The 144,179-nt window shown below is 37.2% G+C and overlaps 7 protein-coding genes and 1 long non-coding RNA gene across 9 annotated transcripts; 3 read left to right on the top strand and 5 right to left on the bottom strand.

The window, feature by feature from the left end:
• Positions 1-44,927: 44,927 nt before the first annotated feature.
• On the bottom strand, positions 44,928-66,881 carry LOC139695265 (GILT-like protein 1). The gene is made up of 5 exons (XM_071593960.1): positions 66,717-66,881; positions 63,603-63,740; positions 51,134-51,304; positions 48,913-49,059; positions 44,928-46,182 (listed from the first exon to the last, which is right to left on the bottom strand). Exons 1-5 carry the CDS (start codon positions 66,777-66,779, stop codon positions 46,000-46,002), a joined length of 702 nt encoding a protein of 233 aa, XP_071450061.1. The 5' UTR covers positions 66,780-66,881; the 3' UTR covers positions 44,928-45,999.
• A 4,460-nt stretch (positions 66,882-71,341) lies between these two features.
• LOC139694919 (eukaryotic translation initiation factor 4E type 3-like) lies at positions 71,342-85,548 on the bottom strand. The gene is made up of 5 exons (XM_071593424.1): positions 85,375-85,548; positions 84,419-84,647; positions 82,926-83,052; positions 81,677-81,799; positions 71,342-78,654 (listed from the first exon to the last, which is right to left on the bottom strand). The coding sequence occupies exons 1-5, from the start codon at positions 85,509-85,511 to the stop codon at positions 78,581-78,583; spliced, it is 690 nt and encodes a 229-aa protein (XP_071449525.1). The 5' UTR covers positions 85,512-85,548; the 3' UTR covers positions 71,342-78,580.
• A 31-nt stretch (positions 85,549-85,579) lies between these two features.
• LOC139694921 (uncharacterized) lies at positions 85,580-86,773 on the top strand. Its single transcript, XR_011702248.1, has 2 exons — positions 85,580-86,060; positions 86,129-86,773. It is a non-coding gene; the product is annotated as an uncharacterized lncRNA (long non-coding RNA).
• snf (U1 small nuclear ribonucleoprotein A snf) lies at positions 86,434-92,632 on the bottom strand. The gene is made up of 6 exons (XM_071593423.1): positions 92,573-92,632; positions 92,271-92,369; positions 91,875-92,047; positions 90,966-91,266; positions 86,998-87,106; positions 86,434-86,593 (listed from the first exon to the last, which is right to left on the bottom strand). Exons 2-6 carry the CDS (start codon positions 92,335-92,337, stop codon positions 86,434-86,436), a joined length of 810 nt encoding a protein of 269 aa, XP_071449524.1. The 5' UTR covers positions 92,338-92,369; positions 92,573-92,632.
• A 173-nt stretch (positions 92,633-92,805) lies between these two features.
• Positions 92,806-101,287, top strand: Vps26 (vacuolar protein sorting 26). Its single transcript, XM_071593422.1, has 7 exons — positions 92,806-92,960; positions 93,203-93,346; positions 93,925-94,157; positions 96,025-96,189; positions 97,892-97,998; positions 99,012-99,223; positions 100,311-101,287. The coding sequence occupies exons 1-7, from the start codon at positions 92,958-92,960 to the stop codon at positions 100,614-100,616; spliced, it is 1,170 nt and encodes a 389-aa protein (XP_071449523.1). The 5' UTR covers positions 92,806-92,957; the 3' UTR covers positions 100,617-101,287.
• Positions 101,288-102,701: 1,414 nt separating this feature from the next.
• Positions 102,702-114,604, bottom strand: LOC139694920 (uncharacterized). 2 transcript variants are annotated; one of them, XR_011702247.1, is made up of 4 exons: positions 114,407-114,604; positions 114,201-114,304; positions 112,878-113,055; positions 102,702-103,186 (listed from the first exon to the last, which is right to left on the bottom strand). XR_011702247.1 is itself a non-coding variant. In XM_071593425.1 (4 exons), exons 1-4 carry the CDS (start codon positions 114,468-114,470, stop codon positions 105,045-105,047), a joined length of 567 nt encoding a protein of 188 aa, XP_071449526.1. In that variant the 5' UTR covers positions 114,471-114,604; the 3' UTR covers positions 103,948-105,044. The 2 variants fall into 2 exon arrangements, 1 of the variants encoding a protein (XP_071449526.1); XM_071593425.1 differs by lacking the exon at positions 102,702-103,186 and adding an exon at positions 103,948-105,265.
• Positions 114,605-117,792: 3,188 nt separating this feature from the next.
• Positions 117,793-128,045, bottom strand: LOC139695134 (uncharacterized). Its single transcript, XM_071593781.1, has 5 exons — positions 127,786-128,045; positions 126,000-126,152; positions 125,556-125,897; positions 121,041-121,193; positions 117,793-118,666 (listed from the first exon to the last, which is right to left on the bottom strand). The coding sequence occupies exons 1-5, from the start codon at positions 127,906-127,908 to the stop codon at positions 118,565-118,567; spliced, it is 873 nt and encodes a 290-aa protein (XP_071449882.1). The 5' UTR covers positions 127,909-128,045; the 3' UTR covers positions 117,793-118,564.
• Positions 128,046-129,594: 1,549 nt separating this feature from the next.
• Positions 129,595-143,121, top strand: LOC139695314 (snRNA-activating protein complex subunit 3-like). Its single transcript, XM_071594020.1, has 9 exons — positions 129,595-130,173; positions 130,947-131,166; positions 131,238-131,305; positions 131,387-131,514; positions 137,068-137,165; positions 137,858-138,008; positions 138,472-138,719; positions 141,322-141,429; positions 142,977-143,121. Exons 2-9 carry the CDS (start codon positions 130,973-130,975, stop codon positions 143,119-143,121), a joined length of 1,140 nt encoding a protein of 379 aa, XP_071450121.1. The 5' UTR covers positions 129,595-130,173; positions 130,947-130,972.
• Positions 143,122-144,179: the final 1,058 nt, after the last annotated feature.

The following is a 144,179-nucleotide window of genomic DNA, read 5'->3' as shown; positions in this document are numbered from 1 at the left end:
TGTAATATATATATATTGAATTATTATCACTAATTCGTAGTCTGCTACTTGAAGTACGTTTTCGATGGACCCAGACTGTACACCTATACATTTTTTGGCCTCGGCTAGCAACGCAAAACCCAAAATGCTATTCTACAATAAACAGATCTTCAAATCCTCATACTTCCTTCCTCCCTTCATTTCGTCCAACATTCCTATTCTTTTCATCTTTCTAACCTGCTTGCCTAACATCATTCCCGCAGTCACAATTTTCAACATACCATCGCCACTCAAAATCCTCTGCATCCACCTTTCCAGCCTCCTTTGATATTTCGCCCTACAATCCTCTCTCCTCTCACAGCCTAGTACTTCTTCGTTTCTATTTGTCCCTTATTCATGAAATGAAAGGTAATTTCAGTATCTTAAATTCATGCTAGGAAAATATTCTCATTAAGTTCATAATTTTTATCGCGCTATGGTACTACATTTCGCCGTAATTATTAATGAATATTATGATAAACAAATTTGCACTTTTCCACAGATTTATTGTAAAGTACAACGCGTTTCAGTTCATCGAACAATCTTCAGGTACAAGATCTTGCATGATAGATACAGGCCTTGTACCTGAAGATGGTAGGACGGAAGAACTGAAACGCGTTCTACGTTACAATACATCTGTGGAAAAGTGCAAATTTGTTTCTCATATTGAAGAACTTCCACTACATCTCGCCTGAATCTGTTGAGTGTATTATTAATGAATAATTTTAGTCTCCTGCAGGCATTAGCTTAGGCTCGATGAAAGCGTTAAATCTTTAGAGTAAAAAAATATTTGACAATTTTTCTCAATTTTGTATCTGCTTTATCTCATGTATCAATTCAAATAGTGATAACGAAAATAATTTTATTTTGTAAGCTAAAATTATCTCCCAAGGAATGTGAGAAGTTTTTGTTACACCTTATCCTACGAGCCTCACGAGGATTCCTACTGTATTTATTTACCTGATCCTTGTATTTCCGGACCGACGTGAAGGCAAATGGGCCGAGATCAATGGCCAAAGACCTCACGAATCGATTGAACGGGGGTGTGAGAAAAACCTTTCCCTCGGATCAGGAGGCACTGGACACGTTCGACCGAGTTAAACCTTAGTTGGAATTGGAAGTGAAATCGTTACACTTCTCCCACACTTAAGAGTTGTTTTCATGGTTTGACTCATGCGCTAATTCCCTCCTCATCTATTCATTTGATGCTTGGGAAAATGAATCCTAGAGATCCTGAAATTTCTTTTTATACTCGTATACAACGTCGTTTGAAAAACACGTCCAATGTGAACGTTTTCCGCTTCCAAAATATGTCACGAATTCCCTTTGATTCTGACATGTTCTATGAAGTTTAGGTCAGTACATCAATATCGTAAAGTATCATGTAATTGAATTTCGATGCACAACGCCATCCTTAAACATAACAGTGGAACATTGCAAATAGATGTCATTCATATGACTACTTGTTCTTCCATCAGTGTATAGATTTTGTCGACGATCTTCTTGAAATACAACCGATATGAAGCCCGGACTAAAACAGTCAAGTTTTTTTAAAAAAGATAGCGAAAAAACACGGAATTTTAATTTTCACAAATTTTTTAGCCACAAAAATGTTTTTCGGGGGCACTGTGGCAGACGTTTAATTGTGGAAAGGGAACTCTTTAAAAGATAATTTCCAGATTAAATGTAGGTTTTAGACGATCCCTAAATAGCTGATACATACTAGGCTTTGCTTAATATGCATATATGTATGAACGCGTGGGTGTATGTATATATATATATATATATATATATATATATATATATATATATATATATATATATATATATATAAAACACGTATGACCTCATTCAATTAGTCAACTTAAAACCAATTTCATCCATGAGGGCTTAATCAAATCCATGCATCGAAATAAGGTATTCTATCTCTTTAAAGGTAGGTTTTTCGACAATTCCTGACAGCTATTATCTTCTTTGTATGCCGAGACCTTCCTCCTGTTTGCCAATCATAATTTTCTTCTTAATTTCTTATGAACTTCTACTCGTCTTCATGCTTTCAATCTTCCTTTCTCCACCCCACTAATTCAAAGCTCTCTCTTAGTATTGGCATTTTAGTATTTTTTAGTACCCTGCTAGTAAGTACTTCGATCTATCATCGTCTTTTATATTCCACAAACTTTCATGGTTTCCTCCATTAATTTCCCTCACTTTTTCTGATTCTTCTCCATATTCATATCTCAAAATATTCTCAACGCTCACTCATTCTCTCTTCTCAAATACCAGGTCACACATCAATTCTGTACTACACTGTGTCATCAGAAAAATAGAGACAATTTTTTAAAGTCATTCATGCACATATAAGACAACTATAACAGCTTGCCGTTTTCAATTGTAGTGGAAGGAAATGATTAGAGCTCTCAAGAGCAGATACGGATCTGGGTTTGAAAAGGACAGAATGTATTGCATGGGATATGGGTAGGGATTTACTGCGGCAGAGAATGAGATTGAGGTAGAGGTCGTAGCCAATCCATTTAGTCTTCGATATTATTTTACGTCAATACTGAAGTATGGTGGGATGTTCAAAATGGAAAGGGAGGGAAAGGTTGGTCGAAAGGATGTTTTTGTTATGCAACACGATTCCATATTATTTCGAAAGCCTCAAATCCGTCACATTCCGTCTTCACGTGTACGGGTATGAGAAAGACGTCCTTCCCGTGACCACCGTCAACAACTGTTTACATTGTCGCTATATCCTCCCAAAGGTTTTTCGAACCGCTGAAATTATCGATTTGAGTCCAAAAGCAAATGGCTCGGCAAAATATTTTTTTTTAATTAGCTCTTCCGGAGGAATTCTTATTAATGACCATAACTGATTAATTGCTTTTCCGAAGAAATAACCGAATTTTTATAATGTAGACGAGACAATGAAATTATGGATCCATCGAATTCCGAATTATATCGGAAAAAAGTTATATTTCGAATATTAGATTGAGTCGGGCATCATTTTGTGAATATATTGTGTTGCTATTATGATTATACATTTATGCAAATACCCCGCGATCCTTCAAAAATGTGTGTGGCAGGGGGTGTAATCACCAGGTGAGAAGGGTAGTGATAAGGGAGGACATGGGAGAGGAATGGAAAATGGAAAAAATATTCACTAAAAACCATCAAATAACGTGCAAATTTGTAGGCATGCTTGAGGAAGACTTGATTCAAAACAAGTGCCAATTCACCCAATAAATTAGTTATTTGCTATACGAAAGAAGGATACAAATGGACCAAAATCATTTACACGACAGACCTCCACCATAACAAGACAGATCATTTTAATGCAACAATTTCAGAGCGTAAAAATCATTCGCCTTGACTGGGACTCGAACCCAGATCCCTCAATATCCGGTCGAGTGCTTTAGCCACTTAAGCTACCGAGGCGTCCTCGAAAAATGCACATTAGCGGATGACTCCGTTAAAAGTTACTGTTGCGGCATCTCCCGCAGTTTCTTTGGAAGACAGATCATGCAGAACTGAAAAGTAAGACGGAAATTCTACTACTTGCGTGTAGATGCAGTTCATGGTCTCCACCTCTAAAGTCACAGCTAGAGAATGTGAAACACTGCTGTTGACAGCGGATGGCGTGAGGAATCCCCTCACAGAGAAGGAGAACACAAGTCAATTTTCATATTCGGTTCAGTGATTTGAGAAAAATAATACTTGACAATTGTGACTTTTACTATAGTGGAAATCACAATTGTGTTTCATCATTTCTCTCAAATATGGACAGTTTCCACAAATTTAAGCCTGAAACTGTACGGTTCAATTGTTGGTCAATAGTGGGATAAGATTGATGAAGGCTTTCATCCGCAGCGTAGTTCTTTCTGAATGTGAGACCTGGTCTTGAAGAAAAGAGGATGAGCGTAGTTTGGAGGTTTTGGGTGTGAAGTGGAGAAAGGAGAAAATAAGTAGGGTTAGGAGGAAGAGATTTATTGAAATATTAAGTAGAATGTGCGCAGAGAGGAAGGTTCTGGTGGGCATCCGAAAAATGCAGAACAATTACAGACGGAATATTTAGAGGGAGACTAGTGGAAAGTTGAAGGCCGTGATAGAAGAGAGAACGTGTGGTGAGCTAGGTAGAGGAAGGAAAAGAATAGGTTTTCTATAGCAGGAAGGCAGGAGAAAATTAGAAAAGAAAAAATGTAAGGTAAAAAAGAGGAAGTCCTCACAGTACTAAAATTAGTCGCTCAGGACTGTCCAAGCCCTACCTTTAAATAGGTTGAATAACTGGAAGGATTAATGCATACTGTATTGAAACCATGATCTGTCTGCTAAAGAAAGTGTGAGCATTGACTTTTCTTATACTTTCATCATTACAGAAAATGTTTTCCTGCATGAATATGATCAAGTATATTAACTAACGCGTATGTCAGAGATTACCTACCCAGAGTCAACTACGAGGGTCATCCGGAAAGTAGTACCCGTTCGTGAAATAAAGACACAAAAGTAAATATTAACAAACATAAAAAAATTTATTTGAAAGAGGATACTTTAAACTACTTCTCAACATAATCTCCAAGCAAATTAAGGCATTTGTCATAACGTGTGACAAGTTTCTGTATTCCTGCTGCATAGTCCTTCGCCGCCAGCTCATTGAGATACAGGGTCACTCCTTCTTTAAGTTCTTCATCGCTGTCAAATCTTTTTCCTGCCAAAAAGTCTTTAAGCTTTGTAAAGAGATGAAAATCTGAAGGGGCCAAGTCCGGGCTATACGGTGGATGGTCGAAAGTTTCCCATTTGAATTGCTGCAAAAGTTTTTGTGTTATCCCAGCTGCATGAGGCCTGGCATTGTCATGAACGAGAATGACACCAGTAGACAATAGACCTCGCCGCCGATTTTGTATTGCCCGCCGTAATTTCTTTAATGTTTCACAATACGCATTGGCATTAATAGTGTCTCCACGGGCCATAAAATCAATAAGCAATACACCTCGTCGATCCCAGAAAATGGTTGCCATGAGTTTCCTGGTGGACAGAACTGTCTTGAATTTTTTTGGTTTGTTTGGTGAATGAGCATGATGCCACTCCATTGACTGTCGTTTACTCTCAGGTGATGCATAACAAACCCATGTTTCGTCACCAGTAATTATGCGAGTCAAGAAAGAGTCTCCTTCATCAGAATAACGTCCCAAAAACGTCAGTGCTGCAGCCATACGCTTGGTTTTGTGCTCATCTGTAAGCTTGCGAGGGACCCATCTTGCACAAATTTTTGCATAATGCAGATGGTGTTTAACAATTTCATGAACAATTGTTCGAGAAACATTGGGAAAATGCTCACAGATGTCATCAATTGTGACGCGCCGATCGTTCCTCACGAATTCGTCAACTGAGCTCACCAGTTGGTCTGTAATGACAGACGGTCTCCCCGAACGCTCATCGTCGTGTGTGTTCCCCCTCCCCATGTTGAAGTTGCGACACCACCGCCGAACAGACGACTCGTCCATTACATTGTCTCCATACACCTCCTTTAATTGGCGATGAATATCACATGGGCGAACGTTTCTTGCATTGAGGAATTTAATCACTGCCCTCACTTCACAACTGGCGGCGTTCTCAATTTTTTTAAACATTGTAAACAATCACAGAAACAACACAGGCAATGCTAGCGTCACGCAACTTGGCTCAGAGAAGGCAGACAAGCCACTGAAGCTATCTGACCTCGTCCAGCGGCTACTCGCGTCGTCAGCACTTCATGCGGCACGAACGGGTACTACTTTCCGGATGACCCTCGTACTAAATATAGCAAATTAGAAAAAGGTATAGGGGGAAAATATTAACTTCCTACAAAAATCGAATAGAATTCAATCCTAGGAATGGATTCTGAGGAAGACACTCGTAAAGAGAAGAAAGCGTATGTTTTCATGTGAGTAGAGAAATTTCGATGTAACCTCCGGTCACGAAAGGTGTTACCCAGACGAAGACCTTGGGAAAAGCAAGGCACAGGACAGTCGATTTTTCCTTCGAATCTAGAGTTTTATTAAGAAGTCGCTGTAGCATCAACTTCAGGAAATACGAAGACGTCAAGGAGGTTTAGGAGATATATGCTACAAACAGTTTTCAGGAACAATGATATTCCTAGATGATACTATCGGCAGGATAGACCACTCGAATAAAGAGAGAGGAATAGCCTTCATCACAGACTAGTTAATTGATACTAGTCCACCGGTCAATGTAGGTTTTCGATGGGCCCATGGACTAAACGCTGTTACACTTCTTTCACTATTAGGTCAGCTTTCTATTTTGGCCCAAGCCAAATATTAGCCTTTGCTCTGACCAAACATTAAAATACATCAATGTTTACCTCAACGTACTTTGTCAGATTCCCTCCCTCAAGATCGCTAACCCAAAACATTGCCATCACTGTCATGTTCTTCAACAATTACTTACCTCTCAATACCTCCTACATCCACCTTTTCTGCCTTATTCGGATTTATCGCGGGGGATCGAGATGGTGCGGTGGCTACCGTACTGGCTTCCCACCCAGAGGGCCCGGGTTCAAATCCCAGCGGTGTTGAATATTTTTCAGAGGTATCTCGATCCCTACTTGAGGTGCTTTGTGAAGAGCACCTCACGTGAGTACGCCGTCCGTCGGATGGGACGTTAAGCCGCGGACCCGTTGGCGCCTTTTGTTAAGAGTAGGTTAATACCGACGCCGGGTTTCTCTCCACTCTTCATCCTGTCCTGTCCATCCCCTAAGGTGCAAATGACCTCAGTTGTCGGTCGCCTCCCCTAAATACTACTACTACTACTCGAATTTATCGCAACCGCGTCTCTTCCATTATCATGCTTTCCTCACTCTTCTCCTCTCTGTCCGCTTCATTTTTTTCCATTCAACGCCAAGCTTACAACTCGAAGCATGTTCAGTTAGAAAATCAAATGCGTTACGATATTTCGTGTTAGTGAGGGAAATGCAGCAGTGTCCGATCCCCATGGACCATTAAAAACTCCCTTGAGACAGCTCCGTTGGTAAAATATCAGCTATTTCATAAGTTTAATCGAGACAATTCCATATAACCGCCCGCAATGACCTCTTATCTTGCATAAGTCTTCTTACTACCTTTTGTTGTTTTGGGAATGGTTAAACATATGTCCCTTAAACAATATAATTTTGTGATTCTATCTTATGAATCATTGTCGTTACCGCGATAATTCTTCGACTGCGGTCAGACCGCCTATCATTCTACAAAATAACTTATGAACGTATCAAAATCACCAAAATATTTGGCAGATATAATATTAACTGAATTTTCTCACGAGTCTTCTCTTATTCCTAAAATTATAAAGCAAAGTTTTACAAGTGCATCAGTGGCGGAGGCAAAGAAAGGAAGCAAGGGGACCATGTCACGAGACGTCTTCCTTGACATCGGATTCAGAAAATTGTCACCAAGCATCTAAAAACAGAAAAAAATTGATTTCAGTAATACTGTTACAATTCATTCCTGAACGTAATGTCTCTCACGCCCTCTACGAAAGGCGACCCTGGATCCACCCCTGACAGCTAAATACGTATTCACCACCTGCCACACATCCTAGCGGTGGTTTGCAGGGTACATAAATAATTTTTTTACATAAATTAAAAAAGTTTGCGCATCGTTAAGATATAAGCCTCAATTTGAATGAAGACTATGTAGACAAATTGTTAAGGAATATGCCTTTCAAACGTAGACGATACACACCGTACTAATTTTGACCCGAATATGGCTCTACCAAGGTCGGGCAATGTTCTTCTGATCACGTATCGATAAAGCAGCTTGGACTAAGTAGGACTTGGACTTAGAAAAAGTATATGGACTGGACGACCTATGCAGTTCGGCGTTCTTTCGATAACCTGAATGCGGAGGTGTAGCGGGTCGGGGCGCAGGCACATCTCCCAGTAAAATTAAGCACTTGTTGTATCGTCCTGCATGTTGATAAGTGTACATGTAGGCAGGCAGGTATAGAAGGATTAAGAAATAAATTGAGAAATTTCTGTCGGAATATTGGGGTAGATTTTATTGATCCGTGGCACATTTTCCCACCGTATCGGGAGCCTCTCAGTCGCTCGTGAGCTTGTTAAACGAACGAGTCATTGTAGAAGTTAACGTATAGTATATCATATACGGACGTACGACGATAGTTAAGAATTATTGGCAAAATTTAAAAAAAAATGATGCGCAAAGTCTTTTATACCATTGCATGAAAAATGGTATGCGATTATTTAGAGAGTTATCCAAAATCATCTTGGTCTTACGTCTGGAAAATTCAAGGGAGGCGATAAACTAGTAAGTATATTCCTTCAAGCAGAAAATGGTAATATTGACACAGATAGCGTAAAAAATGTTTATAATCCAAAATAAAGTCTTTCAAAACGTCTATACTAAAACTATTCGTGCATGAAACGTAGTCCCCCAAGTGAAAAGCTTATGAACTTGAACCTTATGAACCTTGAAAACCTTGAAAACCCTTGAAAACCTTATGAACCTTATAACCTTTGGGTTAAATGGAAGAAGGGACCATTTGGTCTCAATTTCGCCCAAATAAAGACCACTATCTATCTATCTATCTATGAACGACATATTTTTGTCCCGGTAAGGAAGAGAAAAACCGATCCGAAATCTAATAGCAAAGAAAGCCCCAGTTCCGAAATAAAATCCCCATAAAATACTGCAAGAAATTTTGGATGCACCTTAATTAAAAACCATTTTATACAAGCCTTTAGAAGAAGGTTCAATACCTTATGGCTGTAAGCTAGCCCGCATAACTCCTTCCTACAAAGGTGGCGATAGAGAGGCCCCCAGTCATTACAGACAGATTTCTTAAATATTCATATCCTGCAAAATCTTATAAAGTATCATTTAACAATAAATTAGCAATACAATTTCACAAGCAAAACTTTCTCGACAGTTGGAACATTCCCTTCCGTAACCAGAACAGGTTTAGGTAAGGCCGTTCATTCGAAACACAACTGGGTCTTTTTATTTATGATATCCTGAAATCGGAAGAAGGGAATTCCCAAGTGGTTACTATAATTTACGCACTTTAAGAAAGCCTTCAACAAGGCATCTCAGGAGAGAAATTGATACACAAAATAAGATAGTATAATATTAATGAGAAAGTGACACACAGGAATAGGGACTCCTGATTTAATCGTAAACAAATATTAGTCGTCGAGTCGAGTTCAGTAAAGGCATACCGGTAGAATAACAAATGGTAATAATAACAGAGAATGAAAAAATGCACGATAATTTGTAATAAATATGAACACTCTATACTAATCTGCCCTCGTAAGACTTAAATTTTCCATCGTGCGGTTGACCAGAATGGCGTTTCCTTTGGTAAGTTATTCTTTCTTTTTCCTTGTTTGGCAAACATTTTATGGGTCCAGGCGTTAGATTGACTGCAAAAACTATTAACGGCAGGGTTGCTAGGTAGATATCGGTGCTTCTACGTTTGTTATATTGCAATATTGTATTAGTATGTATTACTATTCGGTATATACGTATAGTAAAACTTTGTCTTGTCTTGTATTTTATTTTAAAACGTAAGTTACCCTCTGGACAGTCCTCGTAAATATTATTACCGTTACCCTTATTACCCTTACGACCTTTCTAAAGTAAAATGCACAGGGAATATGGACAAGCTAACAAAAAATTAGGATTTAATGAAAAAGAAACGGAGATGTGACGAGAAGGTCAAAGTGCAATGTTGTATTTCGCTCATTTAGAATATCCTGCTAATATATGGGATCCTCATGCAGTTGGATTGCGGTCCGAATTAGATCGCGTGGATTAGGTTCAACCCTTTAATCGAATGATATCATCATCAGATAAACATAAATTCTATGTTTGTGGATGGGTGCGAAATTGCGCGTCTTCAGACGTCAGGCCCATGCGTCACCGACCTGACTGCCGATGCCGGCAGGAGTCAAGCCGCCTCAACGAATTCATTGTTTGTCTCGGGGATCAAGGAATGTGACTAAGCGGAAGTTTAGGATCACTGAGGAACTTTTTGCGAGTGCCCACCCAAGTGACGTGGCGACGGTGTGTGTCACTGGTTTATTAGCGGTATTCAACAACACCCATGGATAATTTACGATGAAGATTGACTTATTATACAGAGATCATAAAGGGATGTTCAGCGGCGTGCAGAAAAAATTTAAGACCTTTTCCATTCCGTAAAAGAGAAGGCACATTGTCATCCGATTGAGACGTGCGATGTAACTTATGGTACATTTCATATGTAGCAATCAACCCAGAGTGGGCTTGGATTTTTGGTATTGTCTCTCTCGTTAGATTAACAAACCACTCAACGCTAGTGTAAGATTTGTTTTATAAAAATAATTTTTGGCGTTACTTCCGAACAACACTAAATTTGAGATTTTACAGTCGGTGTGAACGACCCAGAAACTGCCTCGCTAGCTTCCCTTTCAAAATCCGGATTTTCGTATTTTTGCTCAGCTTCGACGAGTTTAAGTTTGCTACGCGACGAGCACCTGAACGTCACCGAAGCATTTTGGCCTCCTCGTATACCATTTCGTCCACACCAGTTCCGAACCAAACCGGTGGGAAATCAAAACGGTAAAACGGCCACCAGCGGGAGCTAACAAGTCACTACCTAAACATGACTCATGTTGCGTTCAGACTGTGACTCGCAGGCCACAGCACACAACCAGTGCGCTCTGGCCTCGTAAGTTTATTTAATCCGAAATATATCCAAGCGATTAAAAGCGAAAGTCTACCTAAGCTGAATTACGAATAATGTTGGAGATGTTATATAGAGGAAGGCGCAAAGACCAAGTAATAGAGAGGTTACGCTACGCTGGAGTTAGGCCATGTATGGAATTAGCGGCAAATATCAGGGATCCAAGTGGGAAAAAGTATCGTAAGTTTAGCAATTGGATGAGGTACATAGAAAATCGACTCATATTTTGTTTAAAATTGCTACGAGAAGAGAGGAATGATGCAGGAATTTGGTTGGGAACCTTTTGATTCACGAAGAGAGCCGGCAAGACTTAGAAGTTGAGAAAAGTACAGGGCGCTTGAGTTTTCTAGCGACACAGCTTGAATCATCATCACATCAAATTATGCTACATGGAAGATTCGGCCACTGGGATAAAATAAGAGATGTGGACAGCGTCACAGAAAGATTCAAGTACTCTCTTTTGCCTTGTATTATGGTTTATGTTCATTTTTGTTCCCTCCAATAAAACATGCCTGAGAACTTCTGTATTAGGTAAAACTCAACATTTGTTTTTCCGCCTACATGCATACGAGTGTATACGACGTTCAACTCGCAAATGTGTTCAAAATCATGAACTTCCTTTTCAGGGTTTTTAAGTGGATATTTTTTCCCCTTTCCTTCAACCATCAAACACCCTTTCTCTCCATTATCCCTTACCCAACCCACCTGGTGCTTCCACCCCATGCCACACACAATTTTGGAGGATCGCGGGGTATTCGTATAGATGAACATGTATGACTGCGATATACAATCATCATTAAATTGAACCCAAGCGCCAGTAAAAATTAAATTAAAGGCTAAAATGTAATGAATTGTTGAATCAGGACAATTATGGCATGATGTTTACATGCATTTATGTGTTTATGTATATTTTTTACTTATAATGATGAATGTATGAGCTAATATTCCGGCATGGTTGGTTTCCTGGCACCCCCATCCACACGCCCTCGCGGTAGTTCATGAGGTATTGTGTAGATGTAGATGAAGATCGAACCTTACTACCTTGATCAAAAATTTCCCGGAATTTATTCAGAAAATTAAAAATACAAGTTTATTCATCTAAATCTATATTGTCCCCTTCAAAGTAATCCCCATCGACTGCAACACACTTATGCCAGCGCTTGATCCAATCCTCGAAACATTTTTTATACTCGGTTTTCGGTATGTCCATCAGTGCTTCCTGCGATTTTTCCATTACTTCCTCTCGGCTGCTAAAACGCGTTCCCCGTAATGGTTTTTTAACTCGATTGAACAGAAAGAAGTCACAGGGAGCCAAATCAGGTGAATTCGGTGGCTGTTGGATGGTATTTGTTGCATTTTTCGTCAAAAAATTACGAATAATGATAGCACTGTGCGACGGTGCGTTATCATTGGTGCAAAATCCACGAGTTTTCTGCCCACATTTCTGGTCTCTTTCGGCGAATTGCTTCACGCAAACGTCTCATAACGCCCAAATAATACTCTTTGTTTACTGTCTGGCCTTCTGGCAAAAATTCATGATGCACTACACCGTTGTAATCCATGAAAACCGTCAGCATTGCCTTCTTTTTTGACTGAAAACGACGTGGTTTTTTTGGTCTCGGCTCATTTGGTGAACGCCATTCACTTGCCTGATGTCTGGATTGCGTGTCGTACTCATAAACCCACGTCTCGTCTCCAGTAATGATCCTTTTGATGAATGTGGGATCGGATTCAGCCTCGCAAATCATGTCTTTTGCGACGTCAACACGGTCTCTTTTTTGCATGAAATTGAGGTCTTTTGGCACCAACTTTGCTGCTACACGACGGAAACCCAAATCATTAACCACAATGTCTTGGGCGGATCCATAGGCAATGTTCAAGTCCTCCGCTATTTCTCTGATGGTTAATTTGCGGTTATTGACCAACATTTCTTTTACTTTATCAATTTTTTCACCGACTTTCGATGTCGATGGTCTGCCACTGCGTTCATCATCTTCGATTGACTCACGACCACTTCTGAACCGCTCGTGCCACTGGTAAACGACCGTTTTTTTTAGAGAATCGTTGCCGAAACACTTTTCCAACATTTCCAACGTCCGTGCGCCACTAAATCCGTTTTTTACGCAAAATTTAATACAAGTTCGTTGTTGCAAATTTAAATCCATTTCTGCAATTGTAAAAAATCGCCAACACACACAGAGATAGATGTACTCTTGGCTACGTAACTTTTGCAAATGTCAAGTTATGACACTAAGATTTAAAGGGAATATCAACAACAGATGTACCAATTTAACAAAAAAACAGAACTCAAATCGGAACGATGGGAGCGCCACACGGTGGTTATTCCGGGAACTTTTTGATCAAGGTAGTATGTAAAGATTTCCACTGCATAACCAACTAACCTGAGCAATTTAAACCTTTGACCGTGAACCGTCAATTGAGTATTATCGACGTTTTCAACGCAAGAATCTTCCCTTCGTTCATTGCTTTAGCAGTGGGAGAAATGTATTCTGGGAAGTTTCAACTACGTGGATGACATTCCACCATAAGCGAGTCTTTGAGCCGTCCGTCGGATGGGACGTTAAACTGCGGACCCCTTGGCGCCTTTCGTAAAGAATAGGCTAATGCCGACGCCGGGTTTCTCTCCACCCTTCATCCTTTCCTGTCCATCCCCTATGGCGCAAATGACCTTAGCTGTCGGTCGCCTCCCCTCAAAACTACTACTACTGCGAGTCTTTGAAGGACTGTTCCATGAAGGACATTTGGGAATAATAACTGAAACTCAAGGCATAATCCTGCTTTAAGGTATCGCGGAAGCTTAATGTCAAAATTGGAGGTGTATTAACAGAAATTAATGATATCTTTCTATGCTAAAGTGTTGTGGAAGCTTAACGTCAGAGTTGAAGGTGCATTTATAACAATATTTGAGTTTTGCAAGATGTATTTCGTGACACACGCTCTCAGTGACTATCATTCCCGTGTCTATGAATTATCCCGTGTTATCAGTATTTGTAAATTAATAGTTTGAAAAATTGCTGCAGGTTGTCATTTCACCAGAGAAGTAAGTATGCCACGTCAACCAGTCGCATACAAAAGGATAAAGGTGTATGTTCCGAAATATTTTTAGGTTTTTCGTAATTAAAGTAAGCTTAGAAGCAATTTAATCATATGATTGCCAATTGAAATTTTTTTTTTAAATCATCCTAGGAAACCTAAAGCATAAATAACACTTAGAATAAACGAAAATTATTGAAAACTATTTTACGGACAAAAATAAGATTTTCACGGAGGAAGCAGTTGTGGCCTACGCTCCGATGCATTTCATCGTCTTTAGCCGACGATTCAAAAGTTTCGATTTTAAGTCAAGGATCAATTCCATCATACCACGCCTTAATGCTCTCGTTTTGCGCAATTATGACAATGTAAGAGCATAAAATCATTTTCTGTCCTCAAATCTGTTTGAATGAATTTTAAAAGGTGTGATAGATCTACATGAATTGGAATAGAAGTGCTATATACGTGTATACAGGTAGCATGAAAAGTCGATTCATACAGAACATTAGATGACCTTCCGCGGCGTAACTACCTTTCGGACAAGTGATGTAATTTTTTCCTATGACGCGTCTGACTCCTTTCCATCATCAATATTCTGAAAATCGCCCATACCTACTGGAGCCCACCAGTTCCAACCGAATTCACACAAAGCAGCTGAGTCAGAAGAGAGAACCCGGAAAAGACGTGACTTAGATACATCCACGAGAGTAGTGGCCTGGGTTTCCATCTCAGACATTTAACTTCTTAGCGCCTGAAATAAGCGGGGCTGCTACGTAACTGATAATATGTCCGTCACGCATTTTCAGTTCCGAGGAAAGATAATGCGTCGACTGTCCAAGTGACGATCTTTGCGGCGGAAGAGTTTCCATGCCTCGGAACACATGATCACGGCCATTTCTATACCAGAATCGATGAGGATGCATGTGTAATAAACCCTCAGTCTCGAGCGCCAGACCTTTCCTCATGTCTGGGTATAGCATTCCTTAAAGGTGCATTGCTCGATTGCGCCCAATTTCCAGTTGTTTTTAAAGTAACTAGCGATTTTTATTTATTTATTTGTATACCCTGCAAATCACCGCTAGGGTGTGTAGCAGGGGGTGAATATATACCAGACTAATTTTTACCCGAGTATGAAGCTACCGCGGTCGGACAATTTATATTATTATGATGCCCTATCGTTTGTGGAAAAAAATGGCATCTTAAATCTATCTGCTCTACACTTGATCTTACTAATTTTATGAACATGATCTCTCCTACCGTAGTACGATGGGGTAATTATACATTGTTAGCATCACTGCTAAAGAGACGCCCTACCAATTAATGCAAGAGCTTCAATTTGTAATTTAACTTTCGCTCCGTGAGTGATTCCCAGCCTAGCTGCTCTAATATTCTGCATGCCCTACTAAATTTATCATTACAACGTTTTACAAATCTAGCTCCTCTGCGCTGCACGCGATCCAACTCGGCAATTTATCCATCTTCCCGAGGATCTCTTGCTTCCCGAGGATCTCATATACTTGCAGCATATTCTAAATGAGGCATAACCAACGACAGATAACATTTCTCTTTGACCTTTTCATAACATTTACCGAGTACTCTTCTAATAAATCCTATGTTTTTGTTATCTTGTCCACATATTCCCCGTATGTGTTTCACCCAGGAGAGATTGTGAGTGAGGGTAACGTTCTTCCTTCGAGGGAGGCGGTATTCCAATTTATGCAATAGCTTCAATCTGTAATTTAACCTTCGCTCCGTGAGTGATTTCCAGCCTAGCTGATATAATTTTTGGATACGCTACTAAGTTTATCATAACAATGTTTTACAAATCTAGCTCCTCCACGCTGCTCGCGATCCTATTCGGCAATTGATCTAACTTCGTGAGGATACTGTGTACGAGAGGCGGATTCTAAATGAGGCCTAACCAGCGAAAGATAAAATTTCTCTTTGACCTTTTCATCACTTTTACCGAGTAACCGTCTAATAAATCCTAATTTCTTGTTAGCTTTCCACATATTCCCCGTATGTGTTTCACCCAGGTGAGATCGCGGGTGAGGGTAACGCCTAGGTATTTAATTGAGTCTACACATTCCATTCCGGTGTTCCCAATGCGGTAGGCGTTCGGGAGGGAATTGCTCTGAACGTAAAGTAGGAATAAAAGAGGACCGTCAACACTTCCCTGCGGAACACATGAAGTAACTTCTACTGCATTTGAGCTAACTCCATCTATGACTACCCTTTGTACAAGACCATTCAAAAAATTTTTAATCCAACCCCGGATATTTTTGTCTATGCCATATGCTTCCAGGTTTGCTAGTAGTTTACGATGAGGTACTGTGTCAAAAGCATTCTTAAAATCTAGAAAAATTGCGTCCTCCGGAACATTGTTCTCTCCCGAAGTAAGAATATCATGGACAAAAAGCGCAAGTTGTCTCGCAGGATCTATTCTTTCGGAAACCGTACTTGATTTTTCATTCATAACGCCTGACTATCGAGGTGTATCACGATCGAACTAGCAACTATATGTTCCATAACCTTGCACGAAATGGATGTGAGGGAAATAGGTCTGTAATTGCTTGGCTCATCTTTGTCTACGTTTTTAAATATTGGCGTTACATTAACCGTTTATGTTAAATCGTGGTCACGAATCTCTGATGAATATTTACAAATAGCAACGCAAATACTTGTCTTCGGAATTAAGTTTCGAAAAATTAAGAAATCATGTCAAACCGTAAAAATGACGCCATAGGCTTTCAAAAATGAAAACCTACATAACGAATTATCAGGAAGCTGGTTTTGATATCGCATATCATTGAACAACGGTTGTTCAACGTAATTCTTATTAGTCCACTGAAATTTGATACATATTTTTTTTCTTGAGCAGGTTTGCAATGCGTGATTATAATTTTATAGTCCAACTGGGTTTTCTGTAAATAATATTTTTCCTGATATCGGTGGAGGTAAGGTGAAAGGTCACCACAGAGCAGGAAAGTGTTTCTAGAGATACCATGCAAATTCAGCAAAAAAGAATTCAAAACAAATATCTTTCCCTTGATATAGCCCGAAAACATGCAATGATTGTAGTTTTTTCAAATTCAGATTAAAATTATCTTGGATTAGCCAAGAATTAATCTAAACCCAAAATTTGGATTGATTAGTAATGAGAGTGCTTACCTAGTAATCCATATACTATATTAATACCTAAGAATGCGTAAAATTCATAAACTCAAGGCGTGGAAGGACATATAATTATATATGAGGCTATTATAAATAAATTCTTCAAGCTTAATTTCGTGGTATTACTTGACAACCATTGTTGTTAATAGACACTTTTTTCCACCGAGTTTGAGTCACTGCGTGGTAAAATATAATGTTCATTCACTTACAGTGGGCACTTACTTTCCTTGAGCAAACCTGTGGTGTCCGAGAATTTCGGTAGGCCGAAAATCACTGTTTAGGAATTGCTTTGGATGTCCTTAGGTATGACAAGGAAATAACCTCATATTCAAACCTAGGAACCTCCACACAGCACATCCCATTCAGACTATCACACCACTCTTATTCATTTTTTTACCTTGTTAATATGTACATTTATGTTAATTCTTTCGAGGTTGATAGATATCGCATTCTTATATCGCCAAAGGGAATTCTTTAAATAACATAAATGAAGTTTTATAATGGAGAATAAATACTGAACAATCATTAAGTATGATTACCTCGTATATTAAAGGTAAAATTTTACTGCCAAGTTTTATTTTGACACATTACTAGAAAGTTACCGATAAATGTATAAAATAGCCCCTTCTCTCTCTCTCTCTCTCTCTCTCTCTCTCTTCAATGGCCTCGATATTGATTCTCGAAATCACAAAACTTGCTTTTCACCTTTTTCTCACTCTCATTTTACGAAAAACTTGCATGCCGATAAACTCTTGGTCAATTCAGAATGGGATTAAGTGGATGCCTATATCTTTCATTCTCAAAAACGCACCTGTTGTATACATTGTCAGATCAATGGCCTTGCTCGAGGGATCAACAGGAGTGTAACTGCCTTAAAAATTCACTCGAAACGATTAAAACACTATTTTAATCCAGAAAACCTTTCCTATTTAGGAAAAAACTAAACCATCAATAATGTTGTATACCTTTTGGCTGAACTTGATTGGGTATAATGAGGTTCCCACCCTACTTTATCATGACTTGTAGTCATAATCTTAGCATGCTTTCCGGTTGAGTTAATCATTGCAAAAGAATTATAATTCTTCTGTAATGATTAACTCAACCGGAAAGCATGCTAAGGTTATGACTACAAGTCATGATAAAGTAGGGTGGGAATCTCGCTCGCCGACTGACAAAAAACTTGCGGGCTCAAAGTTCGCTTGAAGAGATGACGGTGATTATGATATGCAGTTCTCTGCGTATTTCTAATTCAAGTCATTTTTCCAATGCATCCAGGGCATCCACCATTAATACTACGATCTCACATTATGGGAAAGACCAACTAAGAAAACAACGGCGAAATTGCGAATTTTCGCCCAGAATTCTTAGGATAGGCGTGATAATTTATCAACATCAAACGATGCGCGTAGACTCCCATTTTAATCATTCTTCGCAAAAAAAAAACTCTAACGATTAGGAAGCCCTTTCGAGTATTACGATTTCCATCAATCACTTCATTCTTCTCAGATTTAGGTCAATCAAGAATTGAAATCTACGATTTTATTTTTTTAGATGGGTTTTTCTTACATGAAAATTGTCTCATGATTATTAATTTTTTAAGCATTCAATAATCAAAGGCCCGTTTTTGATCAATCCAGAAAATGCTTTCATAACTGCAGTGCCCTTAAATAAACGTAGAATTTGGCACGTGGAAGTTGAGCCCTTTAACTAGTTTGGCACTGTTGAGCAAAAAAAACCTAAGCAATACAGAAAATAATTTTTCAAATTCTCAACTTACTACCTCCTTTCAATTCCTATTAGCTTATTTTTTTCCTTCAATGGAAACGTTTGGCATCCCATTGTCTCCCTGCATTTCCTTCATTCAGCTTTACCACCTAGTTATAATATAGTATATAAGTACCATAGCCTGTTCAAACAAATTCAATCTCGACCCTGATGGTTCCTATGGCAGACTAACTGGTATTTTTGTACAAAACGCAAACGAGTATTCATTTCGATCGACCATAATTTTTTCCCCCAGTGATCAGCAAATATCAGATGTAGAAAGGGGTTGGAAACATTGGAATACATTTTCCTGAAAGGTTGGATCCTTTTATAAATTTTCCAAAAAATAATATTTTCTAATTTTTGTATTTATCTCAAGTGGTAGAACCTTTAGTGGAACAAGGTGCTACCTTGAAAATATCGAAATTTCGTGGCGTCGAGACGCGTCATGGACAGTTGAAATTATTCAAGCCTATTCAACCCTGGTTGTTTTTATATTACAATTGGAAAATCTTCCGCCTATTCGCATTCTGAAACAACATTTATATGATAGATATCAAAACGAGATTTATTGGCTTCTGCAGAAAAACTATCAAAATGGAAAGGATTGTTCAATGGTGTACACGAGTAAGATAATGGGTCTCATTAAATAACTGATATTTTTGTAATCGATGGTTTCAGGCCCAACCCCCTCCCCCACCATCCTCCCCCTTTTTTATCTTTCCTTCCCCCCAATTTTCCTCCCCCCCTCCCCCCCCCCGGTCTAAGGGTATATATATGTTGGTCGCCTGTATGTCTGCACCTGAAGATGACGTTGTACGTCGAAACCCGGGTCGTGTGTTTGTGAAATAAATCTGTGGAATTACAAAGTATTATTTTATCCGCTTAAGGATGATATTTTTGTGTCTTCAAAAGATAAACGTTTCCAAGATTTAAACGAATGGAGACAGCTTCAAGCTACGACGGTTTGGAGGCCAATATAAAAGGAGCTTTGAGTGACCCTGACAACACCGAAGTAATCTACTATAAATATCCTTCATGAAACCTGTTTAGAGCTTTCTGGTGCCTATTCAATCCAGTTAAGCATTTGATTTTTGTTGAAATATCATTTTCATTAATTCATTCTACATAAAAATTTCATTAATTACGAAATTCCTTTTTTTAATGACTAATCCGAAAACAGAAAGTTTTGACTGCTGCACAAGGCAAGTAAAAAGACAATTGTAACAAAATACGAAAAAATATAACTAAGCTCTATCTGGAAAAAATCTACCAAGGATGGAACCAAACCTTGGACTTGTTCTGGTGGTGAAGAAATTATCCCGCCGTCTCAGAGACTAGACCATCTCAACCCGATAAAAAGATGACATTAAATGCCCTCGAACTCATAGCGATGTGGGAATTACGTTCCAGCGGTGCCCTTGGTGGCAACCGTCTCTATTTTACATCTTATGTTCTAATCAACCCGCCCTTAAATCTGGTGGATTTGATAAAGAATGATCTTGGTCTTGGGTCTTTTTATGTTATTCTCACTATCACACGTCGTCTAATGAGAAATCGGCAGCAAATTTGAAAAAAAAAATATTTACACTGGTTTGTTCTCTCAACACTGGCGGAGATAGGAATATCAGATCACCAAACTAAGGATGAAGCAAGGAAATAAATAATTTTTTACCCCACCTGAAGAATTTTGAAAATATCCACACCGTGTTATCATCACTTCAATTGACATTATATTCTAATTGAATAGTTCTTAAAATAATCTCCAAGCTGAGAAGTCAATTATATATATTATTGATATTTTGAATGTTGATTATATGTCAGCGGTTCTGGGTATACTTATGCATTACTCTTTACTGAAGATGTTGTTATTATTAAATATCATCCCACCAAATTCGATTCCACTTTCTCTCTCAATAAATCAGCTCTAATTAACCATTATTGCTAATTATGGTTTCAGTAATGATGAGTGTTAAATGTGAACAAAAGACTTTAAAAAGGCTCTGTCCCAAAAGTAATTAGAATAAATCCAGTAAAAAATTTTCACCGCAGATCAAAGAGTAAATTACCACAACTCTTCAAAATATCACCCTTGGGCATCGGCACACTCGGTGCCTTGCCAGTACACTTCCTTGAAGGCGTCGACGGGAACCTCGTTCAGGCACCTCGTCACGGCCTCTTTGACGTTATCCAGCGCTCAAAAATGGTTTCATATCAATCAACTTTTTATCCTTGAGAACAAAAAGAAACCCGGCGGTGACACTTTCACATCGGTCCAAGAGATCACGCGAGATTGTCAAACGAGCAGCCTTCTGATCTTTCCAAAGAAACTGCGGGAGATGCCGCAACAGTAACTTTTAACGGAGTCATCCGCTAATGTGCATTTTAATGCAACAATTTCAGAGCGTAAAAATCATTCGCCTTGACTGGGACTCGAACCCAGATCCCTCAATATCCGGTCGAGTGCTTTAGCCACTTAAGCTACCGAGGCGTCAAAGAGGCCGTGACGAGGTGCCTGAACGAGGTTCCCGTCGACGCCTTCAAGGAAGTGTACTGGCAAGGCACCGAGTGTGCCGATGCCCAAGGGTGATATTTTGAAGAGTTGTGGTAATTTACTCTTTGATCTGCGGTGAAAATTTTTTACTGGATTTATTCTAATTACTTTTGGGACAGAGCCTTTTTAAAGTCTTTTGTTCACATTTAACACTCATCATTACTGAAACCATAATTAGCAATAATGGTTAATTAGAGCTGATTTATTGAGAGAGAAAGTGGAATCGAATTTGGTGGGATGATATTTAATAATAACAACATCTTCAGTAAAGAGTAATGCATAAGTATACCCAGAACCGCTGACATATAATCAACATTCAAAATATCAATAATATATATAATTGACTTCTCAGCTTGGAGATTATTTTAAGAACTATTCAATTAGAATATAATGTCAATTGAAGTGATGATAACACGGTGTGGATATTTTCAAAATTCTTCAGGTGGGGTAAAAAATTATTTATTTCCTTGCTTCATCCTTAGTTTCTGATCTTTCGACAACACCTAGGGGATCATCTTGGCACGCACCTTTCCTTCAATCTAAATCATCTACATGAATGCGATGCAACGTGGTTTTTGAAATACTGCACTCCTCTGCTAACATCCTAACACTCAGGCGTCGATCGAAATTGAGCATTTCTCTCACGTCATTCACATTTTCGCTGCACCTCATCGTTGACGGGCATCCAGGGCGTTCTTCGTTGTCAACCTCTTCTCTACCCTCCCGAAACATCTTGTGCCAGCGGAAAACCAACATTTGGGACATTATTTTTTATCCTCCCATCCTGATTATCTGAGATAAACACAAAATTTTAACGCGTGCCGTTGATGGAACGTGGCATCGTGAATTCGTGACGCGAACATCGAACAGGGGTCTTAACTAGGGGTGATCCACACACTGCAACGGCCCGCAGAAGCTGACGTGGACCGCTTTGCTTTCCCAAAACCTTCCACTATATTTTCCACAATTTTTCACAAATCGCCCCACTTCAACCGTCCACATCGGCGAAAGAAATCATTCTACTTATACCTTGTATTTAGGAAATTACACGCTTGTTGGTCGATTAATTATCAAAGTCTGTGACGAGAAAGCGGATGCTGAGTTAGTAAGACATAGGTTCATGCAATAGATGTTAACTAGAGCACGCTGGGACTCGAAAGAACGATGCATCGTTCGGGTCCCAGATCGAAGAAAAATGTGATGGAAGCACTCGATCGTTTGCATAACATACTCGTAGATACGCCATCAAGCATAGGCCTGGGGTTAAATGTGATATGAGCTTCGAGTAACACGTGACTTCAAGCCAGACTCTTATCTCCCTTCCTCAATACAAAATCTATTCTTCGCACTGTTACCAACAGAAACTTCTAATTCGAATTCACTTGAAATATATATTAGGTTTAGTTGTTATGATAGTCTCGAGAAGAAAGAAAGCTACGTTCAATATTTAAGTATAAGAGAATAATCCAGGACAGAGGTGAAGCGAATATGTGAAAAAAAATAATTAAAGAATTCATAATATGGAGCGTAGTGCTTCATGGATATGAGAGATGGTCTTTACTAGGCAAAAGGATGGGCTTAAAACGGAGGCCGGAGGCGGAGAAAATATGCTGAACAATGAGGAAGACAAACGATCAAGTTTCAAATATGGTGGATGAAGAGAGGAAGTTACTAGCGGAAATTCGTAAAAGGCAAATAAAGGGAGGGGGAAGGAAATGCCAAAAATTAGCGGTATGTTGAAGGTCATGATAGAGGGAAGAGTGACGGTTAATCGAGGTAGAGGAAGTAAGGGAAAAGCAGAGAGCATAAAATCAGGCACATACGAGTATATTACGATGCAAACAAGAAAGAAATAATATAGGGGAAATCAAAAGGAAGTATTTGAATTAATTAGAAATAGCTAACAATTTGAGTTCGTCTGAAGCCTACTTTTGAATGCATATGTAAAATAATGGATTCGATTTAGAATTATACGTGGTCTGTGCAATAAATGCGCGAACTGGTGTACTCTGGTGGCCATGATGCGGCTACAGCCCCGCCCACTAGCGGCACTAGTTACCTAAGACCCAATGAAATGTCTGTGCTTGGCGGATCGTCGAGCTGTGCGTATGGTGCCAGTTAACTTCTGTTGTCCTTGTTTTTACTGTTTGTCGAAAATGGGAATGGACGAAATCACGGAGTAGCGAATCAACATCAAGTTTTTTGGTGAAGTGCGGTAAAAGTTATCAAGAAATTACTGTATGTTGACAGCTGTTTACGGTGATAATGCTATGAAGAAAACTTCCGTTTTCAAGCGGATTAAGCGTTTTAAAGATGGCCGAAAAGACGCCACAGATGATGCAGGGCCGGGACGACCTTCAACGACCTGTGCTGACGACAACATAAATTGTGTGCGGTCCCTTGTTCTAACAGATCGTCGAAAAATTGTCCGAATAATAGCTGATGAACTGAATTTAGGAAAATCAAAAGTGCACAATATTTTAACCGAACTTGATGGATGGATCCTTCACCATGACGAGACACCTGCATATTCACCATTGATTGTCCGCCAGTTTCTGGCAAAAAATTCAATCACCATCCTTGATCATCCTCTTTATTCACCAGATACCCCCTGTGACTTTTGCCTATTCCAAAAATGCAAAAATGTGATGATGGCACATCACTGGGAAGATGTGGACACAATAAAGCAGAAAACGACGAGAAAACTAAAAACCTTAACTGCCGAGAACTTCCAAGGGGGGTTTAAACAGTGGAAAAGAAGATGGAATTACAGTATAGCAACGAATAGAGAGTACTTTGAAGGGGACAAAATCGATGTAGACTAAATTTTGCTAAATAAAGTTTTTATGGCCTCAGTTCGCGTATTTATTGGGCAGACAGGCACATTGTAGGTTACATTCTATGACGGTGATTGTGAGGTCACGTGACATCGATAACTTGGTAACTAGAAATGTGATCGAGGCAACGAGACGGCACCTAAGGATAGCTGAAGGTGTTCATATTTCTTTCGTGTCGGAATGCGAAAACACCGAACAATCGGCAATATTAAGTATGTTGATCGAAAATTTCTCAGTCATGTCCTACATCAGATTGAGGTCCCAAAAACAGGATTGTTTCAATTTTGAATTATATTTTTCAGACATTTTAGTTTAATTTACGGTGTCTAGGGCCCCGTTTCTCAATGTTACAAGTCTTTTGCAATCAATTTCGAATATAATACATAGAACATTTTGAAATTTGCGCACTGTGTAAAGCAGCCCATTAATTAGAGCGTCACCACTTATTGCACTTTTTCGACACCGTATTTTCAAATTACGAGGACTTTTTACCTGACTCGTTGCTTTGAGAAGTTGTAATGCATGTATGTTTTCAATAATTGTAAAGGAAATACCACAGTGAAACTTGTCCATAGGACCGTAAGATAATAGTCCGATTGAGTCTTACAACAGGCCGTGAAGAGGGAGGTTAGTAGCATTCCGGGCGCCGCCTTCCAGAAGGCGTACGAGGCGTGTTAAAAACTCGCTGGCAGCGGTGTGTGGACGCACAAGGGTGTTAGTTCAAAGACTTTTGAGCGAATGTATCAATTCTAGCAATGATTGTTTTTAATCGACTCAGTCCTACAATTTTCGGGACAGACCTTGTAAATGAGGCCTAACCAACAAAAGATAAAATTGCTCTTCAAACTTTTCGTCACATTTACCCAATAATACCCATGTAATAAATCCTATTTTGTCGTTAGATGTCTACACATTCCCCCGTAATTTGAAATTGGTGATTAAAGAAGCTGGGCACCTTTTCACTTTCGCGAAATTCGAAATTTCATGCTCCTAGATTTCTACTGCTATGGTCGCAAACTGCGCAAGAAAAAAGGGATGCCTTCAATCACTTGGTTCTGCGTTAAATTTCCTTAACTTAGCGTCACCTCCTTGACTAGCAATGCAATTCAGAGCTAGAATTGTCCCCTCGATGTCAGCTCTAAGCTTATAGAATATTTTATTTGCGTAGTGTTTTGAGTGATGCACTTAGTGACTCTGGACCCAGCAATTTCCTATTCAATTCTGACGCTTTCACTTCACTCATAATGATTTGTCACATAAGGGGCGGCTTTTTTCCGTGTTTTGTTTAATTTCGTAATTATTTTCCCGCTCAGAGACCCAAACGCTCGACGCGTAAAATTTCTCATCTAAAATACAATGTATTACAAGTATGCAAAGAAACTGCTCTATATCCCGAATTATATATCGTAGGTTTACTCACGATTTAATTTTTGAGAGATTTAAGATTGTGGGGCTCGACATACCAAAGGAAGATACTATATATAGGCTAATATGCCTGGCAAGAGTGAAGTTTCGAGGTAATTGAAAAATATGTATCTTTATGTCGCTGAATTAATTTATTGTTTTAGTGGTACTTAGCGAATTTAATCAATAAGTAGATGGAAGGTTCCTATTGTGCGTTTTATACTCTTAAATGCAGGCATTTATGCAATTGAAATACTCTATTTAAGTCGAAGAAGGTGGCTTGAATATAAACAACCGTTATTATTGGGAAAATATTTGTATTTATTTTGTTGTCTCCCGCTTATTTAGGTCTTAAATAGACACAAAATTAACACACCTATATTTATTAGCATCACCCATGTCGTAGCCTGATAATGGACCACAATAAACTCCTCCTCAATTCCGCATACATCCTACCACTTCATTCCGTCCATCATACCTATCTTTTATCTCTTTCTAATTTGCCGAACGTTCTCCCCTCATCAAAGTCCAACAAAAAATTAGAAAGATTATATAATAATTACAAGAGACTTCTGAAAGAGAAAAGGTTAGTACGCCGGAGGATTTTAACTGATGACGAAATCTTGGGACACCAGAGAGGTTGATCACTGGGCTATCGGATTAGCTAAAACAGTTCATGTCTACCGAAACGATAAAGTATATCGGCAAAGCTAAGGCAAGGTGGACACATGAAGGGTCTTCTTATCTTACAATTTGAAGTACACCAAAGACCAGTATTAAAATTCACGGAACAATGTACATTGTCTTCTCTTGCTGATAGTACCTACTATTGGCACGTAACGGTCACATTGCCAAAGCAACCGATATATTTCAACCATAAATCAACAATAACTTATCATTTTATGCATTAATTTTCGGAAATTATAAAACGATGAGAACTATTATCAGCTGTTAATCGATCTTCCTCCCCCAATACTATTCCTTTTATTTCTTCATTAAGAATAATTTTGAAAATCATTGAAAAGGCATCCCTCTCCAAACCTTGTCCAAAAAATTTTGGCACGATGTGTCATTACTTGCTCTTCACATATGAATCAAATCAATCGATGAAATTGATTAAACTCAAAGCTATGCAACCTAACGTGTCTCTTGCAAGGCTGTGTAATATTTTTCTGATGGAATGGGCTGATTGATTTCACTTGAAGTATGTGCTAATCTTTTGACGGGGAAAAAGTGAAATAACACGTAATTATGAGGAGTACGACGAGCAAGGCAATTGACCCAAGGACAATGGCGTCATATCCCATTTACATGAGGTAAATGTAGCCGTATAAGGTCTAAAACGAGTATAAAGGTCTAAAGGAGAGATATTCTTAAAGACCAAACTTGTTTGAGCAACATCTTCTTTTTTGTATGCGGCATATTCAGTATGTTAGGGCCATTTCAGGTACTTATCTCTGCAAGTACTGCTATGCTGTCTATAAATTGTAGCGAATGTATCCTTTCTCTGCGCATTTAAGTGACACCTCATTATCTTTTCCATCGTCTTATTCATGACCTAAGTAGATCATTGTCCATCTAGTGTCTTTCTTGTTTGTTCCCATTACTTATGGGAATGCATATATTAGGTATGTGTATGCATATATGTATGTATGTATGTGTGTGTATGTTTATGTATGTGTGTGTGTATATATATATATATATATATATATATATACTTTTTTCTTTTCGATGTGCAAATCTGTGCTAAATGAATTTATATCTGTCTATATGTATTTATGTGTACATATGAATGTAACTATAAGTTTAATGCCTAACATAATATGTATACGACGATTTGTTAAATGGAAGAAGGGACCATTTGGTCTCAATTTCACCCAAATAAAGACCTCTATCTATCTATCTATTACTTATAGGGTCGATAGCATTGTTTAATCTACAAAAATTGTACCAGGTACACATGTTATACATAGTATAAGTATTCTTGTTATCATGTGTTCTAAATAAGTGAAAGGTAAGGTCATGCCGAAACATTCTGAACAGGTATGAGAACCGTTCGTGGGAAATTTATTAAGGTCATAGGGAGGAAACCGAACGTCGGAATTAGTCTTCTCTTTAAGGAAAGGTGTCAACGGTTTCACTGTTCCAAATGATGGACATGCTTGGTGCAGTTTTGAGTTCTCTCTGCAGGGTTACTGAGTAAGTATCGTAATTCCGTCATTTTAATCTTTCGACATCGGGATAAAAATTTCGAGGTTCAGTACACAGGTCATCAAATCTTCTTTCTTTTGTTTTAGCGATGCGAAAATTCTAACAATGCAACATTTCCAGCACACAATATTACTGACTGACCCAATCGAGATTTCAAAGTCACTGATGTAAATATTAAAGGGAAAATTCATGTTTAAAATAAAAGAATTCCCACAAAGCGTGGGTGAATAGGGAACCCTATCGAAGACACTTAGGGGAAGATGAAGAGGGAAACTAACTGTGCACGTTCTGAGACGCGATAGACAATTGAAGACCATAATGGAAGGAACTATTTAAACGGGAAGAATTACAGTGGGAGGCCAAGGATGAACTAAGAGAAGCAGGAAACGGAAAACATCATAGAGCTGTGAGCGAATGAAGATATTGGCAGGGAAGAGGATAGTTTGGAGAGCTGCCACGAACCAATCCTCGCATTTATAACACGTGATGATGATGATGCTATTCAAGAACGTTTTCTTAAAAAAATTTTGCGAGAACCTTTCTTTTCCTTTCCATTTAGCATGACATTTCACTTAATGTCTTCACATATTCGTAAAATACTGCATTTCACGCAGAATATCCACTTTTGTTATATTCGATAGTTCTGATAAATTCTCATGATAAAAATCTACGATTATTAAGTAGTTGAGGGAACAACACAGTAAATTTAAAACTATTTTTTTTCATAGAGATTTGTTTCTACTACGTGAAGTCTGAGGGAATAGATTTTGCCCTGGGTCCAATGCTTCAAGATAACTCTGGTAGATTTATCGGATTTTTCAAAATTATTTATGGACCAGTCGGTAGAGCGATTGAAAAACGTTTAACTTTGTCCTGACTCAATATGCATGTAATTCCTTTAGGAAATAGTAGGCTAATCCCACCATAAGATACGGTCGAGGCAGAGAGAGGAAGTCGTCGGATGAAATTCAAAGGGTGAAGAAAAAGTTGACGGAAGAGATATTAAAATATAATTGCATGTTCGGAGGCTGTGACTGGAGGGAGAAAGTCGACTATGCAGGAAAGCGGAAGGAAGAGAATAGTAGGTATTTTGGACGGCATGAAGTGGAGTGGAAAATATGAAAAACTGAAATCGGACCTAATGTAGGGCAACTGGAGTTTCTGTCGGATTGTTTGAGCACACCGCGTTGATGAGGTGTTCTCGGGAGCCAACCAAATCCTATCTCTGACAAATGTACAATCCATGCACCTACTAGTGGATTGAATGTTGAATTCGACATAATATAAGTTGAGGGTGGCCAGATGCATGCACATATTTCATTCCAGGGTAAAATCCCTCATTTACCCAATAAAATTTATTGAATAACTCTCTTTAAAAATCTGAAATGGGGCACAAAAAATAACTCATTTAATAGTTTTCGGACAACAAACTCTTTCCTCACTATCATGTACAAAATGAGCAAATATTAAATATTACCTTTACTTAGGTGCCCAGGGTGCTACCTTACGACAATAAATCGAGATAATAGTCAACATTCACAGACATTTGAAAACTTTCGTGCAGGTTTCGAAACTCGCAAGTGAAAACACACATTAACATTTTCTTTAAGTTGCAACATGGGTGAGCATAAAAATATAAGGATATCATGATTATTGTTTGCACTTTTTTCGATAGTGCGATTGTTCCAAAGCCCAATAATGAATACCGCAAAACCCTACCATGACGCTCCAAAATCAAATTTTTAATCTCGTCACCGATACTCCGGGTTCACACCAAAAGGGAATTGCCACATTTGCCTCGAACACTTTCCAAGAAAACCAAATCTAATTCTGGCCGTATGACTAAAGGGACAACGGAGACGATTGTACGTGGTGCAATTTGATTTTTAAAAGCCTCCGTTCTTACCAATTTCCCCATTCACGTTCCAGACCGTGCTTCCGACTCGGACTTGTCCTTGTGTTATCGCCTCCTTCCAGGCACCTTTCTCTTGCACAATGCATTCATTAACAGAAGGAAGGAGGAAGAAAACTAATCGCTCTTAAGAAAGAATTGGCTCAGGTTTTTCGTGCTCTTTTCCTCGAGAGCTTTTTCCTCGACAACGCTGAAAATGCCGTCATAATATGACTTTGTACCTGCATACGAGCTCTAGTCTGGGCTTCGGAGCATTAAATCAGTCACACCATACCTCTTAGCCATATTAACACAAGGCTAAGAAAAAAATAACATAGGTCTGTTCCTGTGAGATACAAGCCAATTTAGAAGCCCAATGACCCTTTATACGGGCAACCCTTTTTAAATTTTCTTTCTTTTGATTGATTTGAAACTCCTTTCCGATTATAATTTGATTTTATTCATTCGAGATATTATTTGAGATAATTTTGGGCAGGGGATCGGGTTTGCGATTTGGCTTGTGTAATGGCCTCCCACTCCGAAAGTCCGGTTTCTATTCACCGGCATTTTTTCTTTAGTGGTTTCTCCAGCCCTACTTTGGGGGTACCACATCGAGAGCACTTCACGTGAAGTACGTCATTCGTTGGATGGGGCGTTAAACTATGGAACCCTTGGCACCTTTCGCTAAGAAATGGCCAATGCCAACGCTAGTTTTCTCTCTCCACCCATTTTTTCCCCATTTACTGAAAATTCTACCCCAACAAAATTGCCCACTTATTCCCAATGGCCATTATCGGGAAGTAGGAAGAAATTCTGTCTTGATTGTTAAAGATAATTCGGGTAAGATAATAGTTAAAACAGAAAAAATCCAAGAGAGATGGAAGGAATACAGGTATATAGAAGGCCTGAATGGTAAATAACTAGGCCACCAAGGTTAGACATAGAAAGATAATATGACGTAGATGAAGATAGCTTAGGTCCAGGCATACTCGACGATGAGATAGAAAGGGCATTACGAGAGATGAAAGCAAATAAGGTCGTGGGAACAGATCATATTCCTGCGGAACTCCTAAAAGGTTTGGAAAATGTGGGAGGAGTCTATATGGACTGATTTGTAGCATCTATGAGGAAGTTATCTGGCCGGAAGACTTTGTGATATCAGTGTCAGTTCCTATTCCGAAAAATGTAAAGGCTACATCATGTGAGGACTACAGAACAATAAATTCGATTTCCCTCGTAGCCAAAGTTGTTTTCAGGACCATCAACAAAAGGATGGAGAGCAGGGTTTACTAGGAGCAATGACTACTTAGGGGATGATCAGTTTGGATTCAGGAAGGGGAGAGGCACGCGTAATGCCATTGCAGTCATGAGATCACTAACAGAGTATATTATTTTATTTAGTAATATACCGGTTAAGGTAGGTTTTGGATGGACACAACTAAAAAATAAATATTTGGTTTCTCCTAACAAAACACATCCCAATATCTTACTCTACAAGTTCATCTTCATCTCTGTGTACTTCCTTCCTCCCTTCATCCCGTCCAACATCCTTATCCTATACCTACCGTTTCCTCGTTTGCCTAACATTCTCCCCTCGATTAGTCTTCAATATCCCACTGCCTATCAAATACGCCCTTCATCCATTATTCCTGCCTCCTTATGATTTCTCCCAACAAACCCCTCTCCTTGCCCATCATACCTAGTAGTTACTCATTTGTTTCCCTTTCTGTCCACTTTTTCTCCATCCTTCTCCACACCCACATTTCCACCAATCTACGTCTATTATCATGCGTCAGTGACCACGTTTCCACGCCGTACATAACTACGCTCCATATCAAAGTTTTGGCGAGTATTTTCTTAACATCCTTACTGTCCCTGTCATCAACTCTCTCAACTCCCTCCTCCAATTAGAGTATATTATATCACTAATATAGAATATAATCAGCACGTATTATCCTGCCTCATAGACTTCTAAACAAGGTTTGATAGAGTGAAATGGGAACTATTGAATATATTGCAGGATATAGGTATATATTGAAGGGATAGGAGGCTAATCCACAACATGTACCTGTACATTTTTTTAGCTTCACTTTCTAACAAGACACATACTGATACCACACATTAAATCAAATTGTTCTAGAATTCCGTATATTTTCTACCTTCCTTCATTCGGTCCCACATGCCTATCCTTTTCCTCTCACTTCCTCGCTTGCCTAATATCCTCACCTATATCAGTCTTCAACATTCAATCACCAATCAAAATACTCCGTATCCACCTTTTCTACCTTACTTGGACTTCATCTAACGAAACCCCTCTCTTCTTCCATAATCCTAGGACCTCTTTGTTTGTTTTTCTATCCGTCCATATTACGTTTTCCATCCTTTTCCATATTGCACATCTCAAATGCTTTCAGTGTACACCTATCATCTTGTTTCAACTACCATATTTCCGCACCTCACAATACCACGCTCCATATCAAAGTTATGGCTAAACTTTTCTTGACATCTTCACACACACTCCCTCTCACCTCCTTGTGAAAGATCCTTTGTCTGACACAGTTATATCTCCTTATGTCCTTATTACTTTGACTATCTTGGTCCAACTCAACCAATCCTTCAAGATCAACAAATAATAATGAAATTTTATCATCATTTGTTCATTTTGCGGTTAAATGCACTTATGTTCGTGATTGCGAACAATGTCATGTTGCTGAATTTCTCTGTGAATATAATATCAGGAATTTAAATATCCTGGGATAGATTTTTTCGGTTGCTATTGATATTTTCCTTGGAAATGATTAATGTTGAATTTGTTTTTATGGAGAAAGGATAAGGATTTTTGTTGTCGTTGAGAGAAAACGAAATAGATTGTTGTGTGTTGAAAATTAATCAAAAGACTTTTTCTTATTTTATTTTGAGAGAAGCAGGATTGTTGTTTTTGGTGCACAGGTAATGTAATACAACCATCATAAGTAGTAATTGATAAAAAACTGTCATTAATTTGAAATTTCAACGTACAATGGAAAACTTTATATAGTAAATGCGGGGAATTGACACAAAATTGATATGATCATGCCATTAATCGCTTGCTTACGTCAGCACCACCCACAGCAGTACCACGCCCCTCTTCATCCAACGCTACAAATGAGATTAGGAGATCATGAGTTAGATACCCTTTCAAATCAAATTATTTCTCATGACTCGTATCGGCACGCATATTTTATCAAATGAGATTATCAAAGTTAATCAAGACAAGATGTCTACCACGCATAACAATTTTCTTTCCAACTTCCCACCCCACGGAATCACAATAAATAATATGTTAGCGAGGAATTCGTTTCACTTCAACGCAATGATGGAATTCCCGATGTAAAGAGGCACAGGCCATCAGAACGAACAACAAATACGATTGGTATAATCGGTCATGTACCACGGATATCGACATTATTGTTGTCCTATGAAATGTTAAAAAAAAGTATTTTACTGCGAGAAATGTGGATGATTTTCATTCTCAATATGCAGATGGGAAAACAATGATAAATTAAATCTGCCAATAAAAACCAGTGTTAGCAGGGACCAAAAAGAGCGAGGAGCAAAAATAATAAGATAAATAGCAAATACCGCTACACTGCTGCGAACGGTGAACTTTGTTGTCTACGAACATAACTTTATAGAATTTACACAACATATTGAAATGAAATAAGTAACTTTGTAATTCTACGCGCACATTATCTATACCACAACCTTTGTTTCAACGTCGGTCGTCATCTAAATAACGTGTGTGTGGAATTAAAAAGTTACTTATGTCACTTCCTGTGAACAGTATTGAATTGGAGATTTCTAAAAATAATGGAAGAGTATTTAGAGGAAGAACACTTAGGATACTGAAGAGGAGGGAGTAGCCGACATACCATTTACCTCATAATAATCATTCAGGAGAATGATACACGGAAAGAGAAAAAGGAATGTCTACATATGAGAGACATAGACAAAGCGAAAGTCGAATGGAATAGCTTGATGGAGATTCTTAGAACAAACGACATTATTCAACATCTATATAGAGGTAATGATTAGCAGGAACCTAACAGGAGAAAATGGAATAAGCAGAGGGGACAGGAGCATAAAATGCATCATATTTATTGATGATGGTACCGACTGCTGACACCTAAACCTTCTAATAATTGTGATATGTTGAAAGAGAATGAGTACAGGATTAGAATAAATGTTAGGAAGATGAGAGTGATGGGAATAAAAAATGGAGTAAATGAGAATGCAATGAATATGAAGTAAAGGAATGAGAGAAGCTATTATTGCTCTCAGACTCATCGTAGAGACCAGTGTACTACCAAGCCAGTCGACTTACGTAAATTATTGTATATTGCACCCATTGACCTGGAGGAAGCCTTTGACTACTTGGTAAGATGTGGTCATGGCTTTTGAAGACGATTATGATTCTGCGTAGCCTGGAAGAACTTAGAATACACTAGAACGACAGGAGAACGATAAATTGCATATAAAAATCAATTGGCTGTAAGTATTATCAATAGTAGTCTACCAGGTTGGGGTAAGTTTTTCTTGGACCGTGGAATAATAAAATACTGTGCTCCTGAACTATACATAATTAACATAGCACAAAATAATCTAATGCCTTACACATGATTTTATAAAAACCCATTCCTTAATTCTGTATTAGTCCTACCTACCTAATTTTCATGAAAAATTGATTGGGAATGAAGTCTTGAACAGATTAGACGGTATGTATTTTATACATTGGAAAGTCATCTATAGGAAAACTGAAAATTAGTGTCTTTATGAAGAGAAAGGTTATTTTGCATGCAGAAGAATTTTTTTCTGATTAGTAGTACATGGGGTCCTCACGAAGTAGTAAGTGCCAAATTGGATCGCGTGAAGCGAAGAAGAGCAAGATTTGTAAAACGCTGTTATGATAAACTTAGAAGCATATCCAAAATATTAGAACAGCTAGGCTGGGAATCACTCACGGAGCGAAGGTTAAATAACATATCAAACCTCTTGCTTAAATTAGAAGGAGGTCTCTTTAGCAGTGATGTTGAAAATGTATTATTACCCCCATCATACTAAGGTAGGAGAAATCATGCTAATAAAATTAGAGAGATTAAGTGTAGACCAGATAGATTTAAGATGTCATTTTTTCCACGAACGATAGGGAATCATAATAATATAAAATGTCTGACCGCGGTACTGTCATATTCGGGTCAAAATTAGTCCGGTGTGAGTTCACCCTCTGCGACACACCCTAGCGGTGGCTTTCAGGTTACAAAAATTGAAAAATAGAATTTATAGCAGGGCCGTTGATTAAGGATGCTAATAACCAGCTCGCCAAAATTTTGATATTGAATGTGGTTTTGCTCGCCAGAGTGTATACCAGGGGGTGAATACACACCAGAATAATTTTACTCGAACCTGACCCTAACGCGGTCGAACAATGTTATTATGATCCTCTACCGTAGGTTTATATGGAGTTTCTGTCTATTTCGCGGAGGTATGGTCGTTGAAGCAGGATGAAAGCCGTAGATTTTGGGTCTTTTGAAATGTGGGTGCGGAGCATGGAAAAGGTGAGGTGAACAGAAAGGAAAACAAGCGAGGAAGTGCTAGTTATGGTGGAGGAGAGGGGACTTTTGGGAGAAATGCACAGTATCCCGGAAAGGAGGATGCAGAGCATATTGATTGGCAATGGGATGTTGAAGACTGTGGTAGAGGGGAGAATGTTAGGCAACCGAGGAAAGGGCAGGAATAGGATGGGGAAGTTAGAAAGAATGAAGGGAGGAAGGACATATATCAAGTTGAAGAGGGGCTTCTTGCAGTGTAGGATAACGGGTTGTGCTCCGTTAAAGAGAGGCAAGGAAATTATCACTGTACTGTTTGGTAGCTTGGTAACTTTAGCCCATAAAAAACCTACCTTAACCGGTAGATTACTTATAATGATAATTATTATCAAATCAATGGCAGCGTACGTATCTCCATAACAGCCCTAACGTAATATAATCGGCAGTTATATCGATTTCTTAGACATATCCACGTCGTCCAAGTCGTGATGAAAAAATTTTCGACGTGTTTTCGATACATCATCATATCGCACACCCCTACAAACAACAAGGCGGTGTCTCGAAGGATATGAAGCAGTCGTAGCAAAATTTTATCGCCTACTAAAAATAACTGCAAGCTGACAGGGGTCCCATCTAATCACGATTACACGGAGGAGAGATCGTTCAGATCAATGACACAAAGCCGAAGGAATGAGGTGGAGGCCGCAGGTTACCGACCTCAGCGCTCAGAAGAATCTGAAAGACGAAAAATAACTTCCGAGTGATACGAAAGCAATCAAAGACGTACCGACAAAAACGCGGGCGGAGGGAGTCGGATGTCTGGGAATCCCCCGAAATTCTAGTGTACTTCCCCAAGTTTTTATCACCCTCAGGACTGATGATAAAAATATGTGTATCATTAACGTACACCGAATGCGGAAATTAAAAAAAAACATCAAATTGAGAGTTTGATTAATGAGAATATAATATAATCAACGACCGGACGAAAGTAGTGCAAATGGAAAATAAGCAGACAGTATATCGACTTAAGCAATCTATCGCTCATCGTGAAGCTCATCTGCATCTTGCACTACATGCCGCCAGAAAGCGTGTGACAGAATATGGCATGGATATGGAAACAATTATAGCATACTCTGAATGCTAAACTTACGTATGCTGAATACAGTTGTGATATTTCCGCAAATTATAGGGGCAAATAGGAGAGAGACAAACAGAGCAAGTTGCCATAGTGATCATTTTAGATAAGCCGTAATATTTTACGGTTATTACGACCCCCATAAGTGAAGAAAAATTCGTACCTTACTTCAAATTTACTCTAAATCTTTTCAATGCTACATGTAGGATCTTAGTTATGTTATCTTTCTTTTCCACGAATCTCTTCTCTATAAATACATTCACATCAAGCCCAGCTAGTCGCCATGAGGGCGAAAATGATTAATGATGGCCTTTAATGGCTAATATTTACTTAAAGAGAATCAGGAATTGGTTTCATAAATGTTCGTAAAATGAAAACGATGATAGCAAGCAACCCAATTACCAAAGCACTCACAAATAACTACGAATATTTCACCGCTACCACATTTATCAAGAAATCGAACAATATAGGCCATGGTGGAATTTCGAATAAATACGGATTATTTGGCTTTTCAAATTCATTTCCGCAAATTATCGTGGTGTCCAACTTTTGTGAATGAAGATTAAGTAGCGTTTAGCGTCTTAAAGACTCCTCCTTGAGGTACAATGATACTAAACATCAACAAATTTTTCCACGTGAAAATCGCTTTTCTTTCTGCGTAAAATAAGTAATTCATTGCCATTGTTTAGACACATTCTCTAACAACATTAATTTACAGGGTTCGTCCGGAAAATAAGTGTACTGAGCTCAGGAAAAAAAATTTATTACACTTTTACATATCTTAAGCTAATATTCCTCAAAATAGGACCCTTGTGAGTCGATACACTTGTTCCAGCGGCGTTCCCATTCCTGGAACGCTTCCGCGAAGGCATCATCGGGAACCTCTCGAAGACTCGTTCGTCGTCGACCTCTTCTCTGCCCTCCACGAACATCTTGTGCCACCGAAAGATCATGTTTCTGGACATGGCTGACTCCCCGTAAGCCTGGTTAATCATACCGACAGTTTCGGTAGACGATTTCCCAAGCTTTACCGCAAATTTGATGGAATAACGCTGCTCCAAAAACTTCGGCATCGCGTTCCGTGACGTGGGTCGAGCGTGGAGGTTCGCGTTAATAGAGCTCCTCACTACACCACAGCTCAGAGCCGACTGCCTTTTTCAGCGTCGCTTGCCAACATACCCCCCCTCCAATCGCAGCCCGTCAGAGTGGTGCTGGGCGCGCCTGGAGCGGCGCGCCCAGCCCAGGAGTCAGTACACTTATTTTCCGGACGAACCCTGTATTATGACGCATTATACCAATGAATTATGTGAACTGGAATAAATAACTCCATTAATTCGGAGGAATCAATAAAAAAACTCAAACTAAATACTTTGATATTTAAGTTAAGTGTTTTGGTGTGGCAATGTAAAAAAGTCCAATTTATTTTGCGAGTAAAATTTACGATGGCAATATCAAACTGCTGACTTCAGAAAACTTGGTTTTATGATAATTACGGTTTCTTAAGCCACAGGCAACCATACTAGGTCACGGCTTATCGTGAATTATAACGTCAACTTTGACCTACTGGTCTTATGGATGGATATTCATTTAAACCTAACCTCAGTAGCAAACGAGAATTAAAATCGTTTTGAAGGAACTCGGACCAAAGTTGGCGCAAATAATGAGAAATCGTCGGTTCAGAATAGCTCGGGAAAAGGGTATTATCAAGGTCAAAAACCTGAGAAAATACGAAAATGTTGGTTGAAAAGGTCAGGAAAGGGATCGTTTGGGCACGTGGGAAGCACTTTCGTCTCGAAAAATGGTCGAAGTATATGGAGTTGCACCTTAAAAATCTTACTACACTTATTTCTCATCTGAATTCTCACATTAATTCTTGATAATTCATTACAAAATTAATAGTATTCTCTAATGCACCTCTAAGAATAATCTCCGAATAATTAAGAATGCATGGAAGGCTGTCCAATTAATTCAGAACTTCGGAATAAGTACCAAAATACTATATACGCAGGAAATTGTGGCGAACAAATTGCATGCACTTATTTGGATGATTTTCAAGAGAGCGTTTAGAGTTAGTCCAGTGGGTAGAGAGCTAGAAAACTGAGTGGACGGCCCAGGTGCGATTCTGGGTGCCGCCACAGCTTCCCCCAAGTTGAATGGTTTTCCAGGTCTCGAATCTATCTTAAAAACCACACGTGACAAGGAGATAGGAGCTGACCTCTCCTACGCTGAATTTCGCAATCACTGTAAGGTTTAGTATTAGGTGAGTTATACCCTCGCTTATCAAGAATATCTTTGGATTAATTACTTTGGTTTCAATTTACATTCTTGAATCGCAAAAATATAATCTTCAGTAAAAAAAATGCACGTATATAGTAGCCATGCTGGATGGCAATCCTTTCCATTTTAACAGTAGAAGAACCCTAGGTATGGAAAACCCGCAGTGCGGAGTGTTATGCGACGCATTTTTAACAGCTTTTTTACGACTGGATCGTTGCTGCATGAGTCAATGTGCCAACTTAGTTCATGTATCATTGATTAGTTATTAAATTAATATAATAGCCATTGATTCCTAGTACGTAAAGAGGTATGATATGAGCGTACAGTTTTTGAGTACTCCCGAGGTTCTTTTCAACGTTTTTTAAGTGCTCTTAACAGTTATTTGTGACGAATGCTCAGGTGACAAAGTTTGGAACAAAGCTAATGCAAATGGTTTTCCCCACAAATTAATAAATGTCATTAAAACAAAGGGCGAGTGGGTATTATTATGTAGCAACACATACTGCGCATGCGATATCAGTCTTCCACGAGAACGTCACGTGTTTCCGCACCATTATTCCATAATTATTTAGGTGGTAGTCCTACACTGCCATAATAATATGTAAAAGATTTTCGATGTCAATTTATACGAACACTGGCATGGCAAGACCCCATTTTATCGTCAATCGACAAAGTGCACTGAGGACTACAAAAATAACAAACGTTATTAAAATGACATACGTATACTTCATATCACATCTACATCTACATAATACCCCGCAAGCCGCCGCAAAGGGCGTGTGGCGGGGGGTGTTAGGTCACCAACCGTAAAAAGGAACAATACCACATGCAAAAAAACGGAAAATTACACCCACAACAGCGCACACACTCATGCAAAAATCCCTTCATCCAACACTCATGCAAACACATATACCGCAAAACAACTAAAAACTGCACCCCAGGATGCAGCACGAAAGCCATCCTAACACGATGCAACCCCCTTTAAATACCTGCACAGATGTGTAGTTTTTTTTAAACAAACTCACGTTTTGCATGCAAAATTCGAAGTCACTATTCTTCTTGGGGTAGAAACAGTATATAAAAATCATGCCACAGACTGCAGCAGTTGTGGCAACCCCATCGCAATAGTGGGTCTCTTGGGTCACGCAGTCGCCAGTGGATAAAGTTACATTTATACAATAAATTTAATCCGGAGGACTACATTCCTATCACCGACGCCTTAACCTCGCACATATCATGAATGTTAACTCCTCCAACGTAAGGGTTACCGAATTCCAAAATGCCATACCTTAGCAAGAATGTCCCAACCTCTATTTTAAGATAATCGAACCTCTCTCCACGAGGGCTTCTGTAGAAGGGGAAACCGTCCGAGTCTTTGTTCATCGCTCGCTAGAGGACAGAAATGGAAACCGGTGCTCCCATGACACGCGACTACCTGTTATCTCCGGACAAGACCAAACAAAGTCTTACTTCTTTCTTGCACGAGCCTTCTTGGAAACTGGTTCAAATTGTCGCCCACGCAAGACGAACGCTATACAAAGGAACTATTTGTGAATCAAACAATCCTTTGGGCAAACGCTCGAAAAATTGTGTAATTGCACAACCGCCAAGTGGTGGGTTTGTTTGTTGAAGAGATCCTCCGCGATGGGGTGAATGCTTACCGTTCGGCGATAGCATTATCTTCAGGGCTGACAAAGCATTGGGCAGGTTTTTTCATCGCGTTAGGGCCAAAAGACGTGACATACTATATACCACAGGAGTTGAAAATTCCTCGCGCAATTGTACTCGAGTGGAGTTGTCCGTTTAATGCGAAACCCCTCGCAGAGGAACATACCCAAATTCTAAGGATTATTTTCGCGAGTCTAACGGGATCTAAATGATTAGGTGAGAAGAACCGTGGATTCATGGACATTTATTCAACGAGTCTCCTGTTCACTCTTAAAACATTAATGTAAAATGTAAGTTTTCGAAATTTATTAACTCTTAAATGGAGTTAATTGCAACTTCATTAAATATGACAATTACGATCGTGCATACTTCTTTTTCGTTTTCCGCGTAGATTCGGTGATGATGGGTAGTTACACAAGAGCCGCATCAAACATGTTTCAATTTACTTTCGCGAATTAAATAGATGCGGAAACAATATAACACTACCATTACAGCATCGCACATCCCCGCCTAAGAAGACCATTTTCGGCACGGTCTTGGTGCTAAGAATATTTCAGGCTATTGAGCCAAATATGGAAGAAACATAATGGCACTGATAGCTTGAATTCGATCATATCCTTTTACTAAGAGCTTATTTAACTTTCCGTTGGAATAAATAATTTCACAAATAAAATTCCGTAACTATTCAAATTCTAGGTGCGCAATTATAATTTTCCTTTCATCTGCCCATTCACTAATTCTGTATGAATCTACCAAGCCTAACTGATCACATTCAATACGAATGGTAATCACTGCTAATTTTAAAACATCTAGACCAAGTTTTTCAGATCACCTTCTCCTTCACTTCATTGTACCCTCACGTCAACTATACGCAGCCAACAAAATAGTTTACATCTGGGCATGCTGTAGACCTTGGATAATGACCACTTTTTTGATATTTTAATACCCTGCAAGCCACCCCTAGGGGGTGTAGCATGGGGTCAAAACACACCAGACCGATTTTGACCCGAAAATGACCCTACCACGGTCGGACAATTTTATTCTGATCCCTTATCGTTCGTGGAAACGACATATTTAACTTGTTAAACCTGTTCCAACACTTAAAACTCTCCTACCGTAGTACGATGGGGGTAATAATACATTTTCAATTTCACTGCTCAAAAGATGTCCTCCCAATTTAAGCAAGAGAATTACACTAATACCTGGAGAAAGTTTTGATTATTTTAGCATACCTGGAAAATTCAGCGTAGAACAACGGTTGCTCGTCGACTTCCATTCATCACTTGCCATGAGAGGACTGCATTTTCTTATAAAGCTGCGAATGAGTTCCGCATGGTCCACGCCTCATTGCAGATACCTCGTGTATGCCAGTATTAACGACACTCGGATGCAGGACATGTACCATATATGAGTAAAGTACTTATACCATAGCGTGAACAAAAACTTGACGTGCAGGGATATGAATGTACAACCAACTTCACTAAATATGTCGACTAAAGAAACACCAGGCAATGTACGGATTATTTTCTGTAATTCACTCAATTTTGGCGCATAGATGTCACATATTTACGGACTTAAGTTTTCTAGGGCACTGTTGAACCCTAATGGCAGAACTAGGAACTACTAATTTTAATCACTAACTTCTTGCTTAGACCAAACATGAGAACAATTGAATCCTTTTCGAATTAACTTGAATGTTCAATCAAAAATATTCTCAATGGCATAATACCTCTCTGGCTAACAAAAATTAATTTACCGAGAGGAAGTTATCATAGAATAGAGAAAATATTAATCATAGAGGTAGCCGTGGAATTACAGAAGGTCGGAAATTGAGTGTATCTCTTCATCAGAAATGTTTACATGGCGGAGGGATTCAAATTTTATGTAGGTTACACAAATTTATCGAATCCGCTATATCTGTGACAATATGAAATTGATAGTTTCCTGTGAAAAGCAATCTATTTATTTCTATTAAGTTTATATTATGCTCAACAGGACGGGTCTCAAACACCTTCCCCCCCCCCTCTCTCTCTACTATATAAAGCTCTGTGTGTCTTTCTATACTTCACCTGATGAGTCGAAACCCGGGTCGTGTTTAATAAGAAATATGTGGAATAACCAAGTATTTATTTTCTGAAAGGAATAGCTTCCGCAAAGTGACGCCTGAAACCATTCTATTCATGACGGGTATCTAAGTTTGAACGTCAAAATCATATAGCTAGAGTGAGATTACACTTAAACTTATCACATTGATACGGAATTCCCCCAAGTCTAGGCTTCTGAGTCAAGGTTATGTCAACAACAATTTCAGAGTAGAAATCATTCACCTCAGCCGGGCATAAAAAAGGATCCGGATACACATATCGGTCTAGGCGAATGATTTTTACACCGAAATTTTAGCTTTGTAATGCACATTTAGCGGATGACTCAGTTAAAAGTTACTGTCGCGGCAGCAACTGCAGTTTATTTGGAATTGGAAAAGTCATTTTTCTTATCTTTCATAGGAGCATGAATCCATTTAACAAAATTGTTCCTTTTGTCAACCCCTATGTCAAACAATATGTAGTGGGCTAATAGGGATTATATTTATTTCATCTCGGTAACCTCCAATGGAAACATTTCCCTCATTTAAGGTTTTGAATGCAAATAATACACCCCATGACCCAAATTCATGAATCTTGATCTGGTCTTTGCAGAATTGTTACACAATTCTCTAGCTCTAAACACTTATTACAAATTTCAAAAGTTTCCAATATACGTATAGCGTTCAAATCACACGACTGATTTTCTTTGAGCTCACATCATCCTTCTACCATACCCTACCCAAATTTATTCAATGCCAAAATATACTAAGTTTAAACAAAGCAAACTTTCGCTTAGATGTCCAATTAGCCTTGAGAATCAATCTGTTTTCGTTACCTTCTAACAATATTAAGTACTCGTTGATTCTCTATTTGCTCAATATGACTCAATTTTTTTGAGTCTGGCTTACAGTTAAAAGAATCATTAGAAATCGCAAATGTGATTCCCAATATTTTATCGTCAACTCCACACTTTCCCCTATGCCATCATTATGACAATTATCCCACCTCTTTTTATCATCAATAAATTACAATCCCAATGCCTACCCATCTTGATTCTACAGCCCATTACCACTGGGCGATATGATCCGACCTCGACCTTTCGATCTCTTCGACGATCGACCTTTCGACCTCTCCTGGATGAAAAACATACGGGGAATACGCATTTGAACAAGCTAAGAAAAAATTATGATTCATTAGAAAAGCACTGAGTAAATATGATGAAAGAGTTAAAGAGAAATGTTATCTCTCGCTGGTTAGGCCTCGTTTAGAATATCCTACGTATTTAAAGAATCCTCATGAATTTTGATTGTCAAATTGGGTGGCGTGCAGTTTAGAGGAGCTAGATTTGTAAAACTTGATAAACTTAGTACCGTATCCAAAATATTGGAGCAGTTAGACTGGGAATCACTCATGGAGCGAAAGTTAAATTACAGATTAAATCTCTTGCATAAATTGGAAGAATATTTCTTTTGCAATGACGATGAAAATTTATCATTGCCCCTAACGCACTACGGTAGGAGAGAGTCAAAATTGGAGAGATTAAGTGTAAAACAGATAAACATGTCTTTTTCCATTTTCATTTGATAAAGGATCAGAATAAATGTCCGACCGTGGTAGGGCCATATTCGGGTCAAAATTAGTCTCGTGTATTCACACCCTAGCAGCAGCTTGCAAGTCACTATGAATAAATAGATCATTAAAAGAAGCCCCATTATATATTCTACATCGCTTAAATGTGCTGATTTTCGTTGCCTGTCGAACATTTGACAGGATCTACGCGAACCAAATAAATCCAGAAAAATCCTAAGACGTAGACTTCCGTAGGACTCATTGTCGCCTTTCGTAGTGTAGGCTAATGCCGACGCCGTGTTTCCTCCTCCGTTCCCATCCGAGCTCTCAATCACCTTTCTTAAAAACTGCTGCCCAACGTATTTGTTTAGGAAAAATAATCCTTGAGAAGATGCACCAAAGGCATCTCAGACATGAGAAAACGTCACCCGCCCGCTCGAGGGCGGTTAGGTGCCTCAGACCGAGGGTAGTAGTGTGTAATCACCCCGTGCCGCTACGTATTTGTTTAGGAAAAATAATCCTTGAGAAGATGCACCAAAGGCATCTCAGACATGAGAAAACGTCACCCGCCCGCTCGAGGGCGGTTAGGTGCCTCAGACCGAGGGTAGTAGTGTGTTATCACCCCGTGCCGCATGCTAGCTAGGGGTGGCTTAGTAGGGTATTATGCCAAATCTGGAAAAGTAGGTTGTCGCTAGGTGTTCAATTACTTCTGCATCATCCTGAATATCCCTTCGATACTATTTATCAATCGAGTTCTGACACTTATTTTGATCAAGGAAAAGTTTTCATTGTTCTAACTATCGTTAATTCATGGTGATTTTTATGTGCTGAAGATGTTGCCTCATATTCGCCAATACATAACCGAAACTGATCGAGAAACGGACCGATACGACCGCCAAAAAAAATGGAGACTACGTATATAATAAGGAAATCCATGGTGAAACTGGGTTATTTAAGTAAAATTCAACTTCTTTACTTTTGTTCTTTATTACAACCTCTACTTGAACACGCATAAACATTTTTAATTCTTTCAATGCAACACCTTTCAAAAATAAAATCAATTACACAGAAGACCACTTATGGTACAGCAGTATGTAATCTCAAATCTAATGCCACAGTGCTGTTTCAGTTGTGAATATGACGACAGCATAAAAACACACCGTGACATTTATCCTTCAAAAACCAAATTCTTGACGAGTTTTAAGTACGAATAAGGAACAATATGCCTTAATAATAGTGTATCGCGTAAATGCGGCCGGGAGACGAACACTTTCTTAGGGACTGAGATCTGTGATTCGCCCTTAAAACCTTTATAAAAAATTTAAATTTCGAAAGTTCCCCTGCAACGCAGCATAAAAATTAGACAACCAGTTCATATCAATCTTGTTTTACTGGAGTGACAATTTGGGTCAATTAGGCCTCATTTCACCCTCATTTACAACAAACCTTTTCGCTCGTGCTGAACTTTTTAAGGCATTTAACATCCATGCAATCCATTTTAAAGTAATACTTAGCGGTCACCTCAAAATACAGTGAAAATAATTATCACTTACAAGCATGCACAAAATAATGTCACAAAAAAATAAACATGGCACGCAAATAAGTAATAAAAAAATTGTCCATCCAACCAACATCTCCCGAAAACTTTACAGATTGTACTTTTTTCCAATTAAAAAAAATCCGGAATACCTTTTTTCACTAATACAAGCATTTGTAACTCTCGAAACATTAAAAGCAAAGAAGCTTCCTTTTCCTCGAATATGCACAACCTTTCATTTCCTCTTCGGTGAACGAAGCGTTCAAAAAATTTTACATTCGCCTTCTGACGAAGCTGACAATCCGTCGTCTCAACCGGAAGATAAACACCGCACTCCACACCAGAGGGCCCGGCAGGCAAATTACTCCGAGACTCGACTGTCTTCTGACCTATTAACAGACTACGCACCACGGTCGAAATGACTGATTTAATTGTCAGAAGATAAGACGACAGAAGTTTGGGTGGCGGTGAGTGTCTCCAGTTCGTAGGCGTGGCTTCTTGTTTTAGTGAAAGGCAGCTACAGGCAGCAATGCAGCGAGGGCAAACACGATGGAAGGTGCGGCTTGGGCAGCGTACGTGGCGCCGCTCTTACCGGAGCATTCTGTGGGCTTGTTGGTGGTAATACGAGAACACAGAGCCATCATGAAGTCTGATGTAATCATCTTCTGTTCCTCCATTTTGTATTTCTGGGAAAGAAAAAAAATCATTAGGTTAAAATCAATCAAGACTATCATATCATGTTCGGTTTTAAGTGGCTCTTCAAGCTATTCTATGCATTTCCTACCACAACTTTGTTCCCTCATAGATCCTCATCGACAATCTTTATTGCTTCCTCTTTGAAATAGCTAATTTTAGCACAAATTGGATCCTAAAACCCACCCCAGTTCTTGGATAAATCCAATTGTTTTTTGATAATGCCCTCGGATGTTCGGCGAGTGGAAGGCTATTCACGTACACGTCTACCGACAGCGTAATACGATCTTGATTTATTAAAAAAGCAAAAATTGGGACCACTAATATTTTCTATTAGTGAAGACAAATTTCACTTTTCTATTTCGGTAAATTAGGATCCACCGTGGAAAGCAAGGAAAATGGGATAGCATTATGATTACTTTCAAATACTCGTGAGTTTTCAAATGGCTAGGGGTTTGTTACTGATGTGAACGAAGAATCAGTCTAAGATAACATTGCGCCTTAGAAGTATTAAGGTTTGCTCTCATACGACCATCACCCGCTAATGAATGCAAAGCTATTCATTTGACGGCACGCCAATTCTTGAGCGGCCAAAGATTAATTCACCACTTAAGCTAGTGGACGTCTATCTCCCTCCACCGACCGGCATTAATAGGTTTCTATGATTCATCCCGACTTGTTCTCCGCAGTAATTCGAAATGTAACGAAGTTATGAAAATAAACCCACTGGCAGTTCTTAATCTGTGGAGGGCGTAGACTAGTGGTCAGATACTTCAGCTGTTGACCGGAAGGGTTTGTTTATTAAGGGAATTACTTTGTCTTTTCTCAGCACATCACTTCTCGAACTTATGTGTAATGTTTCCCAGATAAAATTAACCTTGACAAAATGACGCATAGGCCGGTATGTCCAGACCTATTTCCTGGGTTTAAAACACGGGTTACAAATATATTCAGAACACTTAACAGTTTTAGTTGCACCCCAGAATTTTATATAAAAATGTCAACTTTGTGGACCATTATTGTCCGTGTTCACTGCAATATAGCCGTGAACGCACCAATTTCACAGTACGAGTTCCGTGTTCCAGTAATAGGCTGCTGCATCCCCGTATCATTAAGCACAGGAATCGTGGAAAGCACTTAAATAGTTTAAAACGTTCCACTTACCCGTGAAAACTACATTACTCTCGCTGATATAAGAAAGAGACCATTCTCTGTGATGTGATAATACAATCAATGGAACACTAAGCAGAATCCACACACAAGGAAATGAGGAATCGGGGGAATTTTACTCTAAATAATTGTCTGCACGTGCAGGTCCGTACAACTGCTTCTTACGCAAGACTACTTATTGTTCCGGATAATGGTGACCAGTTTGAATGTAGATCGACAGCTTTATCTTCTCCCTCCACACATTACGACCAATGGGAAAAAATTCAAATAACGCAGACTATTACTGAAAGAGATCCACGCGCACACAAATTGCGAAGAAGTTAACGAAAATCTCGCGGCTTTTAATGTCACAAAAACCAAATATAGTTAATTACAGACTTCGGTTATGCCCGCAGATCAGTAGCAAGCGATATGATCATTTTAAAATATTCATCTACTCAAATTTATAAGTGCGATTTGTTACTATGCGAAAGCGCAAATTTAGCAAGCCATATGGAAACTACAGGGAAGGGTTTATATGCGTGGCATTGAATTAGCCATTGTAAATTAATATAATCAATTGATGTGACACGAGAAAAAACTAAGACCGTGTTTCAGATAGACTCGGGTGCTGATATAAAGGTCTTAAACACTCCTATCGCCGAAATTTGTGAATTTACTTTTCCGTGAAATGGTCCCCATTTTCAAATTCCCTACTCCATTTCCTTCACCTAGACTAGCGTTCGCTGGCGGTGGAAATGTGGAAACAATGGACAGATTTCGTCAAGTCCCGCTTCGTTCTTCAGGCAGGTTGAACATAAGGAAATTATGCACTAAAACCAACCACATCATTTCTTAATCTACACGCGTGTTGCCATAACATTCAAATTCATTTCAGCGATTCGATAATACTTTCATTGGAATCAGACGCTACATCAACTCAAACAGCTAGTTTTTTTGGCGAATTAAAAATAAATAAAACCTACAGCTTTTAAGATTGTATGCAGAGGATGCGTGCCAATGGTCTCCGAGCGACACAAGATGAAACCACTCCCATTCCGGCAAGAACTAGTGAGATCTTTGACAAATTCCAAAGAAACTGCGGGAGATGCCGCAACAGTAACTTTTAACGGAGTCATCCGCTAATGTGCATTTCAATGCAACAATTTCAGAGTGTAGACGAAAACTTTCGTCACAACATCTTGTTCCTTTAAAAGCCCCAAAATTTCAGAGTTTAAGAGGACGCCTCGGTAGCTTAAGTGGCTAAAGCACTCGACCGGATATTGAGGGATCTGGGTTCGAATCCCAGTTAAGGCGAATGATTTTTACACTCTGAAATTGTTGCATTGAAATAGTGAGATCTTATTCCCTCCAAAAACGTTTCACCAACTGTCAGGGCTGCCAATTACCTGACCGATGGTTATAACTCGCAGTTGGCATTACCAAGCGAGTCTTAGAGCGAGTTTGGATCATCAACCCTGCTGTCGGGTGTGGCTCTCCATATTACCAAGGATACAGCGAGATTCGTCAGACGAGTTATACGGGCACAGCTTCCGTAAGAGGACACGACTCACCATATCAAACACGACAGTGGGGACTGACGTAAGAGGTGGCATCAGAGCCTTGGTCTTTTCTCCCATTTTGGCCAGCGTCGTGTTCCCTTCCACGCCATTGATGCACATCTGGATCGGGTCGAAGCTCGCGTTGATTTCGGTGGCGCACTGAAAATGGAGTTGAAATTACCACGAGATTAGGAGACTTGGATGACCGTCCTGAAGCTGAAGATTTAGAAAACTCCCGCTTCAGTCTGCAGGCAGGTTAAACATTAGGAAGTTATACACAAAAAAACCACAGCTAAATCTACATCCTACACGGACCTCGCGGCCACCACAAAGGTCTGCGCCTGGGTGTCTTTAAGTTTAGAGTCGTCATAATAATCTTGTCGAGTTAAAACACTTCACAACAGCTTTTACAACAGCTAATTGTACCAGATATCCCGGTGGGAAGGAGCAATTTAATGGATTAATAGTGCGGATACTGAGTATCATTTACAAGACTGCACGAAAGAATCTCATAAAAAAGCAACCCAAGCCCCGCTCTCACTTGTGAAGATGACCAGTCAACAACGATCAACTTTAAAGCTTTTAAAATCCATTCCCCTATCCATTATATAAATAAATCCATTCCCCTATCCATAAATCCACTGGCCTCTAATACTTGGCGTAGTGCAGGAGCGGATAATTGACGCCTCGGCCTGTTCTTACCAAGAATTCTCTCTGCTTAGAACTCTGGTGCAAAGGGCGACGCAGCTGCATGCACGCTTTCATCATAAATCACATTTTGTTTTGCCCTAACAGCGTAAGCGTCGCGCCATTCCAAAATTTCCTTCCTATCGGGTCATTATTTTCCATGCTCCTCGTGTTGCCCCTCTTGACCCGCCCCCAAGCGTGCTTTGAGAATGCTCGTTGCCCGTCACTACTAAGGTAAATGGATAGGTTAGGTTGTCATCGAGATTCCGGTTTGCCTATATACGCGGTCTATATCGAGACGGTGTACATATATTCGGCGCACGATGGGCAGTGAATTATAAAACAGATTTACTGTTCATATGCAAGCAGAGTACTAAAATTTGAAGAACATTTTCGTAGTTCCAGGGGCTATGGAGGAATATGAAGGCTAAGCTTGGAGTACACGTCGCGAACCTACTTGAAATATTAATCTTCCCCAATTGACGGAAGTATATATTGACGCAAACATACCAATTACTCACGGGAGTAGTTTAAGCATATCCATGGACTGCCCTCTTGATATCCCCACGATTTAAGAATCTACCAAATTTGGTCCTTAATGGATTGCAAATATCCAAAAGCAAAATGCTAATGAAAGCGGCTACTATGACAATATATATCTTTACTCAATAATTATGAAGATTGAAAGGCTCTTGTATGGAAAGAGCCAAGGACGCTAATCTGCTTAAATGTGCATGCTATAGAACCAATCAGGATAAAATAATGGTCCATGCCTTTGTTCAAAATACAAGAACTACCCGATTCCCTGCACGTAACAGAGTAAGGAAATATTTACTCATGTTACCCCGAGGTGTTACTTCCTCTCCAATCCAAGTCGCTTAAATAAAGCTATAGTTTCCATGAAAAATTTAAAGATACCTTTCCCATTAACCTCGGGGTAGAAAGAAACAGAGCTAGGGGATACCGGCTGAGGCTAAAGGTTAAGAAATATCGATTTTGAGACGAGCTTTAATTAGAATTATCTTGGTTTTTGATTGAGTCTTCCAATATTAGTCCGGCACCCTGCACATCCTGGGAAATCGAGTAAGTTTGGGATCTGTGGATATTCTTCTCGAGGATATTAGGGATGTTGCGGTGCCTAACGTACAGGCTTACCACCGCGAGGGCCCGGGTTCAAATCCTGAAGACAGTATTTTTCAATGGTATCCCGATCGATAATTGAGGTGCTTTGGGGAGAGCACTTTAGAGACGTCCGTCGGATGGGACAAACTGCGGACCCCTAGGCGCCTTTTGACAGGAGTAGGGTAATGCCGACTGCGGATTTCTCACCACCCTTCCTTTCACCCCATTCTTACCTAATGGCGCAAATGACCTTAACTGTTGGTCGCCTCCCATAAAACAACTACTATATTCCTCTCGCTTCGTTCTTAAAAGAAGAACGAAGCCGGTTTCCATTTCATATTCCACTCCGCTTTGTTATCACATACTACGAAAATGACCTAGGGAGACCCGACGGTTTCGCCCGAGGAAACAAAATGTACCTTACCTCGAGTCCAGAGCTGTTTTTACGCGTCATCATGCAGTTGACGAACTCCACTTTCTTCATCTCGTCGGTCAGGTGAGCGAGGGCGCAGGATTGCACCTTGTTGCCGAAGCACTCGTCTGGGCCATGCTGGCAGACGAACGAAAGGACTCCGGTCACCTCGTCCTTGGTCGTCTGCTCTCGTGGAAGGATGATAGGCCGCACAGGGAGGAGGGCGGGCCCGAGGGAAGAGAGGGGGAGGGCGGAGGCCACGAGAAGTGGTCAGTGACCGGACGAGAGAAAGAGGAAAATGTTAGCAAGCTGATGCAGGCACGGAGAAAGATAGCATTCACCAATGGTTTTGGGCTACTAGTAACAGCCTTCCGTTCAAGGTAGGTTGAACGCAATTCCTTAAAATAACATGCATGAATATTGCGACACTAAGATTCTGCTAACACAAGAAACAAAATACAAAAAACATATGCAAAAGACGCTTGGCGGGGGGTGTTAGGACAAGCCTTACATGCACAAGTAGTAGTTCAAATATTGATGTAATTCTACATATTTTCTCACAAATATCCACGCCCACATTCTTCAATACATCAAGTAGTATTTGCTTTTGACTAAAGTTTGATATTTTAACTCCCAAAAAATATTTTCGCTTCCATGGGTTCAAATTTTGTTACGATTGCGTACCTTGCAAAGGAGGAACAACGACTACGATGTCCATCGCATTTCATCGTAGTGGTCTCATCTACGTAAATAGTTTGGGGCCACAATAACACCGTGTCGCAAGAAAACACTTGTTGTCCTACACCTTTCTAAACCTCAAGTCTTTCTAAATCTTTCCTTTAGTCTTGCCTGTTCATGAATGAACGCGGTCCCAATGTAATTCATCCTACATTCACCTCACCCTTCCCGTGGCTAATGACATCCTTTAGTTGAATACGAATTCTACTGCCCTTCATTCTGTCCAAAATACTAAATATTTTACTCTCACTCACTCACCTAATATATTCCCCACAGTCATCAACATTTCGGTCACCCAATAAATGCCTTAGTAACACTTACTGCCTCGCCTGTATTTCTAGGAACGGGGAGACCCCTCTTACTCACCACACCTTAACCTTTATTGCTTTCCCTTATATTCATTATCAAGCTTTTTTACAACAGCAGGAAGTACGAATTACGACATTTCGATTTTTTTTTATTTCTTGCTTACTTGAAATTTCCCTACCCATGTGAGTCACTTAGTTCGAGAAAAATCCAAGACAAAATGCACCACACACTATTCTTAAATATGATAAACAAGCTACGAGCAAAATTATCAATCGTTCGGACGTACTTGCGACATTGAGGAAATAATAAATGACAAGGAAACGTGATGCTCTCTTCCGCCTTAGAATATTCCACGCTTTTAACGAGTGCGAAGATTACTACACATCGGCATCATATAAACAACCAGAAAAGGAAATACCATGGCTTAACGAGTGACGAATAGTATTATGGCCTGGACTGTCTTCAAAACCGGATGACAGTTATTGTTTCTAAGATGGGAACTAGTCCATTCTAGGAATAATACTGGATCATGGAAGATTATGGATAAATCACTATGATAACCAGCTCTGATGTCTCTTGTTCCAGCTTTCATGATTATGTGATAGGAGGTGGTGTGATACAGAGCATCACGAACAGACGAAGTGAGGGTTTCTTTCCGTGACAACACCGCAGGCTTGAACAAAACATGTGCTCTGCCATCATGCTTATTTTCGGCGCGACAATGAAGACAACACACACAGCTTAATGAGTCTTGCGGCAGGATGTTACAATGTTTACCTACAACAGTTCCGCAAGTACTTCGGGACTTGCGCTCTCAACGAAGGAGGAACACGCTTAAGCCTTACACGCCAAGTGTAATACCAGATTTCCCACAATTACGTATTAGCTTAGCTTAGATTACTGCACAATAAATAAACACAATGAAGCCTAAAAAACAAGATTGCTTCACAATTTAACAGCATTTTTCCTGTTTCCGAGGAACGACTCTTCCAAGTCAGGCCAAAGAGCACGAAAAACCCTCCACACTTCCCATATACGACCAACGGACTGGAAAACCTAGCGACGACCTTTCAACGGGACCATTTGCTCCGTTCTTGAAGATTACAAAGCAACCATTCGGATAAGTCAACAAAAACTGTTTTCCACGTTACACATCCATCAAAATTACGGTCGGAATTCATGGGCATTACCTGCACGCGACGAAAGCGAGATTGACCCCGCCTACTTTTCCCCTTACAGGGAGGAGATATGGGGACTGCATAATATCACAATAATGGTGGCCCCTTGCCTCCGCTACCGCATCACCACCTGCACACACACCACCGGCACTATAATTCTGACGTTTTCACTCCAATAGATACATAAAGTTGGATTGATTACCAAATTGGATCGCGTGCAGCGTAAAACCTCGATTTTTAAAGTTTTGCTGTATTAGACCAGTCTTACTACGGGGGGCGAGATCACATCAAAATTAGAGAAAGATTAAGTGTAGAACAGTGATTCAATGTCATTTTTTCCATTAACGAAAAGAACAACTGTGACTGCGCTAGGGGAAAAATATTTGGGTCAATTTTAGTCATGTGTATTCATCCCCTGCCACATCCTTGCGACACACATTTCTTAAGGCTAAGGGCCAACTGAAGAGAATACAAACGGGGTGAAGTCGCCTCCTTGGAAAGCAATCAAGGCAATCGCGAACACTGAAATTCTCGTTCCATGGTAGGTGCCAACACCATAATCTCGGGTCGCCGAGTCATGAATATCGAACAATAGAAGATTTCATGGAACCTGATTAAGACGTGCCAATGATTCTAAGTATAATGGGGCAATATGGCAGGTCTGGAATAAGGCTGTCCAAGCTGGGGCTTGCCAATTTTAACCCTAATCAGTACTATTAAGTGAACACCCCAGACATCCTTGTCTGGATTCCGTTTCCTGACGACAAAGACCCGACGGAAATTTTAATTATTCGGAAATGAGTCGGCACTTTTCTTTTAAATCAAACGAGGATCGCGGAGACATCTTTTTCAAAGTGAACGGTATCCAGAGCCATTAGTTCCGTTTCTATCCGATATATTGCCTCGTGTTTCACGGCAGATTGCAGGGAGTGAAATTAAGCTAATGAATAAAATTCACAGTTTCGTAACTTTTAACGTTCCACGTTACAACTTGAAACCGGAGTCCAACAAATTTGCGGAACAAATTTTTCATTCCAAAACTTCATTCGGAGAGGATGGCAAACTGACAATTTCCGGTAACTCTGAAGAATATTCTCTTCTGTTTTCGCTCCCCAGATATGCCCAATCGTCTAACTTGAATACTGATAGATCTTGCCTGATCGCACGTGTCCCGTATCCCAAACCACCACCAGCTTATGCAGCTGATGGAGGAGCGATTAGAAATGCCGACTTTGGCCGACGTAGGCGTTCGCCTTAACAGGACCCTAGCCTTATTGATATGAGCACTATTTTTCCATAAAATATATACATTTATATATATATAAACCATAAACACAGTAATCAACCCGAAGGTCGGTTTAGTAGGTGATGGTAGAGATCACCCAGTACTAAGCCCTATACGGCGTGTGAAAATTCACTCATCAGGGTAGGGGGGCCAGTTCCTTATGGTTTCCCAGGAAGACCTGGTACCCGAAAAATCACAGCTTGGGTAGAGCTGCAGGTGCCCAGAGTGCCTTGCCCGGGAATCGAACCCGGGACCCTCCGGTCAGTAGTCCAACGCTCTACCCACTGGACTACCGCGACCCACTCTATTTATATAAATAATACAAATAAATGTTACGGTACGTTGAAAATAATTCTGTGGAAAAGTGCAAATTTTGTTGCTCTCATATTTATTTATACATATACTAGCCTAAAAGATTGCCTAATTTACACAGCTTGCTTATAAATTTCTTTAAGACCAAAGACAGATCGCAGCGAGTGAAACTAGGTTACGAAAGTTCTCTCTTCCTTACTTTCGCGCCAACACATGTACAGTTAATGCTATACACCAACACCAAATCACACTTCATACATTATTATCGACCATAGTCATGAATGAGTATCTTCAGCTGACTACTTCAGACCTGAAGACGACCGTTTGAAACCAGATTCACGAGTTGCCTAATGGCGACGTTATAAAAATGTAAATCATAAAATTAACAGGTGAAAACATTCGGTAAACAGCAAATGGAGAATGAGAAATACCGTAGAGGATAATAAATGTTATTGCCACTATTGATTGAATAAAAAAATCTGTATCCCTGATCTCATTTTAGACCTTCAATGCAACGAGCCTTAATTCGCCATTCAAATTGAATTCGGGCGGGGTCCGCTTTAGCATGCAGGTCCAAACATCGACCAACGGTGCATAAATCCGCAGAACTTTTATTCTTTCCAAAGGCGCATAACGGAAACAAAAAACTTTACTATACAGCGGTGAACTATTCCAGAACGATAAAATCTAGGCACTGCTCTTTAATGAAAGTGGCATGTGAACAGATGCAAAAAAAGGAAAGAAAGTGCCTCATGTCAAGGGCTGTCATCAAGGGCAGCACAACCCCAATTCTACGCAGCAAGACCAAGGGAACGAGTGATACGAATGTACCGATACCTCGCACGAGTCACTGAACATAAGAAAATGTTTCTCGTTGCCCAGGTGAGAGCATGTCAATGCGCGAACAACGTAGAGCACATTAAGGTTATAAAGCACAGACTATCATTGTGCTAAAAAATATACTAGCAATTAACAAAATGGGACAGTGACTAGCATTTTTTAATTGCCAGCGACTTCATGTGGAATGGATGCGCAGAACTAAACAGAGCCACGTCATATTAACTATTGGGAAATTAAACTAGTAGGGACCTAAGGTAATACGTATACACTTCTTTTGTCATCTCTTGCAAAGTATTTCCGAAGGCTGTCTTTCTTCGTTTAAGTTTATATTCTTTTTCCCACATATTCGAGATTTTGCAAATGTTCAGTTTTGATAAAGATTTTCGATTACTAAATCGAGTTCAGTGCATTTTCTTGAATGTGTGTCAGTGGGAGGAAAGCATTTCTAATGAGACTCCTACGACATTCCTCATACGAAGGAGTAATTTTTAATGGATATCGGGGCGTCATTACAAAAATGCCTGCTGACCTTAGTTTCTCCAACCTAAATTTCAGAAAAAAAATCAAACCCCACAGTGAAAGCCTAAGTAAATACACCCATTGTAGATTAATTGTCTTGTGGGTATAAAAAAACCAAGATTTCGGTTCGCAATATAATTACATTGAAAATGCTTGGGATTGCCACATATTCACCATGGATCCTTAACTAGATAGCAGCTTATAATTTTCCATTCCTCAAGCTTATTAGAGGTGAAAATCCGAGGAGATTTTTCCAGAGCAGAGATGGCCTATTTTTGAAAAACTATTTTTAGGAAATGAAAATCTGAACGCCACGGACTTTCAGCAAATCTTGAGCACCAGTTGAGAAGTTTCCCAACTCATTACCCGCACGTCAAAGGACGCCACTGAATACGCGAAAAACTTTCTTCCCACCTTTCAAGGTCGAGGTGAAAAGGATAGAAACATGAATGCCGGCCCTATGAGGGTCGCCGGGTCGTCTCCCCTCCCTCCCCTCATCACGGACAGTGAACTCAGTCAAAGAAAACCCTCCCGAGGAACAGGTTTGCTGGTTGCCGTCGTGAGCAGAGCTGAAAGCCCTTATAAAAACAGCGCATTTAGAAGTTTTTCTGGGTCGCAAGCTTCCCAACTTCCACAGTACACAATATAAGCATTTATGGGTGAAATTTCTCGTGAAACGTGAGGCAGGACCCAAGGGAGAATTCGGTCAAGTTACTCCAAATCAAATAATTGATTTAACGTATGCTCACATTATAAAATCAATGGATTAAATACATCCTGTGTGCAAAACTAGCAAAATAATTATAATAGGCATAATATGTCGTATGATAAGACAAGGGAGTGAAAATACTCTAAGTAACTAAATACGATAGTTTCATTATTAGTGGAGATCGCAAGCTCCTGTGAAAAGAATTTCACCCTTATGGTCTCGGTTGAAGTTACTCGTCACCACTATAACGCTTCCATTTCAATCATCCTCGCCCGAGTCAATAAGAAAATATTAAATTAACTCCCCGCCAAGTGTCGTCGGAAACCGCGCAAATTATTTTACGGTAAAAAACTGGAGTGAACACGACTGCGGAAGAAACCCCAATTTTTTTGGAGTGAATGACCCGTGGCGATCAATTTTGGTTTAAACGGAACAACCAATTCATTCACCTGCTCCACATATCCGAACAACCGTAAATCTTGAACTCTTTATCCCTTTCAACGCGAGTGATGGTCCGCATAAATGTGTCGACTGAATATAATCAAATGTTTTCAGGAAGAGCCTTCCCACTTTCACGTCTTTAAATCCGATATTCATGAAATGCAGTGGATGAAATATTTTTCAGATGTCGCGTTACCGATTGGTACCAGATAAACATTCCGAGGGCAACGACGCTCCCGAGAGGACGACCTTTTGATTTATATCTTCAGTAATCATAGGTTTTATTTATTAATTTTTCCATCATTATAAGAATGAAAAAATTCGCGGCACAATGCTTTGTACACAAGTCTAGGTCGAATTATTTTACCAATCAGTCGTCTTAGGCGAGGATTTAGAATTCCTCAATCTGATGGTTAACTTCGACCTCTGGTTAGGGCCAAAACTCAGTTTTACAACTGCTAGGTTGAGTTCAATAACGAACTTTAAACTACCAATAACTGACTGATGAGTTACTACGGCTACGATGTTTACATTCTCATTTGTTTATTAATTCTTATTTTTATAGTTTATTAATCAAATGTTACCTGACCTTATTAAACCTCGCATTAAGAGTTCCATGCTTCAAGGGTTTTTCCTTAATGCACCGCTTAATGTTCAGTACTACAGCGAATTATGGGACGAAATTCTTTTGGTTGATATCTCACGGGGATGACTACGACTATACGTAACGGTGACAAGACATTTTGAATCTCAACAGAGCTATGGCTGCCTTAGTCGTCTCCATGCATTAAATGAGTCACGTATCCATTTGACCAATATTTCGATCGACTGGGACCTGTCGCCGGCAAATACACGAAATCATGTTTGCAATTCACTCACGCCCTCTAACCAAATGTCTCAGCTTCCCACTAATAACGTGATCGCATAAGAAAATTAACCCCCTTCAAACATGACCATGTTAAGTTTCCCACTGGTACACCGGGAATCAATCCGCAGCTTAATCTTTTACTTCGAAGAACTTGCACAGACATAACGAAAATTTAGCGAATTAAACAAATCAACAGTTAAAACCTGCAATAACGTTCAACGGAGGTTTACTTCCGCAGAAAACCTGAATTCGCGAGTTGATTAACCAACCTGTCCTCATGCAAACTTCCGCGAAGAGTAAAACCGAGACATAAGGCCAAGCACATCGGTGCGCTACTTCAAAGAACAAAAATACTAACATAGCAATTACTAACAATTGCTGTCACGGAGATTAACTATTGTAGGAGAAGAATGAACTTACAAATAATGAAAACCCATATCGCTGATTACAGCGTCTAGGAAGAAAATAATACCTCCCCAACAGGAAATTCAGAAGTATTTCTTCTCGAGGTTACCACTGAACTGTCAAATTCGTCAACACATCAGACCAATGCCCTCAAAGAAATATCAGCGCCGCATATCGAGTCGAGGACCTAAATTTGGCGGGTAGAACAGCTTTCACAAATGCATCGCAGTGATTCTTCATTTTACCGCAATGTATTATATCTGAAAGTTCGAAGGAAAGTTGTCCCTTTAGATACAGCTACGGGCTAAGGAAGGAAGCGATTACAGTCTAGGAATTTAAAATTTTCACTAGATTGCTCAGAATGAAATAGAAAAAAAAGCAATTCCATTTTGATACGAACGCAATAAAAATTAAAACACCGCATTAGTAATACATTAAATCTAGTATTTCCCCAAAGCACAATTCAGAGAACACAGTAGAAAAAAATGAAAAAAATACAGCAAGGAAAAATTTTGCCCCGATTATGAAAAACTTCGACAGTTTGAACTACGCCAAATTTGAAATTTCGTAAGCGTAACGAGTTTACATGAGAACCGGGCTGAATGCAGATTTAACGAAATCTGACCCTTAAAGTCAACATTTTGCTTAAAATTCAAATGTAACGATCAAAGACAAATAAGAAACACGGCGCGAGTCAGACTTAGTTGAACTGTAAAAATTAACTGATACGGGTATTAAAAAATTAAAATTAACCACGCTTTTAAAAAATCTGCGAAATTTTTAAGCGACATCAATACTCACAAGTAGAATTATTCAAACTAGATATAGCCATCTTTATTGCAATACTATTAAGAGAAGCTTCACAGAAAACTATTAGAGTGAATCCCATATAAGGTACTGTAATTTCAGATATTGCCCCATAATATTTGCCCACAATTTTTTTCTAAAAAATGCTTTTTCATGAAGTGCTGGAAATTAATTTTTTTATCACAACAGTTACACAGCATGGAGACATTCCTAGCTTAACTTTCGAAACCTGTTTCTTTCCGAGTCGCGTGTCATCTATTTCAATAGTGTAACCAAATTAGCATCCCAGCGTTTGGGAACGGGGGTAGGAGTTAGAAAGCATCAATTCCCACGTTTGGAAGTGCACGTCCCGCTTGCCAAGCGCCTAACGCCGAGTGACCTCGTTCCACAAACGAAACGCCGGCCGCACGGAGACGGCGATTTCTGCACCATTGATCGTCGGAAGCACTTTTACCGGCAGACTGAGCGGCGTCCCATCTGAGCACGCACGCACACGAACGCGCGAGCGTCAGTCACCAGGACACGCTCGCGAAATGCCCACTTTGCGTGAGACTAATGGCGACCGAAGCGAGAGAGGGCCGAAGAATATAGGGATGAGTAGTGAAGCTTTCGAGGAAGGACGGGGCAGGAAGGGTGGGAAGAGAGACCCCCGGCAACCGAGGGTGGGAGTGGCAGGGAATCTGCAGCCCTCGGCCACTCCTGGGCTATTTCTCGCTCAGTTATCAGACGTTACACGCCAGAAGACCCACCTCCATTCTGGACTCTTAATGATAGCAGGGATGTGAGCGGGGAGGATAAGGACTGCCTAAAAGTATCCGAGCATTCGCTCGGAGAGAAAGTCGAGATAATATAGACCACAGGTGGGTATAATAGACGGGAACTTTTACATGTTGATTTAGTCGGGTCAATTGATGGGCGTCCTTATATCGGGCATGCCTTGGGGAGGCTTCCGTAGAAATGGGCAATAGTCTAATATTTTCTGGGAAGGAAAGCGAAATCTTAAAACTGAACTTATTTCAAAAATTGATTTTTACAGGTCATAAGAGTAGACCACGAAAATACTATTTTAATTTCTAAAATGAACCTAATTCTGTCCACAAAACATTATCAAATTACATATTTATCCCCAATGAAGTAAATGACCTTCGCTGTGTGTTGCCTTCCCTAATAACTACCAATTCCATATCTAAAATATATCCGCCAAGCCAGTTTCCGACGATTAGCGAACAGCGGGGCAACGACCGCTATTCGCATATCGTGCACTGGATAACACTGAATTGTTCAGTTATACTTAGATTAATTTGTGGAAACTTCTGTGACAGAAAGAAAAATATTAAGTTCCAAAACTGATGTCATTCCCCGATATTTTAATATATTTTTAAGTATCGTCGAATCAGTGGTACCTATACAATATGTACAATTCGGCGCAGTAATTTCACATGGGACAAATTCTGTTCTGGAGTTTTAACTATTGAAGAATAGTGCTACACACACTAGATTATTCACATCACCGAAGGGTAGCACTTTCTCCCAAGGAATTAATTCAATTTTATGCTAAGCAGTAAAATAACGAACTTTACATTTCATGGTCGGTTCAATGCAGGCCGCAATCAAGTAAGTACTCAATATGTGAACGCCACTTTTCCAATCCCGAAAATTACGCAAGGGAATTCCAAATGAAATTTTCAGGCCCGGCATTTCTACGGAAGAACCTACGAGAACAATGGGAAATTGCACATATTCCTATTTGCTCGAAACTTCGTTTCGGGAATAACGCAGCGAAGGCGCCCGCAAACAAAACGGGTGAGTAATCGGCGGTGCTTTAAGTAAGCTAAGTTATAAGAGCAATAACGACATTGGTAACTATTAGCATGCTTTGGAAGGTAATCGAGCTCTTAGAGAAAGCTCTTGTACTTCGGGGTACGTAGGTAAGATTATCAGATCCCGAGAACACTAACACAAGTCTTCTTTTACCTCAATTAGTAATCACGTAGTTAAGAAACAGAAGAGTCAGTTTATCACCCAAGTCGATCACCCTTGTGGTGTGACCAGATCAGGCGCTAACACGTAAAAATACGTTATGCTGAATTCCATTCAGTTCAGTGTGGTTTGTTCAGTGCTGAGTTCTAATCAGTTCAATGAAAAACAATAAATAACAAAACAATCAAAATCGCGTAGTATCTGACTACTATCTAGCCTTTCCATTCCACTCCTTTACAGGTGAGAAATCTTTTAGTGAAATACATAAGAAAGTTTATGGTTTCCGAAAGTTTAACAGTCTTGATTGATTCAAATACCTCGAAACGGATATTATAAAATCGTTAAAAACCAAATTTACCCGCCAACCAACTAAAATCAAAATTTAAGACCTGGCAAAATCTGTGAGTGCGATACAAAAACTCAGTAACATTTTGCTTGGGAAAGTATCCATGCAATTAGACGTACGTGGCAAATCGAGTGCTCCTGTTAAGTCTCGCACCGGACGAATCTAAAAACAGAAAGGGCTGGTGGCGTTAAGAGGAAGGAACCGTTCACTTCGGTAGAACACTTCCCCCCTTCCAGTCCGCTACGACGCCACTGATTGAAATACGTAAACGCCGATTACACCGTGCGCTATCTGCTTTAAGCCAGGTTACGAAGCAAATAAAGTACCAGCATTACATTTTCCCGGATACTTCAGTGAGTTTTTATCAACGAGTGTAGACTAATCGCTAGAAACACAAGAAAATAATCAATGTAAGTATATTTAAAATCAAAATGAAAAATAATTTCCCCAGAACAACATCTTAGAAATATCACAAGACCAGGGAAGCCTGTACAGGGCATTCGAGCAAATAAATGTCATTGTAAGAAGTATCGTCACTTATTAACATTAATTCACACCTGCGGAATTAAATGGAGAGGTTTCATGATTTTAAAGATTGTCTTAGACCAGACTCTTTGAGAGGACCTCAATTCGCGTCATCATGAACATATCCGGCTACTGCCCCGTAAAAGGATGTTAGTTCGCACGAATAAGCTTAAGTAAGCCAGACAATGTTTAATTCCAATAGAGTCACAGGTTTATAACCAAGTATTTCTACGTGGACACCGTGCCCAGGGTCAAAAAAATGATCCCGAGTGGTAGCTTTCCATGGGAAAGCATTATGAGGATTATTTCAAATTTATACAATTAAATAAAAAACAAATCCACGTCATTTGAAAAATTAAACATTCTTAGCTATTCCTACTATCTCGAATAAGTCTTTGTAAAAAGTTTGCGAAGAAATAGATAAAACGTGCCCCCTCCACATATCTAGTTATGTATCTAGGTCTAGACCCTTCCAAATGAATCATTACAACCTCTCCGAGAATAACTTCGTGAGCATCAGGAAAGAAAAGAAGTGAAACGGCTGAATATTGGCACAAAATCTAAAATGATCACGAGAAAGTTAAGTTTGTTCCATTCCTGTACAGAGAGGCAAAGGATTAATGGAGCCGCACAGGCGTGAATTCAAAGGTTAGCATTAGTTAGAGCGGATAGAAAATTTTCCCAATAACTTCAATATTGTGGGCTAGAGTCGCATATAACCTGTGCAATAATACCTTGAAACACTCGACAGGAGTGACAGGACAGCGCCCACTAAGGCTGGACGCAAAGATTTCCATCTTAGTTCGGCAATCCAAATAGCAAGCAATAAATAAGAACTCATAAAGCATTCAAGTTCATTCGGCCGACGTCAAAGAAACATACGTTACTAGAAGTCTTAGTCTGAATAGCTTTACTGAAGAGATTTCACTGGCCAATAATTGTCATCGCGAACTTAAAGTCCGCGACGACATGCCCTAACAAGGGCATATGATATAAAACCAAGAGCAATATTTCAACTACCATTACATTTCAATGGCGTGACTGATACGCACTTCAATTTCCACGAAAAATGCCACGAAGATATTTCCGCATTCAGGTTTATATCAAGTTCTGACTTGAAAGATAAATTGAAATTCTTCTCGAAATTCTTGCTACCACACATGTTAGATTTAAAAGCACTTGCGCCCAAAAAGATTAACACCGCGAGGTAAATACTTACGTTGGAATTTCCGTATGGAATGAAGTTAACCTTCATGTACTTGGCCATTTTTTTGTACGTTGGGTAGAACTGCTTCGTGATGAATGCCATGCTGTCTGGACACAGGGATTCATAGTAGATATCCACATGGACGGTAGACTGGAAAGAATGAAATTTTATATTAGAAGGAGGTAAACTGGAAGTGGCTAAGAAATATGGATGCACCGGTAAAATTGTTCCTCCAGCCCTAAGCTTCATCCCGAAAGGTGGGTCGATAGGCATTTGGCAGGAAAATAAATGCGGAGGGAGTAAGTCTGTACGAAAGGGAAGGTGAGGTTATGGCATTAACCACCACGATATCTGGTTTAGTTGAGAAAAGAAGAAACTCCGCTTCCATTACTTTACCAAGGCTGATAGCAGAACTGTATATTGGCCGTTCCGAAAGAAAAAAGGCCACAGTTCTGCAGTGGTAACCTATTGCAACCAAATCTGCACCCCAAACTAAAACCACTCATCCTGACCAGACTTCTCGTTAAATTTAGATTCTATTCACTCCAAGCTGTGCATTGCGACCATTTGCTACGTGGTTGAATTTTTTAGCTCTACCGTTTTTCCTCTTGCCTCGTCATCGTTAAGCATGAGGAAGTTTCGAATCGAGCTACCTCATCACACTCGAGGAATGGCGATCAATTCTAGAAGAGCGAATTGCACTTTTTTGAAACGTTTGATAAAACCAAAGGGGTAGGGAAACAATGATGAGGTCGAAATAATCTGAGACATGGCCATGCCAAAAGAATCTACTGCACAGTGCACTTGAGCGGAGTGAGTTTAAATCATTAACTTATTTCTAATGAACGGCGGGAAAAACCTCACGCCGCAACGCATTTTTCCGTTTTATGCACCACCACCAAGGCTATTCAAGGCTTCATTGTTAGCATTACCCTTACGCGAGATATCAGAAATCATCCAAACAGTAATAAATTACATTTAAAAAACGTAAAATGGGGCGTGGCAGTCTTATTAGTTAGGAAGCTCAAGACTTCTGTACCGAGAGCCCGGGCTCAGAACCCGGTGACGAAATTCATCCCGCGAGCAATGTTATTCCCAGAATGAGATACTATTTTCAAATTGAAAAATTAAGACAAAATCACCGCATCGATTTTCGTTAAAAGCCTGTCAGGGGTCAACCTAAGGTTAATCTCATCAGAAAAATTTGAATGCGAAGACATGCTCCGAGTACGAAGATCTTACGAATGAACTCACGTTGTCATTAAAAAAACTGAATAATTAGCAGACCAAAAATCTGGAAACTTGTTCAAGAATTGCCATAAATAGTCAACAGTGGAATCATCATGCCACATTTCAATTAACCTTGTACCCCCACTTTCCAAGGTTGAGGCCAAAGAAGGGATGACGTAAGATGTTTCGGGTGGGAGGGAAGCGAATGCCAAGTATCCAAACCATAGGATGCAACTTGTCTCGTCTCTACATTAAGAAAACTGGCGGGAATCTATCTCACGACGCGCCAAAGCAAAACCTACATTTCAGAGTACCAGCTTAATTCGTCTGGATGAAAAAGTGCCAGAAATGGGGCAATAAAAATCGCCACTCGCACCTTAAGTCACGAAGGGGGGATTTGACATTAGACCAAAACCGTTTTGACCACCGTAGAATAAGTTTTTAGACATTTGAAGATAATCCGAGACTAAACCCGTCCACGGTTTCAATTAAACGCATATTCCAGCGGAGAAAAAAGGGCAAGCCGAGGATTTCATTCAGAAGTACTCATTTCGGCTTGATTTGAACGGCTAACCGTATTGTCCTTTAAGAAAAACATGGAAATATTTACGACCGACAAGCCGATGCATCCAAGGTAAACGGACATTCCTCAACGTCCGAAAGCTTCAGGCTCAAATCCTTTTCACGACAACCAAATAAATTGGCCAAAATGGACACCAAAGAGTGCATGCAGGTGAAGCATTTTTCCGTGCACGAAAGGACATCCATAGGCGTGAACTCGATGACCAAAAATTGCCACGTAATGACTCCGTTGTCCGGCACCCAGATCGAACAGAGACAAAACAGATTTAAGCTTCAAAAAAAACAACTTTAATCATGCCGAATCAAGTTATAATGCTTATTTACCTCCGCAAACGACACGTCAACCCAGTATGCAGGGATAAAATAATTACCACTAGAGAAAATTAATTTCAACTGCTGCACTGACGTTTTTCATGGATGAGTTCACTGTGGGCGTAAACACTTAATTGAATGAAGAAGAAATTTATGGGTTCTTGGTTGACGTTGACTTCTGAAGAAATTCTTGAAGAAATTTCAAGGCACGGGCAGTTCACTCTCGAATCAAGAATGAGTCACCGTAACATTTCAAATGTTTCGGCTCAGCAGCGAGAGGATGAGAACTTCGGAAAAGCAAGGTGAAGAGGGTGGAATAGGTAACGGTACGAGGTATGCACATAAGTTGGGGAGAATATAAGGGAGGAACTGCCCGAGGAATCTCTAAATCAACAAGTTTCTTCACACGAAGTTGTGAAAATTCATTTAATAGACAGACGTACGCGCCCACCTGGAGACTAAATCAAATCCAGCCTGGGAAATTTATTTTCACACTACAAATAAAACTATCCAAAACTAAAAAACTGATTGCTAGGTATTAAACGCTAAAAATAATACATCAAATAGTATTTTAATACAAATCGCATTATGCTTGGGTGAAAAATAAGACTTCCTACTTCGACATTGTCGGAAATATTCGCGGATTGAAAAAGTTTTACGCTGTGAAAGAATAAATCGATAATGAAACGGAAATATATTGGATCAGTTTCATTTAACTTCACTCCGATCATCTCCAAAGACGAACTAAGGAAACAGACCGCTGAAGTCTCCAAAAAATCCTCTGGATCCCCTCCTTGACGATATGATGAGCCGTTAAGTAACAAATATAAAATTGCTACACAGATGAGGGAACTTATTTTTCCCGAATTTTAGCACTGCCACGCCCAAGCCCTGCCCCATTAAAATTACGATAAAACAATGAAAATGATCAATGCCAAAGTCTAATTTATTCGTAAGAATCTAAATTTCCCTAGGCGCCGGTTTTCAAAAACAATCTCTCACCTGTGCGTAGGTAACAGATGACGCTGAAAGGGCCAGGAAAACTAAGACAGCAAACGCAGACATTCTAACTCCAAATTGATAGTAGCTGACAGAGAGTGAATATTCCTACGACGATGTACACCCCAAGAAGCTCGACTGCAAAGAGATGCGACCACTTGAAGAGGATTCCAGAGACCGCTTGGAGTTTTGGAATGTGAGCTTCCCACCCCCCTTCCACATGTTCGAAAAGCCTCCTCATTGGACGACGAAAAAGCGGCAACGGCAGCACTACGGAACGAAGGGGAAACGGTGGCGCCGTCCCTTGAAGCGGACACTTGTTTAATTAGAACGCCTTGAAAGAAAATCCCCGCGTCAAATAAATTTTACAGGAGGAGCAAAAAATAATGATTTCGGAAAATTTAGACATTCCGTCCATTTGGAGTGCATTCAAGGTCGAGATAAAAACTATGAATAATACTTTAGTGCCTCCAAATAAGGTTAATCCGTACAAGGCGGGCCCATGAAGGTAGAAAAATTGTGTTCTTCGCTCATCTACGGTTGTGCATTATCATTTATCTGCTAAAAATTGATAGCTTTCAAAATTGGTGGTATTATTCAATATGTTTCACATAAGATAGAAGTATTTCAAAGGGAAGTATACTGGACGACCTAGTAAAGAATACCAATAATGGTATAACAAAGGCATTAAGTATACAAAAAAGCTCACTTTTTTAAATTTTTGATTAATAAAATCACGGCAATTGATTCTAAAGCATTTATAATGATAAAAACATCTGTAAATCATCAGTACCAGCTTAGTGACTCCAGATATCATCATTTTTCTGTGACAACTTCATAGCCAGTGATTAGGTTACAGAAGTACCTACACCAATGGACAGAGGTGTGTATACGCACATGATTGCAGTCTGGAAAATCAAGGTAAAAAAAGGAGAAATATTGAATAATCATGCATACTTTTGACTATAAGTATTAAGTGTCATTAGTTATGGAAATAGTAATGAAAAAAGATATAAATGAATCCCCTGAACTTCTATATAAGGAGATCGAGATGGTGCGGTGGCTAACGTACTGGCTTCCCACCCAAAGGGCCCGGGTTCAAATCTCGGCGGTGTAGAAAAATTTTCAGTGGTATCTCGATCCCTACTTGAGGTGCTTTGTGGAGGGCACTTTGAGTGAGTAAACCGTCCGTTGGATGGCACGTAAAGCTGCAAAACCCTTGGTGCCTTTCGTAAAGAGTAGGCTAATGCCAACGCCGGGTTTCTCTCCACCCTTCATCCTTTCCAGTCCATCCGTAATGTTGCAAATGACCTCAGCTGTCTGTTGCCTCCCATAAATACTACTACTACTACTACTACAAAGATACAAACATGGATTAAAAGATATTTACTCAAGGGAAAGAAAGAGGAAGATGACCACACCATTTAATTTCAAGCTTATGAGTCACCAAGGAAAGTAATTTCTTTACTAGTTCGTGGGTCACAATTGGACCCCTACCAACATAATTCTAATCTGTGAGGGTTTATTGTCATAGAGTAACAAAATGGAACAAAGCCAAGGAATAAGTATATAAAAATAATTATATGAAATCAGGTAATATAATTGGTCCACATCATATTGATGCTTTGTCACAAGAAGAGAATCCTATAGCCAATAAAAATAATTAAGAAGAACTCCTCTCCACCCTTCATCCTTTTGGATATAATTATTTTTATTGGCTATAGGATTCTCTTCTTGTGACAATTTCTTCAACAGCCAATAGCTCCACATCCTCTATATTGATGCTTGATTGGATTTATTTCAAACCTATACATGGCTCATGCTTCATAAGTAGAGGTTCAAGATTATTATTCAAGGAGGACAATGATTGTCAGGGGAGTAGAACAGAATTTTTAATTAGCATTAGTGCTTTTCAACAACTATAAATTGAATTAGATAAGCGAGGCATATGAAGGGCTGGATTTAGGAATGAAGATGGGGGGAAATGATCAAACCAGATTTGTAGATGATCAAGTTTTAGTTAGCTTGTGGATTACAATCATTACTTAGAACATTGTATAGTCTGGGTATTAGGTATGTAATAAGATTCAATTATATGTAAACCGAGGTAATAAGTTTCTCCAGAAATGAAAAAGCTAAGATGTACTAAACCCACCACTTGCCTTCAATAACCATGTTTCCACAACTTAAATAGCCATTTTCCATTTTGAAGTTTTTACCTGTCTTTTCTTAACATCCCTACTCAATGTCACTGTCATCAATTCCTTCCTTTTTGTGAAAGCTTCTTTGGCTAGTGAAATTCTTCTTCTCATGTATGTTCTTATTACTTTGACCATTTTGGTCTAGAGGGAGGTAAATTGTTCCACCTGCTCAAGTTTATGAGTTCCTATTTTAATATTTAATTTTGCTTTGCTCTTTCCTGAAAACTGCATAACTTTTGTTTTGTTTCCATTTATTTTCATGCCATTACCATTGCACTGAATTTCCATTGTGCTTAGCTATGCTTGTAACCTCTGGGCTGAGTGGCTTAATAAGTGATGATTATCTGCAAATCTAACTGATTTAATTAATTCGGCACCAACTTCCATTTCAATCTCGTTTTTTCCATGCTTCTTTAAACATTTCTGTCACGTATATGTTGAAAAGCACAGGTGATACAGGACAGCCCATTATCTATCTCTCTTATCTGTCTTTTTAGCAATTTTCATCTCATATCTTCATTTACCACTCGCACCTGAGCAGTCTGAGACAAGCACAGATTATGGCTAAGCCTCCTACCCTTCCAATTTACTAGTTTCTTCAGTGTTTTCATAAACTTGATACATAAATTATGTATTCATAAACTTGATATAATTTGCCCTATTAATTGCCTTCTCAAGATCTGCTATACAAACAAATACAACTTGATGTTACTTGATGCTCCTTAATTTCCTTTCCATTCATTTAGATAGGAGTTAAAGTTAATGTGATCCGGGCCGATGCCAAAGCATCGGCCTGGGCAAGTTGAAAGATTCATGGTCAAGTCCCAGTCAAGGAAATATTTTAACACTTGTGATATGCTTGATTCCACCTTCCTCTGTGTTCATCCTTTATATGTGTTTCTATCCCTTTTCCTTATATCTATTTCCATATGAATGAATATTTGTTCGCCATATGGTGTGTTTTCATGTTTGAATATATATATTAGACTATTATCATAACAGTCAGAGAGACTGTTGTTATTATATAATCTAAATTTTTATCTGCTTCATACTAAAGATTTCCACTCTTATGGCAGAGAAAGTAGTACCAGCATTCATGTCACTCACTGAAGGGCAAAGATCTCATGCTACAGAACTTCATCAGAGGTAACAAAAATTTTTCTCCCTTACAAAATCTATATCATCTATTTTCAAGCAAAGTGAAAAATGTCCAGCTGATGAAGCATTATTATACTATTAACATATTCTAAATGGACGACCTGAAAGTGTATCTATGTAGTCTTACTATCTTTTATATTTCTTGTCTTTTTTGAATAACTGGTTTCTATCCTGTAAATCTTTACCTGAATGATCCTATTCCTGCGTGTTGTCCATGTATAGTATACTCTCTGAATAGTAAATAAATAAATGTATAGAAGTTTCTAAGAATGCATTGAAATGAAATGGGCACCCGAAGAGACTGAAATACGCCTTTCTATATTCCACAGGTTTGAGTATGTTTACAGCACTACATCCATCAGCCCTTTCCTGCAAACACATATATGTAATATTTAGTCGGCTACAGTTTTTTCATCATATTAGGTGTATAATATTCCGCTTGGGGTTTTGACTCGGGTAATTTTGAGTCAGTTATGGGGAATTTAATTTAATATACAGTTGTACTTATACTTTCTGATTACATTCCATACAGTGGTATTCAAACTTGGTACAGTTTTCCACCATCTGATGCATATCATGTTAATTCATTAGTGTGATGGAATGTGACTGAAACAAATGTGGATGTAAAGGAGATAGGAAAACTGAAGGGATATCAAATTATAATAATTGAAATCAAAATAAAAAACAATTGTGGGCATAAAAAACATTAGTTGCATTTCCACAACTTGGACATGTGACAGGCGCTATTTTATAAGTTCTTCATGAAGTGAGGGGTTTGCATAGCAACAATATAATATATTCATTTTTCACAATATAATAGATTCATTTCGATAAATATTACAATCATATCAAATGTCGTCAATGTAATTATTGCTCCATGTATACAAAAATAAATTATTAAATGCAATGAAGATATTCAAAAAAGAATTCAGCAATTGAATAAAGTGGGTTAGTAAGTAACCAGGTGTGTAACCCATTCTTGAAATTTGAGCCAGCCAGAGTTGGTAGCCAGTTATACAATCAAATGTTCACATTATGAAATGAGCTGTAAATTAAGGACAGTTTTTAATAAGTAGCATTGAAATTCGCTTTATCCCTAATGGTGTGGTTATGGGTGGGAGATCTTAATTAGTAAGATTTAAGGTTAACTTCCACATGAATGGAAAGATATATAAACCAAATACAGTCATGATTCCATACCTAATATAAGGCTTGCAGGAACCACTTGGTGGTATATTAGCAAGAGATCTAACAGAGCATAACACATCATTGGTAATGTAACACATGAGGCATTTCTTAAAAGAAATAACATCAATAATTGAAATAACGAAGTTTTTAATTACAGAAAGCAGATGAGATACATAGGCAATTTTAAAAACCGAATATAATTTGTAAAAACAATACAATTTTACAAACAGAATGCATAGCTTATTGACCAGAAATATAAAAAAAAACCTTTTGTCCCAAGCAATTAGAAACAGATCTCGTTTCTTTTGTTGAAAAGCAAAAGTACAACTAAATAGCCAATTATTCTTATCATTAGCCAACGAAATACAAGGATTTCAACAGTTGCTAATGTAGAAATTACAGCAAATTATTAAGAATGGGGGGGCTAACCCAGTAGAATATTGACACATTATCATTCCAAATACACTACTATAAAATAGTGCACAGTATAATACCACTGCCTGATGTTATCATAAAAACCTGAGAACATACACCAAAGAGAGATTTCAGATGAATTGATGCTCTAGTTTGAGGAAATTCATTAACACTGAATTAATAAACTTGGTATTTTTCACACTAAAATCTTTATTACAATACCGGTTTCGACACACAAGCAACATCATCAAACCGGGATCAAAACTAGTAGTATTAAAACAGTTTTTTTGTGGCAAAAAATACCAAGTTTATTTCTTCGGAGAGAAATTTCAGTTTGTTCACTTCAATAACTTTCAACAAATCTCTCTTCATTGATGGGTTTATACCAAATTAAACCAATATTTCAATCTTCTTCATGAGAAAATAGCTTTCAATCCTTATTTGATTTTACCTACAAAATGATCTCGATTATTCAATATTTGAATATTCTGACGAGCTAATCAGTTGACTTTGAGATTCATATCTGAGGTACCTATCCTGAGAAAATTCTATCCATTCCTCATTTACATATTGTTATTATTATTGGTATAAGCACAAGATAGTGTATCACTATTTAAGGTAATCTGGAACAAATCTGTATGTGGGTAAACTGCTCAGTAAGCTCTTTTCTAAGCATAATCAAGCAGGAAGATGTAAAAAGGAACTTCAAGGAGTGGTATATTGCCATGAAGGATATTCAGAAATAACATTTGTGGGAGTTTTCAGTCATAGAACCATGTGTAACTTGTTCTAAATCAAGAATAAAAATCAGGTTTATAACCAATGTACAAAATTTCATTTGTTTATTGAACCAGTAAAATTATTCTTCATTCAGATTGTTTGAAAAATAGTACTGACTGTGGTGACAAATATTGGTATTTCCTTACATGCTCTTTCTTCTATACCACTCAGAAATGACTTCTAGATTTTTGGGATGGTAATTTCTTTAAATTTTTTGTCAACATTAACGATAGCTTGACCAAAAAATGACAAGGTACCCCACATGTATTAACCAAAGGTGGATCATGATTATGAACAGGCTCATTGCTACATAGTTGTACCTCAATACAACTTAACAAATAACAAAAAAATTAACATTTGACAATAACAAGTTTCCAAGTGATTGTATAAAGCTGAAAATTAATCAGGGAAATTATGCAATATTTTCACTTCAAATACCCAATGCATAATGTACTTTAAAATATAAACAACAGCTTTAATTACCATGATGTTTATGCACAAGTCAAGGGCTAATTTCGTGCCTTTGAATCAAAAATAATCATATAACACAGCCCCTAATCACTAAATAATATGAACAAATTATTCTTCATTAATAATAAGAACACTTTTCAAGAGATTTGGATACCCATAAAAATATTCATTTTGAAAAGGATATTTTTTTTCCATTACGATGGAGACTCAACAGCATCTGATAATATTACTTCGGCCAGTAATCACATTAACCTTCCAAAACATTACAGCATTAATTCAGTTTCCTCCACTCGCACCTTTTCTGTTCACACATGGTGATGGCTTGGATTAAGTTTGCCAAAACTACTTTGTAAATCACAAGTTGCATGCCTGTTATCACATTAGCGTGGAATTAACTGCTGGAAAATTATACAATGATCTGAAACCAGCATGAAACATTCTACTTCCTAATCATATAATTTGGCAAATGATGAGCACCCCATACAATTAGGAACTTTGGTAAAAATGAATGAGACTTTTAAGGGAAAATTGCATTCTAATCTGAGTTTAAGCACCAAATATTGCAAATGAACATAGATCGATGATCACTTTAATGAAAACCACAAGTTATATAATATGAACTATGTAATTGATAAAATAATTAATTATAAAACTCATAAATCATTGGTAGTTGGCTAGTACTTACTCCCTAACTATTAAACTATCCACTTAGATGAGCTTCAAAGGTAAAATTCTTAAGTTTAGCAATAACTCAGCAAATGAGAATAAATTATAAGCCATCCTGATAATATTTCATCAATTAGGGGAAGTATTGCAAAAAAATGTATGCTATGAAAATGTATATGCTCTACATAGTCATAACTCAAGAAGAGGATCAAATTTACAATGGCGTGAACTTTCACTGCACTGCCATTTTCATAAAATTACATGAATTAACAGGTGACTATTAAGAAAAAAATTAAGGGAAACCACAAAATTTAAAGCTCATTAGGGGAAAACCAACGAGGAAATCAGAAACTTTAAATCAAAAATAGTTGTCCATGGAGAGTACTAAGTAGGAATAGGCCTTAAAGACAGCACAAATGCAGGCAGAAGTTACAAATAAATTGAATGAAATGAAGTCAGGCAAACAAAGTTCTCATGACTGGTAGAAAATAAGTCATTATGGACTGTCGAAATTCATGCTTAAATAGGATAACACCATTATCAAGTACTTAAAATAGAGAAATGAAATACATTACTTGGTCAAACCTTAACTAGTTAATAGAAGCACTTGACCAAATCTACCATCTAAAAACTACAATCACATTAAGGATTTAGGCAGATGATGGTAAAAGTATAAGTGCATATTACTTATGTAAACACAGCTTATCCTAATCTAACCAAACTGAACATATATTCATAGTTTGAAATTAGATCATGCTGCTACAGATGGGTAAGATTCACTTATATTTGGCCATTAATGATCCCATTCAATTAAACATGATTCCAAGTTGACTCTAACTTTTGGATGTATTGATCTACAGATTCATCACCATATCATGTAAGAGTACCATGCACAGCCCACTAACGATATTTCTCTGTCCCTCCTCTCCCATTCATCCATTTATCTGAAATCGCACTAATGACTTGAGTTGTCATGCACCACAAATAAGGAAACTTTTAAAGGCATTTAGCAATTCGCCGGTATAACAGAAAACAATTAGCACTGAAAATAACAATTGTACCTAGTTGTCAGCAGTGATCGAAATTAAAGTCCTTATAGTCGTTGAATAATAACAAAAAATATTTATCGATGGTTCTAAAATCTACAGAATGAAGTTCATCAAACATTTTCTTACACTCTCCACATATCAAAATATCTGGCTGTTTTATCAAAATTAGAAGGGTAAGGGATTGAGTTTTTCAGTATACAGTAAACTCCCTCTAATCTAGCCCCACTCAAAAATTACCTTGGCGATGTCACTCCAAAAAGTGACTCACATAAAAAAATCAACAAATCTGTATTCTCCCTGAGTAAAGGAATTTCCTTTTAGACAAGATTTGGATTCAGATATATCAACAGGTAAATGTATGACATTTCCTGCCACATTTTAGCTAAAGAGGAAGACTTGCATAAAAATTAAAAAACCTAAAACAGTGCTTTGGCTTTTAAGGTAACAAAAAATGAGTATTAAATTACTTTATTCAGATAAAAAAGGGTATGATGATTTTACAAAAAATGGATACGGTAAGCAACAGACAGTATACAGAATATTACACATGCATACCCACAAAACGGCATATTTGGCTAGGGATTTAACCACAAGGAAACCAAATGGGAGGCAGTTTAACCTAAAGATGAATAATGTGCTTTGAGCTTCCTGGTGGCAGATGGCAAAGGGGAAACCAAGAAAGGAAACATTTTTGTTCCTATTTCTTTTAAATGGTAAATAAGTCCAAATGCAATAGCCACCATGTTTTTACATATAAAGAAATTTCAGAAAAACTGAAATTTCACACTTCACCGCTAAAAAGGAGTAAAAAAAGTAAATGTTACACCATTGAGCTCACTTGACAAAATCTATGATTGTCTGCACTAGCTCAGTATTCAATGTATTACAGCCACACAGATGACTTATAAGTGGTAAAAGTTACTCAAATATCAAAAGGTCAAAATCATTAAGAAATTTTTTAAATATAAAATCTCATTTCCTTAAGTTAATATTTTCACCTATTGTTTATATTTTATATTCTTTTCAACCTTGAATTATGTCATTGATGGGGCCAAACATGCATTTTTTTAATTAGTAAATAAAACATTACTACAATGCATTTTTAAAGACATATTTCACAATGTACCTAAGAGCTAAGAAAATTACTTCTACAAATCAAATGATAATGGCACTAAGAATTGGCAGTTGTGAAGAACAAAAAACATATAGCCACTACCAAAAGTTTTCACAAAGAAATAGATTCTTTCATTATGAGAAAAACAAAATTTGCACTTTTCCACAGATTTATTGTAACGTACCTTACTTCTCACTCTTTTCTTCCAACCCCCCCTTCCTCAAACAGGTATAAATATGATGTATCACATGTTGAATCTTGTCTTGTATCAGGAGATGGTTTGATGAACTGAAACACGTCATACATTACAAATAAATCTGTGGAAAGGTGCAAATTTTGTTTTTATCATATTAACAAACCTCCACTACATCTCGCCTGAATCTATTGAATATATTCAGATTATTTTTCATGTCCTAACTTGATATCTTTCATGTGACTGGCTCTCAATTTGTTGTTTACAGATAATTCAACTATTCACAACATGCTCCATTTCTTATGTTTATGAAGTTTGAAAAGGAAGATTTAATGCTAAACTGTAAAACTATCAGGACTGTTTACAACTGAGTATTCGTGTATCGACACTTCTTGAGGGAAATGGCTAGAGACTAAAGAAAACAGTTCACTTAATTGCTCAGATATAACTTTCTATTTTTCATCTTGTTTTCATAAAACTTATATATTCTTTGTTTCATTGCATCAATCAATGATTCCTTATCCTTCATATTTTCTCAGTAGACATAACTATTTATGAGGATTAAAATAAATAATTTGAGAAAAACAGAACGCTTCGGTCATCATCTACCAAACAATTCTTCAGTTTGCGATTTGAAAACACTTTCAACTATCTCCAGGTATGAATATGTCATTTAAAAAAACCTCTGTTTGGCCCCAATGTTCGAAAGATTGAAACATATCACCTAATATGTAAGAGTATGTAGTGGCATAAAAAAGAAACACTGGCCTCTTACCACTCAACAGTTCTATCACACCTTGCACTCAGGGCTAGCCAAATATGATTCCAAAAATCAACCTGGGCCTTTCAATTTTATCTTAATAATTACTTTAATCTTCCTTCACAATTATACATTACTCAGAACCTACATTGCACCACTCATTTCTTTCTCACTGACCTCCCACAACTGGTTACAACGGCCTACTTGGCAAACAAGACAAACTCAAAAAGCAACAGTAATTAACTCAAAGGTTGGTTTACTAACAGAAGCTAGACTTCACCTTACACTGAGCCCTAAGGTAAGTGATATTCAGATATGAAGATTAGTGTATCACTTTTCCTGAAAACATGAATTTAATAAAAGAAAATTAAAACCAGAGTGCTTAAGCTTATTTGAAAAATTATAAAAGTGTTAAACCTCTGGCTTTAAATATTCAAATGACAATTAACCTTGAAGCACTTAACATTCTTTTTGGAAGCCAAATGGCCACATTGGAATTCCAACTGCAAGCAATTAAAGGAATAGCCTAATGAAACAAAATTTTAATTGTTAAAATTGCAAAAACTTACATTTGAACTTAGCATTAACATGGGACTTAACTGTAAAAAAATAATTATATCATTCAATAGCCACTCGATATATTCCAAACTTTTCCACAAGACTTTTTTTAAATTCAAGTATTAAGGATGCACCTTGCAAAATTAATACTTTTAATAGCAAAGTTTGATTAGGCATGCACAGAAGTAAAAAAATATTTTTTTTTCAATGCTACACTAACACAACCATTACTGAATTATCCAGCCCATTACCATCAAATATACCAAAGATTCATTTTTACTTCATTTAAGTCTATTTATGGTTTACAACACGAATATTGCCCAGTATTATTCCTTTGGGACAAAAAATGCACAATTCATTCATGTAAATCACCAATTTGAAAATTCTTCACATTATAATAAGGAAAATTGATCGTAAAAAATTGTGTACAGAGTAATGAAAAAGTTTTCAGAAAATATTTATGTATCAATTCCCATTGTAGCATTGTCCATAAACACAATGTCACTGACAACTGAGATATGGGATGGTTTTAGTTCTTCACAATGTACTATATGAGTTAATATCAAAGTGGTTATGATTGAAAATTGTCAATTGTCAGATAGCAAAACTGTAACAAAGTTGAAAATGAAATTTGGCTGAACTTATCCACATGACACCTGTATTAACTAAGTATATTTTCATATTAGCTGTGAAAGTTCTGACAATGAATTAAACTTCTCCCATTAATCATACACTTTAGAGAACATAATTAATTAATGCTTTTAAAGGCACTTCACACTAACTCAGTCTATATAGGAACTTACAAAAATAGAATAGAATAACTTGGTTATGATTATGCACTATATCTTGACTATTATCCCTGAATAAAACTTTATGTTGTCCATAAAGTCAGTATGACTTGCTTCATTGTATCAGTACAAATTAAAATTTTCTTCATCCAAAATTGTGTTGTTTTTTTTTAAATGAATACCCTGAACAAGTACACAGATCTCACAAATTTTGACATGAACAAACTTTTAAAAAGTTCACAATGTGAGCATTTAACCCAAAATCCCACAAAAAATATATTTTATACATATTAAAAAATATTGGCACATTATTAAACATTAAAAAAACATGACTAAATCCCAGGGATTATTAAATATGAGGCATACAAATGAAATATTCATAGTGTAATCATTCATTTTGTCATGCCCAACCTCATCATGACTTCCCTGTTACAAATGAAATATATGGAAGACTGAAGCCAATTTATGCATGCATTATATTTCCTGCAACAGAGCACAAACAATCATTTCCAATGCATCCAAATATATCACATCCGTTTCTGAAATGCACCTGGGGCTGACTCATCCTTCCCTCCTTCATAGGCATCATGCATTTCATGAGCTGAAAAGCAAATGGGAAAATTATTCAGTTGCAAAAATTAAAGTTGTATAGCATAAAAATTAACCATTGGTCATATACAAAAACAGGTATTTTCATGGATAAAATTTAATTCCATCAAAATAGTAATGGGACCAAGGATATGGTTCATGAAGAAACCTTTTGAATTTGACACCGTTACTATTAATCACAATTTATAAGACCATATTGCAAAAACAAGAGAGGCATTAACAAAGAAGAGGGAATGCATGATTGGAATCCCGAGAAAAAACACAAGGGTAAGATTAGCACTTTATGCGAAGTGTAGCATTGTCACATTTCAGAAATACATGACTGCTTGGAGAAACTACGCTTTGGGTAAAGAGAAGAAGGAAGAAAATTTCAGTGATATGGTAAAGGTAAGTCAGTGGAAATCATTACTGTATTTCCCGGCCTGTAAGATGCAATTTGTTACTCCAAAATTTCCTATAAAACCATCTGGTATTCATGGGCTAAGTGTATCCGGGTATCACTTCAACCTATAAATCTCAAGCTGATTCACTACAGGAAGTGAACTATTTAAAAGTAAGTATTTTTCCCTCCTCAAGCAAAGAAAATGGCTGTCTCTATTTCAAATTTTGATAATAACAGTGTTACGAGCCAGTAGTAGGCAATACAGCTTTAATATTTCCGTAGCAGTACTTCCTAAAAAAATACTTCATAAATTTTAAATACATACAACAAAACATATTTTATTTTATTCTCATATGTGTTGCTACTGCAAAACTAATACACATAGGGCTAATAGGGATGTACACTCTCAACTCAAACATTTCATTTCCCACAGTAAACTACTGAGCTTACAGGTACTGAACCACAAGTATATGCTAGTGTTGCTCAGTGCGTAATACATTCCTCACTATTTTGTGCACATATCTGCTTGTACACACAGAAACTAAGAGTTGCATAATAGGTTAAAATTAGAATAACCTCACGGGATCCGGAGAGAGAAAATTGGCATACAGGGCCCGTACAATAAGTATCGGGACTGGTTCCAAAAATCCAAATTTATTGCAGTTGTCATTGCAATTACTTCATAATCTTCAAAATACATTCCTCCTGCATTGATGCACTTAGTTCAGCACGTCTGCCACTCGTCAAAAGCCTGCTGGAAATCGGTTTCCAGAATACTGTTGAGAGCCTTTGTCGTCGTCGCCTGAACTGCCACGATGGAGTCAAACCAATACCCTTTGAGCTCCTTCTGAGCTATCCTTTGAGGCAATAACGTTGTCGAGAAAATCTCCATCTTCCTGGATGCAGTCCAAAATTTCTTATGAAATTTCCACCCGCAACAGTTTTTGTTCCTCCCTCAAGACTTTTGGCACCAGCTTCACGCACACTTTCCTCATCGCAAGATCCTCTGTTACAATGGTGTGGATGGCTCCGCCTGGACGGCCAGTCTCCTCACTGATAAGGGCGGTGGTTAAAAACCTGTCAGAGTCCAAAACCTTTTTCACTTTGGCCTTCCTGAGCATCGGTTTGGGCAGTTGTCGGGCGTCAGACGTGGTGCTTGTCTTCGACAAACTCCTTTCCTTCCTTAAACATTTTGTGCCACTCAAAAACTCTAGTGCAGCTTAAGGCATCATCCCCATAAGGGTGTTTAATGAGTTCAAGGGTCTCCGACGCAGATTTCCGGAGTGTAACGCAAAACTTCACAGCGTAGCGTTATTCGACGCTGCACTCCATGTTGGCGTGACAACACCACAAACAACCACTGGTCACAAAAATCCACCTCCTGTCTTAACGCATGCCCGGAGGGGACTGAAATAATGTGCACCAGAGTAAGGTAAGCCAATCCAAGCACTAAATGCACTATATACATATGAACTTGTGTTATCAATGATTCCCAGTGGCTTCTACTCTAACCACTCAATAATAACTAGATCATGACTTGAATTTTAAAAAATAATTACACAAATACATAAATATATTGTTCAGAGTGAAAATAATAGAATGCCAACATCATACAAAAATGTAAAAATTAACTTGGTAGAATATCTTCATCATCATGCACTTCTGATTCATTTGTCTTCATACCTTTGATCCTCAATTCAAGTATGATACAAAAGATGGAGCACATAATATTCATCTGATTGGTCACCTGGGCAGCAACTGATCAAACATGCTAGTCAGCTTATATGAATCATCTTTAAGACCTTGAGTCTAAGCCTTTAAGCTCTAATTCCTTGATCACCCCATACCAACATCCAATCACATCCTACTAGTAGTAGTATTTAGGGGAGGTGACCGACAGCTGAGGTCATTTGCGCCATAGGGGATGGACAGGAAAGGTTGAAGAGTGGAGAGAAACCCGGCGTCGGCATTAGCCTACTCTTTACGAAAGGCGCCAAGGGGTCCACAGCTTAACGTCCCATCTGACGGACGGCGTACTCACTCAAAGTGCCCTCCACAAAGTACCTCAAGTAGGGATCGAGATACCTCTGAAAAATATTCAACACGGCCGCGATTTGAACCCGGGCCCACAGGGTGGGAAGCCAGTATGTTAGCCCGCGCACCATCTCGATCCCCCAATCACATCCTTCTGTCAACAGGTAATGTTCTACCAATTACCAAAACAAAATATATGAATTAATGTTCATTACTAATACTCTGGAATTCATCCTTACAGATCAACCAGCAGTGTAGGTTTGATGGCTTTCAAGATGACAAATAGCTGATGCTACATATGTAAAGCCAATATTATTGACAACTCAAGACCCTAATAAAACACATGGCCATGATTTAACTTTCAATAATCCAAAGAGTATGTGGTCCAGGGTAATTAGAAGGGAAAAATGAGACTAACAAATATAAATCAATTCATTGACATAAAGAGGTTGAAATAAAGTTTCAGAATGCATGACCACCCATACAGTATAGCTCTACACTTGCACAACAGGGGCAATATCTAAAACGTTTAGGCATAACTTTAAGTTAATTACTTGTCCAAGGAAAAATATAGACATGGTAAGTAAAATTATTTTACCTTTATAAAACTTGGCACTGAACTTAATGTCAGGTAACAATCTTAGTATGGCCGGGATTATTTCTGCTTTGCTCTCTAGATCAGCTCGCGTGTTCCACACTTGCACCAGATCATCTCCAATGCCTACAAAAATAGAGGTATTTAAATTTTTTATAAATTGAAACCTGAGGTAGGCCAGCACATAAACTAAATGAGGGAATAAGGGTGATCAATATCTTACCTCACAAAACATTATCAAAATGGAGATGCATTCAGCAAAATATGTATGGTGAGATAACAAATGACATCCACTTAAAAGTCACCATTCCAAACACAATGCTTTAATACTATGTTTTCGTTTATACATTGCAAGATATTGCCGCAGGAAATGCTAGTATTAATTTTTTCAAATAATCAAAAAAATTAACAACAGAAATAAACCCAAAGTTTGGATTTATAAGTGAGCATAGAGCTCACCTAATATTAAGCCTAACGATATGTGACATTCACACATCACGGCATGGGGGCCAGTTCCAGCTCAGAGGTATTACTGAGGATTGAGCCCAATCCCTCTGGTCAGTGACCCACTTAACATTTCTGCCCTCCATGTGGAAAGATTTTGCACTTTCCCAGAGGCTTCATTTTTAAATACATTTCACCAATTTGCAGTGAAATGTGATGTATCTTAAAAAAAGACTGTGGAAAAGTACAAAATCTATTGATATGGATATCGAATACTTCCAAGATGTGAAGCCTGAAACTGCAGGGAATATTTCTGCCTTCTATCACAAAGCATAAGCCATGAAGTTAATTGCACAATAAAGAGAAGACCATGCTCAAATAATAAGTTAATTGTATGTGATGATATTGCAATATGAGGGTTTTTTATAAGAAAACGATACAGCATTCTTCCTTCTACTGCCACTTCTTCCCATAAAGATATCAATTTTCCATAATTTTAGGTTGACCCTTTTTTATTAATTCAAGAATCGCCAACCACCCTGACATACCATAAGGATATTCATTTATGAAAATGATGGCGTTAGAGGTTGCCTGATGAAATAAAATTTCATATATATTTCATGACCTGATTCTTATTTTATCAGATCTGAAATTGTACTATTAAACAAAATATTAATGAGGATATTAATGAAGACCATTATGTGCAGCAAAGGCACCATAAGAATAAAGTTCTGGTGCTTTTGAGACAATTTTTCATAACAATAACAATTACCTATTAGGGGCAAACATTATTGTTTTAACTACATACCTGCTCCCCTGCTTGCTGGCCTATCTCTTATGGAAACAGATACACCACAAATTTCATCCTCTGGATGAACAAATTCCGACAACTGTTCTCCAATAGCAGCTAGCAGAAGTTCTTTCCAAACATGAACCTGATAATTAGAAGAATTAATGTGTCTGTTGAGACAAAACTCTGGATATTCAGGAGCTAATGAGTGAGTGAGCAAGCTTTCATTACAAACGGAAAAAAAAGGATTTGGCAACATATTTCAATTTAAATAACAATAAAAAATTTAAATCTAACAAAATATAAAAAACGTACCACATAAATTTTTATTCCATGATAACTTACCAGGCGCATTCAAATTCTCAGATAACCTATTTTTTCTATTCGGACTGGGAGAATATAGAGAGATATGGCTTGAGCTTCAAATTTAATACTCTCTATGAACACAAGACATGGACGACTAGCACATCGACCCCTGCACCTCACGGTGAGCAAGGTTCATATCACTGCCAATATGGCAAGAAGCACATTCAATACTTGAACTGGTATTATATACTGTACAGCATGTAATAAGTTTTTTTCACTTGTGTGGTTGGACGCCCAATGAAATCAACCACCGATTGAGTGAGAAATGTGGTAAACAGTGAAATGGATGTGGTAGTTCTACAAAATTCTGAACTTAACAAATGTGACAACAGACCGGAGTAGCCTCGGCTATGGAATCACTGAACTGGCATTGTGAAAAATGTATACGCCTCAAGGGATATTACATTGAGAAGTAACCAAAATACCAATTTTCTGGTGTAACTAGTGGTTAAAAAAATAGGACACTTAAGAACTTAAATACATGAGCTAGTCTCAGCAGTTTCTCAATTTAGGCTGAAGACACTCAACATCCTTTTCATGATTTTTGCATGAGTAATTCACTGTGCATGCTTTTATGGCGAAGAAAAGTTTCAATTAGCATGTGAACATTAAGCAATCTTCCTGACAATACACCCTGCTTGTTATAGAAACAGTAGAACGTGGAACATAAACAAAACATGGCATAGACAGAAAAACCAATGATCAAGTGTTTCATTGGAAGGGGGAGAAAAAAGGTTGTTCAGAGACCTTGGAAGATTGGCAGGAAAAGTGCAAGCAAGGCTTCTCAAGTGACAACGGAACATATAAAACTAATGGAGAGAAGAAAGTTTGATAAGCAAGGTAGGAAGGGTTAAAGATTAGGAATTTTTAGTGGAGTGAAGGGAGATATAAAGCAGGCAGAGTTGAAGATTGCCAATTTTGTAGCATCTGGTTTAATAGTATTTTTCAAGCTAGGTGGAGCTGGCAGTGTAGCAGCTTAATCCCTGGGTCCATCAAAAAATCTTATTGGTTGACCAATGGGGAGAAAAATAATATATCCGTCCTGTATATTAATTATATGTGAATGAAACATAAATGTTTAGGCGTGAGCTCTTTAATTTACTGAATATGTTTCATACAAGATATAAAGTCTTACAGAAACTCACCGTGTCTCCCTTGCTACATTTTAGTCTCCATGTTCCTCCTTTAGTGTTGCCCTCTTCCTCCCACAAAGGTCGTCTTGTGCCTCGCATCAAGTGGTAACTGTATCGAGGCTTCAGCTCATTTGCTGGAGGAATGTGTCTCAAAACTGCCCAAAATCCCTGCACAGTGTCCACTTCATAGATTCTTTTCAGGTTAGCTTCAAACTCTGCTGCTGTTGTTCCACGAACAGCTCTACAATGTCAATGATAATTACATCACTACCGAATATTGGTCACAGAAAACATGGAAATTATTCTTGAAAAACGGAATCCTAAAGGATTACTGCGCAATATACGATTTTTCCTTTCACTACTGTTTTCTTCGGGGAGCTTATGAAGTGCAGCATAAGGCATATGGAAGATACGGTGGTTACGGTAAAACCGCGTCACTTTCGTAGAATGCTAGTGTTAATTCGTCTTTTTCTAATTTTTCGAAGCAAATTATAAGCGACGAATTGTCTGCATCAAAATTAATGTTTGATAAAAATAATCCGCATTGATAGGCTTAGGAAAGTTGGGTAGAGCTGTCTAATTCCATCTTTACCAATTATCGTTCACAAATTAGCAGGGGAAATGCTAATACAGGAAAATAAGGCTGACCGGTGTATGGAAAAATGGAGCAATTAAGCCATTTTAAATGGCACGTTCAGGGCAGCCGACCAAGTTCCTTCTCACTCATTCTTTGAGAACCCTTGTCCTGAATCAGGCAATCACGGGCTTCTAATTTTAACTTTCTCCAAAGAGATAAGATATGATACATAATGCTTCTCACCATTTGGAATAATGGCCGCAAAATTAATATAAAATTTGCCAACAAAAATCAAGTTAAGTCCAAAGTGAAATACAAAGAAAAAGTTGGGCGAAACTATCGCCGGCAATCTGAGAATTACAGGTTACCTACAAATTGAAAGATGACATACTTATCTAACCAAAAAGTCCATGACGTTTGAAGAGGTACTCTTTCTTTCTCTTCTTTTTCAAATGTTTGGATGGTAGTGTGAGAAATAATTGGAGATTTAGAAAGATCGACGGAAACGTCGGTGTCAAGCGTAGCCATTTTCTTTAATGTTACGCATTCTAATAACAAATGAAAATCCCAGGGCGATATTTCCCTTGGGTCTTCGTTGATAGCGCTGATGGCTTGCCCTGCTCGACGACTGGTTATTCAAGTGGCCTTGCTTCTAGAAAATATGCAATCTTACTGGTTTGACCAGACTTGTTCGCACATGACTGATGTGACCTCAGAGAACTGAAGTGGACGCTTAATATGCTGATAATTGATCTAAAACACGAGTCGTAACTGTTAGTATCCTAATTATTATAAATTGAATCAGACGTTACGTAACTGCATTAAATTTGACAACCACGCTGACAACATTATGTGATCAGAATTCATGGTCTGAACTGCCTGAAATCCGCAATGATGAAGACAGCGATTGCCGCTCTTGCACTGGCAATACCCGTTGTGCATGCTGAGGGACGAGGAATGGATTTTGGCGACGCTTTGGCTCTTATAATTGGATTATGCATCGGCATAATTGGAATACTGTCATGCCTTGGCCGCTACGCCCGAAACAGAGCATACCTGCAGCCCCTTCGATGACGTGTATGTTAATGATATCTCTGATTTGCCAGTTTTCATTTTCCTCGTCTTATGTAATTAATAATTTCCAGGTTGGTGAAGTTCTCACATAATGTCAAAAGGAAGTGCATCGGATATTTTTTCTACTCAAGATTGGACAGTTTAATTTTATATGGAAAATAAATAACTCTTTAACACAAAATTATCATTTGTAATTCCTTTAAACATAAAATGAGGTTTCCATAAATCTGGTACGGAAAAAAACCATTATTTGTGACTGCTATAATGTCCGTCACAGTCAAGTTCATTATCTCATATAAATCCTTTCATGGCCGATTGGGCCATTCAGTAAACTGCACAGAATGTACACAAAACTAATGTTCTTCACGTGAGGAGTTCATTTTTTCGCAAATGATATCTTCATTGCATGCGAAGGTGTAATTTTAAATCCTTGTAAGGCGTCCTTGGCTGCTGCTGACTGCATTTCATTTTCAAACTCCACGAACGCAATATCATGGCGATTTGGGACTAGCCGAACTTCTTTGAAGCCAGGAAACCTGAAGACAAAAAATGTTGTGATTAGAGATATCAATTGGTTACATGATATATATCACTAATGAGTTGGGTATTTCAGTTACGGTTTCCTCCATTTTACAATGTTTAAGGGTCGAAATGTCTCAATGTAAAACTTATATAATACAGTGACATTTTCCAATTAAACCATTTTTGGAATTTGAGTTCCCTGAATCTCTACTAATTTACGCCAACCTGCCCACTCAAATTAATGCTGGGTAATTTCACATTTTTACATATCCTTGCACTTTGTGATGCATAGAAACGAATCAGACCATATACGACATTGAAATAAATGCACAGGAAATAAATGGGTTATTTACTCCACCACAGTGCTCATAAAATAGTAAAATGGACATCCACGGCGATTTAGAAATTTAATACTTACTGGTTAAATAACATAGACAGCATAATCTCATTAGTTTCATCAGGTAGATTTGTCAAAAACAAAATTTGATTTGGTGGCTGTTCGGGCACTGCTGACATCCCTCCTGGACCTTTAAAAAATATTAAAAGTTGATTAAAATAATTATTTTACTACTCTTTTCTAACTGGGATGGAAAGTGAGTGGTGAAATTTTAAAAAGATATTAACAAACATCAGAACAGTCACTAGTAGAGTTTAAAGTGACAGAATATACATAAACCATTTCAATCTACCTCATTCCAATTGTGATATAAATTTCACAAAGATTTAGAGGTGACATATCTACATCTGTATGAAAATATGAACTATCTCCATAGATACAGTTCATATTTTTCCATCATAATACTGGCATTTATTTGGCAGATACGACGATGTGATAGAAAAATCGCGACACTAAGATTAGATCTGGTATTGACAAGGAGGAAAGATGGGTGGGTGCAATTCAGCAGTAGCATGATAATCATAGAATATATTAGGGTTATACATTAAAATTGCACATAGTCAATATTTTGTACTAGACAGAATAACCAAGTATTAATATAGACACAACAATAATAATTGTTGAGTAAAGTTAGCCTTTCCAGGCTATTTTAGTCTTCTTCCGGATTATGTCTTTAGCAGTTCAGGATAACAAAACCATTTTGCCATCAATTAGTTCGAAATCAATATCATACAAACTCCTACTGTGTTAAGGTTGTAACACATTGCACTGAGTTCTCTCTGTGATTCAGAAAGCCGAAGATGAATAGAAATTCATTCATTCACCTTAACTGAAAGGCCTATCAGTTTGAAGGATTAAGCATTTAATTTGCAATCATCCATATGATAACTTAGAATGAAGGTCCACAATCACCTTAACTACAGATGGGCAACTGACAAGCCACACTAAATATCAAGCAATTGATATCATTTATAGATTATTTTTAAATTATCTCCAAATTGAAATTAAATTTAAAATACTTCGCCTTTCCACATGAACCACTTTTATTACGACCTAGGTTTCGTTATGGTATAACATCATCAGGTCTGATATGATGATGATGTTATACCATAACGAAACCTAGGTTGTAATAAAAGTGGTTTATGTGGAAAGGCGAAGTATTTTAAATTTAATTTCAATATGAAGAATTTCCACCAAGTGACACCAGAAACTGTTTCATTTATCTCCTAATAATCTGTCGTATGCATTGCAGTACAGCAGAGAGAATTAAGCACTCATGCCAGGTAAATCTTTCTTTGTACATCCATGACACGTGATCCAGTCAAAGAAGTTTCAGTAGTAATATTAACTGTTTCACTGCTGCGAATGTACCTTTTCATTCTCCCTGTGGTGCGCTATCACACTTTGAAATTTTATTGAAATCATGTCCATCAAAATACATTAATAAAAATTTTCATTACATAAAAGAGTGAATATAGATATTTTCATAATTTCCATATTTTATAGATTTTTCCATTATTTCCAATTATTTCAGGAATAATTAAGGCTACGGAGACATGATACCCTACCTATTCACTGAATGTGTGTAGGTTTCCAGAGACAGCCACAGTGAAAAGATTAAAAATGCTTAACTTCTCACGTGATTGAAATTATTGAAAACATTTTGAACGAAGTAACAAACAGCTCAATCAACTAGGTACACTGTTTTTAGGTCTTAGAAGAATGGTCAGTTTTTTGATTCTCCAGTCCTTACAAAATTGAGATGACCATGGTCAACTCCAATTATCACAATGAAGTACATATTAGAAGCCCAAAATAATAGTGGGTGAAATCAAGAATATAAGAGAACTAACTTAAGACCTGAAACAAATCTCAGGAATTATTCAGTACCTCTGGATGCACATGGAAACTTATCATTGGCATTATATGAAGAATAATTCACCTTTACTGACAATGTCAATATCAGGTATGTTTATAACAATTAAGGTCACCTTAATTCACCACAGCTAGGGAGTTTTAAAAATCAGAGAGAAAGTAGCACCATTACTTATAAAAACCAATAAGTCGATTATATTTCATCAATATCTGTGAGAAGTGACATGCACCTCTCATCTCATTTAATTAAATAGATTTAAAATCAACTGACCACTTAAAGTCTTAAATTGAAAAACATATCAACAAATTTCAACCATATGCGAGTCCAGATTTTACTTCTCCACTTACTATGTAATATTTGAAAACATTTAAGGCTAAAGAGCCACATCTCCAAAGGGAGGAGAAAAGATAGAAAATTGTTTTCACTAACATTCAAATATTACAATAATCTGTTAAGCACTAGTCGAAGAAACTAACATTTTAATTACTTTTTACATGAAACTATCATTGATCATAATCCATGTTAATGCTCTTTCTTTTTGGATAGCAACTAATACAGTTATCAAAATACCCACAGAAAAAAGCTCTCCACAGATGTACTTGGGTGAAATTTTCAGAATAACTGGGTTGTTTGATGCAGGTAGAGAAAAAAAAACTTGGCTATTCCCTATTAAAAGGTTTAATATATTGCACGATCATGGTTTCAATACTGCACATCATAATCAGGTGACAAACCACCTGATAATGATTCGCAGAAACAAGCGATATGTCCCCTGATAATGATGTGCACCATTGAAACCATGGTCATGAAAAATATTAAACCATTCTCTAACTTCATCATGAAACAATTCCACCCAGTTAAGCCTGAAACTGTCATGGGTTGTTTGATTAGGGGACAACACAATCCACAGACTCCAGAAAAGTTGCAACTTAAGACACTAATAATAACAATAACATCGAAAATTAGGCGTAAATATCATCCAATAGTAACTATGTAGAGTAAATAGTCTATGGGTAACACAAACAAAATCAGAATTTGATTGATGGTTTGCATATTTGAGAAAATCTATGTGAGAGTATATTACTTTGATAAATGCCAAGAAAAAACTACATTTTCAAAAAAACCACATATTTCAATCTACCCATTTTCATGTCATCCAAAAGCCTATTCTCTTCCTCCATCTACCTCACTCATCCAACATTCTTCATTCTAGCCTTAAGCATTCCATTACCTCTCAATATTTCCTTTTCTCACTTTTCTGCCTCATTTGGAGTTCACCTTATTTGAAACTTCATCATTTTCCTTCCTCTCTACCCAACCACTTTCTACATATCCACAACTCAAAAGACTCAAATATAGTCTTATTCTCTTCCCTTATTCCTATGATTCATAATCGTATAGCTCTATTATCCTTTACTTACTTCCTTTAAAAATATTTTCCTTGTAGCTTTAATTAATGTTCCATTCATCAATTCCCTTCTCACTGCAAAGCTTTCAATTTAGTCCAATTGTCCTGTCCACAGACATTAAATAATTGATCCACTAAAATTTCTCAAATTTTCAACTATTATTTCAATAATCTCCATCTCAATTGACACCAACCTAATAATAGTATATATAAATTTCTGTCCTTTTTCCACACATTTCTTGTTATTCCTCTATCTTCCTTACTCTTATCATCATTCTAACATTCCATTTTCCTACCCTATTCCCGACCTCTCCTGGGTCTTCCTTATTACTGTGGCCTATTACTCGGTTATGCAAGAATTGTGCATAAGACAAACATAGGGGCCTACACTTCGAATTTTGATAGGGTTACCCATTGCCTCAAAAACTCTACTGGGAGTAATTATTATTGTCCCTACCAATAGGACTCTTAAGACCCATTTGAACATGATGGAACAGACTTCCACTATTTCAAAACTGTATTCAATGTGACGATAAAATAGGTAATAATGGATGTAATGTCAACCACTTCAGTCAGTTACGGTTTTAGCAATTAAAAAGTTTATGGATTTCACCAATGAATCTTCACAGTGAAATATGACCACTAAAAATAAGGGAAAGAAATCTGAATGATTATTAAGCATATTTTATTTGCCTAACAGCTTACCAGGTTGAACAGGAACACCTTGACCAAAGCCTGGACCCATTAGTGAAGATGGACCTGTACCAGCAGCAGGGGAAGCTCCAGCTGCTGCATTGGCGGCCCCTTGCAGCTGAAGCTGTTGTCTAGCCTGTTCCTTCGCAGCTTTCCTCTTTGCCTTCTTTGTGTCACCAGGCGTCGGTGTACCATTTGTGGCAGCTTCATCTCCTGCAGGAATTATTACTGGACGTCTCCTCTTCGGACGCTCTTGAAATGTTCCTTTCATTTTGGCTATGATGTCCGAATCTGACTTGCAGTACTGTATTCGCTGATAAAAATTGTTGAACTTCATTATAATAATGCACTCAGAAATATTCATTTGTTTGTTCAACAATTAATTCCTAATTCCACATATCCTCAGATACCCAAGTATGCCTCAGGCAACACTTGGTTTGGCCACATATCATATTGTCGGCATCTACTCTAGGTAGAATTTGCGAGCAAGGATAAATCATCATGGGATATATATAAAGTAAAACTACAAAAAATGACACATAAAATGTACTACTATCGTGTGCTATACACATGGATAGAAAAAATACCCAAGCCATGAACACAGTCACGTCCGAACTGATTCAATTCATTCAGGAACATGTATATAGAGACAGGATTAGTTAAAATGTCAGGGAAAATGACAAAAAATAGGTGTTTAGCATTCTCAAAAATGGTAAACATCAGTCAAAGTGCAGAAGATATAGCATTTAATCAGCTAGAAACTAAGTATCTATAGGTGTAAACTTAGCTGTAGTGAGAGCATAAAATTCAAACGTGTGTATGGGTGGCTACGCTGAACATGGAATTAATTAATTTATTTCGTCATTTAATACTTTTCTTAGACCTTAGGTGGGTGCACTAACTACCATTAAATAGCCTTACCATCGGTTTATCATAGAACGGGAACCCTTGCATAGACCGGAGCGCGTTGGTTGAACTGGTGATTTCCTTGAAAATTACAAAAGCTTGTCCTCTCATCTTTAACGTCTTTGCGGCAACAATATCCAAAATTTGACCGAATTGAGAGAAAATGGCATAGAGTGACTTCTTCAGTTCTACAAAACGCAAAAAACATGGAATAAATTTTATGCAATAGAAGGTCAGTTATTTAACGTACAATAGGATGCATTAATCAATACTCAAAGAAACCTGTATCAGTCAATAATATTAAACAATGCTTTAAAATTGGAAGCAAACTCATCAAGCCGAGAATATATTCAATAAATAAAAGGGCTGAAAACAAAAGAGCACTTGAAATAAATAAAGATTTGTACATACCATCTTTCTTCACCTTTTCGTTGAGATTGTTGATGTAAATTGTATTATTCGGGCGAATATCCATCATTATATTTTAACGCTCCAATCTAATATAAATTTCTAAGAAAAAGAAACAATATTTATCAGATGAAACGCCTTATTTCTGATCTAAACATACTAAAACGATACCACGCGCCGGTAGTATTTATGATAAACAATCCGAGAAACAGTGCATACGCTAAACAGTGTAATTGTGACCATTAAAAGAACATCACTTTACATAAAGCATCACAAATATGTTGTAAAAAAATACAATAAATTACCTTATACACGGACCTCACCAAAATAATCTACCGCGTCCAAAAACTAATGCCACTGTTTCGATAATGGCAGTGTAAAAAGATTCAAATTAAATAATCGCGCAAAAAAATTCTAAAAACAGTAAATATGTATGAAAATAATTTTCAAGATTCTGCATACTTAATAATTATCTTAAAAAATGCTCAATGCAAAAATTAATGTGAATATATCATAATGGTTACTGGGTTCGAGAGTGCAAGCCATATTGTCAGACGAGGTCAGATGCCTATTGGAAAATGATAGGGGTGGAAGTTCTGTCTGTGTAATAACCTAAACGTTGTTACTATTCGATTGTGTATTGCATTTACATTCACGCGGACAGGAAAAAATCCAAGTCCAGTTGCAATAATGGTGAGTGGTTTTTTCTTATTTCGTATTTTACAGTTTCGCCTTGTTCTACACCGAAATACTAACCCGCTAATTGTAGCGAACGTACATATATCATCATATCAGAATGACGTTCCTTTAATGGATGATTGTTTCTGTTTTTTATATTTCCACCCTTGTTTGTACAAGTCAGAGCAGGTGTCATTTGGTGACTGAATCTTACTAGTGGTGACGGATAGTGAAATGTTATTTTTTTAAATTTCCAGAGTTTTTTCGGCTTTGGCCAAGGGGCCGAAATAGACATTGTTCTCGATGGCACGGAAAATAGAAAAATGGCAGAAATAAAATCCGAGGATGGGAAGAAGGAGCGGCATCTTCTCTATTATGATGGAGAAACAGTGTCTGGGAAGGTGAGACATGCCTTGCAACAATTGCAGTATTGATGGGTTATCGCTATTATAATTTCTCCATAGTTTATAGTAATTTCCATAACTGTCCATAAATCAAGCAATGCTACAAAGCGTTTCTGTTGACCTTTGCGTTGGTCTATCAAAATTTAAACTAAAGCATATGCAGCATATTCCGTTGTGTATCTATTAATGTAGAAGCCATTTCCAATCTCTGCACGGTCACTTTACATTTTCGCCCCAAAGTGGCCATAGGGAGCCACCATGATTGTAGGTTACATAATTATTCGATACAGTGCAGCAGAATATATTTTTTCCCATGTTAAAACCTAAAAAAAAATTTGCTATACACTGTTGCCATTATTATATTTTTCTGACACTGTGTAGTGCCTGTTCATGCCATATTTTTGAAAGTATATATTTATTATTTTCATATTTGCCAATGTTTATGGTTACGCGCCTAGTTGGTAAGAATTTGTGTATAATGTGGTTGAACATCATAATTGCCGTGTTTACTATTTGAATTGTTTGCAATATTTTTTAATATTGACTGTGAACCCTTTAATATTCTTCTTTGGCAGGTTAATGTGACCCTTAAAAAAAATGGCTCTCGATTGGAACATCAAGGCATCAAAATTGAATTCATCGGCCAAATAGAACTCTATTATGATCGGGGAAATCACCATGAATTCACATCCTTGGTTAAAGAGCTTGCTCGCCCTGGCGAGCTTTCAAATCATGTATCATATCCTTTTGAGTTCCTTAATGTAGAAAAACCATTCGAGTCTTACACAGGTTCTAATGTGAGACTACGGTGAGTAATATATTTTTTTCTGGTTTCTTAATTATTATTTAAAAAATAAAACAAGAGTAATTACTGCTGCTAATTGGCCAAGAAACAGCCTCAGATAAGATAATATCGTTTTTGTAAATGCAAGTTGGGTTTCATTAATTAGAATTACTTTGGATGCTAATAATGCTTTCCCCACTATTTTACTGGTACTTGAAAAATCATGGCGTTCTTTTTAATTCTAATGCAAGTTTTTGTGTTGTATTGAAAGTGAGAAATCGGCCTGCCTTGGGTTTCGGTGATCTTAAGTTTACAGTCCTATGATATCATTTACTTGGGGGTTGTAATGTCACATGCCTCTATAGGACAATTATTTCTTTTAGTGGTTTTTCGAAAGTTCTTTTCTTGCTTAAGTTTTTTAATCTTTGGCCCTTACTGCATTGGCCAATTATTGGAGTCCCATTGGTATAATTAAAGCATGTTTAGCTAAGGTCAATGACTTAATTAATGTGCTGTTATTTTTTGTTTGGGATAAGTGTTACTTTTTTATTTATATAAACACAATGATCTGGAATAAAGGATAGAAACAACTCTATGAATGATTCATGATAACTGTTTTATTTTGGTAACTTGAGTTATTGAAATGTTGTTGTCAACTGAAAATTTAAAAATGTTGCAATCAGGGGCATGAAAATAAAAAGGTCATAGTGACATTCACAGGCTGTTGTTATTTATTATCATTATAGAGAAACTACTCAAGAGTCAAGATTGGCTTCATGCATTTTATGAACACTCTTTAATATGAATGGAGCCAAATTGGAATAAATCCAAATGAGAGAGGAATGAGTTTCAGAAAAACATAAGAAATATATCCTTTACATTTTACTGAACAAATGACAGTTTCTCCAAAATAGCTTTATCAAGAACAATACATACTTCTGTTAATGGCAACAGCTCATTTTCGTAAAATATTCAGTATTTTATGAATAAAATATTAGGACAACAAATTGTGGCAATAGTAGAATATTTGCTAAAAATTAATGACAGTAATACCTTATTTAGCCTTGAATGATCAAATATGAGAAAGCATAAAACTGATATCAGACAAATCTATTTTTAAGTACACATCACACATATACGAGACTATTGCAACATAATTAGGTCAAGCGTTCATCAGTCATGATTTCTTTTATGCAACACCATGGGAATTGTTAAAAGTTGACTTTCAATCACAATTATTATCTATATCACAATCTATATTATTACCAGACAAGTTAATATATTCTTAAATTTCCTCTTGGTTTCATTTTTAGCAAAACCCTTATTGACATTGAAGTAATTGATATTGATGATCCTCACATTGCATCTTGAAATAGGAAGTGACAAGTATCATAAAGATATATATAATAGTGTCTGATAAATATTCATGATCTTAATTGTACCCATAATGCATTTTATGATTTTTATTGCTCTACCCATTTCTGTATTAATATGAAGTTGCTATTGAAATTATTAACTTTTAAAAATTCAAAATCAAGGGTAGAAAATTGAAGAACTTTGTCAAAGAGTATTGGTTTTGTTTGCAGCAGTAGCAACATTTCTATTTAAATATAATATATACCTGGCTTTTAAAAGATAAGAGCAATTTTGTCCATCTCTCTCTCTCGTCTCTTGTCATATTATTGTGTATTCGTTTCACTTCCTCTAATTGCACAAGCATTACTATAGACTGATTCCATGGATGGATTTTTTGAAGAATCCAAATTTTCGTGTGCAAATTATTGAATTCACAGATTAAGCCTTAGGCCTTGGCTGTACAATTCAGTTTTTTGTATAAAAACTCATCATATAAATAAATATATATTTGTTCCTTATCCATTTTTTTCTATAGATATTTCTTGAGGGTCACCATTGTGAGGAGGTTATCAGATGTTGTGAGAGAGGTTGACCTAATTGTCCACACATTGTCATCTTACCCAGATATGAACAACTCAATCAAGATGGAAGTTGGAATTGAGGAATGTCTTCACATTGAATTTGAGTACAACAAGTCTAAGTAAGTTAAAGATGTAAATAGTTGCAAAATGACCATCACTTTTAAGTTCCTCCCAAAGTTAATACCTATCTTAAAGATGTGGAGTAGACTCAATCCTCATCATTAAAAATTTTTAAGAAAGAGAATAAGAAATGAATCTTAACACTCCATTTGAAGCACCAACTTAATAAACTATTATTGGTAACACCTTCAGAAATTTTTGGTCATGAATTTTAAATAAGTATCAATAATCTGACAAGTATGGATGTTTGAAGAATGAAAATTGTAAGTTGTGAGTGCAGTTTATTATTCTTGGTTGGGAATAGTTCATATGTAGTAAACCTCAAGTTATAAAAACAGATTTTTCACAACATAAATCTTTTGTATAGCCCTAAACCACAGTAATCAACCTGAAAGTCGGTAAGATAGGTGAAGGTAAAGATAATTGAGTACTAAGCCCAATGGTGTATGAAATTCACACATCAGGGCAGGGAGACCAGATCCTTTCCCTGTGCCGCCAATGGTTTCACAGGAAGATTTGGTACCAAAAAAATCACACTTCTGGGTGCAGCTGTGGTTCCTTGGAGGTATCCCTGGGAATCAAACCTGGGCTCTCCAGTTTGCAGTTAAATACTGCACTGGATTGCCATGCCCATGTTTTGGAAAGATTTGCTGTTCATGGGAAAGCAATGAAATGCATGATCTTTTGGAAGTAGGCACTTTGCTTTTCTACTTTAAATAGTTTCTATATTACTTGGGTTTATGTGCAGAGGAACATCTGGTAAATGATAATTGTGGGGCAACTCATATAAAGGAGAGGGGAAGGGAGAAGAGAAGAAAGCAAAGGATAAAAGGGAGGAGAGGAGAGCTCTAGAAGGGAAGCTTAAATTAAATAAAAATAATTTTTCTAAAAAAATGAGCTGCCTTCCATTCTACGTATGTCACATAGAGAATGTTCGATCCCCTGGTCTCAAGAGAGAATACTGAATGAACACTCTGTAAAAAATATTTCTCGGAGTAGTGGCTATAGTGAAAGTCTAATTGACGGACTAAACATGAAAAAACAATCAAGTATAGCCAAGTCTGCCATTTGTTGTTCCAGTCCCTCAGAGGAACTACCTCAGTGGCGGAAGTTCCCTTTCCTTGGCAGTCATTCATCAAAGTACAAAGAATCCTACTGAAGGACAAGGTGAAACTTACTTTCTACAACAGGATTAAATTAAGCAACCTTCTATGTTGTACAAAAGATGGAGTCAATTCCCTTCACGAAAGTGGAGTGCACAAACTATGCTGTGATGACTGCGACAGAGTTTACATAGGCCAAATGGGAAGAAGAATTGAGACAAGAGTGAAAGAATATAAACATGCTTCAGAAATAATATTTCTTCATCCATTTGCTCTGATCCTCCACCGAATCACCTTGCCATTAATGGATAGAATTATTCTTTGTCACTCTGACCTTCCTTCCTCTCCCTTTCCATTTCCTTCCCTCACCACAATGGAGCTTTCCCCCCCCCCCTTTAAGCCATTGGTTCATCCCTAGGTTGTGTTAAAACTAGTTTATGTGGAAAAGCCAAGTGTCTTCTTTCATCATAATGGATTTCTACCTCATTACGCTTGGAACTGTGTTAGTCATGATCTTCTCAGACTGAGGAGAAGTGTTAAGTATTATGAGGAATATATTTCTATTCATAAAATTGATATTATTATAATTATTTTACAGATATCATTTGAAGGATGTGATAGTTGGGAAAATCTATTTCCTCTTAGTGCGAATCAAAATAAAACACATGGAAATTGCCATCATTCGAAGGGAAACCACAGGTTCAGGTATGGTCAAAACATATCTATATTAATTTCATTGCAGTGATCAGGGTGTAATTATTTGATGCCTATATTCCATATTAGTCTTTAAGATTTATTTCCATGGCCCAAAGTTTGACAGTCACTTTCAGGTGACTAGTATGCTTTATTATTTTCCTATTTTATGGGGCTAGTAGCTGCCATGCTATGTCGAATTGGTTGGTATGTTTGGGGAAAGGTGGGAGGGGCAGGGAAAAAAGGGCTTATTTTCTACTAATTTTCTCTGCAAATACTTTTCCTTTTTTGTTTATACCTCTTTATCTGAAATGCCACAGACATCAAAGCAATAACGGATTCCAGTTGTCATCCATCATCTTTTGTCTCTTGATCATCCCACTGCCTCTTAATCCTTCTGCAAACTACCCATTGGAGTGGCCATAATTTCATTTCCACGACATGTTTCAAAGTATATCTGCTTGTATTGTTATGTTAAGATCTGTTCAAGTATCAATTGTTGCCCCTTTATATTACGAAAGAAAACCTTTTTCAAGGAGTTGTCCTAATATTTTTTTCTTGCTTTATTGATTCAAATAGTCTTCTTCAATTTTAGAAATGCTCCTGTTTTCTCTATTTATAAGAGTGATCCAGTTGTATTTCATATCTAGATCAGAGTAATGTCAGGCATAGTTTTCCCTAGATCTCTCAGAAAAATAGATAATTTGCAGATCTAATTCCATGAGAATAATCTTTTCCACTGACTTATGTGAAATTAATTTATAATATAATATTTTCTAGGATGCTATCCAAAACTGGTTGATAGGGTTCCACCCTCAATTGTTTCTATCTGCTTTTTCTCTTCCATTAAGAACCCTGAATGAGAATTCTATTTCCTCTTGTGAAGTAAAATTTTCTAGTACTGCATTATATGTTTATTTAAATTAACAAAGCAAATTGGTCATTTTGATCATAGTATTATTGTTATTTGTTATTGTTGTTCACTGTTTACTTGTGATTTCTAATCATGTGAAAACTTTTAACAGGTCCAAACATGTATACTGAAAATGAAACCATAGCAAAGTACGAGATAATGGATGGAGCTCCAGTTAGAGGAGAAAGTATACCAATAAGGGTATTTTTGGCTGGTTATGACCTAACCCCCACAATGAGGGATATAAATAAGAAATTCTCTGTGCGTTACTTTCTTAATCTAGTACTCATGGATGAAGAGGACAGGAGGTATTTTAAACAGCAAGTAAGTACAAGGGTGGACAATTACTCTTCAAATTAAGATTATTCAGAAAAACTCAGTGATTTCTATAATTTCAGAAATGAACGAGAGTGTATGTATGTATGCATGCAAATTAAAAAGTGTATGCTGAGGTTATTTGGATCCACTTTGTAAATATTGGTCTTGTGGCAAAATATTGTAATCGGTTAACTATTAGATAGTGGCTTGAGCTGAAATTAATGTTGCTTAATGAGGCAGTAGATGGTGGCAAAATGGGCAATATTCCAATACTAATACCTGCGCCTAATCTTGCCCCATAGTATGGATTTATGTGAGTTCTTGGACATAATGATAGTTTTCTTGTTAGGGACATAGGTTAGTCAATGGTCTCTCAGTGCTGAATCATGTTGTCTTGTATGCTTATATCAATGAGAGAAAGGTGTGCAAAATTAGATATGGGTGCAGAGGTATGTAACACAAGAATAACTTGGAATAAGTATTTCATAATTTTATGGTTTCACCAGATGCTGATAGTGATACATGCTTTATCACAACTTATTCTGTGCATTAGTACGATTTTTAGGTAAATAGAAATTCATAAAATAATGTTGTCAATTTAAATGCCAGGAACTTGGCATTAATGAAGTAAATGCATAATTATTGCCATTCCATAGTAATTGTATGCATGTAGTTACCAGTTTTTGTGATACTGTGTTCATGAGTTTTCCTGTACTGTCTTGGAAATGACCACATGTAAGCAAATATGTATTTGGCTGGGCAAAATTAGTTTATCTATGAAATTGGTACCAAATGAAGGGAGACGATTTGTGTTCATCAATTTGTAATTCATGGAATGCATTAGATGCCAATTTTTTCGTTGTTGAGGGAAAAAATAATCCCCAATTTTTATGGGGATTTAATCCTAAATTTGATCGTATTTTTAAAATTGTGAAGAGCTTCTAGTAAATGATGAGTTGTGTTCTTATTGCCTCTTTCATTTTTGTTTATAATCAGGGTATTGGGTGCTATAAATTATTTGTTTGTATTATCTAATATCTAGTCGGGTTAAATAAAACAGTTTCATTCACATTTTGCTTATTTTCTCTTCCAGGAGATAACTCTTTGGAGAAAAGGGGAAAAGACTCCAAGGAAAGGGATCCAGCAACAGCAGCAGAATCTTACGGCTCGCTTTGGCTCTGTGTCGATAGGGGATCGAAGCAACAGCACTGATGGCAGGCAAAGTGCCGGTGGGGGGGAGGATGGCCCCATAGGGGGAGAGCAGACGGCAGTGAGGGAAGATGGAGAAGGCCATAGGCATGTGAATGCAATGACGCGTGAGGATGAGGGGAGTGAAAGTGGTGGGGAGGATGGAGGTGGCAGCTTTGGAGGTGTTAAGGGCATCCATGGCAGTGATTAAGTGAGAGGGAAGTAAGTTGCAGTACATGTGTAAAAAATAATATTGTGGAGGGCATAACGAGGATAAAAAAAAGTGTGTGGGAGCTTATGTCACAAGTACCTACTACATTGGGAACAATGCGTGGAGGAGAGTTATTTAATGAGTGCTAGCAAAAGTTTGTCTGAATGCTTAATCGAATCTGTATCACATAAGAGGAGGTATACCATCTCTGACTCATTAGTGCTCTCTCAGCCAGTTGTGTCAAGATCATCTGGCAATGGTTGAGGTGTGCGCAAATTTTAGTGGTCCGTCTTTTGTCTTCAGAAAATGGTGGTGCTGAAAATATCTCTTCCGGCTTATTTGATGGAGTGGTTTTGTCATAGAATATGTGATGTGAATTTGTCCAGATGTTTACTTGTTTTCATGAATGTAAGAGAGATATCAGACAATTTTAAGTTTCTATGCTGGTTACATAATGTGATAAGCCTCGATCCTTTGTGAATGCACTGGAATAAAGTGGATAAGAGGAGATATGCAGACATCTAAATTGACTGAATCCCCAATTTTTATGGGGATAAGCAACTTAACAAAAGTAATTGTTGGGTTTGGCATTTTTTGGCCAAATGGTTTTGTAAACAAAAATTATATTATACTCTCCTAATGAATATATATAAATGCATATATATATATATATATATATATATATATATATATATATGTGAGCTGTTTATGGTACCTCCTTTATAACTTAGTCACTAAGCTTTGAAGGAGAAATATTGATTGTATCCATGCTGGATGTTATTTCTGTTGTTTTAGTTCCAGTACAATGGGTTCATTTAACAAATAATAAATTTGAAAGTTAATCTGTTGTTTTACACAGATTGACGGCCGAAATCTTAAACAGTAGAAATTTGAACAATGAACCAGACTTCTTGGGTATGTCAACATGTTTACTTATGGCATTCCATCTTGAATGACTGGTTCAAGTTGCCCAAGGTTCTTGATAGTCCATTCCAGTTGGAATAAATTATGAGATGTATTTAAAAAAAATGCCTACTTGGACTCAATCATGATACTATTTTTAAAATCTTTGTTTGAGATTGGTCTTCTGAGGTAGGTAACTATGTTAAAATTGGCACTTACCTCCTTTGTTATATAAAGCCTTCATAGAATCATGTGTATCTTTCTGTACATATGCATATGTATGTAAAGAGATTGATTTGTATATAGCTGTTTCGTTGTGTACATTTATAAAGGTGAACTATGTAGAAGATTGAAATGATTAATCAAATCATATTTTCAGCAAATCTATTTCTGATTATTTCTTGAGTAAGAAATCATACCCATTTATTATTTGTTTTGGAGAATTTTCTCTTTGTATGGAGGTCATTTCTCTCATTTATTTTTAACTACTTTATTAAATAATCAATTTAAGTTTTGCTTACCTGGTACCAAAGGAAAACCTGTAGAATGATTGAGGTATTTTTGTATGCTTATATGCATGTGTGTATATATATATGTAAATAAGTAAATGTAGCTGAGTGTGGATTCATATGTACATGTATGAATGTGTGCATACATATATATACACACACAAATGATGAATTTGTTTTCTTATTTGGGCTTCCACGGAGGTTTTCAATAGTCAAAAAGTGTTGCTAGTCTCCCAGTAACAATATGTTTCAATTAATATTGGATGGAAGGTTTGAACCATCAGTTGTTATTAATCTCATTCTCGAGTTTTGTTACATACTATTATATTACAATACATTAATCCAACCTGTACATATTGGGGAAAACACCTGTATTTTTAGAAGCTTCCTTCAGTTGTTTCTGTATGCTTTAGTCATTATTCTCGGTTTATGTGTTGGCCAACTATATAATTTATATATTTTCACATGATATGTTTATTTCCAATTTTCATGGTCTTGATTGAAAATTCCCTGGATTAAATTATACTTTCATCTTATGTTGTTATGGATCCGGGTAAGATAATTTTATGCTGCTACAGCAATGTCATTCAATGTGACTATTCCTTTGGTAACAGGAAACTGTACAAATGCATACTCATGAATAAAAGTGGTTTTATTATAATTATTGAATATACTGTACACACATTTTGTTTGGTTGTTTTTGCACAAAACTGATATTATTATTTAACACTTGAAAAATTTTGTAAGCAAGTGATGTAGTAAGAAATACTGGATGCACGTAAGGGGTTTTAAGAATTAGTGCTCAAGTATGTCATGTCTACTTCTCCATGTGCTGCTTCTTCTCCTCAACGAGGTGATTAAATTGAGGGAGCTAGAATTAGTTCTGAATTTTGATATTCCAGTTAACATTGAGACGTGATGCAGAATTTCTTAATTTTCTAGGACTCAATTGAACAAAATTTTATAGCCCATTATAAAAAAATCATATCTTGCTGAAATATTAGAACAATTGAGCTGGTGAGCTAGCACATACTAACCAAAATGGAGAGAAGAATTTGTAGTTCTTAAGGTAAGTTCTTCCCCTCAAACTTTTCAATATTCTCAATTCACGATTAATATGATGCATTCTTTTTCTCCAGAACATTTTTTAAATCATTCCTTGAAAAAAAAAAGTTTACAGATTACCACAAAACAGAAATCCCAAGTATGTATATCCCTCTTTAGATAATGAGAGACAAAGAAATCTGCTACTGGTGAATTTCTTGTGATCATATTCACAAGAAAAGTCAAAACTAATATAATGGCAAAAATTTAAGCACCATGTGATAATTGTAACCTCAAAATAGTTTTGATAATTTCTGAAAATGAAATGAATTCCAAATTTTAAAAGATATCTTGGATGGTAAAATAATATTGGTGCGATAGTCCACTTGTAATGTATCATAAATATATATATGAGTGCTCGATAAATTCACCATTTATAGTTTCTTCCCAAGAACCAGTTTCCAGACCAAACTGCAATCTTCAACCCAAATACTTCTGCATTTTGAGAGGTAAGGGTAGAGGTCAGGTGGTACTTAATTCTTGAGAGAATTAAGTACCACCTGACCACTTATACACATAGTAGGGGTCCACTTCCTTTCCCTATGTGACCTGTGGTTTCCCAGAAGGTAATAGAACTTGGATTTACCTAGAGGCATCCTGAGGAATAATCTAGTTTGGAAATTGAAAAACTATTGCTGATAGCCAAATGCTTTGCCCTCCACCATGTTCAGCTCTCTTGATCAAAATTAAATTGTCTAATACCTTATTAAATTGTTTAAATGTTCATGATTAAAATGTGCAAGGTAAAATAAACATTCACTGCTACCACTAATGAAGAAAGCATGCTTGTGGAAATTCACCTTATGAAGATTTTATTCAAATTTTTAAAGATTTGAAATTCTGTAATAAATAAATTTGGATAACCATCAACATACACTATGTTCTCTTTAAGATTATCAATTCAACATCTAAATATATTAAGGCCATCACTACCACCTGATCACAATGTTTAACAGATAAAAATATAGAAATTAACTATGATCTAAAAAAACTTTCATGATGCCAACTGTATAGGATCCTCAGTGCAATGATATTGCTTTACTCAATACTTGTATATGTAGGCCTATAGAGTTCCATTGTTTTTCTTTTCCAAGAAATCTGCTATTGAAGATGCCATACATATAGCTAGCAAAAGTTAAACCCCACCTACGGACTCAACAAGACAGCAGGCTAGAATAAATAAAGAAGCAAAACTTCATCAAGCCACTTCAGTAATTACTTAGTTCCCAGTGCTGCCTTTCCATTGCAATACAAGATAGTAAAGTCTTGTTATAACAACTTGTGAAGTCCCTGTTATACAGCAGATCAATTAATACAACAAAAAATCAATCAATACTCTACATATTTTTTTCCATAACCCTGTAGAAGATTTAGGATTACGAAGACAGCATAGGAGTCATTTGCATTGTGGCATAATCAACTGAGCAGCCATCTTCATTTGTTTCTCAGTTAACCAAAAACATTTTCAAATGGCACAATAGTTTACATGATAATTTTTATTTGAAAACAACAATTGCTTCTACCATGAAATCAAATAATTCTTGTGGCCCATTCATGTGAATTTTATATTAGATACAAGTCCTCACAAATTTACCTTTCTTAACTGGTAATAAAATTGCTTCAATCATACTTTCATCTATTGTTATTCAGCTATACTTTAGATATTACAGTTTCTAAATTCCAGAAACAGCATTTCTCTGGAACAGGTGAGGCTCTGGAATATTCCAAATAGAATGTACTCTATGGAAACTTTTTAGTAACTATCACATCGGCTCTGAGAAGGAACCACTATAACCCTTTACAGACAAATTTCTTCATGCTGTGATGAGTTACTAACATGTATAGAATATCTGTATCCAGATACCTAAAAGATTGCAATATCTGATTCAATTCACTTCTCGTCACTCTTTCCTTAAGTGTCATCATCTGATGAGCTGTAACTTAACCCTAAAATATTAAGTTGTGGCTTCTCATTTTGTTTCATGACATTCATTGATGTTGAACTGGGCTCAAATTTGAGAGGTGCATCATTATTCTGAGAAGATAGGTCATCCAATGTCATCTGAGAAGTTACTGGTTGGTTCTCTGGTAGATCAAGCACTGGTAATATGATCTGACTTACAGGGCCTTCACCTATAACGAAACATCATTTGTTAAACATCTACATATCCAACCTATATAGGTAATGATAAAGCAGTTCGAAATTGGGTTGATAGTTTTCAATAGTCATAGAAGGGGGTCCATCATCTTCCCAGCTAGTGGCCGGCAATGGAATATCTAAGTCGAGGAAGTATGTGTAATCATCCCACCACCAAGGGCTGTATGGAAGAACAACATCTAATGATGCAGCAAGGGCTCCCAGTTCCAGACAATGAATCTCTAAAGTCTCAACTTAGCATTGGGCAGGGATCCCAAAAGCAGTATTAATAATGCTCCACTTTATTGCTACTTTTGTCATAAGGCAAGAAAATGTGGATGAGGCAATCACTAGTCCAAAGCTCATGCGGTTACATTGGAAATGACCATTAGGTGAGCTAAAGACCGTGTACTCTCCACTCTGCTCTTGCATTTCTACTTGCCAGTAGCCGCTACATCAATCTATCATAGAAAAATATTGCGTTCCTATGGTGAAACATTTCTATAATGTTTGACAACAGGAACACTTATTTTTTAGTTACACAATTTGGTGCATGATAACCTAAGCTAAGGCGATACTAGATGGGTTCTTCAGTTGGTGACTAGTGTTTCAGTAAAATAATTGGATAAATAAATGAAAGGACTAACTTTGTAGTTCCACACGAAAACGATTTATTCACACGACCCGGGTTTCGAAGTAAAACTTCATCATCAGGTGAGCTCTCTACATTTGCAGCCCTTCTTATATATACAGCCAGGGCGGGGGTGGGGTGGAGATAATCAGGAAGGTTTGGGAGGGGTAAAGTCAGGATTGGTTTGCGTGCCGGAGGGGAGGGCAGTTTGGCGTCCCCTCCGCGATGTTGGTGGAATGTGGAGCGGGAGGGAGAAGTCTACATTTCAGAGCTCTCGTGAGTCAGCGGATTAGAGAGGGTTAGATGAAGGGGAGGGGGCGGTGTCATCGGCCACCGTGAGGATTGGGACTTTAAGGAGGGGAGAGTGGGAGGCATACAGAAATTCGTTAACAATATTTTCATTTAAACAAACACTATTTAAAATTTCTGTTTTTTTTTAATTTAAATTAAATTCAAAATTTAGTGTTTGTTTAAATGAAAATATTGTTAACGAATTTCTGTATGCCTCCCACTCTCCCCTCCTTAAAGTCCCAATCCTCATGGTGGCCGCTGACACCGCCCCCTCCCCTTCATCTAACCCTCTCTAATCCGCTGACTCACGAGAGCTCTACAATGTAGACTTCTCCCTCCCGCTCCACATTCCACCAACATCGCGGAGGGGACGCCAAACTGCCCTCCCCTCCGGCACGCAAACCAATCCTGACTTTACCCCTCCCAAACCTTCCTGATTATCTCCACCCCACCCCCGCCCTGGCTGTATATATAAGAAGGGCTGCAAATGTAGAGAGCTCACCTAATGATGAAGTTTTACTTCGAAACCCGGGTCGTGTGAATAAATCGTTTTCGTGTGGAACTACAAAGTTAGTCCTTTCATTTATTTATAATGAATCGGTTCCATAAAGTTACGCCAGAAACCATTAATTAAAATAATTGGAGATAACCAAGGGCTCATTGACAGTTAAATTACACCCTTTTTAAGGACATCCGAAATGCAAGTCTTCAGAGTAACATAGATGAAAACTCTTGGACTTTCCCACTTAATAAAGATTTATTATTGACTAGTTTTGATGTACTACATTATTGTCAAGTGAGGGTAAATGAGTCAAGTAGAGTAAATGAACACCGAAGGCATCTACAGAAATTAATGAAACTTCCACGGTCACGAAACACACAATTGAAAGCAATCACCAATGGAACCTCAACCCAAAAATTCTAAACATCAAGTAGAAAGGGAAGAAACTAGCTGCCCTAGGACAATTTGAAATCATTCAACAGAGGATGCAAAACGACCATTCATTATATGATAATTTATGTCAGTTACACTCCTGATTACTTGCAACCCATCCCATCCTTACTCATTTGACATACAAGGGCACACACCCATCCCCCTCCATCCTAGCCTAACCCATCCCTCTCAGCAATGCCATTTCGATGACCAACGGAACAACAAATCCTGGGTTTGCCCTGATGGGGAATGGACCTTTCTTTCCCCCCCCCCCTCAGCAACCCCTCACACAACAGCTTAATACCAAGCCGACACTAAGGGAAACCATCCTACTACTCCTTCCAGCCATGAAAGGAGCGACTGTCGGCACCCAGAAGATACCTAACAGAGAAGACCGATCAACCAACAGACCCAAGCCGACACCACAGAATTACCATTCTTCCCCACACACCATGAGAAGATATGACAAGAGACACTTTAAGTAACCCCAGATAAGAAAAGAAGACCATCTCATTACAACCGACCTGACTCTCCTTGCTCCTTTTAACCATCCCCCTTCCCATACAAACCTTCTCCCCCCCCTTTACCAAGGTTTTCCCCCCATACTCAATAATTCTGATTTTTCCACTACCCTCTCTCGCACAACCCCACCCGACAAGTGGGGACACCCCAGTTTCCCCACCTTAGTTTCATATAACCTATATATTAGACTCTGTAAATTGAAAGCTCCACTTGACAATTATGTAGTACATTGAAACTAATAATAAATCTTCATTAAGCGGCAAATTTCAACAACTTTCACCTCTGTTTTTTAGAATGGTTACACCACATCACACCTGAATCTGTAATTTATATCTTTTGAGTAGTTTGCTGAAAATACGGAAACGTTTTTTCAAAGATTTTGCATCTTTCACCTACATCATATGCTTAACCATATTTGAACAGCCTAGAGGATTTCTACTGCAAACAAAAATATCATAATGATTCCCTAAGAGCATTCACAATGAATCTAAGTCTTCCAGAGGCACAAAACTAAAATCAAACACTTGACGATATTATCACAGTATAACACAGCTCATTTACAGATCGGTATAGTTTATTCTGTAAATGAGCTCCACAATGGGAGGAATGAATTTTGGCCCAAAGAACTATCAGAGGAACTATTTTCGTTCCAATGTACGGCACGGAAACATGGTCATTGAAGCAGGAGGATAGACGTAGACTGGTGGGTTTTGAAATGTGGGTGTGGAGAAGAATGGAGAAGGTGAAATGGACAGAGAAGAAAACAAATGAAGAAGTACTTGGTATGGTGGGCAAGAGAGGGGTTTGTTGGGAGAAATCCTATGGAGGCAGGAAAAGTAGATGAAGGGGGTATTGACCGGCAGTGGGATCTTGAAGACTGTTATTGAGGGGAGAATGTTAGGCAACCGAGGAAAGGGAAGGAACAGGATAGGGATGTTGGATGGGATGAAGGGAGGAAGAAAGTACACAGAGATAAAGTGGGACTTGATGTAGAGTAGGATGCTGGATTTTGTGTTTTGTTAGGAGTCACAAAATATTTATTTAGTAGCTATGTCCATCCAAAAACCAACCTTAAATGATAGATTACCTAATAATAATCGCTCATTCTTACTTAAATGCTGATACCACACAATCATTGTCACTGTTCCCTCCAAGAAGAATATTTTCACCGACCAGCTTTTCTCTTCCAAATTTCCTTCAAACACTTTCACTGTCCTCTGGCCTTTATCACGTTTCTTTAAACCATAATGAATTCTCATTTGCCATATGCTCTCGCAAATATGAACCTGATGAATTAATGTAATTGAACCTTATCACTTTCTTGAATATGATGAATCCTTTCTTAAAACCATTTAATTATGTGCAAAAATAAGTGAAAAAGTATTAACCCCGAATGAAATGTGGTAAAATAGAAAGCATAGTTCTACATAGGCAAGTAGCTATTTCTTCTATTCAGGATGTAAAAATTGTTCACGTTCGTAAGGGTTGGTATTAATTATGGACTGACTATATTTAATAACATTTCCTTAGGCCGCAAATCGTTTTTTCACATCACTGTAAATGATGATGCAGTGATTACTGATGTGGTAGTGACGTAAACATCAAAGTAGTCCTCTATCTGTATTAGAGTGAAAGTATTACAACATTAACAACATCTGAATACATATTTAGCAGGAACCTAGAGCCCTATTATCAAATCACTGCAAAAATCACATATAAATATGAGGTACTTAAAAATGAGTGCAGCAGCCATTGAGGGATGGTGCCACGTTAAAAACACTATTGAGGAAGGCAATGGGAAACCACCTCAATTACCATTCCCAAGAATATAATGATGGACACTATAGAGCATATTAGTCCTGGCAACTAGGGACTCAACCCAATCGGCCATGTGTTGTGCCCAGGAGCAGGAGAGGCAAGGCTTCCTCAGTGGTCATCTCACAAAACCCTTGCAAAGGAAAACCAACGGCAGCAGGACAGAAGAAGACCAAATTAGTAAGAATAGGAACTTGGAATGTTAGAACAATGATGAGGACAGGAAAATTAGAGAATACAGAGGGAGAGATATAAAGAGGAAATATCGATATTTTAGGTTTATGTGAGATGAGATAAAAGGATAGCAGGGATTACTGGAGTAATAGTTATAGAATAATATACAGCAGTGGGGACGAGAGCCAACGAGGGGTAGCCAAAATATTTGATAAAGAGGTAGGAAGAAGCGCAGTCCACATAGAACAAGCTACAGATAGAATATTGTTCGTAGAGATAAAAGCAGAACCGATGGCCTTGGTCATTGTTCAGGTATACATGCCCCCAAGCAATCATAAGGACGAAGAGGTCGATAGGATATATGAACAGTTAGAGGACCTAATCGAGCGTGTTGCTGCAGGAAAACATTTGATAGTGATAGGGGATTGGAATGCAACGGTAGACGAAGGAAAGGATGGTGATGAGGTGGGGGACTACGGTTTAGGCACGAGGAATGACCGAGGGGAGAAAGCTATTCAGTTCTTCAGGAGACAGGGATTTGTCATCACCAGCACTTGGTTTAGACACCACTAAAGGCGCAGGTATACATGGAAAATGCCAGGTGACTCAGAAAGGTATCACTTAAAATATATTATGGAGCAAAGCACAGGAACACAGATTCAGGAAGTAATTTGCACAGATTCCTGGGAGGGAATGCCGACTCTGACCACAATTTGGTTTTAATGAAGTGTAGTGTCCATTTCAAGAAGAGAAAAGGCAGGGGTAGTGGGTTAGGAAATGGAATGCAGAAGCTTTAAATGGATTGACAAGAAAGGAAAATCAGCAGGCTGTAGAGAAAATCCTGGAGGTTGGTGAAGAGCTGAGTACTATCGAGGAAAAATAGAGGTATATCAAAAAGGGGATATTGAAAGTTGCAAATAAAACTATTGGACCCGTTAATGGGAAAAGGACAAGGAAACCATGGATTACGGATGAGATGATTAGAAAGATAGATGAGAGAGGAATATGGAAGAGTTTAAACACAAAGCAAGGCAGAACCAAGTACAAGGGGTAAAATAATAATTTGAGACAGGTAATAAATAAAACAAAAGAAGTATGGTGGAAGATGCAGGGCGAGGATATGGAAAATTTGCAGAAGAAGGGTGAAATTAGTGTGCTAACCAGCAAAGTTAAATCACTATCAGGATGTAAGAAGTGAAGATCTGTGCTAACAGTTAAGAGATAAGTCAGATAAGATAATAGGTGAAACAGAAAAGACCCAAGAGAGATGGAAGGAATATATAGAAGAACTGTATAGTAAATACCTTAGACCAACAAAGATAGACATGGAAATAGAACATGACGTAGAGGAAGATAGCTTAGGTCCAGACATACTCGACGATGAGATGGAAAGGGCATTAAGGGATATGAAACCAAATAAGGCCATGGGGGTACATAACATTCCTGTGGAACTACTGAAATGTTTAGGAAAATGTCGGTGGAAGAGGCTATATGGACTGATTTTTAGTATCTATGAGGAAGGAATCTGGCCGGAAGACTCTGTGAGATCAGTGTTAGTTCCTATTCCGAAAAAGGTAAAGGCTACATCATGTGAGGACTACAAAACAATAAGTTTGATTTCCCACGCAGCTAAAGTGGTTCTCAGGATCATCAACAGAAGGATAGAGAATAGGCCAAATGATTACTTAGGGGATGATCAGTTTGGGATTAGGAGGGGTGAGGCATGCGGGATACCATTGCAGTAATGAGATCACTCATCAAGAGGAATATAGAATACAATCAGGAAGTGTTTGCCTATTCTGTAGATATTGAAAAGACATTTGATAGAGTGAACTAGGAAAAACTCTTGGGTTTATTGCAGAGAAAAAGGAATAGATTGGAGGGACAGGAGGTTAATCTGCAACCTGTACATGTCTCAGACTGCTCAGGTGCGAGCGGGGAACGAGGATTCCGGCTGGGCAGTGTTAGGAAGGCCAAGCTAAACATTAAAATAGAAGAGTAAAAACTAGAGCAGGTAGAACAGTTTACGTAACTCGGAAGTGTTTTGCACCAACATGGTCAAAGTCGTAGGGATGTAAGGAAAAGAATTACGCTGGGCAAAGAGCCTTTCACAAGGAGGAGGGAGTCTATGACGGGGATGCTGAGTAAGGATGTTACGAATAGACTCGTTAAATCTTTGATATGGAGTGTATTTCTATGTACAGCACAGAAATGTGGTCACTGAAGCAGGAGGATATACATAGATTGGAGGCTTTTGAAATGTGGGTGTGGAGAAGGTGGAATGGACCAAAAGGAAAACAAATGTAGTACTAGGTATGGAGATCAAGGAGAGGGGATTGTTGGGAGAAATCCTAGCAAGGCAGGAAAAATGGATGAAGGGGATATTGATCAGCAGTGAGATGTTGAAGGCTGTAATATAGGGAGAATGTTAGGCAAACCAGAAAAGGGCAGAAATAGGATAGGGATGTTAGAAAGGATGAAGGGAGGAGGGAATTACACAGAGATGAAGAAGGATTTTGATGCAGAATAGGTTGCGGGATTGTTTTTTGTTAGGAGTCACAAAATATTTATTTGGTGTTTGTGCTCATGCAAAACCTACCTTAACCGGTAGATTCCTTAATAATAACAATGCGTATAGTAATCATTTGAATCAATGGGTAAACCCTTTATAAATAGCCCTTACTGTCACTGTCTTTATTGTGAAATTCATACAAGGAAAGATTTGGATGCCGCGACCATTACTTTCATGAAGTCAACTGCTGATGTGCATCAAAATAAAGGAATTCCAGAGTTAAAAAATCATTCCTGGTGACTCAGACTTAAAAATCCCTGAAATTGAGGGATCTTGATTCAAATCCTTGTTCAGGCAAATGATATTTACACTCCAAAATTTTGTCACTTTTTTATATGTACATATAATGGTGGGGGGGCAAGATATACCAGTGTGTACTGCACTACGCTAATTACTGGCCAGAATTCAGATCTGGATGATGCATCTGGACACCAGATATTCCTGGGAAATGACAGGTGGCAAAGGAAAAGGATCTGGTCCCCATCCTGATACGAGAGCTGTGCATGCGATGTACGTATGAGGTGAGTTCTACCCTCAACCATAAAACTAACCTTTGGGTTGATTACTGTACAGGGGGGATGTAATAATATTGATAATGCTTACCAATAACTAACGGGTATTTTGTTTCATGAGAAAGCTTAATCGATATCTAAATTAACATAATCATACCCTCTTCATCCTCTTTTCTTTTCTTTATGTACGGCCTCACTTTTCCATCATACATTACTGCCCTGGAGTCGAGTGATTTGGCTTTTTTTAACATTCTCTTGTATTCAATTTCTAGTTTAAGAACATGTTTATGATATTCTCCAACTTTCTTGTCTGTGTAGCATGGCACTTGCGATTGCTAAAATAAGAAAAACTGACTTTCAACATACTGAATGATATTAACTACCTGTAATATAAAAGTACCTTGGATATTTAATCATTTTTTTTCAAATTCGCTTCTTATACAGACATGGCAATATGTTATTACCAACATCTTATATATATATATATATATATATATATATATATATATATATATATATATATATATATATATATATATATATATATATATATATATATATATATATATATATATATATATATATATATATATATATATATATATATATATATATATATATATATATATATATATATATATATATATATATATATATATATATATATATATATATATATATATATATATATATATATATATATATATATATATATATATATATATATATATATATATATATATATATATATATATATATATATATATATATATATATATATATATATATATATATATATATATATATATATATATATATATATATATATATATATATATATATATATATATATATATATATATATATATATATATATATATATATATATATATATATATATATATATATATATATATATATATATATATATATATATATATATATATATATATATATATATATATGGCAATATATATATATATATATATATATATATATATATATATATATATATATATATATATATATATATATATATATATATAAATAAATATTTTATATATATATTTACAGAACAAAAGCCATGCAAACATGTACCATGCCATTATGATATAATTTCTCAGTTAAATTAATTTAAATCATATCTACCGGTAATAATAATTTGAAAACTTCCGAAAGACCACAGTTGCGTTATTCGGAAGCTTTCAGAGGTTTAGGCAAGGGGATGCTGACAATAAGAAGTGATATTCCTAAGGGCAAGATTACGGTAGTACACTCATCTATTACAAAGAATCCTCAGCAAGCTTGGCTGATTAAAGCACGGGTATATTTATTCATAGATTAGTCACTTACATGAATACGCTCGACCGTTAACTGAGTTAATAACAAATGGATTGTTTACTTTGACGCATTAAAGTAATGCTATACTGTGTTAAATTTACGGAGGGAACCTTAAGGAGCAAATTTTATATCAACCTACCGTTAAACAAAAATTTATTTCTTCTTTAACAGAAGGTAACCATTTTTGAATTTCTTCAACCGAATTTAAATCGGCTAGCCTCGGTCTCTTAACAGGTTTATTTGCTGCAGAAAAGGAAAAATATTAATATATTAATCAAATAACCTCACCAATGCTGTAAAAGATAGATTTCACATTTACGGAACTCTGGAAAAATCTATACTTACAAGGGTTTTTAGACAACCACCAGCGGTTAAGCTGTCCAAAATTTTTTTCGTAATTTCTTGCCATTATCCAATTTATCCGCGGCACAGTATTTCCAATTGTTTGAACGACAATATTTTGCCCAGTTTAATAAAATTGCATTCCCTCACGTTGACTTTGGTCAATTATGAATTTAAGTTCTGGGGTTCGATCGCTATATATGTGTGGCGATTAGTGAAGTAAGTGCAAAGATACACGGCTTGGAGTCTATGCCACAGGATACACACCCACGTATTGGCAGTTTGATGGGATACTGATAATTATGATATTAACGAATTATCGACGAATTATATATTATTGGTACAGTTTTTTAAATTACGCATTCCTTGAACCCCTATGTAAAACATGATTGCCTATCTGTTGCCGGACCAATAATTTCGAGTTGATTTAAAATCGACTAATTAAACTAAATTCCCTGCTGAATAAAAAACAATGACTTCTTCCTTGGATGGGTAACCTTGGTACTTTTTTAAGAAGACCCTTAAATATTACAAAAATTCAATCTGCAATGCAAACGCTGCAGAATAGTTTTTTTTGAGTAAACTGGGTATTGAAAAGTAAAAAAATCATGCAGCTTATTAAAACCCAACCTTATGATGCTCTAACTCAATGCAAAGTTGCAGTAGTTAAGACCATTCTGTATTGACAATTGATGAGTAAACTAAGAAATAGAAAATTAAGGAAGAAAGAGAAGGCTGCGGAAAGAAGATGTGAATGGAATGGAAGGCATAAAAGGAAATTTAACCATACGAAAGGTTGAGGTAATAACACATGACTCTTTAAATCAGCAAGCATAGATGGGAGGAGCCCATTTCAACATACACTGCATGAAACTTTGCAATATTTCAGCAGCATACTTACGAAGTACATTGTCATCAAGTTTAGAAAATTCATAAATATTAGAATGGACCCCAAGGGAAAACTATAGTGCTAAATCTAACAATAACAGCGTGCTAATTCTATAGAAAGAATTAGAATAGGTAAATACCCAGGATTATTCAACAGAAACGGTTGAAATTTTTTCAATACAAGCTGTGACTGAGAAAAACTAGAAAGCTGATGGAGTTAATGAGTGGGACTTGAGTAAATACAGAAGGTTAGTGAAAACTTTTGCTTTGGAACATAATATTAAATGGTTCCAAAACTTGGTCATTAAGAAAGAATACATATTGGAAGATTTAGACTTGAGGGAGTGGAGAAGATATGGAAGGAAATGAAAGCCAAAAAAGAAATGCAAGGGGAAGAGAGAAGATTGCCGGTGGAAACCTGCGGACGACATTAGAATGATTCCAGGCAATACATATAAAGAACCAAAGATATGTGAAGATGGGGGAATGTGAAGTGGTGGGGAATTTTGGGTGAGGTAGAGAAAAGAGAATTCAAGTGCTATGTTTGGAAGTAGAAAATAACCATGCAGAGTTGAGAAATGATTAGTTGTAATACACTATTATTTGGGGAGGAGTTGTTGGTTTATTGTCCTTCATTCTAGCAGAAGAACTTATTAGACTTTCCTTCGACCAGTAGAGTACTGATAAAAAGCTTCAATAGAGCCACACATGGGATAAAAAAGTTTCAGCCAATGAGCAAGTTTTTTCTCACCGCTGTTTGATGATAATATATATAAAGACATTTTGTAAAGGTTCCATTAACTTTTACAAGTCAACCAAGGTACACTTTTTCCCATGGTGGATTCAGCACCATTCATCCTGCTCTGCTAAAAATTATTTGCTCAGAAGGGTGATAGGTTTTACTCTAATTTCAAATATTGAGTTGGAAAATATACTACATTAATTATTTATAGGATTAGATTACAATACTCTGACACTTAAATTAAAAGCACACATACAATGTAGGGCCTTTCCCATATTAAATTCCTCTTATCAAGAGCATAGAAAGCACATAAAACTATGAACACAAAAATATATAAAACTTATAAAAGTTAAGGTTTTTGTTAAAATTACATACTGAAAATCACACATTAATTCCATCAGCAGTCTTTCTCAGTGTTGGACCCTAGTTTATTTTAATGATGCTACTACCTTTATTACCTAGCTGTCCCATGTAAGTGTATAAGAAGCTGTAGCAGATGCCAAACCTTGATCTTAACAACAAGTGCTCGTACTCAAATATCATGTCCAACTGAATCCTTCTCCATTGGATGTGTTACATATGCCATAGCTATTGGTGTGGTGTCATGAAGCAGGCTTAATTTTGTGTTTTAAGATATGTAATAATCTAATTGTCTGGCCATTACTCCTTGGTCTATTACAATTTTATATACCTAGTTATAATTGGAGAAGTCCCAATTTGTTTTGCATAATTTTTGCAGATGAAATTATACACATAATGCTCTCATTACTTGAATGATGATAGTATTTCGTTTCTGTAATATCTCATATTGATTGCATGAGCTGTTATTTCATACTTAGATGTAATTGAGTACCTTGCAAACAAATAAATTCAATTAGATCATGTGTATTTAAGAGGTTCATTGTATCATCCTAGCAGCATTGAAGTATGACTCTACTACATACGGTCAAGTAAAATTTTCATGTCCTTATTATTTGATCGGTACATCTGGTCCACAATGAATCTGGGTAATTTATCAAGCAAAAGCTACAGGTTTCTCAGGTTTACTGCCTGAATCAGGGCACAACACACATTACAAAGCCAGAGATTTCATTTTTTGTTGTTCCTTTTCCGGAAGCGTGAATCTCAATTAAGTATGTTTCAAATGGCAAAAAGAACACAAAAAATGCTCAAAGCTATTATGTATTCCATATATCATTGGAAATTTCTAGTGCCAAACTGTTGAGAACAATACACTTTAATTCTGTGCAACCAATTTTTAATTATAGAATATCCTAAGGTAAGTTTGGAGGCAGTCACAATATTTGTCCTAATCAAAATAATTTATAATGTCAATAAATAGGTGGCAAATATTCAATACAATACATCCTCGGAAAATACACGACACCCATTCCCATGAAAGGCCTAAGGCTGAAAATATAACAAAAATTGAGGAGCCTAACTACAAATAAGGTAGTTGATGATGGTTCTTTCCGGTGAAATGATTTTGCATTTACCATTTGGAAGTAAGAAGAACATGGCAAGACCAATGAAATGTACCAGTAAGGAAGTTTTTACTATAGACTGTTGAACTCTATGGCAATGATATGCCATTTACTGAATATCGGTTTTTATGATCGGAGTAATTGTATTTTTTTAAATAATTACCATGTCGAGCCTTGCAAATAAACTAAGTTGGGTTATTTCATTTAACTTAATGGCATTTAGGGCTGTGTAAATTCATATCTTATAAAATGTAAAAAAAATCATTATTATTTGATACAAATAATAGCATTTTATTATAAAAAAAGCAAAATAAGTACAAAACTCCTGAGAAAATAATTCTATGGGTCAAAATGACCCATACAGTTCTATAAAATAAGATTATACATGTCTCTACCTAACTTCTACAAGGTAAAAAACTCAGGGTGTCCATGTGTTTAAAAAACATTCAACTACTTGGACTAGACTTACAATCAGATCACAGGAAAATTACAGAAAATAAAAGACACTGTTAAAAGGTTAAACAAAAGCTAAAACATAATACTGCTCATAGACATCCTGGGATGAAACAGGAATGGACAAGCGGATATTATCCCAAAACATTTTCATTGTTTCATTAATTTCATACACAGAAAAGAAACTTATTCAAGAAGTTTTATTCTGTACAATCATTCAAACATACAAATAATCCTGGAAAATCATATTCTTGGGACAGTAGTTGGAGGAAATGCGAAGGTAAAGACCAATGAGGATACTCCATTAGCCTTTCACCTATTCGAAACAACACAAACTTCAAAATATTAGGATTCATGATAGGTATTTAACTTAAAACAGCAAGTGTCTTCACTGTTGAAAAAAAAGCATACAATAAAAGAAAATAATGTTGGGAGTTGAGAGTCTTACAATGTAACATTCACTCAAATTTACACTTATTAAAAATGTATTTTGACATCCAAGTATGTCTTTGGCAATCAAAGGTTTAAAATAGAAGATAATTATTCGGTCGGCAAACCAAATCTATACTTCATTTTTGGTTCATCACTAGCAAATCAAAGCAGTAAAGCCAATAACATTAGCATGTCATTGTCATCTTCATCATCACTGTCATCTGATGAATAGGAAGAATCAGATGAGTAGGAGTCAATATCCGGCTGTGAATGAAAAAACAAAACAGTTGCGTAAATTATTACATAAACGATATGATAAAAAGTATTATGTGAAACTCAATTGCAAACAATAATTAAGAGACTAGGAAATACACATTATATACCATTGAACATATAATTAACATTTGTTTTGACACAACTTTCTCTTTGAGGCTTTCAACATTGTCTTATACAAGATGAATAATTGAAAATAAACCTTATTTTTGATTATGTTATCAAGATCAACAGAAAATGACTTTGAAGTGAGGCAAGAAAAAAAAGCACAACTAAATCATGACCTACAGCCACTACCATGCATCCAATCCATCTCTATTGCAGCCATTATAAAGAAATACATTTCACCAATATGAAATCTCATTTTGTTTAAACGTTTTCTGACAAATTATACTTTGTCAATTAGGGAATTAAAAAATAAATTAAAAAAAAATAAAATAAATAAATAAATTGGGGATCGAGATGGTGCGGGGGCTAACGTACTGGCTTCCCACCCTGAGGGCGCGGGTTCAAATCCCGGCGGTGTTGAATATTTTTCAGAGGTATCTCGATCCCTACTTGAGGTGCTTTGTGGAGGGCACTTTGAGTGAGTACGCCGTCCGTCGGATGGGACGTTAAGCCGCGGACCCCTTGGCGCCTTTCGTAAAGAGTAGGCTAATGCCGACGCCGGGTTTCTCTCCACCCTTCATCCTTTCCTGTCCTTCCCCTATGGCGCAAATGACCTTAGCTGTCGGTCGCCTCCCCTCAAAACTACTACTACTCCCAAAAATAAATTTATTTCAAAGCTAAAAGTTTACTATGTAACTCATCTTGTCAGTAACTTTCAACTTAGTATTTTTTTCCTATTAAAGTTTTTAAACTACATCAAATTAAGTTTTGTTGAATCGAAGGAAATAAGTTTGCTTTGAAGTTTCATAGGCAATGGTTTTTGATATTAAACTGAAAACAAAGGCAAGATTTTCCTTATTTATCAATGTGGAAAATTTTTTCTTCATTTGGTATTTTGAAACATATTGCCTCAGTAAAGGAAAAAAAAACATAATTACAAGGTGGAAAGTATTAAAAATTTGAATATTACAAATATAGGCTTGGGACAAGTTCAATAAAACATAGAAACAAGTTAGCATTAGTTAGAAAGTGCAAATCAAGAATGATACCATCTATGAATGATTCCACCAACTTATAAATTAGAAAGGGGGAATTCAAGAGGCATCCTCCCTCTGTAATGAAACAATGAAATGTTTCCTTCCTTAGCCATTAGGGGAGGAAACCGACAGCTAAGGTCATTTGTGCCATTAGGAATAGGTCGCAAATTGGGCAGAGGTAGGATATTCAGGGAAAGGAGGAAGGGTGGAGAAAAACCTGGCACTGGCATTATCAAACTCTTAATGTTATGTACCAAGGCGTCCACAGTTTAATGTCCCATCCCATAAATGGCATATTCATTTAAATTACTCTTTACAAAGCACCCCAATTAGGGATCACAATACAACAGAAAAATCCTGCCACCTCCCGGATTAGAACCTGGGCCTTCGAGATGGAAATACAGTAAATTAGCCAACATATCATCCCAATCCCTATGGTACACTTCCCTTCCACCAAAAGTTGAACTTAAGGAGAGACCCTTGCATAATGGTAAAACTCATACTTTCCAGAGCACATGAAAGGTTAACTTTTCTTTTTCCCAAACAAAAAAATTTTAAATTTTATCATGACATATTTTACCTCTCATAACCACATACACCGGAATATTTAGTCAGATCATTGTTAGTTCCTATTCCAAAAAACCAAAAGGAATCCATGTGTGAGGACTATAGAACAATTATTTTGATTTTGCATGCAGCTTAAGTGGTTCTCAGGATCATCAATGAGAGGATGGAGAGCAGGGCAAATGATTACTTTGGGATCAGTTTGGACTCAGGAAGGGGACAAGCATGTGTGATGCCACTGTAGTAATGAGGGCACTAATAAAGAAATACAGAATATAATCAGGATATGTTTACCGGTTTTGATTTTGAAAAGGTGTTTAATAAAGTGAATTGGGTAGAATTAATGAATGTATGGCAGAAAAAGGAGTGATTTGAAGGGATAGGCAATTCATCATAACCTGAATGTCTAAAGACTGCCCAGAGCTATGTGGTGGGTACAGAGTTTGGATGGGCAGTATTAAGATTAGAGGGGTGTCCATTGTTAGTTGTGCATTTCAACATATATATGAATGAAATGGCAATAGAAGGATTGGAAGAACTGGGAATAGAAATGAAATTGGCTAATAAAATAAAAAGTTTATTAGACATTTCATACATAGTCTGAACTTGGTCAATCTTTTTATAGGACTAGTTTAGGAAAGATGATAAACACTTACTGATGACTGGCCCCCAACATTTCCAGATTCTAGGGAGTGATGACTCCCTGGAGGAGACCATGGCTCACCCAAACTCTCCTCATTATTTATAATTTCATTTTCCACAGGGGAATCACATATATCCACTTCTTCCTGTTTCACAACATGGCTGAGCTGGAAAAATAAAACATATATAATGAATATAAATTATCTTGAAAGTAAATTTAAGAGTCAAAGAAAATTGAGCATTCCACAAATTTACTTGTTGAAATGCATTTGAATAACTGATAAATTGCAACTGTCTTCCATGCTTTAGCCTACACGAGATTTTAAGACAGCAACCTTTGATTATGTCATTGCTGTAAAACTAATTAGTGCTTGTAAAAGGAATTGCATGTGAAAACTAGGACTACTGTAATTTTGCAGGTGAATAACCTCAGTTTATCTGAGGAGGCAAGGGAAAAATTTCACAGAAACAAAAATGGGTGAAATGAAATGATATTTCAATAACGGCAACATATCACAATTAAAATTAAAATGAATTAATCAATTTCATGAGAGACAGGGAAGTGTGTTCCCTCAAGTAATTTATAATAAACACTTGTTTATAAACCAAGGTAGGTTTTCAATTCACCCAAAGACTGCTACACTCATAAAGTCTACCTAGCATAGCACCATAGTCCATAAAACCTTAATTATAGCAAACCATTTTCAACTCTTTACACTTTCCATGGGATACTGAAAAGCAAAATAAAACTAAAGACTAGTTGATGAGAAAATGCTGGGAAAGTGTGGTTGATAAAGGTTAAAGAAGGTAGATAGAATGCAGAGCTAAAGAATGAGATATAAAAACATGTAGAATGGGATCTAAGGATATCATGCCATTTTAGTAAGGGCATATGAGTAGAGCAAAAATCCATCAAAAACCTACCTTATGCTATTAGACTACTACTACTACATGGGAAGGCCCAGAAGTGCCTGGCCTGACCTAGAGATGGCATTACTTTTTTGAAAAAAATCACTGAATTAAAAAGTATGCAATCTATAAAGCATATGTTTCAAATTTGAAGACACTACGTTGTTTAATATCTTGGAATTTGCTTGGTATTTGTTTGGGAGCCATCAATAGTGAACGTTTCATGTGGATTTGTGAAAATGGAGAAAATTGGTCATTGTTATGTGATACAATACTCTCATTTGAAAGGCCTCAGCCCAACCAATATAAAAGCTGAACTGGATTCTACTCTGGGTGAGTCTGCTCTTTCCTTTTACAACCGTAAAATATTGGGTAGCAGAGTTTAAATGAGGCCGTACGAGGTGTCAAGACGAGCATCGCATTGGTTGACCACATGAGGTGATGACTCCAGAAACGGTGAAAAAATCCACAAAGTGACACCGGATGATCGTCGACTGAAAGTGCGTGAGCTAGCAGACATAGTGGGCATTTCAAAAGGTGCACTACATTGCATATTTACTGAAAATTTGGACATGAGAAAGCTGTGTGGAAGATGGGTGCTGCATTTGCTCATACTTGCGCAAAACCAGTGCCGTGAAGATGTTTCAATTGAGTGCTTAGCAAAGTTTCACAGCAACAAAGCAGAATTTTTGCTGTATTTCATAACCATGGATGAAACATGGGTCCATTACTTCACACCCGAGACAAAAGACCAATTAAAACAATGGATTCATAAGGGAGAACCAGCACCAAAGAAGGCGCAGACCGTTTCATCTGCAGGCAAGGCCATGGCGTCAGTTTTTTGGGATGCACGTGGGATAATATTCATTGACTATCTTGAAAAATAAAAATCTATCAACGGTGAGTATTATGCGAACTTATTGCAACGTTTGAGCGAAGAAATCAAGCAAAAGCGGCCAAGACATTTGGCTCAGAAGATAAGTGTTGTCTCATCAAGACAATGCACCAGCTCACAAATCCGTTATTGCAATGGCCAAAATTCATGAATTGAAGTTTAAATTGCTACCTTATGCACCCTATTCTCGAGATTTAGCCTCCTTGGATTCTTTACTGTTCGCAAACTTGAAAAAATGGCCAGGTGGTCCATTTTCCAACCGTGAAGAAGTGATGTCGGCAGTTAATGGCTATTTTGAGGAGCAAGACAGTTCTTATTATAAACAGGGTATCGAACTAAGTGCACATCACTGGGAAAAGTGTTTAGAGCTGAAAGGAGACTATGTTGAAAAAATCAATACAATTTTTTCCAACATTTTTGTGTCATCTTTGTTGGGTCAGATACTCCTGGGATCACCCTCGTAATAATAATAACACTCTCTACCACCTTTAATTCATTCAACAAGTCTAATCTTATCCTTATGTTAGACAAGCATTTTTGGAAGAGCTGAAAGGAAGTATTAAGTAAAGAGTATGTATTTAATTGCTACCGGCTAAAGTTTGTGAAAGTTCATGTTCATTAAATGAAGAACACAATGTATATTTCCACTGTTCTTTATTTACGTACAACTAGTTTCAACGCTTAGGCGATGATGATGCCTAAAAGTTGAAACTAGTTATATGTAAATAGAGAACAGTGGAAATATACATTGTGTTCTTCATTTAATTAAGAGTATGTGGCCAAAGGTTAGGTTCCCACACTTAGGGAAATAATAACAGTAGCAAGAAATATAAAAGAGTTACCATTGTAAAGAGAACTAAAAAACCTTTAGTAGAGCAGCAATACCAATGGAATTAACAAAATAATGAGAAGAGTTAGGTCAGAATAAGGAACAAAACTTCACATAACTGGTGAACAAGTAGAGGACAGCCTAAAGGCATTTGATAAGGTTCCACATGGTAAACTCATTCATAAATTAAAGGTTGCAGGCATAAACAAGGGCGCCATAAATTGGGTTAAAGATTTTCTTTCAGAGCGGGAACAGAGGGTAGTCCTTGATGGCACTAGTTCCGACAGCGTTCGAGTCAAGTCGGGGGTACCTCAGGGAAGTGTAATCAGGCCGTTGCTTTTCTTGATTTTTGTTAACGATTTGAACCGCAAAGTGAAAAGTAAAATTAGGATGTTCGCGGATGACACGGTGATCTATCGGGAGATATCTGGGGATGAGGATTGTTTTAATTTAGCGCAGGATTTAGATTGCATTACTAAATGGTGTTCTACCTGGGGATTGACACTAAATTATAATAAATGTTTGGTGTTAAATTTCTTTAAAAGATCAACGGGATTTGCTTACAAATTAGCTGGAGGTGACCTAGCAGTAGTCGATACGGTAAAATACCTAGGTGTTACATTCACAAAAGACTTAACTTGGGGGACTCACATACGTAAAGTCTGCGGTCTAGCATATAAAAAATTGGGATTCATTAGACACATTGTCGGCAAAAGTGACTCGAAGGTCAAGGAACGTTGTTACCACGCTCTTGTAAGGCCTCATTTAGAATACGCATGTAGCGTGTCGGATCCGAGTGAAAAAGGCCCCCATCGGGAAATTGAGAAGGTTCAACGCCGGGCAGCCCGTTTTGTTAAACATTCTAACGATAAAATGCAAAGCATCACCGAAATGCTCATGGATTTGGGGTGGGAATCATTGGAAGAGAGATGATTCAATGCAAGATTGAAATTATTAAATAAATTCAGATCTGCATGTTTTAGCACCGAGGTCTCGCAAATTATTCGTACTCCTACATACATTGGTCGCTTGGATCATGCATATAAAATTCAGGAAATAGATGCCAGAACTAGCCGACTCAAGGACTCCTTCTTCCCACGGACAATACGGGATAGCAACTGCAGGGTTATAGGTAGCAAAAATTCCACCCTCAGCATCTAAAAAATAATTAGTTCTACTTAAATGCATGCTCTTCCACTAACCTTATGTGTTTTGTTATAATAACCCATTCTTTCCGAATGACCTCATTCCTGTTCTGCTCATCTTTTTTTTAAGTCTCCCTTTCAATCCCTCTCCGCGGGGGGAAATTCCTGCTACCTGCAACTTTGGGTCACATTCCCTGCCTTTTACAGTCTCTTCCGGGGGTAGAGTGTTTTGTGGTGCATGTTCATGTGGTAGTGATGTTTCACATTCTTGCTTGTTGTGTCATGGCTTTCGGGTTGTAGGATGGCTTTCGTGCTGCATCCTGGGGTGCAGTTTTTTGTTGGTTTGAGGTATATGTGTTTGCACGAGTGTTGGATGAAGGGATTTTTGCATGAGTGTGTGCGCTGCTGTGGGTGATATTTTCCACGTTTTTGTTTTGCATGTGGTATTATTCCTTTTTACGGTTGGTGACCTAACACCCCCCGCCACACGCCCTTGCGGTGGCTTGCGGGGTATAATGTAGATGTAGATGTAGAATTGAAATCAAACAAAGGAGAGAAATGTGGGTTAAAAGACGGGATATCAAAGCAGAGTGAGAGGTGGAAAACACAAAGTCAGTTGACAATAATTTGAGTCTGGCCACTTGAAAGCAACAAGTGCTACTTAAAAATACACATGGATGTGGAATGCACTACAAATTGTAGACAAAATTCTATTTTCTCCAACTTCACATTTCATAACCTTCCCACTTACAAGATCTTCTTCTGAGGGGACCTCCATTCTTGGTCTTTGTCTCCCCACAGGTTCATCAGAATCTTCATTTCTTCTTTTCTCTGCTCTTCTGTTAGGAATTATACTATTACTATTTTTCTGATTTTCTGGCTTTAGTGAGGCACCAGCTTCCTCTCTTGACCTTTTTGTGGCTGTAAAATTTGATTGCAGCTGGCTTAAGTCATTAGTTTTCTGTGATGATGGAACCAATGCAACAGGATATGGTACATCACAATTTCTTGATGTATCCTCATCTTTACTTTCCAAATTGTCAGCTGACTGTTCCTCATAATCATCCAATTTCTCCTCTTTAATGATGATATCCTAGAAAATAAATACCAAAAAATATGCAAATTTACATGGATGGAGAATAAACAGAGTCGTGGTTATAAATTACATGCATCATTTTCATAGATAGATACTTACAGAACCATTTGAAGGTAAAGATTTCTCTGAAGTCTTCAGTTTTTTAAAATAATTATTAACTTCTACACAATTTTTTCTAAATTCCTTAAAGAAAGAGTTTACTTTGTGACAGTTGACACAGATGCGTTCTGAAAGGTGGTCCTCCTTTGTTATCTGAAATTAAAAGCCACTTTTTAATTACGTTCCCCATTAAACAGTAGCAATGTGAAATTGAATCACAATACAGGTATGACCCAAGTTAACGATGCCCATTATAGAGCAGGGTCGAATAATCTTGAAAAATACAAAATTTATTACCATCTCAATTTTAATCTCTCTACACCGTTTGCTCCTTTTATAATATTTGCTACAATTTCAAGTTTTACCAACACTGGGCAAGTTGGCAAAACTTGAAAATATTCACATGACCACAAGGGGAACAAGCAGTCAAAAAATCCAATAGAGAAATGAAGTGGCCCACTATTTACATTTTTGCCTTTAATAATTTACCTATCATTTTGTTCGATTATTAAAGGATACTCGTACACTATATGACTGGAGACTAGGAATATTATCAGTAGTTTTTGCTAGGCTATAACACGTCAACTGGTCAGGGGTTTTCATCAATATACATGTATCAGCCAATGAGCATGCAATTTGGGTGTGAATACATATAAATAATCATCGATAACAAAATAATAAGAATAAACACTGTTCAGAATCATTTGAACGACATTTCGGAGGTTTTCCACGTGAACAATTCAAATTTTTTTCAACACAAAACAAACTTTGAACACAAATATTTGTCAACACAGTAGCCCATTAAGAGACTAATGTTCATCTACTCGGCGAATTCATTTATTTATTTACATGCCCTGCAAACCACCAGTAGGGCGTGTGGCAGGGCCTGAATACACACCAGACTAATTTTACCCGAACATGACCCTACCGCGGTCGAACAACGTTATTATGATCCCCTATCGTTTGTGGAAAAAATGACATCTGAAATCTATATGTTCTACAATTAATCTCTCCAACCGCAGTACGATGGAGGTAATAATACATTTTCAACGACATTGCTAAAGAGACCTTCCCGTTTATGCAAGAGCTTAATTTAGTTCTCAAACGCTTAATTCTCAGTTCCACTTCTCAGCTCTAATTCTCGCCCTTCTATTTTAACGTTTACATTAGTATTTCTCTTTCTGACAAACTGCATAACCTTTGTGTTATTTATTTGTATTCTCATCCCATTACTATCGGCCAGAATTAACAATGTACCCAGCAATACTTTGGCTGACTGATCTTGATCATCAGCAAACCTAACTGATTTTATGAATCCCTACAGACTTTCATTCCTATTTCCAGTTCTTCCCGTGCCTCTTTAATCATTTCCTCCGCATAAACGTTGAACAGCACCAGAGATAATGGACGACCCTGCCTTACTCCACTTTCTATAACACTACACACCCTAGCAGTGGCTTGCAAGGTACTAAGTAATATTAATAACAATGCCCATTCGGACTCTTTGTCTCGGACTCGCACCTGAGCAGTCTAAGACGAGAACAAGTTGCGGATTAGTCGCCTGTTCGGCCAACCTATTCCTATTTCCTGCATTAATTACTAGTTTTCCCCAATTCACTCTATCAAACACCTTTAAAAAATCTACGACACAGGCAAATATGTCCTGATTCTGAGCTCCTCTCGTTTAGTGATATCATTACAGCAATGGCATCACATATTTATTTGATGAAAATTAACAAATAAATAGTAAGTTGTCTAACTAGCAACAGAGCTGCAATTCACTTACTTCGAAATTGATCAATATGCGTAACTCTTCACCCAGACAATATCCATCTTCATCTGGCACAAACAAGCTGTGTTTAACGTCATCTTTGCTGCAGCACAAACGGCAAACACTTTTAGGATCCATTGCGGTAAAAGATTACCATGAAAACGCACGTAATAATCAATTACAGGGTCACAAGTGGTTCAACAAAAATTTGCACTGAATGTTGTTCACATAAAACAAGGGAGATTTTCAAACCGTTTCAAATAGACATGGCTGGATCCCATGAGGAATCATGTATTGACAAAATTTAACAAAAACATCGCAAAATACGAACATAGACAACTAGGAAACGAATAGCGTTACATCACGTAACGTGGGGCGCGTGAATTAATTTATAAGTCATTATGCATGTACAAATCAACAAAATTGAATCAGTCGATACCTTTTACCAAGTCACTAGTATCAACCTTAAGTCGGTATAATAAGTGAGGGTTGTAATCACCAATTACTAAACCAGTGTGTGAAATTCACTCACTCAAGGGGCGAATTCTTTTCCCTTTTCCCTATAACTTACCGGGAAGATCAGACACCCGGAAAATCACAAAATTTGAGTGAATATAGGGTTGAATTGCAGATTTCATCTTTTGCACAAAATGGAAGGATGTCTCTTTCGCAGCGATGCTGAAAATGCATTGTTACCCTCATCGTACTACGAAAGGAGAGATGTCAATAAAATTAGAGAGATTTAGTGTGGAACAGATAGATTTAAGATGGCTTTTTCCACGAACAATAAGGGACCAGAGTAATATTGTCCGACCACGATAGGGGTAAAAATATACCCGGAAGAGAACCCGGACTCTCCGTTGAGTGTCCCAGCGGAGCACCCCGTCAATTTTAGATCACTTTGGTTTTCTGAATGACTATGGTTCTTAATATGATGGCGAAGTGTTCGTACAAAACCACGAATTATAGCATGAACTGAACAGGTGTCCGTATTTATTGATGCAAGAAAATTAAACGGAGTTACAGTAACTTTTTGTGGAATAAAGACTGGCTGAATTCCGATTAGGGTATTCGCACAAAAGAAATATTCCCAGACGTCATTGAAAGGCTAAATATAAAATTCAAGCTAACTAATAAAGCGACGCAACTCCTATCAGGCCATGGAAAATTTGGACACTACCTCAATAAAATAGGGAAATAAAGGACTAATCTATGTAGTATCCGCCTAGCAGAAGACACCGCTAAGCATAGAATAGAGGAGTGCCTACCGTATGAAAAACCCAGACATGAAATTTGGCACAGCATAACTTATAATAAAACCAAGATGCGTGAGATTGTGCTATTTTGCCTTAAGCATAACAACGACCAATTATTTAAAATGGTGCAATGAAATTTGATAATTGTAGTGACATTTGAAGGTGGTACTATAAAGTTTGATAAAACTAATAATTGTATTGCTCGTTTATTGTGTAAATAAAATTGTATGTAGTTGCTATTTCAAGTTAACGTGTATTATTTTGCCTAGTGTACGATCAAAGAAAAAAATCTTGTATGACTCTGCAAACCGAAGTGTTATCATAAAATAATATATTTATTTCTTATAATAATTATTATCTCTAATTATACTAGATTTGGGTTCTACATTACTTCTGTAATTTAATGCTGCTGTGTCATCTTGTTTGATATTTCTTTTCTCATGTTGTGTAATTGAAGTTAATTATATTGGAACACTAAAGGGGCATCAAGCGAGAGCAGGAACCCCCTCAACATATCATGCTATTTTATTGCATGCTATTTTTTTGTATTTGCTTCCGCAATAAAAAAAAGGAAAGGTGTGATTGAGGAAACTCCTTCACCACCTTTCCTTATTATTATTTTTAGTAACTTTTTGTTTGAATGCCACTTATAAACCACCTTTCATCTACGTTTTCACTTTTGGACATTCATTAGAAATTACCGACAATTTGGGAACTAAATCATGCACACATGAAGACAAAAGATAAATTCAAAGCAGCATATTTAGAACTCCCAACTTCGTTCTTAGGTACATGATGACTTACATGCCTTAAAAAACATCATCATACAATGTAACAACTTTTCGGTGCACTCGAAGTGACTCATATCCAAACCGCAACAATGTATTAAATGAGAGATGACATGACACCTGCTTACACTTTGTATCAACAAGGTTGGAGAATAAAACTCAGTCTCAACTGTTATATCTATGCCTCTGCTTACACTTTGTATCAACAAGGGTCGCAGAATAGAATCCTGTTTCAGCTGCTAGTATTCTCTTTAGTGAAACAGTTGGGAGAATACCGGAGTACTTCATTTTGAAGTAAGAAGTCAAGCAGGATCTTCACAACTTTCCTAAAATTTCAACAGTTTCGGCTGTCATTAGTGGTGAGTGCAGAATACATGATCTTTAAAGCATGTGAATTCTTTCTGTTATTAACATTAACTTTTGAGTGTTTTTCTTGAAATCGGGCAGGCGAGAAGAAATAAATTAGGTGGCGAACTTTGAATCGTCTGAAGAAATATGAAAGTTTTTATAATGTTTAATGGTATTCTTTTCATACAGTATGTAGGCACGTCATAAAAAGGAGCACCCGAAGGCATTTAACAATTATTTCGCAAAATATTGAAATTTGTGACAAAAAATCCAAGCTATATTTTTTTGAAAAGAAACGAAATACATTGACAATTGCAATTTATAACGACAAAAAACCAAAATATTAATCTTCAGCGGACTCTTCAACCCAAGTTAGAAAGTAGTGAAAAGTTAATAGTAATGATCATACTGAAATTTGAAGGGTAATGAATCACCTGACGGTTCAGGTTCAGTCCAGACGGTTTAGTTTGACTTAATGATTCATGAAATATCCTAATAAATCTTTCGTGAAAAAGTGAAATATTATGGATTCCTTCCGCCGGAGAAATAATCTCTTGGTGGTGATCGATTACCTTCAATTCTGATCCCTGTTGTCCATGACATGGGAACGACTACTCTTGCTGGAAGCTAGAAGCTATTAATTCATATCTAATTTCTTTTGTCCACAAGAACTATCAATAAAAAACTCCTATTATGAAGTAGTGGATAGTAAAAATCATGGTTGTACCCACCCTATTTTAAAATGTATTTATTGAAAAATTAACTGATTGCTGTTTTGTCTCAGGATGTCTGCTTATAAGGAAGATAAATATGGAACAAGCATATTCTGTGCCAGATAAGCGCTTTGTTCACGATCAGGTTGATTTAAAGAACTATTTCTCCAAATTCAGTCAACTGCTTCATACTTTTTCACCAAGTGGCCCAAAAATGACCAAGGATATTATATTAAATACCTTGAAACTTCCAGATTCAGGAGATTATGATGACTTGGTATTATATTGTAGGTTAGTATTTTTTAATGGAATTACCAATTGAAATTTTTTTGACCCTATTTATTTCATAAAATAAATTTCAGTTTACAGAAGTACACTGTCCCAAATGAACCAAAACCTGTTGATGTGGATTACTTGATAAAACATCCAGGTAACTATCAAGTTATCGTATTCTACCTGTGAGTATAAGTGAAACAGCTGAACTAGGTAATAACTTATCTTATTTCTTGAGGGCTATATGATGCTCCACCAGTGACACCAATTGGAGAAAAGATGCTTAGGACTTTGCAAATACTAATGGAATGCAATGAAGAGCGAGAGGTCACCACCACATCTAAAGCCAGTACTTGTAAATGGGTGGTAAGTTAAGGACAAGTAAAATTGTTGCATTAATTTGGAGGTGTAATTGAAGGCAACAGTGAAATTATTTCGGTCACTAATCAAATGTCTCTACATCCATTTTCCTACTCTCTCCCAATAATCCTATCTCCTTCCCCACTTTGCCTGTCACTTCATTTGTTTTCCTTTCTTACCATTTTGCCTTTTCTACCCTTCTCCACACTTATATCGCAAAAGCCTCCAATTTCATTTCTCCTCTAACTTGTTACTACTATGTTCTTACGACTCTGCCTTCCCTTCTCCAAAGCACTTCCTAAATGGTTGAACTGTTCTAGTTTATGTTTCTAAAATTTTATTTTTGTCTTAGCCTTCCTACTTTTTGAGAATTCAATACTTTAGTTTCCTCATGATTAATATTTCTCCCAAACCTTTCATGCATTCTTCATATTTTTTCTTCCTCATAACATTTTATAATGATTAGAAGTTTATTCTTTGTTGCTTCCCATTTCCTTAAGTAATTCAGGTAGAATTTTGTCAATTTCAGTTACCCTCTTATGCTGAAGGCAATTAAGTTACCTTCTTCTCATAATTAATTTATCTTAAACTCAGCCCTTGATACATATTATCAAAGCTTTTTTGTGGGGATCAAGATGGTGCTGTGGCTGATGCACTGACTTCTCACCATGAGGGCCCAGGTTTGAATTCAGAAAGCGGTAGAATTTATCAGAGGTATTTCAATACCTACTTGGGGTACTATGTGGAGAGCACTTCAAGTGGAGCATGCCATCTGTCAGGTGGGGATTTAAACTCTGATCCCCTTTGCACCTATAGTTAAGTGTAGGCTAATAACGATCCTGGATTTCTCTTTGACCTTCCCTAAATATCCTAGACCAACCTATCTCTAATGGTATAATCCATCTGATACTTCATTATCCCTATTCTTTCCTATGTGTAGGTACTCACCAATTCCTTGATGAGCATGACTTTTGCATATTTTTCCTTAACACATGTAATTTTAATTTTTGGATTGAATAGCAGTGATACATATTTTGCCATTGATATACCACATCGATTTTTTCCTTTCATTGTTTCATTTTCAATATCCTCAGTCATTTTTCTCATTAGCTCTTCTTTTTTCTGTTGACACGTAACGATGCTCTAGATTTTCTTATGTTTTCTCAAGTTCCATTTATTTTTCACTAACTCCTTTATTGTACATTGTCAATAATTCATGGTGTCATCCATGGTTTTCTTGTGCACAGCTTTATTTAGCCCAAGATCTCTGCCACTATTTAGGTGCACCAATTTACTTAGAACTTTCCAACTGAAATTAGTGAACTAATCTGTCTATCCTTTCCATTATATTTTCATTACTTAACTTACTTTGTTTTTCTTGGCATCTTCTTTGTTGGATTATTTTCTGTAGTCTGTAAATCTGAAACTTTACTTTGTTATTGACAAATACCTGTTTGGCTTGTCTTTATTAACACCAGGGTAGCAATGACATGCTTGGATTTGATTCTGATACCTATCTTCCCAATAAATATTATTATTAAGTAATCTACCAGTTAAGGTAGGTTTTGGATGGACACAACTACCAAATAAATGTTTTTAACTCGTAACAAAACACAATCCAGCACCTATACTAGATCAAGTCCTTCTTCATATCTGTGTACTTCCTTCCTCCCTTCATCCTTATCCTATTCCTTCCCTTTCCTTGTTTACCTAACAATCTCCCCTCTATCACAGTCTTCAACATCCCACTGGCGATCAATCCATTTTTCCCTAACCCCTTTTGACCCCTTCATCCATCAAACCTAGTACCTTCTCATTTGCTTTTCTTTTGGTCCATTCCACCTTCTACGCACCCGAATTTCAAAAGCCTCCAATCTACGTATATCCTCCTGCTGCAGTGACCACATTTCCGCACTGTACAAAGAAATACATTCCATATCAAAGATTTAACAAGTCTATTCATAACATCCTTACTCAGCATCCCTATCATCAACTTTCTTCTCCTTGTGAAAGCCTCTTTGCCTAATTTTTTTTCTAATGTCCGAAATTCTTTTCCTAATGTCCCTACTGCTTTACCTTGTTGGTCCAAAACACTTCCAAGATACGTAAACTGTTCCACCAGCTCTAGTTTTTGCCCTCCAATTTTAATGTTTAGCTTAGCCTTTTTCTTCCTGTAAAATTGCATAAGTTCTGTTTTTTATATTGATTCTCATCCCATATCTATCGCTCTGAATTTCCAATACACTAGGCAATACTTGCAACCACTTGGCTGACTGACAAACTAAAGCTTGGTCATCAGCAAACCTAATTGATTTTACGAATCCCCCTCCGACTTTCATTCCTACCTGCAGTTCTTCTCATGCCTCTTTAATCATTTCCTCCACGTATACATTGAAAAGTAATGGTGGTAATGAGTAACCCTGCCTAACACCTCTTCCTAACACTGCCCACCCGGACTCCTCGTTCCCCACTTGCACCTGAGTAGTCTGAGACATGTACAGGTTGCAGATTAACCTCCTGTCCCTCCAATCTATTCCTTTTTCTCTGCAATAAACCCAAGAGTTTTTCCTAGTTCACTCTATCAAATGTCTTTTCAATATCTACAGAATAGGCAAACACGTCCTGATTGTATTCTATATTCCTCTTGATGAGTGATCTCATTACTGCAAAGGTATCCGGTGTGTCTCCCCCTTCCTAATCCCAAACTGATCATCCCCTAAGTGAACATTTGCCCTATTCTCTATCCTTTTGTTGATGATCCTGAGAACCACTTCAGCTGCGTGGGAAATCAAACTTATTGTTTTGTAGTCCTCACATGATGTAGCCTTTACCTTTTTCGGAATAGGAACTAACACTGATCTCACAGAGTCTTCCGGCCAGATTCCTTCCTCATAGATACTAAAAATCAGTCCATATAGCCTCTTCCACCGACATTTTCCTAAACATTTCAGTAGTTCCACAGGAATGTTATGTACCCCCATGGCCTTATTTGGTTTCATATCCCTTAATGCCCTTTCCATCTCATCGTCGAGTATGTCTGGACCTAAGCTATCTTCCTCTACGTCATGTTCTATTTCTATGTCTAAGCTTTTTGGTCTAAGTTCTTTCCTATATAGTTCTTCTATATATTCCTTCCACCTCTCTTAGATCTTTTCTGTTTCACCTATTATCTTATCCGACTTATCTCTTAACTGTTAGCACAGATCTTCACTTCTTACATGCCGATAGTGATATAACTTTGCTGGTTAGCACACTAATTTCACCCTTCTTCTGCAAATTTTCCATATCCTCGCCCTGCATCTTCCACCATACTTCTTTTGTTTTATTTATTGCCTGTCTCAAATTATTATTTTACCCCTTGTACTTGGTTCTGCCTTGCTTTGTGTTGAAACTCTTCCATATTCTTCTATCATCTATCTTTCTAATCATCTCATCCGTAATCCATGGTTTCCTTGTCCTTTTCCCATTAATGGGTCCTATAGTTTCATTTGGCACTTTCATTATCCCCTTTTTGATATACCTCTATTTTTCCTCGATAGTACTCAGCTCTTCACCAACCTCCATGATTTTCTCTACAGCCTGCTGATTTTCCTTTCTCGTCAATCCATTTAAAGCTTCTGCATTCCATTTCCTAACCCACTGCCCCTGCCTTTTTTCTTCTTGAAATGGACACTACACTTCGTTAAAACCAAATTGTGGTCAGAGTCGGCATTCCCTCCCAGGAATCTGTGCAAATTGATAACACTTCCTGAATCTGTGTTCCTGTGCTTTGCTCCATAATATATTTTAAGTGATACCTTACTGAGTCACCTGGCATTTTCCATGTATACCTACGCCTTTTTTGGTGTCTAAACCAAGTGTTGGTGATGACTAACTTCTGTCTCCTGCAGAACTCAATAGCTTTCTCCCCTCGGTCATTCCTCGTGCCTAAACCGTAGTCTCCCACCTCATCACCATCTTTTCCTTCGTCTACCGTTGCATTCCAATCCTAAGTCACTATCAAATGTTTTCCTGCAGCAACACACTTGATTAGGTCCTCTAACTGTTCATATATCCTATCGACCTCTTTGTCCTTATGATTGCTTGGTGGCATGTATACCTGAACAATGACCAAGGCCATCGGTTCTGCTTTTATCTCTACTAACAATATTCTATCCGTTGCTTGTTCCTTCCTTGTTTACCTCCCTCCTGCCTACGGCTTTATTAAATATTATGGCAACCCCTCGTTGGCTCTCTTCCTCCCCGGTGTATATTATTATATAACTATCACTCCAGCAATCTCTGCTGTCCTTTCATCTCACCTTGCACAGACCTAAAATTCTTTTTTCCTCTTTCCATGTCTCGCTTAATATTCTATAATTTTCCTGTCATCAACCATGTAATATTCCAAGTTCCTATTTTTACACATTTGGTCTTCCTCTTGTGTCTTCTGTTCTGCTGCTGACGGTTTTCCTTTGCAAATGTTTCATGAGATGACAACCGCGAAAACCTTGCCTCACCTGCTGCTGGGCATGATACACAGCCAATTGGTCCAAGTCCCTTAGTTGCCAGGACTCATACCGCCCATCATTATATTCTTTGGAATGATAATTGAGGTGGTTTCTTTCCACTGATATGAAGGTAATTAATCTGGTGGAATCCCATCACCTTGTGGGTTCCTAGCATATTTTCTCAATGGAGCTGCAAATAAAGTGCTCATCACAATTATTTTGTGTTGGAAGGAGAGCTCTAGTAGGTTGCCATCTCTGTGTGATTTCTTTCAATCAAACCAAGTTTTACTATGTAGCAGCACATGATCTTTGAAACCACCCATAGTTTAAAGTCACCTGCTAATGTTTCCATATTTCTTCTGTTATTCACGGCAATATTTTTGTGAGGAATGGATTGGTGCTGTGTAGAGTACTGGCTTCCAACTCTGAAAGGACCCAGGATTGAATCCCAGTACCAACAATTATTCAGAGGTGCCTTGACGCTTTTAGGAATGCATGTTGAGAGCACTTAAGTATTTATCATTTCCATTGAATGATATGTTTAACTGTAGATCCCTTGATGTCTTTTGTTAAAGAGTATTCTTATACTAGTGCCAGGTTTCTGCCCTCTCTTCCCCCATTCCTGAAAATATTATCTTTTCTAAATCACCCATCTATCCCAAATAGCCTCATGTGTTGGCTACATCTCCTAACATGTACTATACTACTATATTTTCAAACAAAATTCCCAAAGGGCTATTTTCTCCCTTGGTGGTGTTGCCGAGGGAGAAATTGTAGGCCACTTAAAATTCCTTTTTTTGTTTTTTTTCTGCATCAATTAATGCATTAATAAGCAGAAAACTATTTATCTACCTAGAAAATTATTTCTCCCTGAACGTTACCATGATAAAATCTAAAAGTACACATTGCCATACATTTATTTTTGTAATTATTAGAATTTTTTAGTCTGCAATACCTTAAGATGACAATTTCTGTTTATCATTAAAGTTAGAATTATTTAAGGCCAAATTTCCAAATGATTAGTACACCTAAATTATGTCAGAATAATCTTTGTTTTATCTCTCATAAGGGCAAAAGCATGAAAATGACAGACTTAAAACCTTGGCAGAATTTTGCTTTAGTTACCAGAATCTACCATCCATTTAAGCACGTGTATGGAGCTAGAAGGTAGGTTATAATATTTAATCCAGTAATGAAGCATAGATTAGTTTTAGATATTTTAGTACCCTGGATGCCACCGCTAGGGTGTATGGCAGGGGTTGAATACACATGACTAATCTGAATGCGAATATTTTTACCCCTACCGCGGTCGGACAATGTTGTTAAATTTGATAAGTAGAAGTATTTGTTCTTATTTTCTCCTAAAAAACTGTAAAAGATTAATTTTTAAGCAAAAGTTACCCAAATAAAATCTTCCTCATTTATTACTAAAACTTATGTTGGGATATTCATTCAGCAATTTAAAAATCAAGCTACCCTTAAAGGCCTTGGCAATACATGGCTCAGCTCAATAGCCTTCTTCTGTCTATAAAAAAAATGAAATAGTTACTGGGTGTTATACTTGAATTGAAATTTCCTCAATTGTATTTTAATTCCTGGATTAGAAATAGCACTTCTGCTTGTTTACATATTACCAATGTTGTAAGTACATATTTGTGTATTTGGATTTTCAATTATGTATCTATTCCTAGGAGAAACTTTCTTTGCATTATTTTGCTCTTATTCTGTTCATTTCACTTCTGCCCATAATTTGCTCTTGAATCAACATTCATGGGGATTGTGTAATCACATTAAGTAGATACTATGGAGGGATCTAAACATACTACTGTTTCTTATTCATGGCTCTATGGTGGTGATAGTCACCGCCCTCCAAGATGCAGTCAAGAAGTAATGATTTTAGGACATCAAACTTTAGACTGCTTGAGGGATAAGATAATCTGTGCCAATGACTTGAGCATTCCTGGAGATTTAAGTGAAAATATTAACTGCATTCCAGCAAAGAAGGCAAAGGTAAATTTTCAATTCTTTTAAATGTATGTTTGATTCACACGAATTTATGGCATGACTGTATTTTGTACCAATTTTAAAGGATAATGGAAAAACAGTTGTGGACTGTATAACTCCTGAAAACAAACCCTAGCACAGAAAATGTAGACTCATACATTTGAAACTATGAATGCATACAACCACAGTGGTCATTATCAATGATAAAAAAAATGAATTTGTGAATGTGGTAATGCAGCAACTATGAATTCATGAACATAAACAAAACCTTACCTTAAAGAATTTTAAAAATACCAATTTTCATGCATGTAAAGTTGAAATGATTTATATTAGTCACAGGTATCAAAATTTTATCCTTTATAATGCTATTTGTAAAGTTGTAATGCACAAATATGGCAGTGACTGAATTTAAATACAAATAAGGACATGATTTGCATTGACAGAGTGCCCAATCCTTATTTCCCACCAGGATATTTACCCATCTGGACTATTTTTTATCGAAGATACATTTTACATTGATATGCGCCATGCAGAGAGTAAAGACTACAGTAAGCCCATTAAAGATTGGGCGCAATTAAGATCAATTAAAATAGGATCGGCAAAATCAATTCACATGAATGAAGCATCTATTCAAGATTTGAATATTCGCTTAGGATATCCATATGTTTATCAGCACCAAGGAAATTGTGAACACATAATCATATTTTCTGATGCAAGGTAATTTTCTGTTTATCGTTTTTATCTATAAACCAATGTATTTAAATAAATATCTATTTAATGTATTCAATACCATTGTATATATTTAGAAATTATAATTGGAGAAATGGTAGGGGCAACCCAAATCAGGGATCCTTCTAGATCCACTAATCCCTTCAATTTCAGCTAGCAAGACTAATGAGTAATTTTATCATTAGCTTAGAATCAGACTTGCTAAATTTTACTTTAAAAGTTGAATCATATCGTTGAAACATAATACATGTATATTGTAAGCTGAGTTAAGTTATAAGTTTATGTGTGATAAAATAAGTTTCAGCTAGTTTGAAAGTAACTTTTAAGTTGATTTCAAATAAAATAATAATAAAGGTTAATAAATATTGTCGCTCAAAAAAACTCCTGTCAAATATGATGTCCACTTATCCAAGAAAAAAAGAATCATTTTAGATGCTGACTAACAATTTCATTTCTCAAAATAATTTGCTCATTGAAGACTATTTTGTCTCCTTTTGCCTCTTATCAGTATGAACCTAAAATTATTTTATCTTAATTTGATGGAATGAACATGTCGAGTATGTTTCTAATGTAATGAATGCCTCATGTTTAACAGTCAACAGAATAATAAGTTGACAAGTTGAGTTAAATATAAACTAAGTTTTGAGCCAAAAAATAATGTTGAAGATGTTACTTCGTAAGTCTGCATATAATCAGAAAAAAAATATTTCTCCTGTAGTAGTTTAATGAGTATTATTCCAATTGAACTGTATTAATTAAACATTATTAACTGCATTAATCAAATGAAATTATTTTAACTACTTATCTGCAATTGAAAACAGTATCTCATAGAAGAGTCTATGGTGCCCTGATGCTGCCGATGAATACCTCACAGCACATGAATCCAAAGTCTTACTTCACTTTTCAATTGGAGTATTTTCACTCAAGGATAGCATTAGGATCCCTTTGGGATCTAAGCATAATATGAAAAAATATGTTTCAGATGCAACAGATAAATATAATGAAATAGATCCCATTAAGGTTGCCTGCAAAACTAATTCATGCAGAATTCAACATGTTGCAATTACTGTGTATTCACATAATGGAAGCCTTAAACTTCATACAAAGAAGCTTTGATGATTTTGAAAATATTCAGACTATCAACATTACAACCCAAGATCAAATGAACGTATGCATCTAAACAGCAATGGAATATCAAAAGGCGTCAATGGCATTACACACATAAGATGTCAAAAGTTAACCTGATGATTCAGACATCAAAGACTAATTTGACGTCTGGAATCAAAAGAGAGTAATTTACTAAAGAATAAAGAGGCATGTGTAAGAATATGCATTGAAGTGACTTGAATTTCCAGAAGAAGCAGAAATGCTAGCTCTCTCATGAACTATGACCTTATGTATTGATAGTCCTTGCATTTTCAGATCCCCTAGAACCCTAATGGCATAGACAACAATAATTACTCCCAGTAGTGTTGCCCATAAGTGTAGGAGTTAGGTGAAAGGTAGAGAGTCCAAACAGTTTCTGTTTCTCAGTGATATAGGTGCAAATATTTCTGATCCCAGTGGTATGACCATTGAAAGTAATCAGCACATTATTTAGGAAAGTAACAGTAAGTCACATACATAATTTTTCTCCTTCTTCTTTTCCTTAACTCTCAAAGCAAACAACTACATTTGCCTTAAATTCCGAAAGCCACTGTGAGGGTGTCTGGTTTAAGGTCACCAGACACCCTCACAACCATATGCCACTGTCATATGCAAATGGACTTATACTTATAAATATAATTATATGTATTATTTATATTCATAAACACAAATGCACATAACTTCATCTTAAAATCCTCCACCTGAGAAGGCAAGTTCTCTTTGGTCATCTTCAAACGAAATTCTTGCACCACCAGGGGGAAAGAAGACACAGAAGAGTAGGTACCCCAAATATTTGAATGGACAAGTTGTGTTAAGTGAAGGGAAATTATTAAGCATAAAAAGGAGAAAGGAAATACAGATGTGTGCCAGGAGATAGAGAGAAAGAAGAGAACAGGCTTTTTAAAATGCATGAAGGCAGGTAGAAGGATAACATTGGATGAACAAGAGGTAATTCACGCAAAACAAACCATGTAGGTACCATCGTAAACATAGTTTTAATAGATAGGTTGGCAATGGTGATGAGAGGTGCACAATACTGCTTCTCTGACTAACATAAAGAGTAGAGAACAAAATGAGGCATGATGTTGTGTCCTTGTAATGATTCACCATAACAAAAGCCTGGTATATAAAATATACTGACAGCCGATGAGAAAGGTCGACTGTGGTAAATTTAAAGAAGATAAAATAAAGATAGAATTTTGGTGGAGATGCTTATTTTCATCCATGATTTTTAACCAACATTGGAAATGTCATAAGCAGGTAGACACCACATAAATGTAAGAAGATAGAATTAACCAATTACATTATTATTGATTTGCAAATAGCATGCATTTAGGCTTCACAGTCAATAGAAACAAGTTTTCACTTAGAAATCATATGCTTAGAAATGAGGGCATTATCTCTCAGATCATTTTGTGTGACTAATGAAATCAATCGTTTTCAGACTCATTCAGCCAGCTGATTCCTTGTCCTCGACAGATTATCCAGTCTTGCTAAGCATATCAAGCCAGAATTCTAAGTACTGCATGATTTGTGGACACTATGTGGCAAGGTAAAATTTAAAATTATCGGAGATAATTATAGCTGAAATTTTGTATAAATCATCATTCACCCATTTTGAATGTGAAATAGCATTATAGCTAGCATCTTTCTTTTCTTGACATTATTTCTTCCATGAACAGCTTGTTTTGTGACCATCTTTCTACTTTTCATATTTTACCATATATATAGTATACTACTGTGCCTGCATGGGCAGGTTTTTTCAAGTCTTCTTCCAGTACAGGCAAACCTTAATTTCTTACATATTTTCTACCTACCCTATTTTCATCCTCGATTCCTGTTTTTGCTTTAATTGGTGCTGAAACTCAATGATTTTTCTGAATTTGATATTGTATGTGCATGTTACAGCCGATGTTCATGGGTTTGTACCAAACACTTATGTAACTATGAGCATCTATTCTTTTATGTATCTTAACTGAGCCTGTGTCTTTGCTCCTCATTGACGTGCCTTATATCATGTACATACTTCACCCACCTGGTATTTTTGTATTGTGATCTCTGGGCAAATAAAAAGTAATAATAATAATTAACAATCTGTTGATGCTGCAGATGTCTGAACTCAATCAGGCTTAGAAATGTTTACTTGGTTTCTGAATTAGTTTCATCAGAAAAATGAAGTAGGAACTTTCTTACAACTCTATAAACATTTTTCCTTGGAAACTTTCACCTGGATATTATAAAAAATTATTTAGCACTAGTGATTAATATTTTGATTCATTCCTAATAGCCCTTGTGATTAACATTTCTTAATATTTCATGCTTATCTCCATAATTCATATTCCATCTACCTAAGTTGCTATTAAAGCATAAGATTTCCTTTTCTTTTGAAATTTAGTTACTTCTTCAGTATGTCATTTGGCTCGATTTAATTTTCCCTTGAGTAATATGTAGACATGCACAAATAGCTGATCACGAGAGGAGTGATAGGCCTTGATAGCAAAAGTTTCTTTCAATTGAACATCAATCACAAAACAGTTTTAATGTGGGATGTAAATAAATAATGCATTATCATAGGTACAAAGAAACTGACTATGCAGTTGCTCCATTGAATTGGAGTGGAAGCACATTTACATTAAGGTCTTTAGATTTTGAGTTGTAGCATATTGAATGCTGGAAGTTGCCAGGCCATAATGAATGTATGATTTCAGGTACTAAGCACTTAATATTCCAGTTCAGCACGTTATTCTCATGCTGTCCCTTTTTTTTACACAATTTAATTGTGACTTAATAGTACGTAGGTTTTGATAGCTCTTTCTTGAGAGAAGATAAATCTATTTTTAAGTGTTACTGACTAATTTAATAATATTGGGACAAACTTGGAGGGTAGAAGGGAGGTGGAACAGAATTTTTATTAATTGGAGTTAAATAATTTTACTTTTAATAAAAAGCTAAATTATTTAGATCGAAAAAATGTGTTGGCCACTTTTGTAATCAATGGTTTAATTTCAACAACTTATTCTAATTGATTGACACTTCTAATTATGTAAATAAATATTATTGTAAAATAAATGATACAAAAATTTCTCATTGCTGTTTCAGGTGGATATGTCGACATAGCAGTAGACTTCCTTTCAGCATCTGCTATATGTGTGATAACTGTTTCAAATCATTTAACTACATCAAAGGAAAAAAGATTGGTGTTTTCAAGGCATATCAGTATGCAGACCGTTCATTGGTTATGTAAAGAGTAGTCATTTACATTAATGTCATTACCATAAACAACAGATGTTTTCAAACAGATACTAAAATATCTAACTTTTGTGACAAAGTAGTTAATTGTTGACAAATGATTATAATAGGCCCAATAAATTTTGAAAATGCTATCACTTTGATTACCTGGTAATTAGGAAAGGGGACATTGAGAACTTGAAAAAGAGTCAAACTTCAACATTTCAAACTTGATTTGCTCAGAATTAAGATTGGACAGAAAATTTGTTCCGCATCATACATATTGAAAGCCTATTTGTTCCATTACCTCAGCAGTCAAATCAGCTGAAGTCTGATAAACATCGCTTGGGATTTGTAGATGTTTAATAAATTGCAGAAAAAATGTTAATTCAATTGCTCCTTGCCTGCGAAAATTAAGCAATTCATGTAAAATGCCACCTCTAGATTGTTTTATGATGTAAAACTCAGAAACTTGTGGAAAATCCAGATTTCACAATGTAGAATAATAAGACAGGTTTTCAAATGCGGATAGGTTAAGGTTATCAGAATATTTTAGGGTTTGCAATTGACTTTAAATTTCCATGATAGCAGTGGTAAATGCCAACAGTTTTATGAAATGGGTTATCGATGATTTGATGGCTGTATCATAATAAATAACCAACATTTATGAAGAAAGTTGACATTAATGGGCTTGATTAAGTTCAACCTTTTCATAAAATATATGTATTTGGTTCCATGCCTGATAAAAGCCACTCCTCTATCTCTTACAAAAATATTACATACCCTTCCTGCAAGTTGCTAGCACAATTAAATGTGAATGTTTTCAAATGGGTTATCACACTAAATTTCAGCTATCAGCAAGCAAAATAAATGTTAATTGTAAATCCTTCCCCTTAAGATAACTCCGAACGTTTTTAAGCAAGTAACAAGTTAGATTAAGTGTGTGCTGTATTGAACTACTAAAAAAAATCATTAAAGAAAACGTACTTTAATAAAATAAATTATTCAGAAAATATTACAATAATACTAAAATAATGATGGACTGTTTATGTGTTAAATTTACTAATGGCGGTA

Source organism: Hetaerina americana, unplaced genomic scaffold (assembly GCF_022747635.1).
Source record: "Hetaerina americana unplaced genomic scaffold, ioHetAmer1.1.p SCAF_6, whole genome shotgun sequence".
Taxonomy (NCBI): domain Eukaryota; kingdom Metazoa; phylum Arthropoda; class Insecta; order Odonata; family Calopterygidae; genus Hetaerina; species Hetaerina americana.
The sequence above is the reverse complement of the archived record's forward strand: the minus strand, read 5'-3'. Positions and strand labels throughout refer to the sequence as shown.

Coding starts and splice junctions, on each gene's coding strand:
- LOC139695265 (XM_071593960.1), bottom strand. CDS start 66,779: ATGTCTGCGTTTGCTGTCTTAGTTTTCCTGGCCCTTTCAGCGTCATCT. Junction 63,741..66,716: donor CATCTGTTACCTACGCACAG/GTGAGAGATTGT, acceptor CATTCTTTCCAG/TCTACCGTCCATGTGGATAT. Junction 51,305..63,602: donor TTCCATACGGAAATTCCAAC/GTAAGTATTTAC, acceptor CCACGAGAGCAG/ACGACCAAGGACGAGGTGAC.
- LOC139694919 (XM_071593424.1), bottom strand. CDS start 85,511: ATGGCTACGCTTGACACCGACGTTTCCGTCGATCTTTCTAAATCTCCA. Junction 84,648..85,374: donor TGGACTTTTTGGTTAGATAA/GTATGTCATCTT, acceptor TTGACATTGTAG/AGCTGTTCGTGGAACAACAG. Junction 78,655..81,676: donor CAGTGCCAAGTTTTATAAAG/GTAAAATAATTT, acceptor TTTGCTTTTCAG/CTCATGAAATGCATGATGCC.
- snf (XM_071593423.1), bottom strand. CDS start 92,337: ATGATGGATATTCGCCCGAATAATACAATTTACATCAACAATCTCAAC. Junction 92,048..92,270: donor CGAAAAGGTGAAGAAAGATG/GTATGTACAAAT, acceptor TGCGTTTTGTAG/AACTGAAGAAGTCACTCTAT. Junction 87,107..90,965: donor AGGTGTTCCTGTTCAACCTG/GTAAGCTGTTAG, acceptor TATTTTTTAAAG/GTCCAGGAGGGATGTCAGCA.
- Vps26 (XM_071593422.1), top strand. Junction 94,158..96,024: donor GGTTCTAATGTGAGACTACG/GTGAGTAATATA, acceptor TTTTTTCTATAG/ATATTTCTTGAGGGTCACCA. Junction 99,224..100,310: donor GGAGGTATTTTAAACAGCAA/GTAAGTACAAGG, acceptor TTTCTCTTCCAG/GAGATAACTCTTTGGAGAAA.
- LOC139694920 (XM_071593425.1), bottom strand. CDS start 114,470: ATGGCAAGAAATTACGAAAAAAATTTTGGACAGCTTAACCGCTGGTGG. Junction 114,305..114,406: donor GTGGTTGTCTAAAAACCCTT/GTAAGTATAGAT, acceptor CCTTTTCTGCAG/CAAATAAACCTGTTAAGAGA. Junction 105,266..112,877: donor AAGAAAAGAGGATGAAGAGG/GTATGATTATGT, acceptor GTTTCGTTATAG/GTGAAGGCCCTGTAAGTCAG.
- LOC139695134 (XM_071593781.1), bottom strand. CDS start 127,908: ATGGATCCTAAAAGTGTTTGCCGTTTGTGCTGCAGCAAAGATGACGTT. Junction 126,153..127,785: donor GCATATTGATCAATTTCGAA/GTAAGTGAATTG, acceptor TTTTAATTTCAG/ATAACAAAGGAGGACCACCT. Junction 121,194..125,555: donor TCCCCTCAGAAGAAGATCTT/GTAAGTGGGAAG, acceptor TTATTTTTCCAG/CTCAGCCATGTTGTGAAACA.
- LOC139695314 (XM_071594020.1), top strand. CDS start 130,973: ATGGAACAAGCATATTCTGTGCCAGATAAGCGCTTTGTTCACGATCAG. Junction 137,166..137,857: donor CACGTGTATGGAGCTAGAAG/GTAGGTTATAAT, acceptor TGGTGGTGATAG/TCACCGCCCTCCAAGATGCA. Junction 141,430..142,976: donor TGTGGACACTATGTGGCAAG/GTAAAATTTAAA, acceptor TTGCTGTTTCAG/GTGGATATGTCGACATAGCA.